At 38.9% G+C, this 127312-nt stretch overlaps 1 protein-coding gene and 1 pseudogene across 1 annotated transcript; one reads left to right on the forward strand and one right to left on the reverse strand.

Moving 5' to 3' along the window:
• The first annotated feature begins 9259 nt into the window (after positions 1-9259).
• On the forward strand, positions 9260-118439 carry LIN28B (lin-28 homolog B). The gene is made up of 4 exons (XM_040983115.1): positions 9260-9269; positions 10137-10324; positions 69936-70120; positions 118007-118439. The coding sequence occupies exons 1-4, from the start codon at positions 9260-9262 to the stop codon at positions 118374-118376; spliced, it is 753 nt and encodes a 250-aa protein (XP_040839049.1). The 3' UTR covers positions 118377-118439.
• On the reverse strand, positions 37282-37618 carry LOC121158410 (annotated as a pseudogene).
• Positions 118440-127312: the final 8873 nt, after the last annotated feature.

Below are 127312 nucleotides of genomic sequence, written 5' to 3' on the forward strand. Positions count from 1 at the left end.
CTGTTACAGCAAATTATAACATTGTACTCAATGTGAAACAGAAAGAGGACTAATGGAGACTGAAATATGAGCAATTATTCTAGCAAAGGAACAGAAATGTATTCCTGGATTCCACAGTTTTAATCAGATTTTTGTTTTCTAATAAAAATTAATGAACTATATTATGTTAAAATATTCTGCTAAAATTTTAATATTAAAAATATCCATACATAAAATATAAATATCTGTTTTTAAAGTATTGATGCCCTTAAAATTATTTTATTTCCTTTTTGATTTAAAAATAGTCACCTTGGGTAAGTTTATGAACACTTAAAATTACAAATACTTTGTAGAATATTCTTCTGCCTCACTGCTGTGATTGTTATTAATTTTAGGTGGGTAGATCATTATATTAAATTTTAAGCTTAATTCTGTTTTATTTACCAACCATTAAAAGTTTGTTTTGTTTACCAACTTATGTTTGTAAAAGTTTAAATCAGTGCAGATTTTCAATGAGTTGTCTGTGCAATAATTCCATTTTAAACAGATGCTAATATTAAAATTATTAATAACTGAGCATTACTTGTGTTTTTAGATACTGAAAAATCTGACTATCTCTTCTGTTCACACTGAATGATGAATGATCAACTAAAACCCCCAAATTTACTCTTGAATTAAAAAAGCTTAATGTAACAATTTATTGTTATTTGATTTTGACTTTTATTATAACAATACAGATTTTGAAAATTTGTTTTTATAAACTTCAGTGTTTACACACTTTAAAAATTTGTTAAATTTTTATGAGAATATAAGCAAATTGGATTAAACATAGGCTATACGGTATTAGAATAGAAAGGCATTAGCCAACATTTTACCAAAATATTTATGCATATTAATGACATAAACACTACATATAAACATGCAAAACAAAATGTGATACAAGTTCAGTGTAAAGGAAAGCTGTATTTCAATATTTTTTTAAAGAAAGATTTATGTATTTTGATTTGAAAGGCAGTTTTTACAGAGACAGAGGCCAGAGCTGACCCAAAACTAGGAACCACAGGAGCTTCACTGGGGTCTCCTACATGGGAAGCAGGATCCAAATACTTGGGCCATCTTCATCTTTTCCAGGGATGTAAACAGAGATCAGATGGCACCATAGCCTAGCAGCTAAACTGCCTGTGTTGCAGGTGCCAGTTCTAATACAGGTGGCCCTGCTTCCCATCCAGCTTCCTGCTTGTAGCCAGGGCATGCAGAGAAGGACAGCCCAAAGCCTTGGGACCCTGCACCTGTGTGGGAGAACCGGAAGAAGCTCCTGACCACTGGCTTCAGATTGGTCATTGTAGCCACTTGGGGAGTGAATCAGCGGATAGATCTTCCTCTTTATATATCTGAATTTCCAATAAAAATAAATCTTTAAAAAGAGGTGGAGCAGCTAGGACACAAATCAGCGCCTATGAATTTTGTTAATATCTGTCATTATTCTTGTGTCTTGGTTGTAAACACAGGATAACTGAAGGATTTAATGTATAGAGGGTCATATACCTTTTATTCATTTTCTTTCGATTCTTTTCAAATATTTGGAATTGTCTTGGGTCAATATTCAGTAGAACTCTGCAGTTGCAGAATCCTCCATTTCTTTTTGAGAGCAAAATCAAATTGCAATTTACAGAACTTTATTTTTATAGAAGCTGTGGATATGTGTGTTATCTATCTCTCTCTATGTATGCATGTATATTTACATGGTGTAAAAGTTAAAACCTTACTAACACTAACCCAAATCATAATTTGCTGGCTATCAAAGGATTGTTCCAGCTGTTGTTACTAAGTGGTCTCTTTATTGCAATTTTTATTGTGTCGTGCCTATCAGTGGAAGTATTAGAAGCAGCAATACTTTACCAGTTTTAAAGTGAAAATTGTTTTTACTTTAAAAAATATGGCTTCGGATCGGCATAGTCTCGGCCCGTTGCGCTCACTTGGGGAGTGAATCATCGGACGGAAGATCTTCCTCTCTGTCTCTCCTCTCTGTATATCCGCCTTTCCAATGAAAAAATAATAAAAATAAATCTTTAAAAAAATATGGACTAATGTACACTAGATATCTTAAAATATACTTACTGGTTACTATAATTGCTTCTTTAAAAATATTTAAATAAGCAGAAAGACTGTGTTGATGGCATAGTACCATAATTCACCTAAAGTGTATGTGAAGAAAGAAGAGTCAAGATGTTCATCAAGAAACAGTATGCGGCTTGGCGCAGTGGCCTAGCACCTAAAGTCCTCGCCTTGAACACACCTGGATCCCATATGGACACCGGTTCTAATCCTGGCAGCTCCACTTCCCATCCAGCTCCCTGCCTGTGGCCTGGGAAAGCAGTGGAGGACGGCCCAAAGCTTTGGGATCCTGCACCCTTGTGGGAGACCCGGAAGAAGTTCCTGGATCCTGGCTCCAGATCGGCATAGCATCACTGGCCGTTGTGGTCACTTGGGGAGTGAATCAGTGGACGGAAGATCTTCCTCTCTGTCTCTCCTTCTCTCTGTATATCTGACTTTGCAATACAAAGTAAATAAATCTTTAAAAAAAAAAAGAAACAATATGGAAGGCTGGATAGATTATTATGAGGGGAGGAAAAATACTGGAATAATTATAGCACAGTGTAAAAATAAAAAAAGCTTAAAAACTTTAGGTTGCCTCTTTCATGAAATTGGCATCTCTTGGCTGCATCTTACCAGTTTTGTTTTAAATTTTTTTTTGAAACCAAAAACTAATACGAGTCAAAAGCAACTTTATGTCAAATGGTTATCTGATTTTGCTAGGTAAGTCTTATACTGTAAACATAAGTTTACAGGTCACTTCACAGAGCAAAAAAACCTTGGAATTTTATTGCTTTCTAATGAGCCACTAAGCTGAAGGAGAGGCAGTTAAATAGGCAAGTAATGTCTTACTGACTTGAGCTTTCTGATTTTAGGTTCTTCAGAAGATGATGAGGTCATTCAACCAGGTTTCATCAGCCCCAGGTTAGTCTGTTTTTGATCAATATTTCACTTAAATCATGTTTTAATTCTTCTTTTCTGTTTTACAATTTTGCAGACACAGGGCTTACTTAAATTATATTTTCCATTCTTTTCTCTGTGGCAAGGTGGGTCCTACTGTACTTCTTGCAGATCACTGCATCTGTAAAGCAGAATTCCACCAGGATTCCGTGGATAGCATATAATAATTGATTCTTTTCCTCTCTGACTTTAACAGTATTGGACTTTGTAATTCCAGTCTCTATAACCCCAGGAAGATTGGTGTTTAAATACTTATGGAGATGAATTGAAAGTATTGATGACTTGTTCATTTTTGTAATTCCAGTCATAACATAGGTATTAATAAATGTGGGTTCAGTTAAATTAAAAATAGAATTTTGATGCTACTTTTAAATAATTCACCGTAGCATATATACCACAATATTTTGGACAGTTAGAATGAATTTCCCTAATCTAGCAAGTTCCATTTATGTTACTTTTCATGAACACGTATCAGAATTTGTTCTCCATTATCATTCTGTAAAACTGAGTGAGTCATTTGACCTTTTCCACATTTTAATCCTGGATTTTGAATATATTTTCCTGTTACTGGAATTAACTTGTTAAATGTTTTCTGAGTAGTAATGTTATCTGATAATGTTCTCTCTGCTGCTCTATTATATTTGATGTCTTGGCTTGGGTCCTGACAACCACTACTGTGGAAACACCCCTAAGAGCTGTGATATGGCAGTGTTTATGCACAAGTAAAATGATGTCATTCTGATGTTAAAATTACCAGATATAGAATTGGCTAGCAGAACAGAAATAAGGATTAAAATGATTAATAAGAGAGCCATATGAGTTTTACATATTAACATGTGACATTTGCCTTTGAGATGCATTGAGATGGATATGAAGATTCTCAAGTCACTACAGTATTCTGGTGTGTCAGCCACTTTCCCCTGATCCTAGATTCAGGTTTTTCTCTGGGGACAAACTGGGTACAGTTCAGAAACCTCTTTATTCTTTATTGAGAAATAATGTTAACACCAGTGTGTTAAGTGACTGCAATCAAGTTTCATGTCTGTGTTTCCTTGTGATTAAAAAGAAGTTGGAGGGGAAAGGTACCACTTTCAACAAGATTATTTGTGGAGATCACATTTTAAACAGAAAGTCTTAACATGAACAGATCCAGTCTCCTCACTTGATACATGTTATGAGAGTTGGTAATTGGCACCAGAAGGGTTGTTCTTCACTAGTTGGCTTCCCATGGAGGCTTCTTTGCTAGCTGAAGCTCTCATGTGTGTCATCCTTTAGTCTCCCACTCTTCTTTTCCTTCCCAGTTCTGGTATACCTATCATGTCCTCTAAACCCCAAAGTGTAAATATTGAAACAAATATCTGACAGTCCCCACTCTTATCTCAGTTGATGATTTCTTTTGAAGCTATCACACTTTAAAGAATAAGTTTTTATTTCTCACTTTGGAGGATGCAGAAAAAGTTGTATGTTTACATTACCTAGTACTTTTTCCACAAACACAATACTTACTGCAAAAAGATCTTTAAATTATGGAACATAATGTTTCTAAAAGGTCAAATAAAACAGGAGGCTTTCTTTTGTTCTATTCTGGGCAAAGTAAAGCTTATTACTAAATGATTCTTCTAAGATAATTTTCTTATTAAAACAATTTAATGAAGTATTTGTTGAACAGAGTTTGGAGAATATTTGATATAATCATAAATTTTCAGCTTTTCCTTTTCATCGGGAGAGAGGCATATCGATAGCATTCATTTTGATATTTCAGGTTTTCTTTGTTTAAGATAATTTATATAAGTGGGGTCCATATTCTGAATTACTTTTGTTGGTCTCAATATTTGCTAAAATATAACTACCTAAGACATTTTCTAATTTCACAATTTTTAAAAATATGTAGGCAGTTTTCCAGGGAAACTTAAAATTTAGCTTAAGTAATTCCTATATTTCCTCGGTCTTACTCAGAATTATCTCTAGGGAAATGTGTCAAGAAGGTGTTTTTAGGGAAAAGATTAAGAAACTTTACAGCTGCTTGTAATTTATAATTAAGTCAGAGCATTGTTGTCCCTAGATGAAATTAGGTGAGAACGGAATTTTGTGTTTTAGCAGCAAAGAACAAAGCGTCCCTATATTCTGAGGTGTCCTACCCCAAGACCTACGCTTGGTTGGGGGCTTCTTTCGTGGGGCCCCACGTAGTGAGAAGGTTGGAAGGCAGCGAGCCGGAATCGGCTGCGTGCGGTGGAGCCATTGCCCGCCGCTTTGCCCGACGTGCGCGCCGGAGACCTCTGCGCGGGAAAGATAGCGCTGCGGGGGCGGAGGGAGGTTGGTTTTCCCGAAAATCGCCCGGATCGCGCGGGCACCCCCACCCAGCCCCACGGCCCCCCGACCCTCAGGCTCTCAGTGTTTCCGTGCCCTGCCGATAGGAAGGCGCGGGGGTCCGTTTGCAGATGGCTCCATTTTGGGCAGGGCTTGCTGGGGGCAGAGGTGGTCATTTCCTTGAGTACTCCTGATTCTCCTCTTCCCGTGACCGCACTTACCTTACACTGAGGAGGTGGTTGCGAACGTATCTGGTAATAATACACACGGAATTTAGTGCCTAGTCTTTTTTTCTTTTCTTTTTTTGGCCAGGCTAGTGAAGACAGGGATCTCTTTTGTTTGTTCTTGGGGACAAGATGACAGATGTAAAAGTGCCCTTAATTAGTTTGAAATTACCGGTCTCCTTAGGAAGGGTTGGTTCGACCTCCACTGAGAAGGTGGTGATGCGAAGAATGAAGGGGAAGGTGACTGTGGAGAGGTGAGATGAAGTTGCAGGGTCGGAGTTGCGGGGAAGGCAGCCTTGCCTGTCGGGGATCCCGTCTGCCCTGGGGCGCGCACTGCGTGAGTTCGCAGGCGTTGCAGCTCCGTCGGTCCATGGCCCCTCCTCCCAGGTTTTAGAAGAACTGAAGCATTGTTTCTGCTTTAATAGAATTTACTCATAGCTTGTAGCTCAAAACAGCGGTGGTGGGCTCCCGGCATTGCAGCGTTGCGGGTGTGGGGGGAGGCTGAGAAAGTGGGTACCTGTTTTCTAAGTGGGAGAAACCCAAGATTGTGATAACCATCCGCACAGGATAGGCTGTTTCCTTGATCTCGGCGCCGTCCGCCCGCCCCCAGCGCGCTCAAGCGGCTTTGTAGCTACTTGAACTCATTTTAAAGACTTTTGAAAGAATCATGATAAATCAGCCTGTAAAACATTTGGCTTTCGCAGGTACAAAACATGCGTTTTCAGTCAAACACAGATCTTTCTGGCACTAAAAACAAGTAGGAAATGAGAAAAAAATTAAAACCAGAAGACTTCAGGAAGGTGACAAATTGGAAAGCATTGTAGGAGACTCCTAGGACCATGTTATGTGGAGGAAGCACTGTGTGAGCTTTAAGAGCTTATGGTCAGTTTATAAAAGGATCTTAGGCTCAAACGATTTGGGGACAAGGCAGACACATGAATGTGTTTAGAACAAGTGCGGCATCCATGAACTGGGAAGGGAAGTTTCCTTGTCTCCCTGCACTCCCCTTACCCCTCCACTCCTGTCTCACTCCCCCTCTCTTACCCTCCCCCCCCCAGGTATGTAAATGCATTTGCCTTAAATTCTTTGTGAATGAATTTTAGAGGATTTCTCAGGGTTCCCAGTTGGAAAAAGCCTTCTACACAACTTGAAAGGCTGATGTCCCTCTCAGGAAATGAATGACTCGATAACCTCTGACCCTAGTGACCAGTTCAGTGAACCCTACCTTAATTCCACTAATACTGGAGGCCTCCAATCAGGCAAGACTGGATCTCCACCCTGGTTCAGTTAGAATTTTTCACACTCTTCCTTTGCTTGTTGATGGGCTTAAATTTCTCAAAGTTAGTGATGATTCAGCAGCCACCCTGTTTCTGATTGTACAGTGAGTAAACTGTCTTACATTAAAGATAAAATGGTGCCTGCCCTAAGTGTTTAACAAAGCCACGCCTTTCTGGCTTAGGTTTAGAATTATGTAAATAATAGTGCTTTGCCTCAATTTACATGAATTTTTCTATTGCTTTTCTGATTGATACCAGTTATTCATTTTAAAGATAATTCTTTATGAAAACAATTTCTTTTGAATTTGATTGCCTTTTTCGTATTACATGCAATGTTTAAGCTGTAATGCTCTTTTAGAGTTACTTCCTTAGAAGTTGATGACATCAGTATATTAGTAAGAATCACTTTTTAAATAAAGTCACGCCTATGAAGCTTTTTAGCAGAATTTTTTCAGAACCTCTGTTGCATTTCCACAATCATCTGAAATTTTAATTTTTCTTTCCTCTCCACCTCTTTGGTCCCAAAGGTATTCTTCGAAAAATTAGGTGGATGAAAAAACTTACCCTTTTCCCCGGGAAACAACAAAAGAAACATGTTAAGAAAAAAACAAACCTTTCCCCATTGATCAGTTTTGATAGGTCCCTTTTTATCACAAACAGCTGAAAATAACCTCTCAATAAGCATCCGTTTCTTTCAGATCTGAGCCAATTAGTTGAAACTCCGTTTTAGTCGTTGCCTATGAGGAGGAGGTGCAAATAGGTGTGTGTGTGGGGTGGTTTCACTGCCTTTTCCGTTGGAATCGCTACTTTTGAGTTTGTGTGATGCAGGGTTGGAGGGCAAGCTGGTTCGCAGGGATGGGGAGGGGGTTGCGGCTCTGTGGGGGAGGGTCCACCCGGCAGCCTTGCCTAGGGGAAGTGGTATTTGTACAGTTAGTTTTTCCGTAAACTGCTTGTTTAAGAAAATGGGGGGTGGGGTGGGGAAAGACGACTGGTACCTTTTTTATTTGTTTGTTTCAAAACGGGGCTATTTCATACTTTAAAAAGAAATAAAGCGTTTTCAGTTGCCAGTATACCACTGGCTGTAGTATTTGATAAGGGTGGTGACATTGTCAGTATCCAGTTAGCGATCAGCACTTTGCTAAACACATTTCAAAGGGTAAACATCTGAAACCCGGGTGGGGGCCGTCGGGGAAGGGATGGTGGTCGGAGCCTAATCCGTTATTACGCTGTCGTCCATCCGATTCTCCCACCGGCGGCTGGTGGACTTTGAAGGCGTGAGGGTTCAGCGCCTGGTACCCGAACGTTCCCTTCGCCTCTGGCCCCCTGGGTGGCTCGCCGCCGGCGCCCGGGCGCACCTCCTCACCTCCCGGCCTGCCGCCCTTCCCCCCGCCCCCGACTCTTGGGGAACAATCGCCACTGATTGAGGTTCACTCTAGGGAAGGCTGGAAAACCGGGTTGTTATTTAGGAAGTCATTAATCACATCTCCTCCCCCGGAAAGAGATGGCGGGTAAACCTGTGAAGCACAATCCTCTTCCCAGCACCCCCCAAAGTCCCGAAAGGATAAACCTGAACCCAGTTTTACTATGTGAAGGTGAGAGCAGGCTTTCTCCACCATTACCCACCCCCCGCAGCATTTTTCTTTTAAATTAAAAACAAACAAACAAACAAAACCCACCCCAGTGCATTCAAGTAATCCTGTACTCTCTCCCACGGGGGTGAGGTATGTGTGTGTGCCAAGTTTCACTTGGATGGAATTAGGTTTCTTGTGATCTTTTCCAAATCCTGCGTATTCCTTCAAGAATGGAAGGAAATGGAAAATGAGAGTGCCAGGCAGGTTTACGCCAGCGGAGCCGCTGTGTTGCGGGGGCAAGAACCGCACGACGCGTGGCCGAGGGGAGCCGGCGCCCTCCCCCACGAGCCGGGGCGCGGGGCGGGGAGCGGGGCGCGCGTGCACCCCGCGCCGGCAGCGGCCCCCGAGGACCCTTTATTGTGTTTATGTAGAAGCACGAAATCGGCACTCTGATTTATTGTAAAGAAGCGTCCCAAATGGTTTCTTTTTTTTTCCCCCAGATAACACGTTAGCGTTTTTTTTTTTCGTGTTCATTCATAAATTATTTTTGATGTCAGCACAGATGAAATGGCGATTGGTTATCTCTTCCTCTTGCCAGCCCCTTAAGGATCCGAGGTGAAATTAGTAGCAAGAAAGCATGTAATTGACAAAGTCACGTGTGCTCAGGGGGCCAGAAACTGGAGAGAGAAGAGGAGGAAAAAATCAAAAGAAGGAAAGCACATTAGACCATGCGAGCTAAATTTGTGATCGCAGAAAATCAAGATGTTAGCTTGATGCAGAAGATCACTCCGTTCCAAAGGGAAAGTTTTCATCTCACGAGTTTGGAGCTGAGGGCCCGTGGGGCAACATGGCCGAAGGTTAATTTTCTTTTCTATTGTTTTACTGAGATTTTCTTTCTCCTTTCCTCTCCCCTCTGCCCCCTCTCCCACACTTTGTTGCCAGTCCCCCCCTTCTTCTATTACCCCAATACCGGGCACTACCTCCCTACCCCCCATCGCGCACTGGGGCTTTCTTGCAAACCTATTGTTACAGATCTCCAAAAATGTTTTGTACCGCCCACCCTGATTCACAACTTGAAAAGCTTTTAGGGGGCTATTGTTTGAATTGTGTGAGTGTGATTAAGCGCAGTTTCAGTTGGTGAGCCCCAGAAAACTTGTATACACCTGCCCCCTCCCCCATTCCACCCCAACTTTAATTGAAAGTTATGGGGGGGGAGGGGAATGCACATTGCAAATCACCCTGGCTTCTCGGCTGCCGCATGTGCATTAACTGGTTGTTCTAACCATCTTCAGGAGTTCTCCTTCCTCCTCGTGCCCGCCGGAGGGATAGTTTCGCTGCAAATCAGTCTTTGTAGATGGGATCAGTGTTAAATCAACAATATGCAAGTAAAGTATCCGAATGCTGTAACTGTAGTATCTGGCTGAAAAGCGGAGTTAAATGAAAAAGTACACGTATGTACAGAAACGTGGAAGTTGGTGTGATCGATAGAACGGTGTGGCTTCCCCTCCCCCGCTTCCCTTTTAACCCTTTTCATTTGAAGCATTTTCTGCAGAAGATGAGCAATCAAACCATTTCTCAGTGTGTTTTTTTCCGTCTTTTCTCCCCTTCCCTCTGACTTCCCCCTCCCCCTCCCCCTCAGCATTGATTCCCCCTTTTTTCCAGTGGTCATTGTAAGGGAATATACACTAACTTTTTTTTTTTTTTTTTGTCTTATTCCCTCTCAGGCGGGGCCAGCAGCAAAGGTGGAGGAGAGCCAGGCAAGCTGTCGGAGCCAGCAGAGGAGGAATCCCAGGTTTTGCACGGAACTGGCCACTGTAAGTGGTTCAATGTGCGCATGGGATTTGGATTCATCTCCATGATAAACCGAGAGGGAAGACCCTTGGATATTCCAGTCGATGTGTTTGTACACCAAGTAAGGCAAACTCTTTTCCTCTTTCCCCTTCATCTTTTTCCATGTTAGGTAGACCAGTAGTCATGTCAATAGATGGGAGTAATGTGTGGTTATGTATACTGAGAGATTGCTGTTCAGTTTGTAGGGTCTGTGTAAAGCCTTCGGTATCTTTACCCAAACGGAAAATGGAAGTCTTTGAAACTTCATCACTTGACTTTTTCGGGTTAAATTTCGTTAGTATTAACTGCTTCCCCCCCCCCCCCCCCCCCAATTCCTCAGAGAAATTGCTTTGCTGCAGCTTCCGGTGTTATCGGTTACAATATACTGTCGCCCATGGCGCGTGAATGGGTGGAAAAATGAATGAAGTCACTTCATAGTGATCGCTCTAGGGTTCAAAAAAAAAAAAAAGACTCAACAGAAAAGGCAAAGCAATTTCTTGCTGTACCAACTGGCGTATATCCCCTTTAGATACTAATAGTCACAGTAGCTTCTCCAGTCACCATCATTGCCAGCTCTGTGGTCATTTGTAGATTCAGATGAAAATAATTTGAATAATTTGATTCTATGAATAGAGCACTTGTTGGCCTGTGATGGATTTGAAGAAATGCCCTAGAGGATGCTTGGTAACCACACATTTTAGAAATAGGTTCCATAAGGGCATTGGTCCAGGGATACTGTCTCTTTAAGAGATTGAATTGGGGGGAAAAAAAAAAAACTTGTGGCCAAGGGCGGCCCTGGCCCTTGTGTTCAAAATTTGCTTGTCTGCTACTCTGGATAAATTTCCACCATTGCTTATATTGGGTCGTAGTTTGTTGTCGTTGTTGTTTAATTAGCAAACAGTGTCACTGCTTCCTAATTTCGAAATTCTGCACCCAACATAGTAAATTAATAACCTCTTCCCCCTTTCATTCCTTCCTATTGCTTAATCTCTTTATAGTTAAAAGATTTTTAGAGTTTGCAAGCCTAATTGTTTTTTCAGCAGCAGCTAAGGAAATGTATATTCTCTGTGGTGAATTCCAAGTTAGAAATAAAGAAGCTTAGGACTCCAGAGGTTTGTTTTCATTCGACGTCTAAGTTAAAAAGAATTGAATGAATGGCTTTAATAATAAAGGCTGACTGACAGAGATAAATGCCTGAAATACTTAGTATCTGTGCGTGAAAATTGTGTTTTATTTGATTTTGTGTTATGTATTCTTGGTAATATTTAAGCCACCCCTCCTAGTCCTGCTAAGTAATATCATCTTCAAATTAAGTATATAAACAACGGGAACATATGAAACCATTCTGTTTTCATCTGTTGTTCTGTGGTGCCTGGTAGCTTCCTGACCTTGGCTGTGCTGTGTGTTTTCCTTTTCTAAAGGCCTGGCCATCATTATTGGCTGTTTACATGTGGAAGGATCAGCATAATCTGTGAATTGATACAGGGTTTAAATACATAAATATGAGTCCACTTACAGGCTACTGGGATTGTATGCTCCCTATTTTGTATTGTAAAATGATGCTATATTTTCTGAGATTTTTTTTTTTCTCCTTAGACTGAATCAGGAAAATTATTCACAAATCCATTTTCTCTCCAGCTCTTGCTTTCCCCTTTGAACCTTTTTTAGGTTGTTAAATTGTTCTTTACGATCTCATAAATTTGTTTTATAGATGAATGAAGAAAATAGCACTTTTCTACTTTGTCTGATCACACCTTGTTATAATTTATTTTTTAATGTTTACCTTTAAAGTCTTCTAATACTTGGATATTTTATTAATCAATGTTAATATTTGGAACCATAAGGCATCTAAATGTAAGCTGTTTAACAGCTATATGTTGCTGAGTATATCCTCTGAATTTACAGGCACATTGTTCTTGACTTTTTTATGTAAAGTCAACAGTTTCTAGGTTACATTGCTGTTTAATATTTTACTTTCCTTGTTGTATTACACACCACATACATAAGAAAAGGGGTTTTTAAATGATGCCTAGTGAAAGGGGCTTTGGTTTATATTGAGATTTGTATATGTTCCTTACAAATTGTATGAATAATTTTGAAAAAGGCAGGAATCCTACTAATGCAAATGCAGATCATAGTAAGCTTGTGGTAAATAATGTGTAGAGATACCATGTGAACATACTTTGCAGAATTAGTTTGAAATTCAGGTTCCTTTTATAAATATTTGAAGACTGCTATTTCAGCTGCCATTTTTTACTGAATGTACTTTTTAAAAATATAGCAGGTTGTATGTATAAATTAGATCTTTTTATTAAGGCTTTATATTATTTTGTCATGAAAGATATGTATAACAGATAATTGGGAATTTTAAATGATCAACTGGACCAGTATAAATGTTAAATGTTTTAGATATGACATCTTTTTATTTTTGAGTGTTAAAATTAAATGTCTTTAGATTTTTTAAATATTCTGGAACACATTTTGAGTACTGTATAATTGGGAAATAGGAAATTAATTCTAAGTTCTTCAAAATAACACTGAAAATTTCATGCCAAGGCATTCAGATCTTTTTCTTAAAAATATTGACTGCTAAGAATAGACAATTTGGTTTTTATGAAATAGAGGATGTGTGTATGTGATCAAAAACTGCTGTAGTTACATAACTGTATTTGAAATTAGCGTTACTAAAATCAGACTCTCTGTGATGTTAACAAGCTCTCCATTTTAAACATGTGCCTAGGTGCTGTAGTTTCCCTGTTTTTAGAGGTGGTAAATCTCCTGTTTGAGGATGGTGTGTGGCCATTGCTGGTTTAAAATGATCCTCCTTGAGTTTTCTGAAGTTAATCTGTATTATACATGATCATATATTTTATGATTAGGAGGAAAAACATGTATTTTGATTCTAGTTAATTATGAAATATTGAATTCAATAATGGATAACTTTTACAAGTTAGCCAAAACATGAATATCACATTTGTGGATTTTGTTAAATTTCACTGTTTTTGAGGTGCTCCTTAAAATATTTGACTGTACTCTGAAAGTATTGATGGTGACTTGGTTTGTAAAATAGATTAAATTTTCAGGAATATTCTTACTTAAGAATCTAGTGCAAAACAAAGAAATGTGTCTCAGTTGAAGTAAGAGTATAAATAGTTAATACATATTTGTAAATTTAGTTTCCTATTAAGCTGATTTCACCAATTATTAATACTTCTATGTGTTTTCTAAAGTTAGTAATTATAAACAACTGTAGCCCTGATTATGTTTTTTTAAAATGTATTTAAACTGCCTAGAGAAAGTCACAGGAAGTTTTATAAATAGTGTGTGTAGGAACCACCCGACAGGACTTTATAGAAAATGCATGGTAAACTAGATACTAGATCATTTTTGGGCAAGGACAGCAACAACCTGTTGATATTTCTTGTCATGTACATTTTCCGATATGTAGTCTTCTATGCCAGAAGTCCTTAGCATGATTTCACCTAAGAGGATAGAGTAGATGATTGAATTTTACTTTGTGGCAGTACAGAATCCTTTTCCCACTACCCTCAGATTACTAGTATAATAAGTCCACATATTGAATTTTTATCTGTAGAATTCTCTGCCATCACAATGATGTGTTTCACTTATTTAATAATTCTGAAAGATTAAAAATGGCCACAGTTAAACTATTAGTCAATAGACTTAAGTACTTTAAGTATTTTCTTTTTAGACTCTTATTTGAGTTTTGGTTTTTATCATTTTATTTAGAATATGTCCCAAGGAGTAATGGAAAACAAATAAGTATTGTCATTGAGATAAATTTAAAGTGTCATTAGCATTGTGAAATGAAAACATTTGGATTAGTTAAAAATATGAAAATGTTAAGGAGCGTATCAGTTCAACTACATGTCTGAACTTTTCAGTTATGAAAACAATTACTTTCTCTATGTTCATATTTAAGGATTTACCATAATACTTCATTGCACATTAATTAGCCATATTTACTTGTATCATAGTTTAGCATGATCCCAATTTTCATATGTGGAATATGTGTGATTATTATCACCAGGGATATTTAAAATGCCAGTTGAAAATTGAAGAATAATCATGACCTGTTGGCAATTCAGCTGTACCATGAGTTACATGTTTTAATATTTTAAAAATAGTTTGTAATTTAATGTATTTTTAATATATTTTGTACAGGTGACTATTCCAAAAGAATCCCAAACCAAATGTTCTAAAGCTGTTTAATCATAAAATCACATTTATATAAGGGATTTCAGTCAAATGTTATGGCTTTACTGTAGCCCTCAAGATATAGATATTGGTTACTTCCCTTATGGAAGACATCTTCCAAACTCCATACTCTTTTTTTTTTTTAGTTATAAAGAGATGTTCTCAGTCAATTTCAACTGTAAATTAGGTACACATCTAAGACATAATTATTGCTGTATTTAAATATTTCCTCTTAGTTTTAAGACTTTAGGGTTTTTTAGAGCAGTTTTAGTTTCACAGCAAATTTAAGAATAAAAGCCCAAGTTTCCATTTAGTCCCTTCACCTGCACATCGGTAGCCCTCCCCAGCTGTCACTACCCCCTACCCGGGTGATATATTTGTTAAAATTATTGAACTTAACATCTTGCCTATAACCGCCCAAAGTCCATACATTTTTATATTAGGGTTAGCTCCTGAGGGTTTACACCTTATGTGTGTATATGTATACATGTATATCTATTTGAGAAGTACCAAGTGAGGGAGTTTGAATATGGGGTAGGCGAGAGGACACGGAGAGAGATAGCTCCCATCTGCTAGTCACCTGCCACAGTGGAACCTGGGCTGGCCAAGGCCAGAAGAGAGGAGCTCAGTGCAGTTCTCTAACGTGGGTGGGAACTGTCACTTTGGCCTCTCAGGATGGGCATCTGCAAGAAGCTGGAGACAGAACCTGAAGCTGAGACTCAAACCCAGGTAGTGTGGCTCCAGGATGCGGTAACTGGCATCTTACCTGCTAGAACATATGCCTGCACATCTTTATTTTTAATTCTTCTTTGAAACAGACATTTATATGAAGTGAAGGCAACAAATAATTATTGTAAAAATAAAATATATGTGTCAAACCACTTAGTGTTATTCAGTATAACACTTTTTATTTGTCTTCATAACTGTCCACAGAGTTCTTGGGCTTAATAAGAAGTTAAAAATATGCTACCTAAACTTAATATGATAGGTCAAAACTGAGAACTTTATTGTAATTTTTGTTGCTTTTGTGCAGCAGTGAAACTTTTTGTTAGGATTTGCTTTAATTCTTCCTGTTCAAATATTACATAAATGTTACAGATAGTTTTGAGTATCTTAGCAAATCTTTCAGTACTCTGACCTTAAAATTGTTATTTTATTTCTAAATGAAATATAACCTAAACAAAATAAAAATACTTCGAACAAACCAGAAAGTAATCCTACACATGATATTCTGCAAACCTGATTTGTGGCTAAAGAGGAAAGAAATATTTTGTCATTATCAGTTATTACTACTTCACATCTTGAGATAAATTTTCTTCAATTTTTTAAAAGATTTATTTATTTTTATTGGAAAGTCAGATATACAGAGAAGAGGAGAGACAGAGAGGAAGATCTTCCCTCCAATGGTTCACTCCCCAAGTAGTCGCAACAGCCAGAGCTGAGCCAATCTGAAGCCAGGATCCAGGAGCTTCTTCCAAAGGTCTCCCACGCAGGTGCAGGGTCCCAAGGCTTTGCGCCATCCTCTACTGCTTTCCCAGCCACAAGCAGGAAGCTGGATGGGAAGCAGGGCTACTGGGATTAGAACCGTCACCCATATGGGATGCTGGCACATGCAAGGCAAAGACTAGCCACTAAGCTACTGATCCGGGTCCAAATTCTCAGTTTTAAGTGACAGGAAATTTATTTATGGCACTATACCCTATATAATCTTTAATTTACATAAGTAAGAGAACATAGTGTGACTTAACATTCCTTTGTAAAAATAATTTGATTATAGCACCTTCCAATCTCATAAAAGTTAGTAATATGTCTGAGTTAAGTACACCGCAGATTAATGGGTGTTATTTGAAAATGATGCTGAAATGAGTAATCAGTCTATTCAGTGAGTAACAAAGGTGTTTCATTGCACTTTGATACGTCAGGGATTCATCTTACCTAACAAGTTGAAGACCATAGGATGATTGTTTACCTGTAGTGTCTTAATGTTTGACAGTTTGGCACTGCCTTCTAAAATAATATTTACTAATAATTGGTGCATGTATATAGTCAACTGTAACATTGCATAATGATAACGAAATTTTAGGTTGTTGTCAAGAATAGAGAGAATGGCATATGGACTGTCCAGCAAAGTATGTGTTGAGTAAGCTAAAACATACACTGTTTAGACTGTTGGAATGAAAGCGTTGTTATCTTCATGCTGCATACTCACGGGGAGAAGTAAATTGGTTTCTTCTTTTTTTGAAATACTGTATAATTGGACAAAATGTCTCATAAATTGCTTCTTTTGTTTTCATTGCTATTAATTCTTTAAGTTTTAATTCCAATTTGTGGTCTAAAATACTGATTAATGTTTTAAAATATCAGGGTGTAAACTGAAGCTTGGAAATGATGTTGTTACACAGATTTTTTTGTTTGTTTTAATACTTTGTTGTACCATAACATTTTTACGTATGTATTCCAGTGTAAATGTCTCATTTATATACTTTTTCATTGTAAATTGAGTGAATTTTTTTTCAAATAAAAAATGCCATTTATTTTCTTTTGTTTTTTGAAAGAAAGAATCTCTCTCTCTCTCCACACACACACACACACACACACACTCACACACACTCACACACACTCACACAGGGAAAGAGATCCTCCATCTGCTGGTTGATTCACCAAATGTCCACAATAGCTATGGCTGATCCAGGAGCCAGGAAATCAGTCTGGCTCAGCTACATGAATGCCAGGGACCACGTACTTATGCCATCACTACTTACTTGAGTGTACAGTGGCAGGAAGCTGGATCAGAAACAAAATGGGGACTACAGCCAGGCGCTCTAATATGGAGGATGTGGGCATTGCAAGCAGCAAGTTAGCTGCTGTGTGAAGTACTAGCACTTAAAAATATTTTTAATGGACATGCTGTGATAATTTATTACCTATAGTTCTGTTCATAATTATTTAACCTTTGCAGGATTAGAGTGTGTTAATATAGTACAGAATGGCCAAATAGATCAGGCATTCAAAAACCAGTTTACTTGGTGCATGTAGGGAAAGCAAATTACTTTATAAGCATCTTAAATGTCTTATAAATGAAAGGACAAAAATAGGATTTGATTGGTATAGGGTTATTAGAGGATTAAATATTACATGTATAAATCATGTAATAGTTTGCATATAGTAAGGATTTAGCTTTGGCAGGCAGTAAGAATTTAAGAGTCTGTTGTACATAGTTATTATTGCAAAAATAAAAGTAATGTGGTTAATGAAAATAATATTGGAAATAGAGATTTGGGCTTCTCCTGCCTGTTGTTGGTTTCTGAGTTTTCTGGGAACTTTCTAGGAGCTCCAGTGTTCAGTAGCTATAATGTAGTCAGTGTAACGTCTTTCTTGCTCATTTTATAGGGCTGAGGTAAGGGTTTGTTGAGCTAATACCTGTGAAAGTAATTTGAAGATTACAGCAATCTCAAGTTTTAGTTTTAATCTTCACTTTGAGCAGTTTATTTTTTATTAATACTTTTGCCAGAATTGAAAAAAAATAATTAGCTTATGTCATTTGTTTGATTATCTGTTTGGCTCATCAGCATTAGTGAAGTATATGTTATTTACCATAAAATTCAGCAAGTATTGTATAATTAGATGCATTTTGACTAAGTATATAATCACCTGTGTCATCAGGAATGGGAACAATGTCACCACATCACAAAGTCCACTTGTTGTAGTTGTTTGTGGATTAACTGAGCGGTTAATTGGGTTGTCATGCTAATTGGTTCCTTCTAGACAAGGGCTTTAGTCCAGGATTCTGTATCAAATAAGATCTACATTTACCACTAAGCTTTTTGGTTCTCAGTTTGTTTTTCTTTCATTATTTCTGCCGGAATTGCCTGTATTCAGCAGTTCTGGTCTTGGAGATTCATGTACCTGTCATCAACTTTAATCTTTTAAAAATTTTTTTCTTATGATATTTTTTTCCTAAAATGCAAACTCACTGCTGACCTAAAGGAGTTCGTTGGTATTCATAGTTTTATGTTTGTTGATATTCATATTTCTTATCAGAAATTTGTTGAATTTCTCAGAAGTGTGAGTCAAAAAGATGCCTCCTTGTAGACAAATATTAATATTTAAGAAACTGGTTACTCTAGCAGAAAAAGTTGGTTAAATCAATTTACTCTTTTCATCACATACTACGCACTGTTGATGATAGTTTGCCTCTCCAGCTCCCTAGATCCTTTTTAGTTTTTTCATTTTTAAAACACTTTCTTCATAAGATTTATTCAGTTGATTCTCATTCTTTTCAAAGCATAAAAGCTGAGGTTCATTTTCCCCAGGTATTACTAATTTCTTTTTAATGAAATTTAAATTATGTGAACTCTACTGTTTTAGATTGGGAATACCTATGACAGAATGTTTCCAAGCCAAATTTGAGCTGAATAGAGTGATTTCTCATGTCTTGTTATCTGTAGTTTTCAGGCTTCATGTCTTTACCAGTGCTCAAAATTCTGTTAACTTATTATGTCATTAATAATTGCTGAATTTTTACCAACCATTTTATATCTTTTAAGTCTACTTCTTAAAATTAAAGGTCACTTAAGTTTATTACATTTTTTAGTCCTAAAGTTAAACTCTGTTTTAAAATGTCGCATATTCAATATATTAAAATTTATTGCAGGATATGATAAAGAAAAGCCTTGTTATTTTAAAATTACTTTTATCTTGGTCCAGATTTGTGCCTGATCTTTTACTTTTTCTAGCATTGTAAGAAATAGCCCTGACCAGAATGTTCTCAGACCCTCTGATGCCTGAATTCTTTTATCTTAACCTTTTGTTTTCATTCAAATGGATCATTTTAAAGTTTTACAATATAGATTATATCTTTCACTTTATGCACGTTTCAGTTTTTTTTTGAGGTTATGTAAAATTTCGCCCTAAATTTTACCAAGGGACAGAAAGCTTTACTCTTTTATCATTGTTAAAACTGTGCAAAACAAATTTAATCACAGCATTGGCTTTATTTTTTGAGCTCTTTAATTAAAACGTTTAGTTGAGTACTAACTCTAGGGACAGTTGGATTTGCATGTTTGCCCCTTTCACTGTTTTCCTCCTCTTTGCCATTGAAGACTTTTGAATGGTGAGGAATTTGCGCCCTTTGGCTCAGGTTGCAAGCCCACTTGATCAAGCCGGAGAAGCCAGGCCTAGCTATTCATTGCTTATCTTTTCCCTGGGCTGCTTGTAAGTCCTTTCTTTACTGGGGAAGAAAAAAAGAAAACAGAAAAACCAAAATAATAATAATAATAACAGTAACAAAAGCAACACAAAAAGCCACACTTATTTATTTTGGTTTTTATCAGCCCTAGGGTATAAAATTAAATGTGATAGTTAATGTAACTCCACATGGCTTGATTTCACAATCTTTAGAAATTTTGCGTTATATTGCAAGTTATCTGATGTGCAACATTTTACTTAAATGCATATTATTTTATATGGTATTTAAAAGCATTTTATTGGCATGGTTATACGATATCCTTCCTTGGCTTGAGATTTTACACCTTTGAAATGTTGTGATTACTTTGAAGTAAATTGAATTAGTTTAGAGCTATAAAAATCCCCAAAGTGTTTTATTTTGGTGTTCTTAATTTCTAGCATTTATGCTGAAACTTAAAACTTTCCTGAATCAATAATAACAGAAGTTTATGAGCTGTACCAATAACGGTGTAAAGACTTTACATCTAGACCCAGGTTTAAACAAACACAAAACACTTTGTTCTTATCTCAGCATCCCTTAAAAGTATACAGCTCTGGTTCAGGACCTCAGGACCACCCATCACCCTGGACATTGGATACTCCTATTTATTCAAGAGGCTTGTGAAGTGTCTGTGAACCAGTGGGGGATGGTGTGTGTATCTGTGTAGGGAATCACAGTTAAGTGATTTTACTCCCCTACAAAAGCAGCAATGTTGTTCAACTGAAGTATGTCCTTGCAGAATTTCTAGTTGTAAAACCTAACGTACATTAAACACTTGTTGTTTGATCTTTGTGCTGGTTGTAGTCTTCACATTTGTGATGCTTTCAGAAAGGTAAAGTGGGCCCCTACTACTAGTAACTTCAATCTATTACAGCTTTTTGGCATGGGGGCCCCACCCATTGGCTTTGGATAGCTAATACCAAGCTTTTGTTTCTGTAGAAAGGAAAGGAAAGAAAACTTTTCCCTTTCATTGCTCGTCATGTGACTTCCCTTTAACCTAGTCACAAATAGGGCTGAAGTTAAATCTCAGAATGACTAAAATGTCACAATTTTAGATGTCCAAGAAATATTTATTGAAGTTTGCCTCTTAACTCATGTGTTTCATCAGTTAATAATTTGTTTTGGATTATCTGTACCCGATTTTAACTTCTATAGCGTTATGTTTAGATAGTAAAAGAAGTTTATTACTAAACAGAGTTTGAAGTAATCCTTATCTTTATACATTTATACTCTGATAATTTCTTGACATGTATTTTTCATCATTTACCTTTTAGCATTATTTTAAGTGTCTAAACTGTAGCTTATTTCTCAGAACTGATATTGTGAAGAAAGTATGATGGTTGAAATGAGTTTAGCAAAAGAAAATTGCTGAAAAAGAGAAACTTGTTATAGGACTGCATGTAAATATAATAAGGAATTAATTAGATATATTTCTCCTAGTTCTTCTCACCTCTTAATGATAACAAGCATAATATAGCTAACTGTTTGGGATGAGACCACTCTCTAACTTCCAAAATAATTCTATCAGCAGACTTAATACTTACAAACTTAAATGAGTATAAATGTTCAGTCTTTTCTTCTAAATGATATAATTCACTATTGAATATTTAGTGAGAGTTACTTGGATTTGTCTTTAAGCTACTTTTCAAACATTTAACCTCCATTGAGTAACATGACTGGTGTCTCCAAATAAATATTTAAAACAGCAATACTTGCAAAGCAAGTATTCTGTTACTGATTATTTTAGAACACGTATTAATTTTTGGCTTTTGATGTTTCTATGCAATTAAGTTTTTTTAAGGGCAGCTAAAATGCTATTTTTAAAAAACAAGTATGAATTTTTATTTAACACATACTATTTTATTAAAATATTCGACAGTTGTTACATTTAAAAATTTGTTGCTTGCATTTTCAGCCCTAAAGATATTAAAAGGCAGTGTTACTTGATCATATGATTTTGCTGTTTATCTAATATAAAATAGTTAACTAGATTTGTAAAAACCTTTTAGTCCCTTGAGGTGAATATGAGAGAAAACACTTAACTTCTAACTATACGTTTCAATAAAGTTTTTTAACCTGTAACTGTTGAATAAAAGATCTGTTGAAGATGCATAGAAAAGCTCTTTAAGTTTCTGTTCATGCAGTGGGAAATTCTCAAAAACAAGGATCAGATATGTACTGGTCCATGTCTTCACAAACAATGAACATTTATTTTAGGTGAATAATAGTTCCTGTCCTTTACATTTGAGTGTTTCATCTTCTGTTTACTTAATATAATTCTGGTTTTGAGGTATTTTAGTGTTGATAATTAACATTTTGCTTTTTGTGAAAAGTTTAGCAAGCTAAATCTTTCAATCCATCACTCCCATTCTTTTACCATGTGTGTAATAAGATATAGAAGTACCAGTATTTATTGTGAAGTAATCCATTTGGTATCCTAGTGTCAGTGTTGAGTTAAAGAAAAGATTAATAAACAAACAAAAGCCTACTTTAAAAAAGTTGATACCACGGTTTCTTTGGTACGATATTAACAACAAAATGTCATGTTAAAAAGAAAAATGTTTACTGTTTTCTCCCTTTAAAACTGTGTTTTCTTCCTGCAGAATTTTTCTTAACTCTCTGTGGGTCAAAGTAGTTTTGGAAATGAATGTATTTGGCTTAAATACCTGTCTTCAGGTTATGTCACAACTGTAAGGGCTCATTTTGGGGTTGCGGTAGGGAAGGCACTGTGATGAATTGCTCCTTGTTTTCCTGTGGGTTATAATATAAAAAATGCAAAGTTGGTGAATGGCTTGGATTTTTGGATTCCCCTTCTGTGATAAAATAAGTTTAGTAGGATATAGGAAATAATTTTTAAAATACTTGGAATGTATGAAATGCCAGGTAAAGAAGGACATGTACCTCAGTTATTTATTCATCCGTATTTGGTATAAGCTATTCTGATGTTCAAAAAATCTTAACATGCTCTTTGGGAAATTATTTTGTTGATGACTGTTATTTGTTAGGTGGTCACTATTAAAAAATTGATAGTCTTAAAAGGTATTTCAGATTTCAGTGTTAGTATTTGTTCAGAAATCTCATAGGAAATGGGATAATATTTTCAGAGTAAGATTTTAATCGAGTTCATTGTTTCAATTTATATACTTAAATTTCCAGGTATGGATTTTAAAAAAGAAATTACCCAAATTACCACTGCCTTATGGTGTTCCCAAGTTATTCCCTGCCTTATCATTATCAGTTGATGCAGTACCAGAAGTGTTCACTTCCCCAGGGGGACTTTTCTTCAGTCTTCTTTCTTTCCTCCTCTCCCACGCTCCTCCCCCCCACTTGGGGAAGGAAGCTGAAGCTGTAGCTCCAGAGATACCAGGAAAAAGCACTCACTCAGCAGTAGTGCAAGTGTCCTTCCTTAGAGAAGAGGAGAGTTCAAAACAGATAAGGGCTTCATAATGTATTTAAATTAAAACTTATGTTTGATGCAGCTGGGTATTTTCATCATGATGAAAAAGGAAATCTACTCCCTGCAGGCATTAGCAAAGTGAAATCTTGTCATTTTTCCACTTTTCTCTATTTATTTGGGTTAAATCTGTTACATGTTTTCCCAAACTAGTGCCATCAGTTTTCCTATTATTGATGAGTTTATGTTCTTATCAAGCGCACTGGTTAGTTAGATAACGTTTAAGTTTCTACACATTTACTATCTCAGTTTCCAAAGAAAGTTTATAGGAATGTAGATCTAACATATTTTTACCTAAAAATGGTTAAAACCATAAACTGAATCATAAAGTATGCCAAAAAAGGAAGAAGTTGATAATGATAGACTTAGAAATGATTTTTAAGATTTATTTTCATTGGAAAGTGGAATTTGCAGAGAGAAGAGACAAAGATCCTTCATCCACTGATTCACTGCCCAAGTGGCCTTAACAGCTGCGGTTGAGCTGATGCGAAGCCAGGAGCTGGGATCCTCCTCCAGGTTTTCATTGTGAACATAGGGTTCCAAGCACGGGGCCATCCTCTGCTGCTTTCCCAGGCCACAAGCAGGGAGCTGCATCGGAAGTGGAGCAGGAATACAAACTGGTGTCCATATGGGATCCTGGCCTGTGCAAAGCAAGAATTTTAGCTACTAAGCCATTGCTCTGGTCTGTAGGAATGCTTTTTGAAAAAATGCTTAATGGAGCCAGAGCTGTGGTGTAATGGATAAAGCTGCCACCTGTGATGTTGTCATTCATGTGGGATCCGTATTTCATCCTGGATCCACATTTGCAATGTTACTGGGAGGACAGTTGAGAATGATGTAGGTACTTCGAAACCTGTCCACTGTGGGAGTCATGAGGGAAACTGCTGGGTCCTGGCTTCAGTCCAGCCTAACCAGCCTTTTGCAAAGTGAACCAGCAGATGGAAGATCTGTCTTTCCCTCCAACTCTCTGTAGTTCTGCCTTTCAGATACATAAATACAACTTTGAAAAGAATATTTGTTTATGTACTTGAAAGAGCTAGAGGGAGAGAGAGAAACTGATATGGGATATGGATATTTCAACAGGAAACTTAACCTACTTCATCACAATGTCCGCCCTGGAAATGTTTTTAAGACATACTTCTTAGGATTTTTATTTTTGAAAATGTTTGTTTATTTGGAAGACAAAGCAACAAAGAGGTAGAGACAGATATTTTTTTCAATCTATAGGTTCACCCAAGTTTTAAAAATTTAAGCATTTGGGCCTGGTGCAGTGGCACAGTGGTTAAGGTCCTCGCCTTGTATGCCCGGGATCCTATATGGGCGCCGGTTCTAATCTTGGCGGCCCCACTTCCCATCCAGCTCCCTGCCTATGGCCCAGGAAAGCAGTCAAGGACGGTCCCAAGCTTTGGGACCCTGCACCCGCGTGGGAGACCCAGAAGAGGCTCCTGGCTTTGGATCGGCATAGCATCGGCCGTTGCACTCACTTGGGGAGTGAATCAATGGACGGAAGATCTTCCTCTCTGTCTCTTCTCCTCTCTGTATATCCGCCTTTCCAATAAAAATAAATAAAATCTTAAAAAAAAATTTAAGCATTTATGATTATTAAACTTTTACAAGCAAGGCTTCAGAAGTCACAATTTTCATCAGAAAAAATGAATTATATTGCATAACATTTGTTTTTTATTGAGCGAATTTAAAATATTTTGATATCTTGAAAAGACAAGTAAAAATTAGATTTCAGGTAATATAAAAATTGAAAGTATATAAGAAATGTTTAAAATACATCTAAGGTTGTAATTCTGATTTCCTCCCTGTTAGTCCCAAACTCTCTCTGGATTAACATCTATGTTTGCTTTATTTTAGCTGCTTCACAATTTTTCCAGTGCTGCCAGCCCATTTGCATGGATCATGTGTACTAGTATTTCTTTATAACTGATCATCCAGGCCACCCACTACCATGTATTATTCCCATCTACCATGGCCTCTGTTCTGCTAACACAGGAGAACCGCTATGCTAGAGCCAGTCAGAATAATGTCAATAAACAATTATCAACAGTAACAATTATGAGTGGTACTTCAACAATTCATGGAGAAAGTTCATGGAAAATGAGATCAAAAGATAAGTTTATTTTGGTGCCAAAATTTTTTTTTGCAATCTGTACTTACAAGTAGGATCACCTAACTTACATATATTACATAGAGATACATCAATACTTTCAATATTGTGCATTTTATATCCATTTAATTACCATGACTCTAATATGACTGTTGTCCAACTTTCACTGTTGAAGAAAAGGATCCTAGAGCAATTGCCAGTTTTAGGCAACTGAGCCGTCAAAGTGACTCCAGACCAGTGTTGTTAAATCTGGATTCAAGCAACACTTAGATGGTTGATTTTATGTGAACGTGCTTTATGTTCAGTGCTGCAGATCAAATTGTTAGCAAAAAGCAGGGAGGGATTCTGACCTCATAAGTTTAAAGAACCATAGGGCAACAGAAAGTCACACAAATGAAAGTAGATTTAAGACTGTGAGTGCAATGAAGAAAAGATCTATGGGACTGTAATGAAGAAGGATCTGGCCTCATCTTGAGAGGGCAGTGGATCTGTGAATGAGGGGTGTGAATGACTAGGCAGAGAACAGTTAGAAATCAGGAAAAGAGCATTCTAACGAGGAAGGGCTCAGAGGGTTTATGGCAGGAGAGAAAATGCAGCTTTACAAATATTAGTAAAATCCAGTGCCAGTCATTGAAAGTTTGTAACACCTGCACCTGTACACGGGCACACATAACTAATGGTTTCCACAGAATGGGTGCTATAATAACAGCTACTAATGCTTTTGGTAGCGGAGATGGCATTACAGAGAACAAGACCGTTTGAGATAGACTTTGGAAATATGTAGGAATTTGTCATCCAGAAAAGGCTTCCTCGCTGTAAATGTGAAGGAATGTGTAGGGAGTTGGAAAACCTCTTGTAAACGCCAGCATGTAGGAGCTTCATGGTGTCGGGAACAGAGCAGAAAATGATAGAAGAGTGGTAGAAGCTGAAACTCAAGTCAAGATGGGCCAGTGTGTGAATAGGCAGCTTTAACCTTCATATTGGTCCACAGCCTAAACATTGATGAATTCTTAACTAAAAGTTGCATTGGTCGTTAGATTTTTAACCAGACAGCTGTGTGCTTCATGATATTATTGAATCAACTTTCCCAACCTAACTGCCTAGGATTCTTGAACCAGTTTGCCTTGTGAAAAGTAACTGCTGTTTTGTGAACATTCCCTGTATTTTTTTTTTTCTCTTCCTTTTGCAGAGACAATACTGCCTTCCCCTTAGAGTCCTTCCTCTGTTCACTTTGTGAAGTTAGAGCTGTCGTTCACAGCCCAGGCCCATAGTCAGGTCCTTCTTTATCCCAGGCCTTTCCTCATCTTGTAGCTAGAATTGCTCTTTCTGTCTTGTGTAGATTCCAAATCGTGAGAAATAATGGGTCACTATCTGATCTTTTGATTTTTTTTATCTATGCTGCTAAATTATAAATTCTTAAGTGAAAATAGTTTTGCCACATTTTTTTATTCCTGTAAAATGTGTTTTTTTATTGTTCCTACTTAAATGTGTTTGTTGACTAATGGAAGAAATAGAGTAAGTGCTATTTTTTCCTGTCTTCTATTGAATCAGATGGTAAAGCTTGTATAAAACTAGTTTGATTCGTATTCTCCAAGAAAACATATGTGACCTCTCACTTGAGGAGAAAAATCCAGTATTTAACTGATGTTATTCAATCTCTTTTAATATAACTCTTGCATATTCACTGTGCATTGATTGATGTCTGGACAACTCAGTATCTGAAGGTCCCAGATGCTTTAGATCTGTTCTTAATAAAAAAGATAGTGCTGTCTGTGTTACATTTGTTACTGTTTTACTGGTAAGTTTAAAGTATCTACAGTTCATTGGTGGGGAATTATGTAATTCTTTTTAAGTGCAGAGAACATTGTACTGATAGATGGTTATACTTCCTTTTTAAGACTTAAGCTGTGTAACAGTAAGTTAACTACACTGGATGTAACTGAATGGAGAAAATATAAAAATATGCATCATAGTTTATAATGAAAGTTAAGAGTACAATGAGTGCAAAATTAGGTTGTACAAATATAAAATGGAAGTAGTTTTATCCAGATACCTGCTTATGTGAAAAATCTGAGATTCTTGTAGTGGCAACTTTGAATGAACTCAGCTCTTTCTTTCTTTTTTTTTTGTTGTTGTTAAGATATATTTATTTTTATCTGGAAGGCAGATTTACAGGGAGAAAGAAATACAGAGAGAAACATCTTCCATCTACTCGTTCACTACCCCAGTGGCCACAATGGCTGCAGCTGAGTCAATCCAAAGCCAGGAGCCAGGGCTTCTTCCAGATTTCCTGCGTGAGTGCAGGATCCCAAGGATATGGGACATCCTCTACTGTTTTTTCAAGCCATAAACAGGGAACTGGATGGGAAGTGGAGTAGCCAGAATAAAAGCTGGTACCCATATGGGTTATTCTTACCTGTATGCAGAGAATTAGCCAGTTGGGCCATCATGTTGATCCCAGCTCTTCTTTTCTAAGTATTAAAATCCCAGTTGTTTTGATTATGTAACCACATCCATTCCCTGATGCTCCTGGGAAAGGCACCTAACTCCATCTGTAAGAAAGGGTGACTTTTCATCAGTCTCTGACAACTGTTGTGAATCTAGGAGTGGGAATGAGATTTTCCAAGCGTCCGTAAGACCTGGGTCTTGGGCCAGAACAAAGACAACAACTGGTAATTCTCCCAGATCTTGCCTTTAGGTGGTAGGGACCCAAATAATTAGACCATGATTTACTACCTTCTCCAGAATATTAGTATGAAGGTGATTGGAAGTGGAGCAGCTGAGAACTTGAATCAACACTATGGTTAGTATGAGATATTACACTGCAAGTAGCAGTTTAACAAACTCTGCCACAAGGATGGCCCCCATTTCTGGATTTTGATTAAAAAAAAAAAAGATTTATGTATTCTTATCTGAAAGGCAGAGAAAAAAGGAAATATATATAGAGAAATCTTCATCTGCTAGTTTACTCTCCCAGTGGCCACAATAGCTGGAGCTGAGCCAATCTGAAGCCAGGAGCCAGAAACTTCTTCCGGGTCTCCAACATGGGTACTGCATTCCAAGAATTTGGACTATCCTCCACTGCTTTCCCAGGCCATAAACAGGGAGCTGATCAGAAGTGTAGCAGCCTGGAAACAAGCTAGTGCCCATATGAGATGCTTGGATTTAGAGGATTAACCAGTTGCGCCCCTATACCAACCCCAAAGCAGTTTCTTATCAGCTGTACTTGAGTCCTTAATGATCCAAACAGAATCTTGCCTGTCTGCTCCAGGCTCTATAGCTAGACAAATGAGAACTTGAAAATTAGACAAATTAGGTATAGGAGTATTGTATTAAAGGCATGCAAGTGGTATGATTGGATACCAGTGTCTTCCTGTACTGAACAGAGGAATCACTTCCCAAAGTGAAGGGCAGAAAGGACTCGGCTCCATCAGTCACACAAATGAGAGTGATGCGCAAAGAAGAATTACTAGAAATATCCTCTGGTACTGTTCTACCCTTCATCTTTTTTGTTTATTTAGTTTTTAAAAATTTTATTTATTTCTCTTCTCTCTTTCTCTCTTTTCAAGTGGAGAGAGAGACACCTTTTGTCTGTTAATTCGCTCCAAATGCCCACAGTTTTTAGGGCTGGGCTAGGTCTGCCACATAGGTGGTAAAAACCCAAGACTTGTGGTCTCCTGTGGTGTTCATCAGCAGGGAGCTTTATCAGACAGTGAGGAGCCAAGCACTCAGCTAGGTGGTGCAGGTATTCCAAGCAATAATTTATCTATTATGTCAAATACTCACTTTTTTGTTTTCTATCTTTCATATGAAAAAAAACAGGAAGACAAAATGTAGCATCTTTTAAAAAAATTCTCATTAATATTTGAAGTCTGGAAGCCAGTATCAGAAGAATTAGAATATGAGGAGCATATAATAGAAATATGTTACATATTTGGGGGAAAATAAAATAGAAATAATATACATGAGATCACAAAGAGATATCTTGTATCGATGAATTTACCCTCCGATTCCTTCAGTAGCCAGGACTCTGTGGGCTGAAGCAAGGAGGATTCTGTCATGTCTTTTGTGTAAGTGATAGGGACCCAATAGTTTTAACCATCTCCTAGTGCACATTTGCAGGAAGCTGGAATCAGAAGTGGAGCAGGGTCTGAAACCCAAGCACTCCAGTTTGGGATGAGGGTGTCCTATTGAACAGTTTAAACTCTATGTCATGACACCTGCCCAACATTTTTATTTTGAAGATCCTACATATTATGTAGTACATATTGATTATAGGAAAGTTGGAGGCAAAGAAAGAAAATTTTCATTTAGTAACAGAAGAAACACTCTTTATACATTCTTTAACCATGTCTTCATTCTGTGCTCATCCACATACCTTTTAGTTCTGTACACCTAGATTCTTGCTTGCACACAAACTGAATTAATTTTTACAAATCGTGCACACTTAACTGTTAACAACTTTATTCATCATCTCGAAACAGCTTCTTGGAAAATGCCGTATCTGTTGTTAATAATATTTTGAAGTATGTGTTGAAAACTGTCATTTATGCTAATTAACTTCTTGATTATTTGTCCCATTGATTTTTTTTATTATTATTAATTACATTGCATTATATGACACAGTTTCATATTCTCTGGGATTTCTCCAAGCCCTCTCTGTGCCCTCCCCCCATGGTGGATTCCTCCACTTTGTTGCAATATTACAGTTCAAATTCAGTCAAGATTCTTTCTTTGCAAACATATACCAAGCATAGAGTCCAGCATCTTATTGTCCACATAAATTCAACAGCTTCTTGGGGAGATCATCTCTGGTCTGAAGGTGGAGCTGACAGAATATCATCCCAATCAATTGCCAGCCCCAGCACAACATCAACAACAATTTACAACATTATGGAATTAATTGACATTGTACTGAGTATTTGTCCCATTGATTTTTTTTTAAAGATTTATTTATTTATTGGAAAGTCAGAGATACAGAGAGGAGGAGAGAGAGAGAGGAAGATCTTCCGTCCGATGGTTCACTCCCCAAGTGAGCACAACGGCCGATGCTATGCCGGTCTGGAGCCAGGATCCAGGAACTTCTTCCGGGTCTCCCACTAAGGCGCAGGGTCCCAAAGCTTTGGGCCATCCTCGACTGCTTTCCCAGGCCACAAGCAGGGAGCTGGATGGGAAGTGGGGCCGCCGGGATTAGAACTGGCGCCCATATGGGATCCTGGACGTGCAAGGCGAGGACTTTAGCCGCTAGGCCATGCCGCCGGGCCCATCCATGTCCCATTGATTTTTAAAAATGTTTGTTTCTCATCTGCTTGAAAGGGAAGGAGGGAAAGTAAAGATTAATTAATATCTTGTGTCTGTGAGTATACTCCCAAGCAGAAGCCAAAAGCTCAGAATTGTATCAGAATTCTACAGTCTCATGTGTGTAATAGAGATTCAACCATCACCTATGTATTGTCTCCTAGGAAGCTGTATTGGAAGTCAAGTAGGTTTGGACTAGAAACAGGAACCCAATATATGATTTCAATAGGCGGCTTTATCTCCTTGTCAGCAGTGACTGGCCATTTTTTAAATGGTACCATGCAGAATTAGAGTTGGATACCACACCAGTTCTGTGATATTTTAATTTAACTAGCAAGAATGTAGTAACACAAAAATGCAGGATGTAGTCCTCCATGTTGTAAATTCACCTTAGCTTTTATTTCCTTTGTGTTATTTCCTGCCTTTACTAGATACTGTCCTTTAAAAAGTCTTTCCAGTCAGTTTTGTTCCTCTCACCACTTTGTCTCAACTCCCACCCGAACTCCCTCTTCCTGGTATAAAAAGCTGTAGGAAATTGATAATCCTCGTCTTTGTGCTTCAAAGTCTTCAGCACATGGAGCTAGCTGTTAAGAGAAATTGACCAGGTTCCTGTGATCCTTGTCAGTTCCTCTAATCAATTTTTCTTTACTGGGGAAGCTGTGCTTAACAAAAGAAAACTAACATAAAATTGCAATCATTTGTCCCTTGCTGCTTAGCTTGTATCTGTTCTTCATCTTCTTCAGGTTTCCCTTGTATGATGCTAACTGTTAATTCTTTATTTTTAGATACCACATTTGTTGTGGAAATTGAAAAGCAAATTTCATGTAATCATATATCGTCAGAGTCCATTGAATTCAGTTAGTTGCTCAATTCAATTTATAAGGCTGTTGCCTATTCAAAAGACAATGATTATAAATTATAATGAGTACATTTCTTTCTTTTCCAGCTCGTGTTGACTTTCCCATAAAAACCAAGGAAAAGCAATTCCAACCTGATTTAAAAATGGAATTATGCTGTCATAGAAACTAAAGCGAAGAGATTTAGGGAAACAAAGGAGAGTTATTTATTGTTCTTTTTATAGGCATATTTCTTTAAACATGTCAAGCACTGGTATACTTAGATATAGAGTTAAAAGGAATTTGTTTTTACATCATTGCCAAGTTTAAGCAGCCAAGTAAGCTGAAAATAAGACAATATTTACCAGGATGTGTTTGGAATATCATTTAGGCATTCCATGTAGGTATTGGTATATAGTTCTAATTTACATAGATAGGATTATCATTAAAGGAATTAATATGAAAAACATATTGGTGAGATTAAATGTTGACTGATGCTCCAAAGTTTGTTTTGCAGACAAGTTTAAGTAGTTCTGTGATATGTATTTCTGCTTCCTGAAGATAATCCAACTTTTCGGAAATTCTTCCAAAGAAAATTGGTCTGTTTTTCTTTACAATAAGATGTGATTTTTCCATGTACTATCATATTATAGTGCACCACTGATTTCCAAGGAAATATTTTCAACACTTGTTAAATACCGATGCTCTCCCACTACTTCCGTCCTTCTACCCGCTGCTTTGCTTTTTTTTTTTTTTTAAAAAAGGTGCATTTATTTATATGAAAGAATTAGAGAGTGAAAAAGACGGAGAGGTCTTCCACCTGCTGTTTCACTTCCCAGATGGCTGCAATGCCTGGGGCTGGACTAGTCTAAAAGCAGGAGCCAGGACCTTCACCCTGTCTCTCACATGGGTGTCAAGCGCCCGAGTGCTGCTGCCTTTCCAGCAGGATGGATCTGAACCAGAAGTGGAACCACTGGGGCTCGAATCAGTGCCCATTTGGCTTGCTGGAGCAGCAGGGACTGCACCTACTACGCCACAATGCCATTCCTGCCTCTCCACCCGTTTATGGGATGTAGTTCCATGGGATAAGTGCTGGAAAATTCTTGGCTGATAGTCAGTAATCTGTTAACCAGTATTTACATCACTGTTATTTAACACATGATACAATTAAAGATTTTAAAGATCTAAGAAGCATGTTCATAGCATTTTCAGCAAGATTTTTGTTTTACAAAACCAGAAGCATTAACAAAATTCAGAGCAACTAGAAACGATAGCAAGGAGTGGTTCATCATGCACAAATAGTATAATAGGTGAGCTAACGTCAGATGAGTATTTAGAGAACATCAACCTAGGCACCTTTAAAAAAAAGATGTATTAATTTCAAAGACAGAGGGCTCACTCTTCCAAATTCCTACAACAGTAGTTCTGGGTCATGCTGAAGCCGGGAGCTGGAAATGCCATCTGGGTCTTCCATGTAGATAACAGAGGCCACATACTTAGAGCATCTGCTGCTTTCCCAGAAGGAAGCTGGATTGGATTTGGCGTACCTGGGATATGAACCACTACCTGAATGGGATGCCAGTGTCACAGACCGTGACTTAACCTACTGTGCTACAATGCTGGTCCCATGAAATATATTTTTCCCAATATTTGACTTGTCTTTTTTTACTTTCCTTATGGTGTTTTTTGGTCAAACTCAAGTTTTAATTTTTGATAAAATCCAGGTTGTTACATTTTTGCTTTGTTCTTCTTGTCCTGTATCATTATGTGCCAGGGGTTGTGAAGACATCCTCCTATGTTTTCTTCCAGACATCTTGCAGGTTTAGTGTTTGTGATCCATATCAACTTAGTTTTCAAATAGCCAGTCGAGTAAATGTCAGGATTATTTTTAGGGGACATTGTGACCCAGCAAGTTAAGAGACCTCTCGCATTCCATATGAGGATGATGGCTTAGGTTCTAGCTGCTCAGCTTGATGAATCAGGGAAGCGAGCAGAAGATGGTTCAAGTGCTTCTGCCACCCATACAGACTGATGACATAGATATGTAGATACATGTTTTTACTTGTGTTTGGTTCCACAAGATTATCTGTTTTAAAAAGCAGAAAGGGGAGCAAATAAGTGTTTTTTTTTTTTTTTTTTAAAGATTTATTTTTTATTATTTTTTATTGGAAAGGCGGATATACAGAGAGGAGATACAGAGAGGAAGATCTTCCATCCGATGATTCACTCCCCAAGTGAGCCGCAACGGGCCGATACTATGCCGATCCGAAGCCAGGAGCCTCCTCAGGGTCTCCCACGCGGGTGCAGGGTCCCAAAGCCCCGGGCCGTCCTCAGCTGCTTTCCCGGGCCACAGGCAGGGAGCTGGAAGGGAAGTGGGGCTGCCGGGATCAGAACCGGCGCCCATATGGGATCCCGGGCGTGCAAGGCGAGGACCTAACCACTTGCGCCACCGCGCCGGGCCCCAAATAAGTGTTTTTAAAATGGAAAAAATTTTACTTCGTAACATGTGTGAATATATTGAAAAGTTCTTGGAAAATGGAATTAAAAATTATTTAGGTGAAGAAATGTTTTGAGATTCACGGATATAAGATGTCTTCAAAAAGATTGTGGGAAAGGTATATGGCAGAAAAACTGGGTTTCAAATATTTTTCCACAAAAATGAATTTATATTTTAATATCCATGTTTTAAAGATTTATTTTCATTTGAAAGGGAGATTTATAAAGAAAAGGACAGAGAGAGAGAACGATCATATTACCAGCTGCTTCATTCCCCAAATAACTGCAGTAGCTGGAGTTGAGCTGTCTGAAGCCAGGAATCAGGAGCCAGGAGTTTCTTCCAGACCTGGGCCCTCGTTTGTTACTTTCCCAGACATAGGCAGGGCGCTGGATGGAAGTGGAGCATCCAAGACATGAACTGGTGCCCTTGTGGGATGCTGAAGCTTGAAGGTAGAGGATTAGCCTGTTGAGCCTGGCACTAGCCCCTTAGGCTAGGCATTTGTGCATAGGTTGCTTGGTACATGGCTTGGAATGGCCACATCCCAAATTGGAGCTTGAGTCCTGGCTCTACTTTGGGTTTCAGTTTCCTGATAACGCACACATTGGGAGACAGCAGATTCTGGCTCAAATGCTTATCCTGGCCACCCATGTAAGAATTCGATGGAACTTCTAACTCCTGGCTTTGACCTGACCCAGTCAAGGCTGTGACAGATATTTGGAGAGTGAACCAGCTCTGTTTTTCCATCTCTCAAATTTTTAAAAAAAATTTTTAGTTTTTCATGAGCTTTCTCTTATTTAAGGAAAGGTGAACTATAATAAGTATTGTAAAAGTATATGATGAATTAAATATAAATTAAAATTAAAAGTTAAAAATAGGGACTAGTGTTGTGGCACCGCAAGTTGAGTTCCTTGCCGACACATCTGAGGAGGGAGTGGAGGACAGCCAAGTGTTTAGGCCCCGGTACCTACCTAGGAGACCTGGATGGAGTGCCAGGCTCCTGGCCCTGGCCTGGCCTAACCCTCATCCCTCACCCTGTAACTCTGCCTTTCAAATAAATACATCTTCAAAAAAAATTAGCAGGAATTAAAAATAGCTAAAAACGAAACCAAAAATAAATTCATCTTAGATTTTAAAATGTTTCTTTGATAATTATATTTTGATTTAAGTTAAAAAGTAAATTTAAAGTAAGATTTATTTTTTCTAAAGATTTATTTATTTTTATTGGAAAGGCAGATATACAGAAAGGGGGAGAGACAGAGAGGAAGATCTTCCTTCCGATGGTTCATTTCCCAAGTAGTCTCAACGGCTGGAGCTGAGCCATTCTGAATACAGGAGCCAGGAGCTCTTCCGGGTCTCCCACGCGGGTGCAGAGTCCCAAAGCTTTGGGCCGACTTGCTTTCCCAGGCCTCAGGCAGGGAGCTGGATGGGAAGCGGGACTGCATGGATTAAAACCAGCGCCTATATGGGATCCTGGCACATGCACGGTGAGGACCTTAGTCATTACGCCACCATGCTGGGCCCTAAGGTAAAATGTAAAAAGTGAAAAAAAAAGATAAATTAAAAGTAAATTTGCACATACCAGAAAGATAGATGAATCAAATAAGATTAAATTTTGTTGTTTTTAATCTGCTGTGATGAGGGACACAGCACATGTGGAATATTGGAGTATTTTACAAGAGAGTATTAAAAAGGGCTTAACTTTCTGTAAAGTGATCTGGGAGAATGGTTTTGTGCTTGATCGCGCTGTCAGAAAGCAGAAGCACGTGTTGGTGACTGGGATAGTGGTTAAGATGCCCCCATCCCCAAACTGGGTACTGAGCTCTGCGTCTGCATCTGCTCTTCTATGATCTTCTGTCTACCTGGGAGGTAGCAGCTAATGGTTCCTGTCACCCTTGTGGGAGACTTGGACTGAATTCCTGGTTATGTGACTTAGGCCTGGTTTAATTTTGTCTGTTGCATGTGTTTGGCAAGTGAACCAATAAATGAGAATTTTCTCTCTTTGGCTCTCACTGCCCCGCAAATAAAGATTAAAAAAGGGGGGGTGGGGGGTCCGGCACAGTGGCCTAGCCACTAAAGTCCTCACCTTGCTTGACCAGGATGCCATGTTGGCGCCGGTTCATATCCCAGTGGCCCTGCTTTCCATACAGCTCCCTGCTTGTGGCCTGGGAAAGTAGTCGAGAATGGCCCAAAGCCTTGGAACCCTGCACCTGTGCGGGAGACATGGAAGAGGATCCTGGCTGCTAGCCTCTGATTGGCTCAGCTCCGGCTGTGGTGGCCACTTGGTGAATGAATCATCGGACGGAAGATCTTCCTCTCTGTCTCTCCTCTTCTCTGTATATCTGATTTTCCAATCAAAATAATCAATTTTTTTAATGAAAAATAAAAACAAAAACAAGATTAGGTCTGCATTTAGATAGTCTAGTAATTCTTCCTTGGAAGGCAAGAGAATTACATCAGAACTGAAGCTGGAATTGGTTAAAGAAGCAGGCGTATTAGTCCGAAAAGAGGAGTGTTTGATCATTTTTTCATGTAGACAGTATTGTTTTTATCTCTTCAGATTAGTTCACAATGTAGCCTTTTTTAATGTTGGTATTGTCTGAAATTGTTTATGTTCATCAGAACTCCCCGAGCTCGCTGTTAGTGTGGGCCAGCTCCTTGCTATCGGGCTGCTTTTGTTCTTTCACATTATGTAAGGATGGTAAGGGTAAAGGAAGACTTAGCAAAGGCTTGGTAGCAGAGACAAGTGTTAGAAAGTGTTCCGGTAGTTCCAGTAGAGATACAATGGGGAGGGTCTTTAAGGGAAGTTTGTGGGAGTGGTAAGATAAGAACAAATAGTTGGAGCCAGCTGGGAACCTGGAATTACACCTTGATCTCTCACCGGGCTGGCAAGGCCTCAAGAACTTGGATCACCTTCCAAGTGAAGTCCCACCTTGTTTTCTGGCACGTTAGCAGGGAGCTGATTAGACAGTGGATCAGCTGAGGCTGGAACCAGTGCCTAAGTGTAATGTCAGCATCATGCTTGACCAAACTCCTGCTGAGTGCTGGCCCTCAGGTCGTGATATGGTGAAGCTGTGTTACCAGACAAAGATAAAAAAATCTAAAAAAATTTCAAGCGTCTAAAAATGATATTACGATCCTTTTGTTTTGTCTATAATTCCACTCGAAACTACCGTTTTTTCTAAAAGTATACAATTTTTACATGGTTAACGTAATTTTATGCTCTGAGATATATGTACATGAGAGTACTCTAAGTATATTAAGAAGATGAAATAAAACAGAGTAAAAACTTCTGAGCCCTTAATTGTAACAAAATTGAACTTTGTGTCTATTCAGTTTCTTCTTCTTTTTAAAAACAAGCTCTGGAAGGCTTAACTAAAGGTAAAATTTCAGGATTTACTTTTTACCAGTCTGTTCTGGCATGCTTCTGACAATATCAGAGTCACCTAGGTCAGTGATAGAGTGCACACGGCAGTATTTTCCACACGCTGTGCCCAATTCTGCATCATTGCCACTGTAGTGATGGACACCTGTTTGGGCCAACATGCAGAATGCTCTAGTTCAGATTTCCTCAAGGCTGGGCAGTTGGCGAGGACGACCAGCCTCACCTTGCTCTGTCGGGTCATCTTCAGAGAGTGCTTGTAGCCCAGCACTATTTTCTGCTCTTCATCACCAGCTGGAGCCATGAGTTGACAGACTCCAGCAACTTTTTGATCTTCTTGGTGGCTACCATCTTCCTGCCTGAGGTATGGGACGAACCTCCAACCTAATGCGCTCATCTGGATGTCAAGGAGGAGCAAGAAATCTATTCAGTTTCTAATGATGAATTCGAATACAGTATCAACAAAAGTGTAAAATATCCGCCAGTGTAATCTCATGAGATATCCTGAAAGTTATAATAATGACCTGACTGCTAAAATGAGAAAGTATTTGACATTTGGTAGAGAATGATGAGAAGGCTAGAATTTCTGTTGATAGGTTTGTGCTCATCCTGAAGTGTAGCATCATAATCTGCACGTGGTTGGGTAGGTAGCTCTTCAGAAGGAGCCTGAGCGCATCGATGGGAGGCTGGCACTTCCTCATTGGCATTGTTGGTACTGATTGGCAGGGGTGGCCTTTCCTCCGGGATTTGTTCCCTTGTGCCTTTTTGATGAGGTTGGCTTCTTTCACATGCTTTTACAAAAACCAAAAGACAAAAAACTTATCATAATTTATACATGGTGATGGACTAAGGAGAGGATTGTTCCATTATTGGAGAAGTGTGACCGTTAAAGAGTGCTTTGAACCTTTTTTATGTTGTAAGGTTTAAATACTTTTGTTACCAGTCTAATTTATTTTAATCATAAATACAGTAGTTTTAGAATATGTGATTCTGATCAAGTCATCCTATTATAGAATATTAAAATATGTGCACTTAATTGATTACCTATATTTTTAGGAAGCACTCATCATGTTTCCATATGGAAAAATTTTAGAAATATTTGAAGTTAGTTGCAGTAGAATTAGCTTACCATGGAATTGAAGTTCTGAGACTGCATTTCACTCATAAAGCATAAAGCTCAACTAATAGAATGATATAAATTTTATTCACATTTTCTTATTATTTCATTCAGGTTTTTAATATAAAACTCAGTATAGCAATTTAGCTGTTAGACTGATATAGACAATAATATAGTATTGGTGGTTTTAAAATTTTCACCATTTATATTTAATTCTTCTACACTATTGTGTCATGTTATAATTGCTTATATGAAATTGGTTTCTTATTTTTCATACATTTCCTCTTAGAGTTCAGTAATATTGGCAAAGAGTTAATAGTCGTACAATATACAGAACTCTTGAATTAGTAAAGCAGACAAACTTCCAGACTGTGAGCAAATAACAGGAACATGAAAATGCATGAAAGCGTAAATGTAGAAGTTAAGTGTAATGAGAGACACCATGTATTAGGTAAAAGTCTGGCGGTTATTTTGTTACTGAAGATGTGTGATGTTGGCAGTGTTGTGGAGAGATAGACAGTCACACATACCTCTGGCAAAATTGTTTAAGGATAAAAATTCCTGGATTCAATTTGGCTGTGTCAAAAACATTAAATAAGGATGACTGTACAAAGGTGTTTATTAGAGCCATTTTATTAGAAGCTAAATGTTTTTCATCACAGATGATTAGTTAATTTATAAACGTCAGTGTGGCTGTATACTGTATAGCCAGTTGAAACAAATGTAGTTCTACTCTTAGATTGTTGAACTATGTTCAGAAATTTCCTCAGTTTCTCTCATGGTCCTTTAAAACCTACTGTGGGGCCTGGCACGGTGGCACAAGTGGTTAAGGTCCTCGCCTTGCACGCACAGGATCCCAGATGGGCGCCAGTTCTAATCCCCGCAGCCCCGCTTCCCTTCCAGCTCCCTGCCTGTGGCCTGGGAAAGCAGTCGAGGATGGCCCAAAGCTTTGGGAACCTGCACCCGCGTGGGAGACCCGGAAGAGGCTCCTGGCTTTGGATCGGCATAGCATCGGCCGTGTGCTCACTTGGGGAGTGAATCATCGGATGGAAGATCTTCCTCTGTGTCTCTCCTCTCTGTATATCCGCCTTTCCAATGAAAAAATAGTAAAAATAAATCTTTAAAACCTACTGTGACAGGAAAAGACTGGACACATTTCCACTCTACTTCAGTCATAACAGCTTTGTCTCAGTTTGCCTTTTATACAAGTGTATCACATGCGAGTTTACCTGGAAATAAGGCAGGGATGGGGAAATGGCTTTAACTAAAACCATGACCTTAGAATGTCCGTTGTGATGACAAGTATGTTTATGTGCATTATCTGCAGTCTGTGCTTGTTGAACATACACAGATCACTTGTCGTTGGAATGTAATAGATCATACCTTTTTTGTTTTAATATTTGAGGGTGGCATTTCTTTTGGCATGTATACATCCTAATCCAGACGCTTCGTGGTCAGCAGTGGCTATACCTGACTTACTTATGGTACTGAACCAGCCATTTATTCTCTTACCCTGACTCTGTGGCTTCCACAGAGCTGGGAGAGAATGCTGGGAGAAGGGTCAGTGCATTTAGAGAATAAAAATCTCTGTGTATTTATGTATGCTTTTTCTTCCACCACCAGATAGTACATTTCTAAAATACTGCTCCGATTGGATGAGTGCTGGAAAAAAAATCAGAATTCTAAGGTAAAAGAGACATGAAAAAACAGAAAATTATGAACAACAATAAAATATGATGAATGGGTAGAAAGAGAACACATGGAACATATCATAGAATTGAAAAGAGTAGTACTAAAGGATTATTAGCTGGTTGAGGAACGAATAAGCCTGTTTCTAGATTGTTCTTCATATTAGAATAAAGATCTTTGTCCCTAGTTCAAATATTACAGGAGGAGGAGAGAAAGTGCAACACAATCATAAATTAGGGAAAGTCTTATTTAAAATTACAGTCTTATTTAAAATTGGAACTGTTTGTTGTAACATGATAAACCTAGTCCATTGCCTTCCATGCATCCAGTAACTTTGTGAAAGAATTAGAGCAGAGTTGTGGAACTTGTTTCATGCCTGGAAAGATTCCCTGGGGCTTTGTGACCCCTCTGTGATCATTGGAGCACTCTGGGCACTTGAGAGACATCTGATTTTTTTTTTTTTTTTAAGAAAAAGATGGTTCCTTCATTTCTTACCCAACCTTGCATCAGGCATAAAGATTTTCTCTCATGGCATATAAATATCTGCTGTCTAATACTTATTTCGGATTAAAAAGGTGTTCATGTGCATAAAAACAATTCAAAACAATATGACGCATCATCACCTATGTTATTTTTTAAATTCTTATTGGAAAGTCAGATAGATATAAGAGGAGGAGAAACAGAGAGGAAGATCTTCCATCCTCTTGTTCACTCCCAAGTGGCCACAATGGCCAGAGCTGAGCTTGTCCGAAGCCAGGATCCAGGAACTTTATCCAGGTCTCCCATGCAGGTGTAGGGACCCAAGACTTTGGGTCGTCCTTGACTGCTTTCCCAGGCTATAGAGAGCTGGATACCCATATGGGATGCCAATGCATGCAAGGTAAGGACTTTAACTGCTAGGCTACTGCACTGGGCCCATCACCACCTGTGTTCAACCTTGTACGTTACTAGGATTTTACAGTGGAGAGATAAAATTTATTTTCGAATTTTCTTTGCCGAGTGCCGAGTTAATGACATAACTCTAGAATTGTACTGTGCCAGATAGTAGTCACTCATACCATGTGGCTATTTAAATTGAAATTAATGAACAAATGAGTACTTAATTTCTCAGTTGCATTAATAGTATTTCTAGTTTGTGGTAGTCACATGGCTGGTTATTAGATAGAGCAAGTATAGGACATTTCTGCCTATCATTGAATGAAATTCTATTGATCATTCCCCCAAAGCGTATTTTCTGATAGGTCATCAATATTGCCTCATTTATGGCTTTTTAAAGTACAAGTTTATTGAAGGGACGTTATTGCATTTTTTTCACATTGAACAGATGTCATTCTTGTAACTTTGACAGTATGTTACAATGACAAAATTGTCAGCTATTGCTATAAAGGAAAGTTTCATTCAAGTTAATCAGTAATAAGTTTTACTCAGCCCATGAATTGGGCTTATATGTAATGGCATGGGGTGGTGACAAAAGACTCTAACCTTGGAAACAGGAAACATGTTCTTGTCCCAGCTTGCCACTAACTAGGACTTAGGTTGTGTTAATCTGTGATTTAGTTTTCTTTAAATTGTAGATTTAAATGAAAAATTTTTTAAAACGTTGCTTTTGTACAGGTAGGCATTTAGCACAGGCATTTAGCACCTCAAACTGCTTGAGACACACATATCACATATTCCATACCAGAGTGCCTGATTTCAGTCCAGGTTCCTGGTATTACATACACTGGTAGGCGTCAAATAGTGCCTCAAATCTTAGGGACCTTGCAGCTCAAATGAGAGACCCAGTAGAGTCCTGAGCTGCTGACATTGGCCTAGTCCTGTCTGAGTGATGGTGGGAATTGGGGGAACAAGTCTGCAGTTGCAAGGTACATCTGTGTCTTATAAATCAAATAATAGGAAAACAAATGGAAGTTCAAAACCAAATTACCTCTTGTTTTGGTTCATTTGGGGAATTTTTTTTGCATCAGATACAACATTTATAAAAGCCATATGGTTTTAAATGACAAAGGTAATACAAAGAGTAGGAGAAAATACTGAAATTGCTGAGACGACCCTACTGCTGTTCAAATTGGTTTAAGGTAGAGCATTTAACTATGAAACCATGAACCACTACCCAGAAACACTCTGAATCGTAAATTATAGCATCTTAAATGATAGCAGCTTTTCATAAATGTTGTTTTTGTTGTATTCACTTCCATATAAAAACATGTATTCTCTTTAGAGTTTTAGTATATCTTTGATCCTTAACTATGTAATCTTGAGCAAGTTACATAGTCCATTGCTTCAGTTTTTCTGTTAGATGGATGATGAAATGATATAGTGTGCAGGTATGTCAGAAAAAGACAAGATTATCATACTGGAGAGGAAATTTGGTCTCATGTCGGTACCAGGTATTATGCAAATACAAAGGAAGCACCTCAAACTGAGGCTTAGCAAAGGTAGAGAAGAGAACAGCTGGAGGATAGTTCAGGCACAGTAATGGCATGTGGAAAGACATGGTATGTGTGGTCTAAATAGCCAAAGCATAGAGAAGGTATAAAATCATATAAGAATTTAGGGAATGTTTACAGAATATAGAAAATAAGGACCGGCCAGTTTAAACTTCACCTTGGACGCTGAATGTGTAAGTGAGGGTTAGCTGGAGATACGGGAAGCAAATAAGCACATGGCACTGACAAGCGTCCACTATAGCAGCAATGAGACAAATGCATTAAAAGCCAAAAGACAAGTAGGAAGCTATTCATATGCTTTGAGAAATGATGAAGAATTGTATTAAGGAAGTACATTCAGAATTAATTGAATTTTGTGACTACTTGATATGGAATAAGGGAGATGGAGTTCTGTTTCAAGCATTGAAATCATGGCTTTTCATTTGGAAAGGAAAGCATTAAGAAAAATTCACTGGGGCCCAGCATGGGGTGATTGCTCAGAGGCTAGACCCTCATCTTGCATGCCAGGATCCCATATGGGCGCCAGTTTGTATCTTGACTGCTCCACTTCCCATCCAGCTCCTTGCTTGTGGCCTGGGAAAAGTAGAGGATGGTCCAAGGCCTTGGGACCCCCGTAGCCACAAGGGGGACCCAGAAGCTTCTGTCTTCTGGCTTCAGATCAGCTCAGCTCCAGCTGTTGCAGCCACTTGGGAAGTGAACTAGCAGATAGAGGATCTTTCTATAAGACTTCTCTATAAGTCTGCCTTTCCAATACCCTAATTAACTGTGTAAAGAATGTCAAAATAAATTTTATTTTAAAAAAAATTAAAAAAATAAAATAATAGTAATAATAATAAATAGAGAAACTGGAGAGGTTAACAAGTATGTTTTTAAGAGACTAAGTTGGAGCCGGGCTACTTATTAATTTGTTTACTTTTGTTATTTTTAAATTTTGAACTTTTGCATTTTGTGGTACAATGTCATATAGACTGGGATTCCGCCCTAAACTCCCACCCCCCCATCAGATTTTCCCCATGTTGCTACAATAGTAATAGTATAGTCCTTCATAAGGAGTCGTAATTCCATCAGTCTCTTATTTAAGTGTGCTCTGACATTGCTAGTACACATAATGTCAGACAGTTCAACATCCCATTGTCTGTACATTTCCAACAGTTTCATTGGGAGTCCATCTTTTGTTTGGAAGCAGGGATGCATGTTGCATTGTACTCCCACATCTGGATATGGTAGACCTCTGTACTTCATCACTATACATTTCCATAAATAAGAAGCCATGAAACAAGATCAACAACTGATACAAATTAGAACAACAGTCACAACAACAACAAATTGCAGCACCATGAAAGAAATGTGCCACTGAGTAACCAACACATGAGTGACAAAAAGGAAACACAGAAGTCTCTTGGGAGAAATGATGCCACTGTGTAATCCATGAGCCAGTGATGAATTCGACAAGAGAAAAGAAATTATTTGGAATAAATGAAACTGAAATAAAAAACATCAAAACATGTGGGACACAGCCCAAAAAACCCAATATGGATTGGGTTATTGATATTACACTTTCCATGATGTTTTCCTTATATTAAAGAACATATTGTGTTTATTCTATTGTGATTGATTCATTTCACTGAGCATAATGGTCTCTAGTTGGGAACATTTAGTTGCAAATGATATAATTTCATTTTTCTTAATAGCTGAATAATATTCCATGGAGTAGATGTACCACAGTTTCCTTAACCACTCTTCTTTGGATGCACATCTGTATTGTTTCCATGTCTTTGATCTGTAGATTGTGCTACTGCAGCTATAGGATTACAGATCCCCTTCTCATGTGGATTTCATTTCTATTGGATATATTCCTAGGAGCAGGATAGCTGGATCATATGGCAGATTTATTTGCAATTCTCCAAGCACTTTCCAAACTGATTTCCACAGTGGTTGTACTCAGGCTGCCTACTTAAAATCCTGATTTTACCATGGGTTAGCTCTGTGGCTCTATGCATGTTACTTCCTTATACTTCAGAATCTTACATTAATTTCATTCATGATTAGGTTAATATGCTGAAAATGCATAAAACAGTTACTGGCATACAGGTCATTAGATGTATTTACTTTTTAATTTCAAGTTCAGAATTAGTGTGTGGAAGAAAGGGAGAGACCTTCAAAGAAAGAAAGAATGAAAAGGAGAGAATGAGAGATTACTCCATCTGCTGATTCACTCCCTAAATGGCTACAATCGCCAGGGCTAGGATAATCTGAACCCAGGAGCCAAGAGTTTCTTGTGGTCTCCCCTATGGGTGCAGGGGCCAAGCGCTTGGGCTATCTTTTGCTGTTTTCCAAGGTCATTTAACAGGGAGCTGGGTCAGAATTGGAGCCACTAGAACTGAAAGAATTGCCCATATGGGATGCTGTTGCCTCAGAAGGTGACCTTACCCATTATACCACTTTACTGGCCTCTACTGTTACTCTTAGTGGAGGACATGAGTAAGCTAAATATCAGACATAATGAGTGAGTCCTAGGTAAATACATGTAAGCAATGAGTCTAGAAGGCCTTAGGACTCAGTAGAGAAGTCTGGGCTGGAGGTAAAATAATGGGTGTTGTAGTGGTTGAAACAAGGAAATATTGACAATACCCTAGAGGAAGTGGGTACAGTGGGAAGAGAGTTGAGAGAATACTGGTGAGCAGCTGTAGTTTAGAAGTTCAGGAAGACACTCTTGTGATTCACTGAGCAGGAGTGACCAGAGACATGAGAAAGGAAGTTAGGTCTTTAGATCCTAGATAGCAGAGGGAGTGAAGGAATCATTGATAATGTGAAATGTTGTGAGGCTGATAAGTATGATACCGAGTGAAGAGCTCACCGAATGTGCAACAAAGGATTCACAGGAGGACCTTAGAACATTCTAGTTTGGTAGATATTTAAGAACAGGTTACATTTCCACAAACTGAAGGACAAGTCGATGAAGTGGGTCTCTTCCACTGAGGTTTTGTATTTTTGTTTACTATGATAAAGTGTAATTGAAAGATGAGCAAAGAACTTGAGGCCCTGTCACCCTGCAGGAGAACCCGAAGAGGCTCCCAGCTTCAGCTTGCTCAGCCTGGCCTGTCCCTGGCTATGGAAGCTATCCCAGGAGAGCACCAGCAGATAGAAGATTGGTCTTCTCTCTCTCTCTGACTCTGACTTTCAACTAACTATCTAACTATATAAAATAATAATTGCTTGATTATTACTTTACTTTAAATGTAAAAAGTGGGAGGGGCACAAAGAGAGAAGGATAGCTTCACTGGTCCATTCACATGCTTGCTGTAGCCCATGTTAGACTAGGCTGAAACCAAGGGTCAGTGTCTCAGTCCATTTCTCATGCTTGTGTGACAGGGCCTGAATCGCGTTCCAGAGTGCACATTAGCAGGAAGTTGGAATTGTAAGGAAAGCCAGGACTATTAACATAGATTCACTCCCCAAATGCTCCTATGAGTCTCCCATCTAGGTACAGGGCCCAGCTTGAGCTGTCTTTCACTGCCTTCCCAGGCACATTTAGCAGGAAGCTGTATTTAAAGTGGAGCAGCCAGGACTCACACTGGCTGCCAAGTGGGATGTCAGCGCTGCAGTGGCAGCTTAACTTGCTGTGTGTATCACAGTGTGGGCAGGGCCTCCCCTGACTGCACCAAATGCCCACTCTTGTTTTACGTAGGATAAAGCCGAAAAGATGAGTTTGGTTGCATTTGCCGAATCCTCTTTTCCATCTACTACCTATAAGCATCAAGCATCACTGTAATAAAGAGTAAGTAGTTTTTCATTCTCAAAGCCAAATCAACATCATGTAGCAACGGCCTTGAAATATATGATCAAACATTTGTTTCTATCATAAAATATGCTAAGAAGAACAGTTCTTTGTATCAGTTGTTCCCTTTGGTTTCATAATTTATGCTCTCTGAACTACTTTCCTGATGCTTTTCAAATTCAGATATCAGCCTAATGGCTAAACTGGTAGGGTTTTAGATAATTCTGCACATTCATTTTTTATTTCCATTTCATGTACATATTCATCTCCACTTACTCACCACTCTGGCTCCATCTGCCTTTTCCATTTATTTGAGAAACTTAAAATGTTAGATTTAAGTCATTAGAATGTTTGTCTAAAATTTATTGATAAATTTCAGTGTAGTGTCATATGCATACTTACATATACTTTGTATATACTTTGTAAAGTACATACATACTTTAAAGTATATGCATACTTATATATACTTTGTAAAGATAGGAATGATGGCAACTAATTTTGAATTTAAAGGTAAATATACCAAGACATCTCAGACTCATAAATTACTTCGTATCAAAGATGTATTTTAAAAAGTTGTAAATGAAAAATTTGAACATTACAAAAAAAAAGAATTTTCACTTACCAGCATTTTAAACAGTATCTAAGTTATGTAATTAATGTTTTCCTAAACTTTTTATGATTACATTTATTATGCTTTTGTGGATTTATCTGTTTTATGCATCTTAAAAGAATTTACAGACATCAATACACTCTCCCCTCAATCTTCAAGCAGTCATATCATTATCTAGAATTCAGTACCTTTGTTGAGGTAAAATTGATGAACGATGGCATGTGCTTATTGTAAGTGCATCATTCAATAACTTTGGCAATTGCCGACCCTTTTGTAATCTTAACAGCTCTTAAGACATTGAACGTTACTATCCCTCCAGAAAGATCCCTGGTCCCTCTGCAGTCAGTACATCCACTGACAGGAAACAGCTATTCTAATATTTTTTCCCTATCATAGCTCAGTTTTGTTTTCTTTAGAATTTCAAATAAATAGAATTGTAATTGTAATGATTTTTTTGGAACTTCTTTCACTTTGCATTGTGAGTAGATAATCCTTTTTGGTCTGTCACTCAGATTGCTGCATGTCTTGTGAATGAGGCTCACATTCCTCTTCGTTTCCTTTTCAAAGATGTTTATGTATTCATGGATTAGGAACATAGAGATTGCATTTCCGTCCAGAGTAAAGGGCAAGAATGCTTACTGCCAGTTATAAAAAATTCAGGTTTCCTAAGGTCAAGGTTCTCCTGTCTTGTAATGCAACCCATCAAATGTATAGATTTCATCAGACCTTCTTCATGTCATCATGTGGCAATTGGAGCCTTTAGAACCAGCACAAAATGCTTATGCTTAGTTCTTTTTCTTCTGTTACTCTGAATACTAAACTGTATTTTGTTCCCTGATGCTGCAGTATCATGCCTTCACAGTATTAACATCCATGATATTTTCGTAGACTGGTTAGTGAGCTTGCACTTGATGTAAAGTTAAAGACTCATTACCTTGATGAGCATTTGTTGTATAATCCAGTAACACATCTTTGTTTATTGGTCAGTAATGGTCTATTGTATGTACATTATCAAAATTTGTTTATCTATACTTTTATTTGATAGTTGTACTGTTTAGTGTTTGGTTAATAAGGATAACTATTCATACATAAATGATTGTGTGGACATGTGTTTTCATTTCTCTTGTATAAATATGTAGAAGTGGAACCCAGGGTCATAGGTCAAGTACATGTTAAATTCTGTAAGAGACTGAATTTTTTCCAAAGTAGATTAGTTATTTCATACCCCTGCCAATGGAATACAGGGATTTAGTTATTCCATAGTCTCAGAAATTTTTAAACCGTTTTAGTGTATTAATGTGTCTTGCATTGTGGTTTTCATTTATGTTTTTGGAAAATGACCATTGCTGAACAATTTATTTTTATATACATGTATCTGTTTCTCATAGACATATATACTCAAAGCTTTTACCTGTCTTTAAAAACTAATATTCACTGGGTCTCAGGACAGGGCCTCTCATGCCTGGATCCCAGACGACAGCCACCATGTGCACGTGGTGAACTGTCCCCAGGCCTGCCTGGGCTCCGGGGGCTGCTCCCTTCCGTGTGAGTACACCAAGAGGGGAGGTCTCCGTGACTGGGCAGGTCCTGGACTCACCCACCACCTTCATTGGGTGGTGAATGGGATTGGGGAGGGGTGCGACCTTGGGCCTGGGAGTTTAAACTTCCAGCAGCCTCCTGGCTGCTGGTGGGTTTCAGGATGGGGCGTCTCATGTGCACGTGGTGAGCTGGCCCCAGGCAGCCAGTGCGCCATTTGGTGCCAGGCTCTGCCTGCTGGCCGCCTGGCCGGGGAGCTCTGGGGTTTTGTTTCTTTGAGTCACTGCTTAGTTAGCTCCAGGCTGAACCCATTGTGCTTCTAAGACGTGAAGCATTCGTAAAGATTCCCGTTGGCAATAACTCTTCCTTTGTAAAACTTGTAATCACTGAACAATGCTGACTACCAAATACCAGTCCATGCAAAAGCTATGGCTTGGGGCTTGTCTTGCAGAATTATATCATGTTACCTAACATGATGATGGATCAGCAAAGGGTCACATTAAGCAAGCCATTACATTAACCAGCACTCAAGAACCATAACCAGGGGTAAATTCTGTGAGGGATGTGTGGGACACATCCTGTGGAAATTTTAGCCCCACTGGTTATCTCAAGAGTTGGGGTGGTGATGGACTAAGCTAGGTGTGACCAAAGAGCCTGCCATCAATCACAGGTAAAGGAACCCCCAACAGTCTGGACTGGTTAGGGCAGCAGCACCCGAATGTGCATCCTGATTAGGGTGTGGGGTGGTCCAGGCTGCAACGTTCACCAGCTCATACAAGGCCAAATGGAAGGCCAGACTGCGCTGCTCACTGGCCTAAACCCAATGGCATGTATGAGAACTGGGTCTGGGAGGGGATTAAGTGGAGGAACTTGGGAAACTCCCCTGGCAAGTCATAGCTCCCGCTGGTGAACATGTGGTCCAGACCTGGGGGTCAGACAAGCTGGGAAAAGTAGCTCCAACAGCTGACTAATGTGTCAATTGGTAATGGAACAGGGTAGATCAGGCAGGACTGAGCAAACCTTAGCCCACAAGCAAAACTAGAGACCAGGAGAGAGCAGAGGTCATGCCGAGCTAGGCTCTTGCACCTACTGGTCTGCGTGAGTCTGGAACGCTAAGCCACAGTGTCTAGGGCAGAGGTCGGGACAGGTGAGGGGCTGTGCCAAGCTGAGTCAGAGCAACCACTGGCATGCTTGTGATCTATGGCTGGGAACAGGCCCGGCTGGGGAGCTAAGGGGACAACTCTAGCTGGGTTAAGGTTCCCACCAAGGGGCGTGTGACCTGGAATGGGGGCTGCATTCTTATCTGGAAACGGTTGTAGTCTCCCTTGGCACAAGTGTGGACTGGGATTGGATGCACCGAACCGGGCCAGACCCAACACCCTCTGGTGTCCTGGAGGACTGGGATAGATGTGCGATGGACTAGGCAAGGTCTCAAACCCCTACTGAGCCATGTGTGAGCCATATGTGAGTAAGGACAAACCATGGCTGGGCTGAAACATCCAACAGCAAGGACCAGTTTGGGTTGAAGGCCAGTCAGGAAAAGCCACTGTTCCTGCTATGACAGGAGGTGAACTGAGTAGGGCTGGCTCATGGAACCACTGGTAAGCGTGAAACCTGGCATTGGGAGAGGTTCTGATGGAGAAGCCTGGGTAACTCCTCTGGCAGGACACAGACCCGGCAGGTAAGCGCAAGAAACATGATAGGAAACAGCCCAGACCAGGCCATGGAAAGTTACCCACTGGCATACATTTGGCAGGGGTTGGGGGAAGACAGGCTGAATCTGTCCGCATCATCCACTGGCAAATCCAAACACCAGAACAGTGTGGGTCGAGCCAGGTTCGGTTGCAACAAAGACTAGTGCACAATACGGAATGCCAAGGTGAGGTTGCCTGTACCGGAAGGGACCACATCGCCCAACCAGCAAGCGTGAAAACAAGGAAGGGAGTGGGCAGAGCCAGCAGGGGAATAAGGGAGGGTTCCTTTGCTGGACAGGTTCTCCCGCTGGAGAGTGTGGGCTGGGATGGGGGCAGACCAGACTAGGCAGGGCTATAACACCTGTGTGCCTCATGTGGACTAGATTAGGGAAAAGCCAGGCTGATCTGATTATTCCTACTGGTGCAAACAAAATTAGAGTGGGTGGGGGTTGTTTGGGCTTAGCCACTGCATCAGCTGGCAGAAGCTGGCACTGCGGGCTAGTTCTGTCAAGTCAAACCACAGAACTATCTGGAGAGTACATAATCTGGGAGTGGGAGACGCCTCGGGGGGAAATAGTGGGCTCCTCCCTCTTGGGTTACCACTTCCAAGGGAGGGCATAAAACTAGGACAGGGTCTGGGGTGGAAGGGGGTGTGGGACAGACTGGACTACTGCTACACATACTGGCAAACCAGGTTAGGGGGCGGGCCTGGTGGGGGTTATTGCGGGTTGCTCCAACTAGGCTGCAGCTCCCACTGGTTTGTGCGAGGGCCGAGTATGTGCTGGGCAGAACCAGGCTGGACTGCATCACCCATTGGTTCCAGTGGAAGTTGGGGTTGAAAACAGAACCCATCCAGCAACTGCAACCACCAGCTGATCAGGGCGCTGGACTGTGCCGGGCCCTGTGCTTGCTAGCACATACAAGAATCTAGTTTGAGAACACCACAGACAAAGTTTCTTTGGAGATCTTCCTAATCTAAACGCTGGACTCAGAACCCTAACCAAGAAAAGAGAGAAGACAGAACAGGTCAACCAACCATCTCAGCTATAACTTGGCAGCGAAATACGGGGCAAACGGAGACTCTATGATGGACTATGTCAATCAGTGGATTCTTCAAGGACCTCATCGTGCTTGGAGTGGCGAGATTGGCAGCGATTCATAACTGCACTTCAGCAAAAACCTCAGAGCATACCCTACATGTGGGACCTGGGGAGGGTGGGAAATTGGGTGGGCCTTCTCCCTTAATACCCCCCCCCCCCTTAAACATGAAGGAAACAATATGGAAAAAATAATAGTCTTACCGACCTTCCTGTAAAAAATAAATAAATAGATAGATTTAAAAAAAGTAAAATTCATTTTGTTAGCTTTCTTAAGAAAGAGTTTACACAGCTAGAGTTAACATAGATTTGGGGAGATCTTTGAGTTCTAGAGGTATCCGGAAAGCTTTGGATTAAATAGTGTCACATCCTAGAAGTGACTATGCTAATTCTGAGAGTACACTGAGCCACCAGCATTGGGAAGAGGGTGCTGGGATCCAGAAAGTTGGGGGCCACAGGTCATCTTTGGGAGACAAATAGAAGTTAATGTAGAGAAAAATATGGCAGGAAATTGATATTTTCGGTATTTGTGAAAAGAAGGAGGAATTCTGATATCAAATTAAGTTGGTTCCGAAATGTGCAGTTGGGACTGTGAAGCGTTTTTTCCCCATATGAATTTCCATGAATTTCCTCCCTAATAAGGTCATGTCAAAGAGGAAGGGATGGTTAAATTCAATGTGACTTTCATTGAATAGTTTTGTTAAAGATATTCCTTTTCTTGTTTAAGACTGTCTTCCTCTTGACAGCTGATAAGAAATTCCTCAGAGCTTTGTTTATTACATGCTATTCTCTAGAGTGAAGTAGAAATACCGTGGCCAAATTCAGCCCATTGTCTGCCTTCTATTTAAAAATATTTTTAAATTTGAGGCCAGTGTCCTAGCTCAATTAGCTAACTCTCAGCCTGCAAATGCTTGAATCTCACATTGAATGCCCATTTTGTGTCCCAGCTGCTACACTTATGGACAGAGAAAGCAGCAGAGAATGGCCCAAAGTCTCAGGACCCTGTACCCACATTGGAGGCCCTAAAAGAAACTTCTGTCTCCTGGCTTCAAATCAACTCAGCTCAGCTTAGGCCATTATGGTCACTCGGGGAGTGAACTAGCAGTTGGAAGATCTTTCTGTAGATTCCTCTCCCTTTAATTCTACCTTCCCAATAAAAATAAATAAATTTATTAAAAAAAGTTTTTGTAACGAGCTTTGTCACCCTGTCTTTTTATTAAATTCAAATCTATTTGCAGATTAAGAAGTTGTAATCTTATATAATGTGTATGTGTGTGTGTCTGTGTCTATGTAATTTTTACTCTTCCTCCCCCAGTGTTAAAACCATGAAGTTGGCATTAGTAAAATTGTTAGTCATTTGCATTCCTGTGTGTAACAAATACCATAGCCTAAGGGGTTTCAACAACACACATTCCTCCAGCCCGTTACTCCCCTTACCCAGTGCGGTTCTGAAGGCTGGAAGTACTAGATGAAGGAGCCAAGGAATTCAGTGTTTGACTGGACCTGTCTTCCTGGTTTGCGCACAGCTGCTCTCTTTCTGTATCCTTATATTACTGGCAAAGAAAAAGGGATTGAAAACATAGCTCAGGTATTTTTTCATAGAGGCTTGTAATCCCACTCATGAGTGCTCCGTCCTTATGACTTAATTACTGTGTGGCTCCAAATACTAGCACATCGGGAATTAGGACTTTACAGTTGAATTTTGGAAAGGGACACTAAATTTATTGAGATGTTGCCAGTTACTGCTTTGAATGTATTCATTTGAGAGAAAGTTGCCCATTGTTATTGGACTCAGTCTTTCTATTATTGAATTGAAAAAATTATGCATCCAGAATAGCAGTCCTTTATCAGATGTATTTTGTGAATATTTTCTACTAATTCTGTTTCTCATATATTTTAACAGTGTCTTGACATATATAAGTTTTAATTTTTCATGATGTCTCATTATATAATTGTTTTATAAAGCCTAAAAGATGACTACCTATTCCAATCCTTAGAACTGTTTTCTTCCAAAAGCTTCAGAGTTTTGGCTTTTTGACTAGGTGTGTGATTAGGACCATTTATAGAAAAGACCTTTTCCCCTTAATGGAGTGCTTTGGCATCTTTGCCAAAGTGAGATTGTCTAGGGACCCTGTGTGGTGGCCTAGCAGCTAAAGTCCTCGCCTTGCACGCCAGGTTCCCATATGGGTGCCAGTTCTAATCCCAGCGGCCCTGCTTCCCATCCAGCTCCCTGCCTGTGGCCTGGGAAAGCAGTCGAGGACAGTCCAAAGCTTTGGGACCCTGTACCCGTGTGGGAGACTTGGAGTAGCCTCTACGTTCCTGGCTTCGGATTGGCACAGTTCCAGCCATTATAGCCACTTGCAGAGTGAATTATCAAATGGAAGATCTTCTCTTCCCTGTCTCTCCTCCTCTCTGTGTTTCTGACTGTCCAATAAAAAATTTAGAAAAGGAAAAAAGATTATCCAGGCTCAGTGTGTGTGTGTAGTAAGTGGAGGGTGTTTGATGCAGTGGTTAAGAAAATGCTTACTTTTCTCACTGTAGTGCCTGGATTTAGGTAACAACTCCACTCCTACTCAGTTTCCTATTAATGTGCAACTTAGACGACAGCAAGTGATGTCCCAAGTGAAAGGGTCTCCACACCACCCCCCTGGGGGGGGCCAGTCGCTTCACTTTAACCTGCCCCAGTCATGACTGGTGTGGGTATTTGAGGACTTAAACAAATAAAAGGAAGAGATAAGTCTAAATGCCTCTCTCTGCCTTTCACATATATTTTTGTAAAATTTAAAATGTCAGATTGCTTTTTAGAAGTGGGTTGTCTTGGTTGGGTTCTATTACTTGGGTGCATTGGTCATATACCAAAGCTGCCTTGTTTACTGAAGACTTATCCTAAGTCTTCTAATCAGTAACTTGGATCTTACAGTCCAGTCCTGAATACTTTGTCCTGTGTATTTCTAAATGCATTCTAGAGAATCTGCTATATCATTTTTCATGAAAAGACTTGATGAAATTGGATTGGATTACTTTTAAAGATTTATTTATTTTTTTAATTGGGAAGTCAAATATACAGAGAGGAGGAGAGACAGAGAGGAAGATCTCTGTCCACTGATTCACTCCCCAAGTGGCTGCAATGGCCAAATCTGAGCCAATCTGAAGCCAGGAGCCAGGAGCTTCTGGGTCTTCCATGCAGATGCAGAGTCCCAAGGCTTTGGATTGTCCTCGACTCGACTGCTTTCCCAGGCCACAAACAGGAAGCTGGATGAGACGTGGAGCCACTGGGATTAGAATCGGTGCTCATATATGGGATCCCAGTGTGTTCAAAGAGAAAACTTTAGCCGCTATGCTACTGTGCTGAGCCCTGGATATTTTTTTAAGACTTGTAACTCAAATTGGTCGAAGTTCACCACTTCTTATTTTCCAATCCATGATACACTGTATCTCCCCATTTAGCTCTTCTTTATTTTCTGTCAGCACTGTTTTTGTAATTTTTGATGTGAAGCTATTATCCATATTTTATTTAATTGCTTGTTGATTGTTTTATGCTATTTGATGCAACAAGTATGTTTTAAAATGTTAGTAAATAAAAATGAAACAGGGGGCCTGATGCAGTAGCGTAACAGCTAAAGTTTTCTCTTTGAACACACTGTGATCCCATATATGAGCACCGGTTCTAATCCCCAAGGCTCCGCTTCCCATCCAGCTCTCTGCTTGTGGCCTGGAAAAGCAGTCAAAAATGGTCCAAAGCGTTGGGATCCTGCACCCACATGGGAGACCCAAAGAAGTTCCTGGATCCTGGGTTTGGATCAGCACGACTTCCTCTGGCTGTTGTGGTCACTTGGGGAATGAATCATAGGACAGAAGATCTTCCTCTCTGTCTTTCTTCCTCTCTGTATATCTGACTTTCCAATGAAAACAAATAAATCTTTAAAAAATGAAATAGGTTTTTGATTATTATTTCTTATATTGTAACACTTTGCTAGGTCAGTTTATTGGTTTTTAGTATAGATTGAGTACAGTTTGGCACCTAAACTCAGACAGATGTTTACATGTTAAATATGTGGATGAATCACATGTCAGTGTTTCTGAGAGAGTGGAGATGCATGTGTTTATATAATTTAGAATGTGTGCATTGCGAAAAGTCTGTAGGTCACGGGGATGTGTCCTGGGAAGGTGGTTTTGGTGAGAGGTCGGTTATAAAGCCCAGTTGGGTCCAGGTACTCTTACTTTCTGGATCGCCGTGCTAGCTAAATTTCAGTTTGGGTCTACTATGCATCTGGTAAAATCGTGGGACTCTCAGTACATAGTTATAAAAGAACAAAAGCCTTAGTTGCTTCTCTCTCTCCCTGTTTCACTCTCTCCCTCCCTCCCTGTATTTTTTGATCTTGTTCCTCTCTACCCGATTCTCCCAATCTATATCCAATATGTTTTGAATACTTGCTATGTCTCTAGGATGGTTTTTTAGGTAGGTATGTGAGAAATTATGTTTTAGAATGATTTTTTTTAAAAAAAATTATTTCTTTTTATTGGAAAGTCAGATATACAGAAAGGAGGAAAGACAGAGAGGAAGATCTTCAGTCCTGTCATTCACTCCCCAAGTGAGCACAACGGCCAGAGCTGAGCTGATCTGAAGCCAGGAGCCTGAAGTCTCTTCCAGGTCTCTCACACAGGTGCAGGGTCCCAAGGCTTTGGGCCGTCCTCGACTGCTTTCCCAGGCCACAAGCAGGGAGCTGGCTGGGAAGCAGGGACTCGAGGATTAGAACTGGTGCCCATATGGGATCCTAGGGCGTTCAGGCGAGGACTTTAGTGGCTAGGCTACCATGACAGACCCTAGAATGATTTTTAACATAATAAAACAATACTTTGTTATAGTATATTATAAAAAATTTTATAACAGTGGTATACACTGTGTGTAATAGAATTGGAGAAAATACCTGTATTTGCCTACAAATGTCATGAGAAAATTTAGAGAAATACATGTTTACACTGAAATTCAGGAATCATCATTGTGTTGCAGCAGTTTTATCCACTGCTATTCCACTGGCTGTTCCTCCTGGCTGTCTTACTTGCAGTGTGCATCCTGTTAGTGAGTCTGGGAAGGTTGCAGAGGATGGTCCACGTACTTGTGTCCCTGACAACCTTGATGGAGACAAGGATGGAGTTTCTGGCTCCCGATTTGGGCCTGGTGCAGATCTAGCTGTTGGAGTCATTTTGGAAATGAAACAGTGGATGGACTATCTCCCCCCTCCTATTACTCTGTTACTTAAATAAAGACATAATTAAATCTTTTGGGAAAATTAAGGAATTCCATGATATATAGATAACTTGTCAAGTGGAGATGATGTTGAACCAGTGAGATAACAGGTGAAAGCATTCAACATGATGCCTGCTTTTGACTAGATTCTCATCACATCTCTGCTTTCTTCCTCATCTTCTCTCACATGTACTAATAGGTAATGGAGTATGCTGTATACTTCTAAAAGTAGTGCAGTGGCTGATTTTGTGGCATAGTGGGTAAAGTTGCCACCTGTGATGTCAGCCAGTATGGGATGTCAGCCCTATAGGTGGAGGATTAGCCTAATATACCACTGTGCCATCCCCAGTCTATGCTTTCTTAATGTATTTGGTACTGTACTTAATCTTAGCCAAAAGGCCAAGAAGCGATCTTATTGTATTTGAATGAACAAAAAACCTAAAATTTTCTTTTTCTTGAGTGAATTGAATAATACAAAGAATGCATACAGGGAAACTTCAGTAGTAACTGGAAAATACCTATTCATTCTGTCTTCATGGTGAAAATGAAGTCATACAATTAACAAAATTCATAGCACATTCATAATAGTAATCATGTAATTTTTAACAGAAGTGGGGGAGTCCTGCACATCTCGAGCAGCTTGTCCCAGTTTTAGGATACACAGGTGGTGTGATGCTGGGGCTGTGCCTCAGCGGTGCTGATGCTTAGTGCTGGCCTCTTCTCTCCTTCCTCAACTCCCCCGTTTATTATTTTCCACAATCCAGTTTTATAGGTATAGGGATGAATCCCTGATTTCTCGCCCTGCCCTTCTTCCTTCTCCAGGTTCTATCTCCACCATTTTCCCCCATATTATCAAAACAGTGTAGTCCATTCGTATAAATTACAAGTTAACTTTATGTTATTGAAATGTACCATGACATAAGAACAAGCAAAGCTGGAAAACCTAGTGTTATAATGTAGAGATGTATTTCTAAGTTTCTTTGGGAATCCTGCTTTTATTCAGAAATAGAGGTGCATACTGCCAAAACCTTTACTTCCTGGTATGCTGGTCTGCCTTGTATAGTTGATGTACACACACACACACACACACACACACACACACACACGTGATGTGTGTATTTGCATGCATGTTTGTTTACATGTATATATGTATATAGTCCTTTGCATTTAGCTATTTTATATAACAGTGAGAGCATATGATATTTGTCCTTTTGGGACTGGCTTACTCCACTAATCATAATGGTTCCTAATTGGACCATTTTGTTGCAAATACCAAGATTCATTCCTTTTTATGGCTGAGTAGTATTCCATCAAGTAGCTGTGCCAGTTTTTTTTAATTCATTGCTCTGTAGCCAGGTATCTGAGTTGATTACATGTCTTTACTATTGTGAATTGTGCAGCTATAAATATGGGGTTGGAGGTCACCCTCTGTAGTGTGAATTTGTAATGGCTGTGGCATTCTCGGATTTCCAAGTACTCTTTTATGATTTCCAAAGCAGTTGTACTAGTTTGCCTTACCACCAATAGTCTACAGGGAACATTTCTCCCTAGATTCTTCTCTGTATCTTTGTTGGCTGAATTTGTATGTAGGCCAGTCTCACTGGAGTTAGGTAGAACCTCATTGTAGTTTTATTTGAATTTCTCTAAAGCTAGGGAGCCTGAACATTTTTTAATGTGTCTGTTGATGTCTTTTGAATTTCATCTTCTAAGAAATATCTGTTCATGTCCTTTGACCATCAACAACTAACAGGGTTTGTTTTATTTTGCTATTGTTGACTTTCTGGAGCTCTTTGCAGATCTTGGGTAGTGGTCCCCTATCTTATACAGTATGTGAAGACTTTCCTCCTTTCTGCTGTTGCCTCCTCACTTTATTGTTTCCTTTTCCCTGCGGAAGTTTCTTTGTTTGATGGGACTTTAACTGCCTATATATATATTTTTTACTTAATTGGTTCTGGTGGGTATCATTCTCTTTTCTTGTCTGTAGTGTACTTAAAGTAACATTTGTTGGGCTGGTCAAGTAGAGATGGAATCTTTCAGTACTGGTTTGCCTTGGAATTTTAAAAATTTCATTTCCATATACAATTGAAAGCTTCACTGCATATGTTAATCTGGGTTTACAGTTTTTTCTTTTAGGATCTGGATTATGTCTCTTCACTCTTTGCTAGCATGTCGGTTTCTATTAAGAAGTCAGCTGTGAGTCTGCTATCTTTCCCCTATAGGTTATGTGATACATCTTTTGTGCACATTTAAGTCTCTTTTCTTTGTATTCAGCTGAAGAGAGCTTGATTATGATGTGCCATGGAGAGGTTGTTCCTGGTTGTATCTACTTAAGGTTCTCTGAACTTTCTGTATTTGGAGATCCTTTTTTTTTTACTCTAGATGAGGGAGGTTTCTGTTTGTTATTTCATTGAATATACCTTTCAACTCCATGTCTGTCCATGCCTTCTGGAATTCCTGTGACCCATATGTTTGATGGTATCACTTAATTCTTGGTCAGTTTTCTTGCTTTTACTCAAATCCTCTTCTTGATTTTTGACAGTCTGGGTATTTATTGTATGAATTGCCTTCTAGTTCTGCGATGCTCCTGCCTTGTTCATTTTGTTGTTGAGATTTTTCACTGTATTTGTCATTTGTGTTGTTGAATTCTTCATTTCGGTTGATTCAGTTTCATGTTGCTTCTTTGCTTCCATCTCCTGTGCAATGTATTCCTTAAATTCTTTGAACTCTGATATCTGCTTCTCATTGTTTTTGAAAAGCTATCTTATAAATTTTTGAAATCCTTTTTTTCTGGCAGTTCCTCAATGGCTTCATCTTCTAGTTCTAATATTGGAACATTCTTATGATCCTTTGGGTGGAGGAAGTATTTATGTTGCTTATGAATCTTTTATTCTTGGCTGTCACAGTTCAGATCAGTGAGTTTTCTCCTCCTGCAGGTTAGACCTTTACTTTGCGTTGTCCACAGGTCTGTGGATAGTAGTTTTATATTCTCATTCGGTGCCCAGTCGCTTTTTCATTCTCAATCAGGATGATGACCGGCTGCTCATGCCGCTCCCTCCAGTGCACCTCAGCCTTGGGCTCCCCGTGCTGTGTCCTCGGCCATGGCCTCCAGAGCCAATGCTGCCCTGGCCGCCTCTCTCCACCTCCTGTGCTCCTGGTTCTTGGGCTGCACTGCAGGCTGCTCAATCTCTCTCCTGCTCATGATTCTGGTTGTGCCAGGTGCCAGGGAGATGACAGTTGTGTCTTTAAGCTGGGTTGTTCCTGTTCAGTGACTGGTTTCCTGTTCACTCTCTGATCTAAATTAGGCCTGTGTGGAACATGGCTTATTTTCTTGCTGGAAACTGCTAGGAGCTAGGTCAGGGGCAATCCAGACCTATTTCTGGATAGAACCTACAAGGTGCTCAGACAATGGTATGATTTTTGCTGGGACCGGTGAAATGCATTCATGGTATCAGAATACATGAGAGTCCCTTGCAGAGCTAGATATGAGTTTTCTCCAAACTTTGCAACTGCCCCAATCACTGTTTCTCCTGGCATTTTGCAAGCTCCTTGTGGAATCAATCCCAAATGGTGACCAAAATGGCACCTGTAGGGATGTGGAGGATTGGGATGTGCACTCCACCCTACTCCTACACCTGTTTGCAAGGGTTTGCTGCTCAGTTTCAGCTGGCAGTGCCGTGGCTGGAATCGCCTCCTGCTTCTCTGGTTTTGTCTCCTGTCCCACCTGAGGGGATCTGGTTGCCCATGGGGAGTCTGGCTGCTGCTGCACGGCTCAGCTGTCTCTGCTGCTTCCCATTTTTCATGGATCCCTGGCGATTTCTCTGCCACAAGCATGTCTACACTTGCCACCCATGATCACGTTTTGTTCGCTTCTCCCGACCAGTCCGTCTGTTTCCATTTTAACAATCCTCACCCTATTCTGCCATCTTGTTCTCAGTCTGTGATCTGAAATTGTTACGTTCATCAGGAGAACCCCCCCGAGCCAAAGTAGGGCCAGACCAGTCCTTCTCCGAGGGACTGCTTTCCCCTCACTAAGCCGTTTCTGTCTGATCTGATGTCTTTATCCTAGTCCTCCATCTCAGATCTTCCCACCGAACTTTCTGTTGTGCTGCTTCACATGCCTCTGGCTTCATGATTCCTGGAGTGCGAAGATATTAATTGACTTGTTCAAGGATTGGTGATCAGGAGGGCCAGAATTTGATTTTACAGCTACCTGCCAGCCAATGGCATTGGAGAATCATTTATTACTTGGAGTTTTCTTCCAAAGATTTTATGTGTTGCTAAGTACATAATTATGGCTCTCCATGTTTACTGTACATTGTTATATGAGACAATAATTTCTAATAAAAAATTGTTTGACTTTATTATGGTAAGAAATATGTATGACTCCTGAAGCGTTTTGTAAAATCAGTTCCTCCGATGCTTTTTAATCTATTGGTGATAACTTCTTCTCAAGATTATCATAATTATGGTTACTTTTTGACAGGCATTGTCACATATGTTTTCCTGTCTCCAATTACCTACATTATTGCAAAAGCAGTTATGTGTGTTAAAACACTGATTTGATCCTAAAGCCACCAAAAGGGAAAAAAAATGTTCATAGATACATGTGAGACCTCATAAAGTGCTAAGGATGTCAAAAGTTTTCATTATCTGACTCTAGCTTACTGTTTTCCAACCTCATTTTTGGTCACATCCTTAAACCTTTAAAGCATTCTACTTGTCATCTTCAGACTAGCATTAACTATACTGAGCAAGCATAGGTTCAACTTCTAGTTCAATTTGCACTACTACCTTTGTCTCCATTAAGATTTCACTCTATGCACACAGAAGTGTATCTCATTTCTACTGATTCCCATTGCGTCTCCCTGTGTGCTTTAGGGAAACTTTCTCACTCATTTCAAAATTTTTTATCCCTTATTTTTTATGTTCTGTCTTCCCAGAACTCAAAGTTAGATCTTTATCTTTTTTATTCATCATCTGCATCTCTTTTCTATCATGTTTCCCCTCTATCTGCCCATGTGTACTTCATCAATATCCTGAGAGATTTTCTAGGCTCCTACTTCAAACCCACTTAATCACAGCAGTCATTTTAAGTTTTCTATAAATGGTTTTTCAGTTTCTTGATTTTTTTCTTTAAATCCTGTTCTGTTAGTGTTATTTTTTCTCAATTATCTTTGGAGATAGTAACTAGACAATCTTTGACATTTCTTTTGTTTGCTTATTCTTTTTTGAGACTTATTTATTTTTATTTGAAAGGCAAATTTACAAAGACAAGGAGAGGGCTTGGCACGGTGGCCTAGTGGCTAATGTCCTCACCTTGCACGTGCCAGGATCCTATATGGGTGCCAGTTCTAATCCTGGTAGTCGTGTGTGCCATTCAGCTCCATGCTTGTAGTCTGGGAAAGCTGTCCCAAAGCCTTGGGACCCTGCGCCTGTGTGGGAGACCCAGAAGAAGCTCTTGGCTCCTGGCTTTGGCTCCGGCCATTGTAGCCACTTGGGGAGTGAATCAGAGGATAGAAGATCTTCCTCTTTGTCTCTCCTCATTATGTATATCTGACTTTCCAATAAAAATAAATAAATCTTAAAAAAAAAGAAGGAGAGACAGAGAAGCAAAGATCTTCTATTCTCTGGTTTATTCCCTGAAATGACTACAATGTTTGCAGTTTAGCTAACCTGAAGCCAGAAGCTTCTTTTGGGTCTCGCATGTGGGTGCAGGGATCCAAGGGCTTGAGTCGTCATCTGCTGCTTTCTCAACCATTACCAGGGAGCTGGATCAAAAGTGGAGCATCTGGGACATGAACCAATCTCATCTGGGATGCCAGCAATAGAGGTGGAAGATTAGTGCCTGTCGAGTCACTGCGTGTACCCTTGATCATATTTTTTTGTCTTTGTAACACTGCAGGTAAAATAAGGTTTATTTATTTGAGAAACAGAGTAATAGAGAGGGAAAAGGCAAAGAATAGGGGAAGCAAAAATGAGAAATCTGTCTGTTGGCTCATTCTGCAAATACCAGCAATGGCTGGGGCTTGGCCAGGTCAAAGGCAGGAATCAGGAACTCCATTCAGATCTCCTAGTGAATGGCAGGGACTCAAGTACTTGGACCACCATCCACTTCTTTCCCAGGCACATCAACAGAAAGCTGAATTTGCAGTGGAGCAGTCAGGACTTGGTCTTGTGTTCTGATGTGGATGCATATTTCTAAAAGCAGCAACTTAACACACTATATTGTAACACCGTTACCAGTCCTGGTGCACATTTTGTGGTCTTGGTGGACACTACAGGCACAGCAGGAAGCATGAGAATGAGAGGTAGTATATGGACTGAGTTGGTAAAGATCTACCAGCATCTTAGTTAACAGAGTAAATTCCGGCCTAGCTGTAGTATCTAACATGTATTATTTCCCTGGCTATTTCTTCTCCATTTCTTTAGAGAATGGTATCATATTACCTTCACTGAGACATAGTTTGGCCATTTTCTTGTGTTGGAAGTAGGTATAAGGGTGGTAGGATGAAAGGGACATCTAGTTCTTTTAAAAACTTTGCATGAAGCTCCCACCAACCCCCAGCTTGTTCTTGCTCTTCCTTGTCCATGTTCAATCTGAATAGTCTCAGAACTCTGTTAGCAATGTCATTTCCTACTTTTGCTGTGGCGTTCAGTTGGCACTCCAACTTCTAGAAGTTTATTGTATTATGTTTTCTATTGATGGAACTGTTATTGTTTTTTCTAGTATGAATCCATTATTTTTGTTGTTGTTGTTACTATTGTTGTGCTGGCGTTTAAAGTAACATGGGACACCTGTCATCTTGAAATGGAAGTTGGTTTATGTTTTCTGGAGAAGAAAATTTCTTGTCTTTACAGCGAACTAGGGATAACAGAGCAGAAACAATCTAATTGGAAAGAAGTAACATATGCCAAGAACGATCCTTACTATCTAGATATTTGGTAGAAATACTTGGCCAACAAATTTGGGCTGCTTTCTCTTGACTCCATGTATGTGTTATGATGTTTTTACAGTTCATTTTTAAACAAATGGAAGTGGGAAAAGGAATATAACAAGGAAGTTAAAAGCAAATATTTTTGTAATTGTGAACTGGAATGAGTATAATGGTATTATAGGCAAGACAGCAGTTTTTTCTAAATGTTTCTTTATTCATTTGACTTTCTTTTGTTCACGGAATTATTCAGTGAGTATTCAGAAATTGCAATTCTCCTTTGGAAAAGAATAAACATCTGACTTGTTTCAAAAACCAAAAAAAAAAAAAAAAAGAGACACAGATAAAAATGTAGGTCCAAACACCGAATGTTTCGCCTTATTTAGATCTTGTGAGCAGATTAAACAAAAATATACATAAAGTTGTTGAGGTAAGTGGTGGTTCATATTAGGCCGCTCCTCTTAGATAATATCAGATGTGGGTGATATTTCCTCAGAAAATGTGAGTAGAGAAGACAATTGGCTCGATAGTTAAGGCACTGCTTGGGATGCCTTCATGCCATAGTTGAATGCTCGAATTCTGGCTGCTGTACTAACACACCCTGGGAATGCATTAGTGATGGTTCAGGTAATAGCCACATGGGAGACCCAGGCTGTTCTCAGGGCTCCCAGCTCAACCTTAGCTTTTCTTGTTGTTTAGGGAGTGAATCAATAAATGGAAGTTTTCTTTGTTTCTCTAACTCTTAAGGAAAGTGAAAATGAATTAATTTAAAAATATTTGGTCTAGTATCAACTTCTAAGTAGAGTCAGATGGTAGTGTTGCTGTCTTCAACCATTATAATCCTGTGAGGACCTAATTTCAAAAATGTTCTAACCTATATCACCTCGACATTAAGAACAATAAGAAAGCTTATGTAGTAATAGTATGAGCAAGAAAACTTGACTTTTCATGAAAACTCATGTAAAGGAATTCAGGCAATGCCCCTCTCCCCCAGGTGGGAGTTTAACTAATAATCCTTAAGGATTATACTTATGTTAAATCTAGAATTCTTTTAAGTGCTAATTGAGTGATAGCTATTTGGAGGCATTATATGCTAAGCCTTTGGGGAAGTACTAAGTTATACATTGCAATCCCTGGCCTTCAGTAAAAGATAAATCTAAAAGAGCAAAGAAAATAGAAGTTTAATGTACAAATGCTTGCACTGTAAGGTAGAGTGCTGTAAAAACCAGTTAAGTGAATGAAAAATTCCCAGCTTAGCACAATTGAGGATGATTATATAAAGCAACATTTGAGCTGTTTCTTGAAACTTGACCAAGACTGTGGTAGACTGCTATGAGTAGGAAAATGTACCCTGAACCAGAATAAACTGTAAAGCAGGGTCAACAAAAATCTATAAAGAAATTAATGTCAGTGAGTTTTACTAATGGAAAACTATTTTAATGGGAGCAGAAATGGAATGTAAGAAGAAAGCTTAAAAGGAGCTCATCTACAAGCTAAGAGCACTATTGTAGACTTTTCAGACAGGCTGATTGATGCACAGAGAATACGTAGGTTTAGGGGACACGATGCTTAAATATCAGTGATGAATCTATTGGACTGGTAAGAGATAGCATCTATATTAGGATTGTGCAATCCAACAAAATGGATGAAGAGAGACTTTTAAGAATGTGCAAGATCCAATACAAGGTTGAGCAGGATTAAGCATTGTATCTTATGTAACTGGGAAAATAGAGGAAGCTTTAATAAAAATTGACCAATTTAGGGGAGAAATTGATTTTTGTGAACAAATATGAACTAAGTACCTGTTTTTGCTATCTTTATTGCAGCTTTTTTGGGGAACAATAACAGAGTAAACATTTTTTGTGAAACCTTGTCTTTTTCTTGCAGAGCCATTCTTTCAAAAGTTAATTTTTTCCAGGTATCATGGCTCTAAATTATCTTATGTATTAATTTGAGAAGGGAGGAATATATAATAGAATCTTTAAAATATTCTTTGAGAATATTTGTTGTTCATAAAATGGAATATTTCTTAATATATGACAAAGCAGTTTATTTATAAATTATACCTACAAGGAATTAAAATAATGGAAGATGAAATCAAGTTGATGGAATGAACCCATGTGCTAGGAACTATTAAAATTTAACAAATGACAGAATTTTTGTTAGTAGAAAACACAGTAACTTCAATTAAAACTGGTTATTTGTTCTTGTAATCCAGATAGCTGACTATGCTTTACTTAATTTACTTTTTAAAAGATTTCTTTCTTTATTTTGGAAGTCAGAGTCACAGGGGCTGACGCCATGGCTCAGCAAGCTAATTCTTTCATGTTTGTGTGTTGGTATCTCAAATGGGTTTCAGTTTGTTTGCTGCTCCTCTTCCCATTCAGTTCTCTACTTATGACCTGGGAAGGCAACAGAGGATGACCCAAGTCCTTAAAACCCTGCACCTACATGTGAGAACTGCAAAAAGCTCCAGGCTCCTACTTTGGACTGGCTCAGCACTGGCCACTACAATCATTTGGGGAGCGAACCAATGGATGAAATATCTTTCTTTTTACTTTTCTCTGTAGATCTGCCTTTCAAAAAAAGTCAATCTTTAAAAGAGAAGGAGAGAGTTTCAGAGAGAGAGAGGGTGGGGGAAGACAGTTGAGATTGCAATCTTCCATCCACTGGCTCACTCCCCAAATGGCCACAAAGGCAAGAGCTGAACCAATCTTAGACCTGGAGCCAGGAGCTTCTCCTCAGTCTTCCATGTGGGTGCAGGGTTCAAGGCCTTGAGCAGTCCTTTACTGGTTTCTTAGGCAATAATCTGGGAGCTAGATAGGAGCAGCCAGGGCTTGAACCATTGCCCTTATGGGATGCTGGCACTGCAGTTGAGGATTAGCTCACTATGTCGCCTTGTGGGCCCCTTCATTCAGTTTAAAATAAATCATCTGTACTTTCTTAGTGGAAAGGGCAAAGAAATAGAATTGAAAGCAAAAGAGCTATCTATGGTTGGAGAGGAGAAAGCTTGAGAAGAAGAAAATGAGAAGATGCTTTAGAAATATCAAAATAGCTTTTAAAATACTGATTTGTTATTTTAGAGTATGTATACAGGATTTTTTTCTGTGTGCTATCAGACAGTAGCAAAGTCTTTGCCACATTGCAAACTTCAGCACGAAGGGTTTCTTTTCGTCAGGTAACCTGCACTAGAACAAGTTAATAAATCTGTTTTCATGTGTCATCTTATTTTCACAATAAGTACATTCCTTTTGCTTGAATTTCAGGAGTGTTTTTATTTGTTCCATGTAATGCCTTGATTATATGTAATCATAGTATTTTCTTTTATCTGCAGAGTTTATGCTCTAAGACCCCCAAGTGGAGTCTACAATTGAGAATAGTGTTCACCCTCCTTGTTTATATACCTGCATTTTCTCCCTTACGTTTTCAGATTTAATGTCCTTTCTGTCTTACCTAAATGGCCTCTGTGGTGCAGCAGCAAGCCTGGCATCATTTTCTTTTCATCTATAGTTTCATAGACAGAAGCTTCATTGATTCTATGAATATTGATTTTCTTAACTTCAAATTCTTTTCATCCACAGGAAGCATTTTTATAGCTTTGCTGTTATATCTGAATTACTAGCATCGCTACTCTTGTGCTTTGGGGTCATTAATATAAGAATTACTTGAACACAAGTTCTGTGATAGCACAGCATTTGATCTGATAACTGAGATGGCTCCTAAGTGACTAATGGATAGGTAAAATATGTAGTGCAGATAGAGCAGACAAAAGGCTGATTCTGTTTCCATGCCAAATAGAGTAAAATAGTCAAAGATTTTATCACACTACTCAGAACTGTGTGAAATTCAAAACGTATAAATTACTTATTTCCATTTAATATTTTTAGATTTGGATTGATTTCAGATAATTAAGCTTTGGAAAGTACAACTATGGATAAAACGAGATTATAGTATTTACTGTTTTTGAGGTTAAATGAAGTCATAGTTAAACAGTTCCCTCTAACTGATTCATTCCCCATATAATTACAGTGGCTGAAGCCAGGATCCAGGAATTCAGACTAGATCTTTGACATGAATTGGCAGGGTCTAAGTATTTTGGTTATCACCTGCTACCTCTGTGAGTGTGCATTAATGGGAAGCTGGACTTGAAAGCAGAGCTCAGATGTGAACCATGGCATTTTTATAAGGGGATGTTGGTATTCCAAATGGTGTCTTACCTACTGTGCCAAATGCCCACCCCAGGACTCCTGTTTTTCTCCACCAGTAGAATCAGGGACTTGAATGTGGTGAAATCTGGAGTTGTGGGCTTGAGTTACAGATAGTTGAGTAAGATTTTTTATTTTGATCAGAATATTTCCGAGACTTCTAATGTGCTTTGTGAGCATTAGAATTTCATACACTTAATATTTCATACACTTATTTGTCCAGGAATCTTTTTTCCCCACTATGAAGTGTTTTTTTTAAAAACCATTGTCATTCAGCATTCAAATCACTTCACTTTACACATAAATGGAAAAGAAATTAAATGGTTGATTCTAACCCTGTAACTATTTGTATAAGGAACTAGACTTGAACTAAGATTCTCTACTTCGCTGTGTTAATTTTCCCCTACAACTTTGGTGTTGCAGATGTGATAGCGATCACTCCAGACAATTCTAGGTTGTATTAAAAAGTCTTTATTAACCAAGAAATTAGCAAATGAAAAGTCTGTATGGTAGTCCAGTCTGAATTGGGACTCTGAGAGGAAAAATGGTCATTACCGTGAAGCCCATCCATTAAACTGAAGAACTATGTCCCAGCTTCCCCAGCAATGAAAATTATCCCAAGATACATGCAGCGAACAGTCTGGATATACTTATAAAGCTGCAAACATTCACATTTTGCTGGCTTTTCCTTCCACATTTTGTTGCTGCTAGGCCTCACCTCTCCTGGAACTCTTTACACAAATTAAAAATGCAAAGCATCTTAGCATTAACAGCTTTACTGTCCTGCATAAGGAATACAGACATAAAGGGGCCATGCTCAGAGGCTACCTGTCCTTGGAGTTTGTCGAAAGCCAGAGAGCAAGCAGGTACTGGGGAGGCCAAGACTCAGGGTGCTAGAGCAATTGGACGGGAGTGATAAACACACAACAGTTCAGTGCTGTCCCCTCTCAACTTCCAAGGTGATGGTAGGTGAGAGTCACAGGTGGGCAGAAAGGATTTTATGTCTGGGAAAGATGTGACTTCCAAGCTAGTGACCCTGAACTACCTACCTACTCCACAGCATTCAGAAAAAAAATTTTAAAAGCAATATGGTATTTTAAATTAGATCTGTAAAATGTTCACAAGAAATTTTGAAGAAACAAATAAAGCTGATTATTTTTAGCATCTTTTGAATTGACTTTAACTGGTGAAAGCAGTTACAAGAGAAAAAAGCTGATGGACAATTGAAGCCAAAGTTACAATTCTGTAATTAGAAAACTATTTTGGAGGGAGGGCAGAACAGAAACTCAACTGTCTTTTAAATTATAAAAATCAATTTCCTGTTAAGTTATAAAAAACTCAGTGCATAAAGTGTATGCCAGAAAGCCTCCCTAGCTCCCCAGAACAGGATTGGAGAAAATGACTCTATGATTCTTGTCTGCCATTACAGACTAACTCTACATAAAGAAACAGGTATCTTTGAAAAATCATACCTTGGTGGCAATAAAATAGATGCACTGTTCTTTGCAATTCCTTTTTTTGCTTAAATGCAACTCGATCTAAAGTAAATATTCTCATAAGAATGTAGCACTACTTGGCTGTATTATAATTTTTAAATTATTTTTAAGATTTATTTATTTTTATTGGAAAGGCGGATGGATATACAGAGAGGAGGAGAAACAGAGAGTAAGATCTTCTTTCCAATGATTCACTCCCCAAGCGGCCACAACAGCTGGAGCTGAGCCAATCCCAAGCCAGGAGCCTCTTCGGGGTCTCCCACGTGGGTGCAGGGTCCCAAGGCTTTGGGCCATCCTGCTTTCCCAGGCGACAAGCAGGGAGCTGGATGGGAAACGGGACCACCCGAATTAGAACCAGTGACAATCTGGGATCCCAGTGCGTTCAAGGCGAGGACTTTAAGTGCTACGCTCTTGTGCTGGGCCCCAGTTGTATTATAACTTAAACAGTTCCAATTGATGACCATTAGATAATTCTAAGATTTATTTCTTTCTGGACAGCACCATGGTGTCTTTTGTATTGAAGCAGTACATGAGTTTATCAATAGTAGTCTTTGAAATAAATGGCTTGCTCAAGAATTTACACATTGAAATTTGTATATTTTGAACTTGCCTTAAGAAGGATATTTATTCTCATTGCTAACAGACACGAAGGCTTAAGTAGTATAAAGTTCACTATATACTTTGAAGGAAAAAAATGACTTTATGCTTTTGTGATAGGTAACAAAATCTTGGCTTGTTAATCTTAAAATTATAGAGATGCTTTAAAAAGCAGTGGCGATAATTATAATCTCACTTTCTCTCCTCCTCCCTTTATAGAGCAAACTATTCATGGAAGGATTTAGAAGTCTAAAAGAAGGAGAACCAGTGGAATTCACATTTAAAAAATCCTCCAAAGGCCTTGAATCAATACGGGTAACAGGACCTGGTGGGAGCCCCTGTATAGGAAGTGAAAGAAGACCCAAAGGGAAGACACTACAAAAAAGAAAACCAAAGGGAGATAGGTAAGCATTTTCCTTTGCCAAATGTATGAGTTTATGCTAATTCAGGAAGCTTTTTGAAATTTTTCTTAGTATTTTGTTATGTTTATTGGACGTTATGGAGCCTTCCCCAAAGAGTATGTCGCCGCTCTGTAGTTGAACAGGCTGTGGCAGGGAGAGAAAGGAGCTGTCTTGCCTGGGAAGGGAGCATTGAACAGGAAGTGCCGGAGTCCCTTGACTGCCGTTTCTACCGTATGTTCTGAGGATGAGCAGCCGACATTCCCAACAAGGTGCCTCTGTATATCCAGAATTTGCAACTTACACCTCTTTCAAGTTAAACTGTACGTTCTGTTTTGACTGTATTTTTTAAAATAAAATACAAAAAAACAAAAAGGGAAAAAAAATCACTTGAAATCCTAACCTAAGGTAGAAATCAAATATGTATGCTATTTTGTTCCATGTATTTAAAAAAAAAAGTTAACATTGTAGCTCTGCAGTGTTTATACACATTTTTAATGGAGTCAGTAAAAAGGTTGAAGAATAAGAAAACAAGATATTCCTTCATGTAGGACCTTGTTGACTGTTGTAAATACTTTGTTTCGGGGGGGCGGGAAGGTAAATTATTGACAAATTTGAAAATGAAAAATAACATGCAATTTAACTCCTTAAAGTGTCTTCATGACAACTTTGTTGACCTCAGGATGTAGAAAGACAAGAATGGGAGGTCAAAGACCAGGAAGAAGATGGTGATAAATCCTGAGTAGTAGTGGAGTGCTTAGCAAAAATCCCAACATATTTTGAAAGCAGAGGTAGCAGGTCTTACAGGTGGTTTAGATATGAACGGACAGAGAAATCCAAGAAGACTCTTTTTCAGTCTGAGCTACAGCAAAGAAGAGCATGACAAGGGAGGAGCAGAAAAACCAGAAATTTTCTTTCAGACATGCTTAGTGCAATATGTGATGGATATTGAAGTGGAGATGTAGATTAAACAGATGGCTACATGTATCAGATTCTATGGCTGGAGATTAAAATTGGGCAGTAGGACCTGGCGCAGTGGCCTAGCCGCTAAAGTCCTCACCTTGAAAGCGCTGGGATCCCATATGGGAGCTGGTTCTAACCCCAGCAGCTCCACTTCCCATCCAGCTCCCTGCTTGTGACCTGGGAAATCACTCAAGGACAGCCCAAAGCCTTGGGACCCTGCACCCGTGCTGGAGACCTGGAGGAGGCTCCTGGCTCCTGGCTTCAGATTGGTACAGCACCGCCCATTGCGGTCTCTTGGAGAGTGAATCAGTGAATGGAAGATCTTCCTCTCTGTCTCTCCTCCTCTCTGTATATCTGACTTTACGATAAAAATAAATAAGTCTTTTTTTTAAAAAAAATTGGGCAATAGCCCCATACAGCAAAAAGATAGTATGTATAGTGATAAGACAGAAAAAAATAAGAATGCATAGAAACAGCAAAAGAACTGAGCCTTAGCATTTAGTCAGAAAGTGTGTGAGGAACAGGGCACTAAGTTAGATGGAGGATAGAGAGGAATTTTAGAAGTCAAGGAAAGAATTTCAGTTTGTTAGTGATGCTACTAGTGAAATAACCAGGTAAGATAACTGCATATCAGTCCCACCACTGAATGACATGGAAGTCCATAGTGAAGTTGGTAAGAATTAATTTTGGTAGACTGGTGGGTTGTGTCATCAGAGAATGAAGGGAGTCCGAGACACCAAGTATAGACAGTGGTTTAAGGCATTTTGTATAAATGGGAAAGTTAAGCAGTTTTTAAGGGGAAAGAAATAATAGTTTGTTAATGCATTGAAAGGAACAGCCTAGTAGAGACAGAAGGTTGAGTCTGCAGGGGAGAGCTAGTCATGTGGGAAGGAAGTGAACTAAAGTGAGATTTGTCACTGTTTTGTTTTTGCTACTTTCTTAGTGAAATTTGAAGCAAGCTCAGGGTAATGGTGGAAAAGGAGGCACAGCAAGAAAGGAGAAAATGTGAAACAGGAAGGTGGAATAGTAAATTCATTGTGGGAGATACCTAAAATTTCAAATTATACCAAAAATATATCAAAGTCAGTGGGCATGGGTTTAGAGCTTAGTCAAACTGAATTTTCCCTTGCTATTGTTGACTTGTCACTATACACATAAAAGTGAGCATTAATCTTAAGTTAAAGTTGGCAGTGAGTTGAGAATGACACAGAGAGAGAAGCAAGGAAACTGAAGATGTATGCAGTTGTAATGATAGATGATATAATTAAGTAAGGAATGAAAATAAAAAGTAGTAGGCTTGTGATATTAGATTTCTGCCAGGGACACCAAATTGTTGCTGTAGGAGTGCTAGAAGGAATGATCTGGCAAGATAGAGGGCAGTGGTGGGCAGGGGTGAACAACTGCTCCACCTGCTTATGTTTGTTGCTTATCTTCCTATGATTAGATCTCTAATACATGTCTACAGATCTCCAACTTCCTTTTCTGTTTAGGTACCTGCTCTTTTTGTCTGTAGGATTAGTCATTTGTTTCACACGTGCCACTTGCTTTTATCAAATAATAAAGTATTCAAATATGAAGACTACTGTGTTGAAACAAAATGGGGAAAGCAAGACTTGGCAGTATGATAACAAGAAATCGATGTTTCTCAGCTAATGTGAGGCACTTTTACTCGGTGACTTACTCCCTGAATCACAAAGGTTTTATAGAATTTTATGTAATTTTCTTGAGTTCTTCCTTACTTATTAAACAGGACTGATTTTGAAGACATTTTAATAACAAAATAAAATTGTTCTTTGATCTAATTTCATGTTTTATTAACGTAGTTGTGGAAAGTAGCCATCAAAGTAGAAACATTCTAGAGTCTGTATTTCAAAGTGCCTTCCTCTGCCTCCCACATACCACCCGGTTTAGGTATTTAGGATTGCTAGGATGATTATTTTTCTTTTTATTTTACTTTTCTTTTAACTTCACTTTGTACTATGAAAATTTTTAAATATAAAAAAACAGAAGAAATATATGCAGCCAACCTTGTATTGTCACCTCTAATATTTCAGTTATTATAAATATTTTGTGGAAATGTTTTAAAATATGTTGTAAAGGTCATAGCACGTTATCCTTTCTCGTTCTGTCACATCACATAGGATTTTTGGTTCCTCGCTCTTGGCTTTGGCCTGACCGAGGCATGGCTGGTGCAAGAATTTAGGGAGTAAACCAGTAGATGGAAAATTCTCCATTGTGTCTCTGTCTCTCCCTCCCTCTCCCCACCACCAATATGTATGACTTTGAAGTAAATGAAAACAGATTTTTTTAAATAAATATTGTTTTATTTGTGTATTTTTATTTGGTGCATTGTTTAAAATTCATTATTTAAAAAAATTGTGACAAAATGGACTTCGTTTTGGTTTTGTTATACAGTCCTATGAATTATCATTATTATTACTATTATTATTATTATTATCTTTACATAGTTGATTAGGGTGCAAAGGGTCAAGGGCTACAGGAAATTGGGTAAGATTGTTGCCTCCACATTCTCTCTCTCTCTCTCTGTCGTTTTTTTTCTGTATCTGAGGGAAGGGGATAAACAAAGGGAGAAGCACCACTCAGCCGCCCAGCCATCCCAGGTCCCTGATGTGGGCATGCTCCTACGGCACTGCTCAAGTGGCTTTGATAGTTCAGTAGTTTTGAATTGTTACCAATCTTGCCACTCCAAGCACAACAGTACTGTGAATTTTAACAGCTGCATTTTTCTATGGTCATCACCATAATCTGAATTAAACATGTGTCTCTTAGTATCTTTTACTATTTCCCTCACATATGACCTCTGGTAGCTAATGGCCGCTTTTCTATCTTTGTAATCTTTTAGTGACCAGCATGTAAATGGTATTAAACATGATATAATTCACAATCCTTTGAAATTGGATTTTTTTTTTCCACTTAGCATAATGCCTGTGAAATTTATCCACGCTGTTCAGTGTTCCAGTGGTTGATTCTTCTTTACTGCTGAGTACTAGTCCATTATATGGACATGAAGTTTTTCATCCATTTATCTGCAGAAAGCTGCTTGTATAGTTTCCAGTTGTGGCAGTTAGAGACAGAGCAACTATAAATGTGTGTGTACAGATGTTTGTGTGAGCTTTAGTTTTGGTTTTTGGAGTGAGATTGCCAGATGGTACGGTTGTTGTTAGTGTGGATGTAGTTCGACCCGCCCACGGTGGGTGCAGTGTCTTAAGAGAAACTATCACATTGCTCTAGAGTGTTTATACTGCTTTGTCATCCCACCAGCACTACGTGCGCATATCATCTGCTACAGATCTTTGGCAGCATTTAATTATGTCAGATTTTTAAAATGTTTCTAATGGATGTGTAATGCTAACTCACCATTGTTTTAACTTTTATTTTTGTTGTGGCTACTGAGCGTGACATCATTATGTTTCTTTGTGTCATCCTCGTATCCCACTTGGTGAAGTGTCTATCTCCTTTTGCCCATTTTTTACTGAATCATTTGTTTTCCTGTTTTAGCACTTGGAAAGCTCTTTATTGTGGATATGAGTCCGTGGCTGAATGTATGATTTCCGACTGTTTCTGTCAGTGTTTGGCTTGCCTTTCCAGTCTCTCAGTATCTCCTACAGAGCAAAAGTTTCTAATTCGATTTAAGGAAATGTATTGATTATTTTATACTGTGTTTAAAAATTCTGTGTTCCACTGTGGTCACAAAGATTTCGTCTTATGTTTCTTCTATTGGTGGTAAAATTCCAAATTTTACCCCTTTCATCAGTTCATTAATTAGAGTCAGTTTTGTGTAACCGTGACCTGCATCAAGGCTAATGTTTGCTGTGAGTGTTCATACTGTTCAAACACTGTTGAAGCAGTGTTCTTTCTCTTAAAGTGCTTTTAGATGAGAAAATTTAACCAACTTACCTAATCTCTGTTATTCACATTGCGTGTGAATTAATGTGTGTATACTTATATATCATATAAGTATATATAATTGTATATATGTATATAATTAGTAAATACATATACACACACACTAATTTTGAACTTCCACCTTAATTTACAGTGAGCATAGCATTTACAAAAAGAAAATGAGATTTTTTTTTTCATTCTTTCTTAAAATTGTGGTGAATTTAATGGTCAGCTACTTGTGTCCAGGCACTGAATAGTAGTAAATAATTTGAAATTTTAAAAATTACAATTAGATATGAAATACTTTCAGATTTATTTCTTTAATTTAGTTTTTCTTATGTTCATGTTGAAAATATTGAAGAGATTTAAATGATGATCTAGGATTCTGTTTATCACAAAACGACAAGTATGTTAGTAAAAGGTTAAAAATTTTTGTTTAATAAACTAACCTGTGTTTGATACTTTTTTATTTTCTTACAAAACACAGTTTTCTAGGGAAAAAGGAAGTAAGTTTTGTTACTGTAAAGTTCTGAGAGAAGGTGATCAAATGATGATTTTGTTTGCCATTATTGATTTTGATATTTGTGTAAAGTATACAATATGGTAACATGGAACTGAATATTTTATATAATAACATTTTAGCTTGTATTACTTTAGTTGCTTTTATTCACAACAAAGTGAATAAAAAGGCTTTGGACTGAAGCTACTAGCCTGGACATTCTTTTATATGGGTTAAATGATTTGAATGCTTGTTAGTGACTACAATATATATCATTTTTAAGAACATTAAAAGTGTATGCGTATTTGGTAGATAGGTAAAACTGAATAAATATATATAGCATTGCACTTTTATTATTGTTTAAGCTTTCTCTTTATTTTGTTAATTCTAATTTTTTTCTCAGGAAAGTGACTATTGTCTTTGTTCTCCTTAACCTTCCACATCTTTGGACTCAACCGCACAACTTCAAGTTCTATTTATAGCAATGCAAGCTCTCTTTTCAACAGTCTTTAAAATAACATAGAAAATTGTACTGATGTTCTTCTGTGTTTTTCTCATTTCGTTCAGTATTTAATTTACATAACTGTATTAGTGCATGAGAAAGGTTTTAGATTTTTCAACTTTTTTTGAAAGATGGCTAATTTTCTAAATGTTTAGTAATACTAATTATTAGAGACATGTTACTTATTTTAAAACATTGTTTGTTAGAATTAAGAATTAACTATGATACTTGAGATTCCTTGTGTCTAGTATTAAAATGGTGGATTATTATTCATGATAAAAAGGCCACGGTGAGCAAATACAAAGTGATCAGGGTCTGATTTGTTCTCAGAAAAGCTAGCTTGCCTTCTTTTTTGATTTTAAAAAGTAAAAATGTGTGCTATTAAAGTTTTTAGGACCATGATTTTTACCATTTATTACTATTTTGAAATTTTTGAGCTTTATTTTGGGTTTTTGAAAAGAATCTTAGGCTTTCCTCATGAAAGTGATGTTTACATTTATTTGTTGCCTACATTCATCTTTAGAACAAGTAAGCACAGAACTAACTAGTGTCAGCCTGACCTCAAGCCAACTACCTCAGCAATGTTATATATAGCCTCTCCCACTCATGATCACTGATCTAATCTGAAGGTTTTCAGATGTTTTTTCCTTGGATACAGTAGCAGTAATAATAGTAGTACTAGTAGTGATGATAGTGGAAGTACTCGTAGTAATAGTAGTAATAGCAGCAGTAGTGTGAGTTTTAAATCTGCATACTATTTGTGAAAATAAGAAGCCGATATGTCTGTTTAGAATGCTATTTTATTAAGGATTATCTGTTTTACTTTGAAAGTTCCTCCATGGATGTGATTTTCTTGTTTATCCCAGAGCATGTTACCCAAAGAAAAGCAAGAATTTTCTTTAGATCTTGGAGATATTTGAAAAATGTAAATCAACAAATTCCAATAAACAACTGTTTCACCCTGATACTTGCGTGGTTAGATTTAGGAATTTGCTGTTTAGTGGATTCCTATTGTGGCAGAGAAATCTTTCAGGCATGAATTGATAGTTCAGATCCTTTGAGGTCTGTCTATTCTGACCTATGACCCCTATTCTTGCAAGGTCAACATCTGAGGGCGGGAGATTAAGGCAGTTTAAAGACCAGAATGGTAAATGAAATGGAAAAATTAGCCAGCACATTTTGGGTGCAAAACATCAAAGTCATCAAATATTTTGCTTATTTTAAACCTGGCTTAGTGGATCTAACAAACTAATTTTAATGTGTTTACAGTTATAAAAATTTAATAATCATAATTTATTTATAACTAGTGTTTAAACTGTATCATACTTTTTAAGCTGATGCAAGTTAAACTCAGAATACCCTGAAATGCAAAAACATTTTGCCAGTAGTATCAGTACATTGTGTCCAGTTTTGGAAAACATTTATCTTTTCTTTTACTACCAACTATTTTAATTTACCAAGAGTATCCAATAGAAGGAAAAAGATACATCTATACTGGCTGAGAATTTGAAGTGACTGGGGATTAAATTTAAATTGTATGCTTTTAACATTTAAACATATTTTTAAAAGATTGAAGTAGCAAATTGAAAGCGATGAGGGACAATTTTTGTCCTTTTTTCCTTTCTTGCCTTTTTGTGGCTTTGCTCTTTTACATCTTTCCCTCTTAAAAATGCTCCTTATACCTTTTATTTGTATGCTTTTGACTGCAATTCTAAAATGTAGATCATAGGCCCTAGATTTCCCACCTTAGTTCCTATATTTTGTTTCCTTGTAAGAAATTATCCACAACCATTGATTTTACATTTGTTTGTATCCTGGACAGCTGTGAACTTGCATCTTCTGCTTCCTACTTATGACTAACAAGGGCTGGAGTTGAATAACTGAGCTCTGGCATCCCAGTTTTCATCTATCTACTGAGTAAGGGCATTTAGAAAACCAGCAGAATACTGATGTCTTTTTAAATCTTCTGCAGTTTTTTAAATTGTATCCTAAAATTTCCTTCTGATAGGCTTAATTTTAGGGTGATTTTTCACATCCTTTCTTGTGATTATTTGACCAGAGATCTCTTAATGAGGCAATTATGGTTGTTTCCTTCATTCACATTATCTTAGCAGATGCTCTCCCTGCTGTGACCTCTGTTCAGGCGGGCAGACAATGTGCCATTCTCAGCACCCTCTGCCAGACATTGTGTAGGGCCAGTCTTCATTGGGCGCTGCATAGGTCCCCCAAGATGCCTGATGGAATGGTCAGAAGCCAAGTAGCAAATCATTGGAATTTTAGGTTGATTTTCAGATTGTTATTTACTCTCATCATAATTGATAGTATAATAATGCATACAGGAAAAAAAACAAATTCCAGAAATAGCTTTATTCTTTATTCTTTGAGTCTGTGGCCTTGGTAAAATGAGATCAAATATGTATTATATAGTTTCACTGTATGAGTATTATGAGACGTGAGTAAGTAACATTACAACACTTTAAGATCTTTTTCAAGAGGAGACATTAATTTATTCTCTAATATAAAATATATATATATATTTTAAATGAACACTGTGACACTGTTCAGAGTATTACTTACATTTTACTGTGCTTTTTAAATCTTAAAGTTAGTGTTTAAATTGCTTAAACATAAATCCACACATTTTCTATCTAGCTATACTGTCCAATCTGTTCCCATCTGAACAGAATAAGGGCTGATTATGATGAAAACTAATTCATTCCACAGAAGAGTTAGATCCATCTACCAACACCAAGTAGCAATCTAAGTGATTCACAAACTTGTCAGTAACCTTTATTCTTTAATACTAAGGGGTTACAAGTCAACTTCTGTTGCGATACATTTGAAGAGTCTGTGCAAACTGTCTCATATTTCTACTGGAATTTTTTTAATTGTTGAGAGTTGATTGAGACCTTCACCAACAGTCACAAGTCCAGTATTCTGCTGTTTAAAAGTAGATCGTGGCATTGCAGATACAGGTAATGGTAGAAAAACCTAATGTCAAGGTCTATTTAACAGTTTCATTGTGAGTCTTCCTTTTATTCAGGAGTAGAGATGCATGCTGTAACATATCTTCATTTCCCAATATGCTAGTCTCCATTATACAATTTATCTCTGAGAATATACGTATATACATGTTTACCTATATATCTATTTGTTTCATATTTTATATGAAGGTTGCCTTATATCAGAAAGCACATACGATGTTTGTCCTTTTGGTGTTGGCCTGTTTCACTGAACACAATTGGGGCCATTTTGTTGCTAATGGTAGAATTTTTTTTTTTTTAAGAATTAATTTCTTTTTAATGGCTGAGTAGTATTTCACAGAATAGATATTTCACAGTTTCTTTATGTGTTCCTCTTTTGACAGGTATCTGGGTTGTTTTCATGTCTTCACTATTATGGATTGTGCTGCTATAAATATAGGGTTGCAGGTTACTGTCGCATATGCAGATTTTACTTCCTTTGGATAGATTCCCATGAGTGAAACAGCTGGGTCATGCAGCAGGTTTATTTTCAGTTTTCTTAGCACTCTCCATACTGACTTCCATAGTGGTTATATATTAGCCTACACTCCCAGCAGTGAAGGAGGGTACCTTTCTTTCCACATCCACACCAGCAGGTGTTGTTAGTAGAGTTCTGATTATAGGCCAATCTCATTGGATTTAGGTGAAACCTCAGCATGGTTTTCATTTGTATTTTCTAATAGCTAGGGAGTCTGAATCATCTTTTCATATGTTTATTAGCCTTTCAAATTTGTTCTTTTGAAAAATGCCTGCTCATTTCCGAGAACTATATTAATGTAATAATATGAGGGAAAATAGTAGAGGCAGAGTGGATAGGGTGGAAATGCAGGAAGAGGGGAAGATCTGTGATCCCTGTACCTACAAAACCATATCATGGGGCCCAGCGGCGTGGCCCAGCGGCTAAAGTCCTCGCCTTGAACATGCCAGGATCCCCTATGGGCGCTGGTTCTAATCCCGGCAGGTCCACTTCCCATCCAGCTCCCTGCTTGGATTTTGAAACATTTCAGCTTTCTGATTTTGAATTAGAAAAGCTGAATATGTAGATACATGCACATACATAAGGTATCTGCATATATATATATAATTAAATAATAAATGGGGTGTTGGTCTGTTGAAAGGAAAATAGGTAATTGGGAAAGACAAATCATTTATTTATACAAGGATTTTTATCCTGATTAAACAATATTTTGAAATTCATGCATAGCCTTTTAAAGATTTATTTATTTGTATTGGAAAGGCAGATTTTACAGAGAGAATGAGAGATGGAAAGAAAGATCTTCCATCTGCTGATTTACTCTCCAAGGGGCTACAATGGCTATAGCTGAGCTGACCAGGAGCCAGGAGCTTCTTCTAGATCTCCCACATGGGTGCAGGGTCCCAAGGCTTTGGCCCATCCCCTGGTGATTTCGCAGGCCACAAGCCGGGAGTTGGATGAGAAATGGAGCAGTTGGGACACAAATTAGCACCCATGTGGGATCCTGGTGTTTGCAACGGGAGAATTAGCCAATTGAGCCATTGTGCCAGGCCCTGTACCATAACCGTCTAATAATGCCTATATTTTATGAATTCTTTGAAGAACTCCTTTATGTATGAATTTCAGATTTTTTTCCATGAAATGAAACATTTTAAATTTCATTTTCTTTGACCATTTTGAAATACTTTCATATTTATATGTGTGTCCTGATAAATGACAATGTGGAAAATGGGCCTAAGAAAGTTACCTATTTGTAGAAGAAAAAGTAAATTTAAGCTCATACCATATGTAATGATCTAAAAGAATAAAGCGAAGCTTTACAACTATATTAGAAAAAACATATAGCCGAGCATCCTTGTGACCTTAGGTTTGCGTCAAACTTAAAGGGAGACAAAGAAACATGAATCTTAAGGAATAGGATTTTAAAAGTTAAGTACTTTAGAACTTAAATGTCTACCTGCCAAAAGTTTCATTCAGGAAGATAGTGCCCCTGAAAGTATTACAGGATTTAGGAATTTAATATCATACAAAGTTGTGGGATTTGAGTGAGTGGAAGAGGCAGTGGATTAGAAAAATAGTCACTCATCAGTCTCAGAAGCACTGGGTAGGGTAAAGAAAAAGAAATTTAAGGGAGCTGTGGAAACCCACACCTAAACTACTGAAGGGGAACTGGAAGAAGGAATTCCTGGGGAGGTGTTCACACAGGACTGCAGCTGTATGGCTCAAGCTTCTGGATTTGCAGACCAGGACTGGCAGCAGGGCCAGGAGTTGGAAAGACAGCCTGGGTGCAGAACTCCAGGGAAAACAGCTGGGACCCATTAGGCAGGCCTACCATATCTGACCAGGGTAACTTTGCAAAAATAATGGCTTGTGCTTCACCTTTGTGTTCTAAATCTTGTGAAAGTCTCTGTTGCTTCTTACCTGAAACCACCCAGAGAAGGCAACACTTGGAAATCCAGGTACCAGCTATAACCAGATTGACATAAAGCAGTGTAGCACCAATCACATAAACAGAGAAGGAAAATGAGTGTGAAAAGAACACTTGACATGCGTGTAATTGATAAAGTGTTATCACAGGACTGGCATTAGTTTCACAGGCTCTTGTTAGAAACGCACATTGTCAGATCTCACTCCAGACTTACTCTGGGGTATGGCTCTCAGGCATCTTTATTTTCCCCAACAAATCCTTCAGGTAATATTGATATTCTCTGAAGTTTGAGAACAACCACAAAAGTGGGAGGAAGAAATTTGTTGGCTTGCACAATCTATAACTCCTAGGTTTAAGGTAGCATCAAGTATGTAAGGATTTGAATGCTTAGTTCCTATGCTATAAGAGGTATAATTCATACTACTTCCAACAAAAGCCCAGGATTGATTCTGTTGATGTAGCCTAAAATGTAGCACTCTCATTTGTTGAACATGGGTCAGTCATTTGTCCATCCTTTATGCTAAGGAATTGGGTAAGCCCAATCCTAGTCACAGGATTAAAAGTACAGAAAGAAGTGTTCTCCGAAAGGATATTAAAATCATGTTTGCTTTGAGAAAATAAATTGAATGAAAAGAGGCAAAAGCAACTGGTACTTGTAAGACAGCACTACTCAGAATTGTGCTTCTGCAAAGTATTATTTATTTTCAGGCTTGTATCTTCAAGTCATTAACGCGCCTCTTCATCTTCTGTTATTTGTTAATATGTCCTGTTTTCAATTGTTTCTTTCTGTTTAGAAATCCCATTACTCAATGTTAGCTTTGTGAGTTGGTCCTCCAGGATTCGCATCTGTTCTTAGCATTTAGATTACCTGTCCTATTTTGGTTATCAGATCATTCTTTTTGAACATTACGTTTTTCAGGATCATTGATTGGGGTATCAAATGTGATCACCTTCTTTCATGATATTTTTCTATGTTTTTTTAAAATTTAAAATCAGGGTTTTAGTCATAGGAAGTCTTCTTTTCTGTTTCTGAACTAATTGATTTGCATAACAATTCTCATCAGGTGTTATCAGGAGCCATATTTTAAAAAGTGTAGTTCTGTCCCTCAAGTTGCTCTGTCTCAGTGAGTGTCTGTAATTTTCCACTTATTGTTTCTTCTTTCCTTAAAACAAATGCAGAGTTAGCCTTTTGTGGCTCTTCAGTAGAGGCTAAACAATGCTGTGTAAAGTGTAGTTTAAGCGCCTGTGAGTGGCATTAGGCTATCATTCATAAACCTGTTCTCAAGCAGATGAGGAATAGAAGGGTGGCTAAGGAAAGAGCCTTTCTCTGTATTTGCTGTGATAACTGGAAGAATATGTTTTATTTAGCAAAAGGGAAAGAAGAACTGAAATACTAGGGATGAAGTTTAAAAAGAGGTATCAAGGGCCTAAGGAAGGAAACTAAAAACTGACAACACTTCAAAAGGCTCATTTAAAAATAGAATTACAAGGTGAGAATTTTTTCATCCATTGAGTCATTCTTCAATTGTCCTACAACAGCTAAGACTGGGCCCACAGAAAGCATGGAGCCCAGAACTCACGTTGGTTGTTCCGTCTGAGTGGCAGAAACCCAGTCAACTGAGCCATCACATGTTGCCATCCAGATGTGTGTTAGCAAGAAGTTAGAACTGGAAGAGAAGCCAGGACTAGAACGAGGGACTTTGAAATGGAATAGTTGTTCCAAGTAGCATCCTAGCCACCGTGCTAAATTACTTCCCCTCCCATGGGTAATTTTGATAGGAATTCAAGTATTTTATTTACTTAATACCCTGGGTCATAGGAGTGTTAGCTTTACAGGTTGTAATTCTGAGGTATGAGACTATGTTGAAATTTAAATTTGTATATTGAAGTCATAAATATAATCATAACTGATGTGCTAGAATTACCTGTACTATGGACGAATTTTTTTTCATTTTCTTAAAGATCGAATTAATATGGTCATTGGAAATCATTTTAGTGACAACATGTTAATGTCTAATTTATATTTATTACAAATTTTGTCTTGAACATTTAGTCGCTACTACTGCCAAGGAAGCAACATTTGGATCTGTAATAAATTAGGTTGTCAAAGAAGGAAAAAGCTGTGTTATACATGTACATATTATAACGATTTTAACAGTTAAACTATTAGAAGCAGTAGTAGAAAAAGCAAATAAATCATCCTACAACCAACTGAGAAACATTCTAATAATGCCTGAAAGTGCTTTCATTAATGAATCTTACAGAGATAGATCAGGTGAACTAAATTCTGAATGTCACTTCTACATTCATTCATTCACTTTAAGTTTCAAACATATTCTTTGTAAGTTTTATTTATTTATTTTATTGGAAAGTCAGATATAAGGAGGAGGAAAGACAGAGACGAAAATCTTCCGTCCAATGATTCACTCCCAAGTGGCCACAATGGCCGGAGCTGAACCAATCCAAAACCAGGAGCCAGAAGCCTCTTTCCTGGTCTCCCACACGGGTGCAGGGTCCCAAGGCTTTGGGCTGTCCTCTACTGCTTTCTCAGGCCACAAACAGGGAGCTGGATGGGAAGTGGAGCTGCTGGAATACAAACCAGCAGCCATCTGGAATCCCAGTGTGTGCAAGGCAAGGATTTTAGCCACTAAGCTACCAAACTGGGCACATTTTAAAAGCATATTAAAATAAAAGCCAACAAGTCAGCATACACGTGGGTAACAGATAGATAGATAGATAGATAGATAGATAGATAGATAGATAGATATGCATTTTTTTCCATAGGAAGGAAGTTTTATAATGTATGTTCTGCTTTCACTTCCAGGTCTGTCAGGCAAACAATTGAGAATTTTTCTGGTATTCAAAACTGTAAGCTTGACCATATCTCTCCAAATGATCAATACAGTTTTCTTCCTAGGAACACTTTTTTTCCCCCCCCACATTTTATTATTATTGCTATCATTTTACGATACAGTTCCATATTCCCCTATTCCCTCCCCAATTCCCTCCCCCCACAGTTCCTTTATATCATTATTAACATATAGTTCTTCATATTCAGTCATATGTTCATCATTGCGGGCATGGACAATGGCAGAGAGTCCAGAATCCTATTGTCAAAATATAATATAAACAGTTTCACTGTAAGTCCATCTTTGTCTGGAAACAGAGATGCCGACCACACTGCATCCTCACATCTGGTTGTTAGTCTCCATTACATAACCACTGTACATTTCCTTAAATGAAAATCATGACACAAAATCAACAATAGAAAGAAAAATAGGAATTTACAATGCCATGAAGTTAAATGACATGTTACTAGATATGACAGTGTCCATTACACAGCTACTTTACCTTCCCTTAAATGAAGAGCCACAAAACAAAATCAACTTCCGGAAGAAAAAAGAAATTAACAACACCAAGAAGTTAAACAACATGCTATTAAATGTCCAACGTGTAGCTGAAGAAGTGAAAATCAAGAACCTTCTTGAAGAAAATGATGCCACTGCATGATCTACGAGACATTGAATGATTTAATCAGAAGAAAGTGTTTTGAAGAGATGAAACCAACAGAAAACAACAAAACCCATGTGATATAGTTTCCGCTGATCTTTGTTGGAGTGTGTCTCCTCCTGACAATAAACAGATGGGTTTTGTTTTTTAATCCAGTCTACTAATCTATGATGTTTGATTGAGCTTAAGCAATTTACATTCAGAGTTAAATATACATAGGTGGTACTTTGGTCCTGTCATTTTAGGAATGGGTTGTTCATTGATTTAGGCTTCTGTTGTCATTTTACTGGGATGTTCTTCCCGTTTGCCTTTGGTTTTGGTGGGTGCTATTCCTCTTCTCTGTCAAGAGAACATCTTGAAGTATAATTTGTAGAGCAGGTTTGGAAGAGCCAAATTCTTTTAGTTTTTCTTTACTATGGAAGAATTTTATTTCATTTTCAAAGATGAAAGAAAGCTTTGCAGGGTATGTTATCCTAGGCTGACAATTTTTTTCTTTTAAAATCTGGAATATGTCACTCCATTCTCTTCTTGCCTGTAGAGTTTCCTGTGAGAGATCTCCTGTGAGCTTAATTGGCCTTCCTTTATATGTCAATTGATGTTTTTCACGTGCACATTTAAGGATCTTTTCCTTATGTTCAATTGAAGAGAGCTTGATAATCATATGTCTTGGTGAAGATCGCTTTTGATCAAGCCTGTTGGGAGTTCTGTGTCCCTCCTGGATCTTGTTTCCCAATTCTTTCTCCAGATTAGGGAAATCTTCCTTGATTATTTCCTTAAATACATTTGCAAACTCAACTTCTCTTTCTGCACCTTCCGGGACTCCCATAACTCTTATATTTGGCCTCTTAATAGTGTCTTTCAATTCTTGAATACTTTTTTTGGCCTGATCCAGCTCTGCTTCCAGCTTTTTGTTTGCTTCCCCCTGGTGACAGGAGATATCTGCCAATTCTGAGATTTTTTCTTCTGCTTGCTTCATTCTATTTTGGAGACTCTCCACTGTACTTGTAATTTGCTCTACTGTGTTCTTAATTTCTGATATACCAGCCTTGATTTCCTTTACTGCTTCCTTAAATTCTTTGAACTCTTGCATTAACTTCTCATTTTTGACCAGAATCTTTAAAATGAGTCTTATGGATTCTGTGTGCCCCATTTTCTCAATGTCTTCCTCAGTTAACTCTGAGGTTGGCATAGGGTTTTGCTCCTTTGCAGGGGAGTTTTCAGTAATATTCATTGTGACTTTGTCTCTTCTTTTGCTCTTGATCATTGTACTTCTGGTTAGCAGAGTCTTCTTCTTGGGGCAGGTTTCTAAGCTGTGTCACCCACAGGTCTACAATGCGATGTTACTTATTGCAGTTGGTACACAACTTGTTGCTTGCAGCCACTTGTGCCACCACCTCCAGTGAATTCCAGGTCTGGGTCCTTATGTCAGATATCCACCGTGGTCTCCACAGCCCAGCTCTTGGCTCACCACTCTCCACCTCCTGTGATACCGTGCTGAGGCTGCACTGTTGTCTCTGCAACCTTTCTCCCTCTTCTGTTTGGAGTGGTTTCCAGGATTAAAGAGACACCAGGTGTACTATCTAGATAGGTTGTTGGTGACGCTGATCTTGTTGGAACTTGTTGGACGCTAGGTCTGGGTGCCACACGGACCTGTTTTGACCAGTAAGATGCCACAGTCGGTATTATGTTCCTGCGGGACCTCAGCGAGTTCTCGCGAGCTCAGCACATGCGCAGTTCACTGTTGCCCCCTGCAGTCCCAAAGCTTTTGCCACAGTGCGCAAAATGGCACCTGACGTACCACCATTACAGTTATTGATCTGCTGGCTGTCAGATCCGAGGGTTACCCAGACCTGCCCTGGATGGAACCCGTAGAATGCCAAGTCGTTGCAGTTCACCGAGTCAGAAATGAGCTCACTCCCTGCTCAGAGCATGCTCAGTCCTTTCCCTTGCCCTTTCCTCCTTAGGCAAAATGGCACCCAATTCAGCTCTAGGGGGCTGACTGGGCTATGAAATCCTCGCTGTTCTCGCACTGCCCGCTTGGGACCTGCTGCTCTGTCTCTGCTCCTGGTCAAAACAAACGGACCAGCAGGACAGACAGTTCCCCGTCTGGGTTCACCTCCCAAGCTCCCAGTGAAAGTCCCTTCCCACCTGGTTGGTGGTGGAGTTCTGACTGCTGGTGGAGTTTAGATCATTCACTACAACACCACACTGCTGTGCCCGCTGCTTTCCTGTGTCTGTCAGTCTCCAAGTACCCCTCTGCTGTTGTTCTGTCCTTTCGTATTTCCTGAAATATGTCCTCTCTGCTTCATTCTGGTTAAATGCTTCTCCGTCCGTTTAAACGTGTCCTTACCCTATTCTGCCATCTTGATTCTCTAGGAACACTTTTTTTTAAAAATCTAAACATAGATATTCTTTTATCTGCATACTATATTTTAATTTTCTGGATGGCAGTTGTATACTTACAGTAATTATAATTAGCAATCAGTCATTCCAAAATGTTTTAAAATTACCATGAATTTTGAAAATTTTATTTTTGATGATGTTTATGTTGTTGATTAAGGTGGTAAAGGTTGAAGAGTAGGGGAACATGGGTAAAGCCACCATCCCCAAATCCTCCTTTTTCTCTTCCTGTATCAGGGAGAAAAGGGGAGAAGCTGCACCCAGCCTCCTATCTGCCTCAGTACCTGGGGATGGGGAATGGCTACCCAGTGTCACCCCAGGGTTCCCAATATGGAGCATGCTCTGAGGATTCTGCTTGAATGGTTTCAGTAGTTCTGAAATGCTATCAATTTCAGCACTCCAGGGATGAGGAAATCCTTCCAAGGTCCATTGGCTGATGCAGTCCACCTTAAAGTTTCCATTCAACCAGATATTTGCTGTCAGTGCGTGGCTGGGGAGGTTGACCGATTTGTTCTGCTCTCCTTCCTCTGCTGTGGTATCACATGTCCTCTGCCAGCCCCAATGAACTGCCATATCCTCCATGGGCATCTGGGCAGGCCATCAACTGTTCCGTCTAAACCACTGAGGAGGCCCAGTTCTGAAACATGCACTCCATAGTCAGCCTCCAGTTCCAGCTTATGCTGGTGAGTGCTGCAGCCTAGCCCAGCCCAGCCACCCCCAAGTCCTGGCCCTAGCGTGAACCAGCTGATGTGGCGGCTTGACTTGGCCTGTCCTGCACTCTGATCTGGTTCTCAGATCTGCCAGTGGGTTTTATGAGTTGGCCTAGCCTGGTTCTCCCCTAGACCTGACTTACATGTATGCCAGTGGGTACCGTAACCTGGCCTGGTCTGGGCTGCTCCCAACCTTGGTTCTTGCCCTAACCTGCTGGGACTGTGTCATGGACAGAGGAGTTCCCCGCTCCTCTATCAGGTCTGCTCTCATTGGCAGATCTCATGCACACTGGTGGGCCCTTGGTCCAAACGGACTTTGTCCACCTCCTGTCCTGATAGGAACAGTAGCCTTGTCCAATCAGCCTACACCCATTCCAATTCTTTCTTTTGGGTGCTACAGCCCCGCCACACCTGGTCCTCACCCAGAGCCATCTCTTGCATGGTTCAGTGGGTGCAAAGACCTAGTCTAGCCCATCCTGCACTTTCCCTGGCTCTAACAAGTACCAGCAGGTGCTGGGGTTGAGCCCAGTCTGCCGCACCGCAGACCCAATACACACCCATGCCAAGGGACTCTGCAGTCATATCCAACCCTTATTTCTGCTGAGGTGGAATGAAGCCATCAGTAGCTCTGGCTCTGCAAAGGTTAGAAGTCACCATAAGTGTTCATGTTATCAGAGCAATAAGTAACCCCATAAATATTCTCAAGTCACAGATCACCAAAATGTCTGAGAGCTGTTCATTTTGCTACTTTGTACTATTAGGAAATTTCAGACATGGAATAGGTATGACTGTATTTTACAAGTATTCTAAAAGAGATGTAAGGTTCATTAGACTTGGTAAATAGATTTAAAAGAAAAATTGTTGTTTTTAATGAATGAGGGAGGTAGACACCTAGAGAGAAGTTGTAATTGTCGAACAATGTTGTATACAAGCTTTGTTCAGTTCTCTCAAGAGATTTTTAGACATTTTGGAAGTATGTGTAGTATAAAGATCTGCAATCTGAGATACTTTTGCAGTGTGATTTCCATAGGAACGAGGACCTGTTCTGCCTTATATGTCATTGATGTAAGGCAGGGCTGAGGAATGTATGGCACATGGGCCACGTGAGTCCCGTGAAATCATTTGGTCTAGCCCTGCCAAGGTAACTCCAAATGGGACTCCAAATTCAGTCCATGTGCAGCAGGCTAATAAGCTGATTATTTTGTTAATGATGTTTTAAATATCCATATGGCTCTGGGCAGAAAAGATTCTTCACCCCTGCTAAGGGGGACATAAGTTCTGAATAAGCAGTTATTAAGTAAAATAGCTGTGACTTTGGCAGTTTTCCCTGCACCTCAGATTTCTTATTTGTGAACTCTTCAGTTCCATTTCAGGACCTTTTGTTAAATATATGCCATGTGCCAGGAACTGTGTACAGAGCAAATGAAATATATTTGGGTCCTTCTGTTGTCTAGCAAACATTTTGGAATGTGAGGCAAATAAAAACATTGCCTTACCAGTATGTGTATAGTATAATACCCAGTGGCAGTAACGCTAATGAAGAATAATACAGCAGGCAGGGAACTGAGAGGACGTGTTTGAGATCAGACAATGAGGAAATGGCTGAGGAGAGTCTAACCTGTGAGCAGAGACTTGCCTGTAGTGAACTACAGATCTGCGGGAAGTGATTTCCACTCAAAAATTCATATCCATGCAAATATGCTAATACAGTCAAGGATTGGGCACATATGAGAATCTGTAAACCAACAGGCATGACCATGTGAATTAGCTGCTGAGAGAGGGTCAGAAGGTAAAGCCAAGGACCGTGTAGACCACAGTTGTTATAGTTGTTATTGAAGGTTTTGGTTTTGTTTTTGTTTTTTTAAGATTCATTTATCCTTATTGAAAAGACAGATTTACAGAGAGGAGAGAGAGAGAGAAAGATCCTCCATCTGCTGCTTCACTCCCCAAGTGGCCACAGTGGCCAGAGCTGAAATGACTGAAACCAGAAGCCAGGAACCTAGGTCTCGCACGTAGGTGCAGGGTCCCAAGGCCTTGGGCCAGCGTTTACTGCTTTCCCAGGCTACAAGAAGAGAACTGGATTAGGAAACAGAGCAGCCAGGACATGAAGCAGTGCCCAAATGGATCCTGGATGTGCCCAATGAAAATTTTATTCTTAGTGATGTCAATAGCTAAAAAGAGTTTTGGGGAGATGAATGACGTGACCTACAATTTTTTTTTTTTTTTGCAAGGATCACTGTGGCTGCTAGTAAAACATAGACCATGGTGAGGTAGGAATGAGAGCAGAGACAAGAATGGGGGCTGCTGCAGTTGCATAGCAAGAGGTGATGGCGTGAAACATGGATTTGGCTGTGGAAGCAGAGATGTGGTTGTCAGATTCTGGATACATGTTTGAGTGAGCCACAAAAATTGCTGATGGATTGTGATTGGTCATGTGAAGGAAAGAAAAGTATTACTTCTGAGTAGGAGCTGGATCCAAAGCAGAGGAGCCAGCAGTCAGAGCAGCGCTCTCATAGGGGTTGCTGGCATTTCAGGCAGTGGCTTAACCAGCTGTACCACAAGTGCCAGCCTGTGGATAGCTCTTTCACTAGGGCTGATATTTTGCGTCTGCACACTGGGGTGGCCATGCTGGTTGTCTTATTGACCATTTTCATAGGTCGAAGCCCAAGCATAACAATTGTTAAATATTTTTATTTCTCTTTGCTTGATTGCTCCCCATCAAACAGTAATATTTGGGGCACTCTCCAGGCTGGGACTTTTTGCGAAGTGTAGCCTCTGTTTTAGTTTCTAGCCTTACAGATGATCATTATTGTCATCATCAGTCGTTACTATTTCTATGCTTCAAGAATGGTATCCTCAGAATCCCTCTGTCTCTAATGTCTCTTCTGGAATCCTTTTTCTTTCTCCTATGTGAAATCTTTTAAATATTTCTTGATAAGAATACTTTATATTTATATTATAATATATTTATATTATGTTTTATATTTTTCTATTGCTACATTTGTTTGTGTAATATTTTAAAATATGAATGTATGGTTCTTAAGCTCTTCTTAAAAACCAGTTTCGTGAAGCTTGCCTTCAGTTAATATTTGTTTTCCCTCAGCATTTTAAAAACATCTTGCTTACTCTTGATTGTTACAGTTAAGATTCTAAATGTCAGTGTAATAGCTGTTTCTTTGTACGTGATCTTTCTTCATTTTGCAGCAACTTGTAAGATCTTTTTTTTCCCAGGTTTCTGCTATTTTACCGCATTGTGCATAGTTATAGATTTATTGTTTTGTTTTAGCTTACTGTGTGTAATGCTCTAACTGTAATGAAATCTTATCATCCATTCTGGAAAATTCTCTAGTAGTATTTAAACATTGCCCTTCTCATTCTGTCTAGTCTAATACTAACACACATTCAGACCTCCACCCAACAAGCCATCTTTAAAAACCATGAGGAAAGGCAGATTATGAAAAAATTATGCATGAGTTTTGAAACGTCTTGTACAAAAGTAAACTTATCTTTTAGTTCGATTTTCCTGAACTTTTTGAAATACACTTGTGTTTTTGTGCTGTACTTTCAATATTGTCACTGTAGTCTCAGTAATTTTGCTGCCATTTTATATTTTTAAACTTCTCAGCTATGCTGTATTCCATGTAATTTCTTCAGATTTATTTTCATCTTTTTATTTGTCTAAGGTGTTTAATAATTCCACTGAGCTTTAAATGTCAATACTCTCATACATGTATATTTGCTATCATATATATTTGTCAATGTTATCATATATATTTGAAGATCAGAGCGACAGAGAGAGATCTTTAATTTGCTAGTTCACTCTCCAAATGATTGCAAGTGCCTAGACTGGACCAGATGGAGATCAGAAACCATGAACTCCATCCTGGTCTCCGTTGACACACTCCCGAGTACGGGCTGTCAGCCACAGTCATCCCAGGTACATTGCCACGAAGCTGCAACTTAGGTGGAGCAGCTGTGATGCTGGCCTTCCAAACAGCAGCTTAACTCAACTCAGTCCCAGCCTCAACACTATCCTTTCTGTATCTGATGATTCTCTTGAATTTTATACCTTCAGATTTGCCTGTTTATTTTTGTTATTCTCTTGTTATTTTTATCTTATCTCTTGCTATTGTCTACTGTTGACTGTTTCATTAATATGCTTGAAAGTGTAAATCAATACTTGTTGTATATGCTGACTCTTGCTCCTGGTGAATTAATTCTTAGTATTTTGTGATCTTTGACCACTCATAATTTTATTAAAATTGGTGCAAATCGTGCAGATTTAAATCCAGAAAGCTTTTATGTAGAAAAAGTAGTGTATTGCTTTTGTCTGACTAGTTTGACTGCCCCTGCCTTGAACATATAACACATTTCAAGAATTCCCATGTTGTTGTGGAAGCAAGTTTAGGTTGTCCTAGTCCTTCACGTCACCTAGCCACACACTGTGAATCTGAAATCAGTGTTTGGCTTCAGGGTAGCAGCTCTGTCTTTCCAGTTTGGTGATATCCAGTTGCTCTTTGTCCTGCCTTCATTTCTGTCTTAGTGTGGTGATATATTTCCTTAATTTTCTGCAAGGTAGCAATGCATGCAACAACATGTTTTATCCAGGTGTTTTTGAGAGAACCAGAGTGGCCACACTGCTGGAAGATTAAATGATTGGCATGCTCTTCAGCTGTGTCTGATTTGCTTTTAAGTCATCTATTGAGGTTTTACTTTCAATTTTTAAAAATTCCTAGAAATTCTATTGTTGTTTTTTTTCAAATCTCCTAAGCAATGTTCTAAAGTCTTTTGCTTCTAATAAAAAAAATTTTAGTTCATTGTTATTTCTTTAAATCAGTTGTTCTCCACCAGATTGGCACCATCCCAAAAGAAGGAATTTGAAAGTTTGTGTGAGGTTTTTAGTTGTCACACTGTATAGGGAGTAGTAGTTATTGTCATTTAGAATTGTTAGATAGTTACAGTATGTGAAACAGTTTTAAACAAAATTTGTCCCACTGATATTATTGTTTTTGATTTTTATGCCAGCACTCACATCACTGAAAAATCTGGTTAAAAGTATATATCAAGTTTAATTCTATTTTACATGTAGGTAGAAGTAATTTTCATCAGTGTAGTCTAAATGTGAAATGGCCTTGTTAATGGAGGGAAAATATGCTTTATTTTGTTCTGGATATTTCCAAGAATTACCTCCCAGAAACTGATATCATTGACGGCTACTGTCAGTGCTTGAGTTGACAGTACAGCACATGTGTCAGGGGGATACCTGGATGGAATTGTAGGCTCTTGGCTTCTGCTAGCTCAACCCTGGTTATTATGCCCAGAAGTGAACCGATGGGTGGAAGATTTTTTTTCTTTAGGTCTCCCCACTCTGTACTCTGCCTTTCAAATACATAAAATAAAATAATTTTTTTTAATGGATCTGGTATATCATAGGGTCCTTTTACAAACAATATACAAAAATTCACAGTTTTCTAAACCATAGATATTGAGTCTTTTTGTTTTGAAGCTATCAGCTAATTTAGAAGAGACCAATCCACATTATGTGGGGTAGTCTGCTATTGATTTAGTTAGAATTTATATTCACTGAAACATCTAGACTTCCTTTTGACTAGAAGGGGGTTCAGATTTTCTGTGTATTTGCTGTACTCTGGCATCATGCCTTGTATTCTCACATTATTCCGTGCTTTCAAGGAATAAACCTTACATGAAATGTTTTGGAATGGATTTGTTCATAATGCTCATTTTCTGGGTTAATGCCTAGAATATGTGTTTTCTTCATGACAGTAATATTTCGTTTCTTTTTGATGATTCTCATGTTAATTTTACTAATCTTTTCAGGCTGGTTCTTTGTTAGTTTTCTATTTCATTAGTTTCTACTTTTTATTATTAAATTCACTTTCTTATTTTAGCTTTATTTTTTTTCTAGCTTCTTTCATCAACTTTAACCACTGAGTTTTAAGTCTTTCTTATCCTCTAATATAAACATTTAAAACTTTAAATTTCTGTCTGAACACTGTCTTTGCTGAATTCTACAAAACTTTATATATTTAGTTTTCACTTTTGTTTCTCTGTGATTTCTTTCTACATCTAAGTGTTACTATTGCATATATTGTGTATGTGTGTGTGTGTGTGTGTGTGTATGCACGTGATATAAAAAAATTGGGGAAGGCACCGCTGTCCTGTTGATTTCTAATTTCAACTTTGTAGAATCTAGTGAGGATCTTTTCTCATTCCAAAAGAACTTTTGTGCTGGACATTAGTCCATGTATATTTGGAACATTTTTCATTGTCTCGTTAGTCCGACTTTAACCTTAGCATCTCTTCAAGTTTCAGACTAGGAGTGTTTCCAAACACACACATCAACATGTGGTTAGCATTTTCATTTTTCCATAACTGCTTACCTGAAAAATCCTTACTGTGATAAAAGAAGCTTAGTAAGACTTTACAAACGACAACTAGATAAAGGAAAGTTTAATTGTGTTGTAATTTTTGCTCAGGAGATGAAGTTCTGTCATAGAAATAGGACGACTTGTTAGGTACCTGTGACTCTGAAATATTGTATGGCAGTAATACTGTGACAGTAATATTGATCCAAAAAGTGTGATAGAGAAGCAGAGATTAGCCTAGCTGTTAGGAGGCCCTCTTGGGTTTGCCTCCTGCCTTTAGCTTCTGACCCAGCGTTATCAGTATTTGGGAATGAACCCAGAAGAAGGGAGTACTCTGTACACCCCAGCCCTACCACCTGCCAAAGAATTACTTGGAAGTATAGGAAATCATGCTTTTCTATTTTAATAATAGTCCCCCTACATCTTTCTGACTTTAGTTATGCTTTACTTTTTGTAGTAAATACTGTCTTTGTTCATCCTCATATTTCAGCATTATTTAATAGTTTTCTTTTTCACATTCCTTATTCATTTATCGATTTTTTATGACATAAGGTTAAAGTGACCGATTTAGTAATTTATATTTACTTATTTGTTTCAATTATATTATCCAAAGAAATGCTAAGATGATCATTGCTGGACTGACCTCTGACATGGCATAAAGGCAGAAGGCCAGATTCTATCCATGAATGGATAAGAAGCTGGTAAGATTAATTAATTTAGGAGAATTGACCCCAAAATAAGCATGGCTATTTGCACTATAACTTTAAAAACCAAAGTATAGGAAATGTTTTAGAAATACCTTTCCTTTTCTCTGAGCCAACTATACTACAGCAGTAAGCATTATGAATGCGATGACAATGACGGAACTTAAAGGAATATCAGTCAATGAAGGGAAGATATTTGGAATCAAGGAGTAATTATGAACATGGAGTTGTTTGAGATTAAGACATCAAAGTGAGAATAGTCTGAGTGATTAATGTAAAAAATAGTTTATGTTAAGGCAACATGAAATTTTTTCAGTGGGGATAAACCAAATTCCAGGTCCTAGTGAGTCCAAGAAGGTTCTGAGAGTAAGGTGCAATATCAGTGAGGTAGAAGCAAAACCAGATAGCAGAGTATCCTACAAACCAGATGAAAGAATAATTTCTACAATATAGAAATAGTGAGCAAATTCCCCACACCTAAAATTTTATTTGTATATGTATTGGCTTCTATCCAATTTCTTCATCTGTAACATTTTCTGATAGACTTTGTGTAAACCTGAGATTTTGTGTGTGTTGCTCTGAGATTTTATTTGTAGGAGTTCCAAGGTAAAAATCCATTAAGAACCTGCTATAGTTAGTGAACTATATCTAGGAAGAAATGCATAGCTTCTGCAGCACGGAAAATTTGGTATTGCATGAGATGATGAATAAAATCCCAATGGCTAGGCTCCAGCACCCACAGGCGCATGTGAGAGCCAGAATAGGTATGGAACAAGCTGAGCTAGGCAGCAGCACCCACTGGGTCACATGAGCTGGGTCTGGGTTGGAGTGGGCCTGGCTGGGCTAGGCTGTAGCAACCACAGAAGAGAGCCAGAATGGCTGTGAACCAGTCAGGCTTGGCTGCAGCACCCACTAGCACCAGCAAGGTACGTTTTTGGGAGCTAGGTGGTAGGGGAATTTGGGAATGGGATGCCGTGGAGGATGGGCCAGACTGTAGCAAAACAACCAGGGCTGGGGGTAGGCCTGCTGAAATTATTGCAAAGTTTCTTGGGGGCCTCCACAGCTCGATTACTGGACTCAAACCCTGGCCACAGAGAAAATCACAGCATGTATGATCTGACTTTGGAGTGTATGTATTGGATTGGGTCTCCATACTTGCTGATGCCTGAGTGGTGGGCAGCATGCCCAGATGCACACGGGGAGCATGACAGCAACTCATCTGGGCCACCAGAGGATGTCGACTACCTTGTCAGAGGATGGGAAGTAGAAAATTTGGTCTGTTCTGCCCAAGCTTGGCAGCAAGTATGTGGGTCTGGATGTACTGAGTTGGACTTGGTCAACTGATAAATGTTGGAAAGATTTTCTTGGAACCTTCTTTCTCACATTGAGGTCTCTAAGGCATCATTGAATGACTCTGTCCCACCGTGGATGCTAATGTAGTGTGACAGCAAGGAGGAACCCCTCCCCCTCTTTCCTCTTCTGCTAACACTGGAGAAAAAAAGAAGAAATAAAAAAAATAACTGAAACATTAATCCCGCCCACCTTCCTCCATGCCTTGACCCTCCCCACTCTAATTGGAGGCTCACATACGAGTGCATTCCTCTCAAATATGTAGGCAATATTAAAAATAAAATGATTTTTTAAGTAAAAATAAAATGAGTAAAAAATTAAAAGAAAATTAAAATCCCTGTGAATATGTCATAGAAATTAATCATAGAATACCTATAAGATATACATAGTCACTATGGAGCTGTTTTGTTTATTCTCTGCTGTTCTTCTAAAGGAAAAAAAATTTAGGCTTTTCTTGTTATTTATTTTGGTTCTGCTTCCATGAATAACCTTACCACTCGTGTGAAAAACTAGCTTCAGGAATATTCAAGATTGGAAAATGAAATATCATCCTCATTTGAGACTAATAGCAACCAGGTGAAATAGGTGAGGATTAAATTTATCTTTACAAACAGGTTCTGGAGGATTAAGTTTATTTATGGATGAGGAAAGTCTGAGAGATTGGGTGATTTGATAGCAGATTACCTGAGGTACAACAGAAATCCTGAACCTCCCTTTAGTAGACTTGTAGTCATGAATAATGTACACATACACTGTGATACCAGTTGTTTTCTACTATCAGATAAAATTTAAATATTAGGCTGACAGTGTGTGTAGCATTTTCCTCAGTCATACTGGATGCCATTTTTTTTTTCAAGGCCAATTTGCTATCTCTAACATGTCCTCTGGTTTTCCTCTCATCTTCTTTTACATGAAATTTGCTTACCTACTGTGTTTTGAAACCTATTGATGTATCTGTATGTACCTTTGGTATTTTCTTCTTTCATTTAAAAAGATAATTTGAGTGGCTGAGAGAGACAGAGACACAGAGCATTGTCCACCGGTTCATTTCTGAGATGCTGCCACGGCCAGGGATGATCCAGGTAGAAGAAAGGAGCCAGGAACTCAATCCAAGTTTCCCACTTGGGTGGCAGGGACCCAGTCACCTGAGCTATCATCTGTGGCCTCCAGGGGTGTGACTTAAAAGGAAAAGCATCTGGAGTAGAGGTGGAACCCTCCCCCGCTGGCAGCCTAACTGTCAAGACAAACAGCCACACCCTTTAATCACTTTTTAAAAAATGTGTTTATTTGTTTAAAAGGCAGAGTTACAATGAGAAAAGGAGCGAATAAGAGAGAGAATCAAGTACCTGCTACTTTACTTCCTAAGTGTCTGCAGGGGCTGGAACTGGGCTGGAACTCCATCTGGGTCTCCTATGTGGGTGGCAAGGGTCCAAATCCTTGGGCCACTTTTGGCTGCTCTCGATGCCCCTTACAAGGAGCTGGATAGGAAGTGTAACCGCCTGGACTCTAAGCAATGTTCACAAGGGATTCTGGCTGCTGCAGTTTAACCCTCAAGGCCACAAGCTAGCCACTAATAGCTTTTTAAATAATTTTTAACAATCTTTTCTTACAATAAGGTTAATTCCTTTACAAAGCTATGTCTTCTTCTTCCATTATTTGATATTATCTTTTTGGTTTTTCCAATTTTGTTTATTGGCCTGGCTTTGTGGCATAGCAGGTAAACCACTGGTGCTTGCAATGTGCACATCATCTTGACAGCATCCTGTATGGACACCCCTTCAAGTCCTGGCTGTTCCATTCATGATCCAGTTCCTTGACAATACCCTGGGAAAACAAGGCGAGATGGCCCAACTACTTGGCCATGTCCGTTTGGGAGACCCTAATGAAGCCCTGGGCTTGTACCTGGCTTAGCCCAGACCATTGAGACCAGTTGCAGGGTTAACCACCTAATGGAAAACTCTGTATCCATCCCTTTCTCTAAGTAGCTCTTTCAAATCAGTAAATCAATCTTTAATAAATAAATCAATCTAATTTCTTTTATTTGGGAGGTAGAGAGACAAAGAGCTCTCCCATTTGCAGTTCATCCCACAAATCCCCTTAATAGCTAGGATTAAGCCAGACTGGGATTTAAGTTAGTCACTTGAAACTCAGTCTGGTCTCCTATTTGAGTGGCAGGAAGCCCAGTACCTGATCTATCAGCTGCTGCCTCCTTAGATGTGCTCCAGCTGGAAGCCAGAACTGAGAGTGGAGCAGAGACACGGGCTGCAGACATCCCAAGCAGCATCTGAACCTCTAGGCCAAAAATCCATCCCCCAGTTTCTTTTGACTAGCCATAATTGCCAGGAGGAATAGTCTACCATTTGCTGTTGGAATCCAAAGGGGCCTTGGAAAATGTGTTAAAACGTCATAAATAGTTCACAGATGTAAGAATAAAGGAATGGTAAAAAGAATAACACTAATAAGTAAGGATTCATATGCGTTTTTATGTACTTCACATTTTTACTCGTTTTGTTGTTGCTTGTGAAGATAACATGTAGATATCTCAAAAGGTTTGTAAAAACAGAATTGGAAGGTATTTATTTTATTGTAGATTTTTCATTATCATTATGAAATTTTTTTGAAGATCCTTAATGGGCAGAGAATGGATGATCCTACAACATACGTCTCTTAATAATACTCCTCTGAGTTCAGATACGTTTTTTACAGATTCCAACTCATTATCACTTTCAGGTTTCTCTTACATTCATAATATGTAAAATATTAAAAATTTTTTATAGCTCATAATGTTGTCAAAGAAAGGGTGATTATTTTCTTTAGCCTATAATTACAAGACATTTTCTCTTTCAGACATTGATTAGAATAATCAATTATATATATATTTTTTTCATTTCTTTGCTATTTCATTTTGGCTGCTGCCTTTAGGCTTCTCCATTACAAGCCATATTAGGTATATTTTTTACTGTAGATTTCATAAAAGGCCAAAGAATAGGTGCTGGAGCTGTACTGTAGGGGTAAAGCTGCTGCCTGTGCTGTTAGCAAAACGTATCAGCACTGGTTCAAGTCCTGGCTATTGCACTTCTGATGCAACTATATGTTAATGTGCCTGGGAAAGCAGTGGAAGACGGCCAAAGCGCTTGGGCCCCTGCACTCAAGTGAGAGACCTGACAGAATCTCCACACACTGACTGTATCCTGGCCCAGCTGCAGCTTTTGCAGCCATTTGCAAAGTGAACCGGTGGATGAAAGACCTCTCTGTCTCTGTCTCTCCTCCTGTCTGTGTAACTCTGCTTTTCAAATAAATTAAAAAAAAAAAAAACAAATAAATCCTTTAAAAAAGGGGGGGGGATGTTATAAGAATATTATCACATATCCTTTCAGCAAATATTTTTATCTAAAATATTATATGATGACATCATCTGTATAGCGTGGTTCACTAGGATAAGAAATTTCCTGAGGTCACTGTTCTGTTATAGCAGATTAAGACATTCTCTGGAAAATCTGAATCCCAGAGCCTAGCTCAGTGGCCTAGCAGGCTGAAGTCCTCGTCTATGGACCTGTTGGTGACAGAGCTTAGAAACCTGCCCCAAGAAAAAGAATCTGATAACCAGAAGTACAAAAACCAAGAGCAAAAGAGGAGACAAAGGCATAATGAATATTACTGAAGACTCCCCTGCAGACGAGCAAACACCTTTGCCAACCTCAGAGTTCACTGAGGAAGACATCGAGAAAATGGGGGATACAGAATTCAAAGCACTTGTTATAAAACTTCTTATCAGGCATTCAAGAAATTTAAGGAATGTGTGACACAGGAAATTAGTCAAATGAAGGTTGTATATTAGAAATGAAGAATACACTGGAGCAAATTAAAAATACAGTGAAGAGTCTGCAAAATAGAATGAAAGAAGAAAGAATCTCAGAATTGGAAGATATTTTCTGTCACCAGTGGGAAACAAGCAAAAAGCTGGACGCAGAGTTGGGTCAAGCAACAAAAAGTATTCAAGAATTGAAAGACACTATTAAAAGGGTAAATATAAGAGTTATAGGAGTCTCAGAAGGTGCAGAAAGAGAAGCTGAGTTTAAAATGTATTTAAGGGCCATGCACGGTAGCATAGTGATTGGGGTCCTTGCCTTGAACGCACCGGGATCCCATTTGGGCACCAGTTCTGGTCCCAGTGGCCCTGCTTTCCATCCAGCTCCTTTCCTGAGGCCTGGGAATGCAGTCAAGGACAGCCCAGAGCCTTGGGACCCTGCACTTGCGTGTGGGAGACCCAGAGAAGGCTCCTGGCTTCGGATTGGCTCAGCTCCGAACATTGTGGCTGCTTCGGGAGTGAACCATCAGACGGAAGATCTTCCTCTCTGTCTCTCTGTATATCTGCCTTTCCAATGAAAACGGTCGATGCTATGCCGGTCCGAAGCCAGGAGCCTCTTCTGGGTCTCCCACAAGGGTGCAGGGTCCCAAAGCTTTGGGCTGTCCTCGACTGCTTTCCCGGGCCACAGGCAGGGAGCTGGAAGGGAAGCAGGGCTGCCGGGACTAGAACTGGCGCCCATATGGGATCCCAGTCATGCAAGGCGAGGACCTTAACCACTTGCGCCACCGCGCCGGGCCCGAAAATAAATATATTTTTTAAAAAAATAAAATTAAATGTATTTAACAAAATAATAAGGGAAAATTTCCCTAATCCAGAGAAAGAATTGGGAAACAACATCCAGGAGGGCACAGAACTCTCGACAGGGTTGACCAAAAGTGATCTTCACCAAGACACATGATAATCAAACTCTCTTCAGTCAAACATAAGGAAAAGATCCTTAAATGTGCACATGAAAAAAAAAATCAGTTGACATATAAAGGAATGCCAATTGAATTCACAGGAGATCTCTCACATGAAACTACAGGCAAGAAGAGAATGGAGCAACATATTCCAGATTCTTAAAAAAAAAAAAAAGTTGTCAGCCCAGGATAACCTACCACAAAGCTTTCCTCGTCTTTGAAAATGAAATAAAATTCTTCCACAGTAAAGAAAAAAGAATATGCCTCTTGCAAACCTGCCCTTCAAAGGATACTTAGAGATGTTCTCTTGACAGAGAAAAGGAATAACACCCACCAAAACCAAAGGTAGATGTGAAGAACATCCCAGCAAAATAACAACAAGAAGACTAAATCAAGTAACAATCCATTGCTAAATTGACAGGACTGAATTACCACCCATTCTTATTAACCCTGAATGTAAATGGCTTGAACTCATCAATCAGACTTCATAGATTAGTAAACTTGATTTTTAAAAAACAAAAAACAAAACCCATCTATTTGTTGCCTACAGGAGACATATCTCAGAAATAAAGATAAGCAAAAACTGTATCATGGATTTTCATCTTTTTAAAATTTAATTTCATCTCTTCAAAACACTTTCTCATTAAATTATTCACTGATCACTGACTCATAGATCATTCGGTAGCATCATTTTCTGCAAGAAGGTTCTTTATTTTTCATTTCTTCAGCAACATATTAGTTATTCAGTAGCATGTTATTTAACTTCATGACATTTTTTATTTCTTCCTGTTGTTGATTTAATTTTATGACTTTCATTTAATTGGATGTACAGTAACTATAATGGAGACTGTCATATCTAGTTACATGTTATTTAACGTCATGGTGTTACAAATTTCTGTTTTTCTTCTTGTTGTTGATTTTGTGTTGTGCCTTTTCATTTAAGGGGATGTATAGCAACTGTGTAATGGAGACTGTCATATCCAGATGTGAGGATATAATGCTGTATGCATCTCTAACTCCAAACAAAGATGGACTTACAACGAAACTGTTTACAATATCTTGACAATGGAATACTGGACTCTTTGCCATTGTCCATGGCCTAAATGATGGACATATGATTGTTTTTGAAGAATTATATTATAGTAATGAAATAGGCAACTCAGTGGTGTGAGGGAGGTGGCTTGGGAAGGTTGTAAGGGAAATCCCAGGGCCTATGGAGCTGTATCATAAAATTATAATAATTTTTTTAAAAAAAGGAAAAAAGTCAACATACCGTGTTTAATAATGTCTTTTGTATGTTCTTGGACATCTGACAAATATTTCAGAAATGCAATGAGTAAACAATCATGATGAGACAGTGATGAACTATTTGATTCATTTATCATTTTTTTTAGGTAATTGCATCAATCTTTTAAAATCTCTTTTCTTGCCATTTTATTAACTTAGTCCTTACATAATAATTTTAATGTCTTAAACATAATAATTTTATAGAAGTAATAATTCTTACTCCTTTGATCTCGTTTTTATATAAAGGGAAGTTATTCCCAGAGTTATGAAAAGAGAAAGCAATTTCAAGATATAGAAAATTAAGATCACTGAGAAGAAGCATGAAAACTAAATTTGGGTGCAATAATCATGATCAGTTTTTTATGCATTTATCTCATCTTCTTTTAGAGTCTTTAAAAGAGCAGGACTTGTGTTCATTATGATTTCACATCTTGTAAATTGGCTCTATGGTACATATTTACTGTATGTTGAAGGATAATCTTTGAAAAAGCTAACATCATGACTGTTAGATGTAAAGTGAACCAGGTGTTAAATATTTTATATGTGATTCAAATGAAAATCCCAAAACAGACATTTACACTCAGAAATATTTTTTAAAGATTTACTTATTCATTTACTTGAACAGTTCATATAGACTGAGAGAGAGTGAGATATATCTTCCATCTGTTGGTTCACTTTCCAGATGACAGCAGCAGTTGAGGCTGTACCAGTCCACAGCAAGCTAGAAGCCAGGAGCTTCTTTTGGGCGTTTATGCCCTGTTTCTTTCCTAGACCTCCAGCATATGTTGCACTCATTCAAACCACAGACATCAAATATGTGAAGAAAACTTCACATTCAACATGACCAATAATTACTATTTTGCCATTTGTAGCTGTCAGATTTTTAAATGTTGAAGAATTTGAAATGCATTTTTAGCATAAAACAATAAAGGATTGGCCAGACACGTTTACCTCCTTTTCCACACCCATTGAAGTGTTTTACATGATTTTGGTTTTAGATGGGGAAAAAGTTAGTGTCTTGCTTTCTTTCATTCCACTTGGACTTCCAACAATCAAAAATCCAGGGTGATTTGATCAGGGAGATGAAAACTCATAGATACTTAAGTACCTGTCACTGTAAGAAAGGCATTGCAGGGAGAGACTTATAGAATAAAGAAACAAATCTCTTAACACACAGAGTCTAGCCCTAACAGTGAGAGGTTATCAAGAGTGCATATAAGTGTCTGCAGTCACCACCACGCCTACATCGCTCTCAATGCCGGCGCCGCCTCTTGCTCGCTGAGCTCCAGCCGAAGGAGAAGGGGGTAGGTGAGTAAGGCTCCTACAAAGCAGACTGCCCGCAAATCGACTGGTGGCAAAGTACCCAGAACACAACTGGCTACAAAAGCCGCTCGCAAGAGTGCGCCCTCTACTGGAGGGGTGAAGAAACCTCACTTTACAGGCCTGGTACTGTGGCGCTTGATGAAGTTAGACATTCTCGGAAGTCCACTGAGCTTCTGATTCACATACCCCCCTTCCAACGTCTGGTGCAAGAAATTGCTCAGGATTTCAAAACAGATCTGCGCTTCCAGAGAGTGCAGCTGTTGGTGCTTTGCAGGAAGCAAGTGAGGCCTATCTGGTTGGCCTTTTTGAAGACACCAACCTGTGTGCTATCCATGCCAAATGTGTAACAATTATGCCAAAGCACATCCAGCTAGTACACCGCATATGTGGAGAACGTGCTTAAGAATCCAGTATGACGAGAAACATTTCATTCTCACAACAAATTTTTTTTCTCTTCTTACCTGTCCTATTGGTTATATTAGATTTTTGTCCACCTAGGGGTCAAAAGGTACCTAAGTATATGATTGCAAATGGAAAACTAGGGGACAGAAATCAGATATTGGCAGTTTTTCCATTTTCATTTGTGTGTGGATTTTTAATGTAAATATGGGTTTGTAAAGCATTAATGCAAATCAAAATGTTTCAGTGAACAAGTTTCAGCAGTTCAACTTTATAACAATTATAAATAAGCCTGTTAAAATTTTCGGGACAATGCCAGCATTTGGATTTCTTTTAAGCAAATAGATTATTTATTGACGGCAGCTAAATGGTGTTTGTAGCATTTTTATCATACAGTAGTAGATTCCATCCATTCACTATACTTTTCTGAGTTGTCTTTGTCCTACAGAGAAGTACATGTTTTTAATGTTGTCTGTCTTCTGTGCTGTTCTGGTAAGTTTGCTATTAAAATACATCAAAATATTTTTAAAAAGGAGTGCATATAAAGAAATTGGCTCCGTGCAGGATTCAACTGTTCTCCATGTGCCTAAGGTTCAGTTTTTATCTTTATCCCTGACTTGACGACATCTGTCTCTGTTCTTGACCATGTGTTTACAGGATCAGTCTTGAAGTGTTGGAATGTGGAGACAAGATTCCCTAAGGGATCAGGTCAGAGAGATCTGTAGGGATAGCCTAGTCAGATCATCAGGCTTTTGTTGCACAAAAAAAGCTTTCACCAGTGAGGCGGAGTAAAGAAGTAGCCACGAAGCCCAGAATGCCTTACATAACTTTTTAAATTCAGTTCTCATTTTCAAGATTAGACCCACACAAGAGGAAATAATACTTCTACAGTTTACAGAGGTTATCTGAACATTGTAGCAATTTTCCCTCTCAATTTTCACCCACCTATCTACCTGGTGAACAATTTAAAAACTGCTGATTCTTGGCAAAGGGCAATATAGAGTTAGTCACAAGAAGACCAATTGCCTAAAGGGAGAAATGGATGAAGATTATTTACTTCTCATCCGAACCACATCATTTTCCTCAGTAGTAGCTGGTGCCAGAAAGGAAGATCAAACTTATTGATCATTATGAACCTCTCTTTGGCAATTTCAGCAAAAATAGTTTTAACTCTTTCTGATTCCTTTGTAACTGTTCAGATAGAAGATGGTTTGGCACAATCTCCATTGGCCTCTTACACACATGAATTAGTCCTGCAGGCACATTTTAAGTAAATAACACTAGGCAATGCGCCCTGAAACAGTTGGTTCACTAAGTATGTTTGAATGCTGTCCTGCACACATTGTCTAACTGCAAGTTTATTTCTCACAAATTCAGCAATATAATAATAACTCAGTGGCAGTATTTTAGTATTCAGTTAACAAGGCAGTAGGAAGGCATTTTAATCCTCTGTCTTCATTAAAACTCAAATACCACCTCTAACATTATTGCTTGCATCAAAGGTAACTTGGTCGTTAAGTATAAACATTCACTCTGCTAAAACTAGGATAACATCTTTTAATCTCTTTCACCCCCTCTGGCTTATAAGGAACCATTATAAATCTGGAGCTGTTATCTAGCCTACCTCTGGCCTGTTCATCAGTCATGCCACCACAATGGTTCCTGACCTCTCTATATCTTCCTTGCCTTTGTCGTTGGAATTCCTCATGCCATGCCTTCCTTCTGTATTTTAATAGAGAAGTATGTGGTAAAATATGAGCTAATCACTTTGTTTATTTTGTAGTCCTTGTTTTGTATAGCTATGGGTTTCTTTTTAAAGGCTTTTACCTTCATATATTATTTTGTTGTTTGCATTCACTTCTCTAGATAAGAAATTACTGTTTTACTTACAAGGAATCATATTGAAATTTGTCTTTTAAAATCATTTTTGTTTAGTCGAATATTGAATAGTAAAATAGTTTTTAATGTATGGAAGAAATTTTTCAGCATATGCATTTGATTTTAGAGTAACTTGTGAAATAATGTTTTAGGCTAAAAGAAGAATGCTGGGTTACAGAACTATAACCTAAAAGAAATCCGATGATGCGCAAGGCGAAAAAACGCATTATAAAAGTTGACGCAGAGCAGCAGTGGAATTGTATTTCCTCAGACAGAGCCGATGTGTATTTATGGCAGGTGTGCGCCTTTGGGAGTGGTGAATTGGAAATGTTGTGGTGCAAAGCAGACAGTCCTTGGGGACTGCAAGGCTGTTGTACTCCAAAATTTACAAACATTTTCAGACCTCATATTATAATCTAATTCTCTTATAAGCAAACACCTCATTTTTACCATCACAAGATGTTAAATATTAAATGTCATTTTTTAATATTTGGTAATAGCACTAGCCATCTAAAATATTCTGTACCTTAGGGTCAGTGTGACCAAATAAGGTAAATAAACTGTAGACTTGCAACAAGGATGAAAGTTAGAGTTTGGATGGTTGCAGAGCTGCTACCTGAGCTTGCTTTTGATTTTTATTAATTGTGTGTGTGTGTGTGTGTGTGTGTGTGTGTGTGTGTGTGTGTGTGTACAAAAGTGTGTTGCTCCTGCCTCGATACGCCTCCCTCATTGTCTTGGGTTGTGAAAGCAGTGCTGGCAGAGTGCCCACTGCCTGTGGGATTGGGTCCTATTTCATAACAAACTGCTTTTACTCCCAAGAAATTGGAAAGCATTAAGCTATCAGTGTTTGAGTACATATTTCTCCTTGTTTTTTCAGCCTTTCCATTAGCCAGAACAGATTACCTGTCTGGGATGTTGTCTGTCACCTAAAGAGAGATAACATTTCTGTTTCAAATAAAGATTTAACTTATGACCTAGAATTCATTATTATGTTCCTTCTCAAATTGTGGTACAAAGCAGGCAACTTAATAGATGACTGCTGTGCCAATGGATTGCTTCAGATTCTACCAAATATTTTAAAACCCAGTGGAATGAAATAGAAAAATGTCTGGTTTATAACTGCCTGCTTGAAGTGTGCTTACATAAGAAGCCTCCTCTCGTCCCGCCTCTGATGATCTCACTCCTCTTCTGTGGTCTCTTGTCTTTTAAAACTGTCCCACGTTCCATCCCTGCTTAATGATCTACGTTCTCATTTATTACGTACCTGTTCCCCTCCTACATTTTCCATCTTTCTGTTTTTGTAAGACGATGGAAGCTGGTGGATAGAGTCATTCCTTTATTTTAGCTGTTTCTTGAGATACTTGCATGTGTTTTTATCTGGTGTTACAAGGTAGACCATGGCATTCAACTCAGAGAGCATTCAGACACTGAAAAACATTAGTCCAAAAACCCATCAGGAGTAGACATCAAAGATAAAAATAATATGAGTCAAAGTTTTCTTACCCAAGCAACTGTTTGCGTACCTTTCATTGGTGTCTGTTTGAAAGTTATACACAAAGTAGTTGTTCTTGATTTTATGAAAATTAGATGTTACAGGTAGTTGAATTCAGTCATGTGCAAAGTATCCAATTTCCCACCACATACCCAAGTGATAAAAAAAGGTTACAAGAGTAGAAAGAAAAGTTCTTTTTCAAATCATTACAAACTCCAGCTCAGTTGGTGTAAATATTGGGCAGGGTTTAGGGAAATGTAGTATTTATTTCTGTTTCCAGCAGTTTGAGGGTTATAAAATTCACTTTGGTCTCATCTCACAACAGACACATTCTTACTTATTACTTTTCCTAGACCTGCACAATACCAAGCCATCCAAACACCTGCCACTTATGACCACTGGAACTGAATGACAACGATGCCAACTGAATCTCCCCTTTTATTCAATAGCATTGAGAGCTATTCTTAGGGTGGTGTCACTAAATAGTTTTTTTTTTTTTTGAACTAGCACTAACTTTTTTCTCTTAAATATATGGAAGACAGAAAGACAGAAAGCATTAATTACCTTAGACTAACTTAGAGGAGAGGTGTTTGCAAGAGCGTTTTCACACTAAGCAAATTTTGTATACTTGTCAAAACTAATTTAGATGTAAGCACCAGAAGATGGAACATTAAAGCTATTATGGAAAGTCAGCAAATTTTAATTGGTAATGGCAGTGAAATTTAAGGAGAGTAACAACAGATTAAAGAGCTGTGAATTATCCATTTTGATAACATAGATATCTACATATTGCACCTGTCCTTGATTAATCAATTAAAATAATAGCCTCAGAGCAAAGAAACCACTTCTGGGGTGAAGCTCAGTAGGTTTTTACAGTGTTTTCCTTCCAAAGTAAGCAGGGATCAGATGGTAGAAAGTTGGGGGCTTTTCTGCCATCACCACCAGAAATTTCAAAGAATGATTTCTCGTTGCCAGTGTGGAAGTAAGATAAACCCACATACTTAGGCTCTCTTTCCCTTGACCCCTTTCTTCTCCACCCTTTCTTTCCTCCCCCTCTTTTTCCTTCTGAGGCCTCAGTGACATGTTGAAAACAGTGTTTTGAGAGATTTATTCTGTTTTGACGCATGGTTCTCAAGTAGCTGCACACTGATATCTCCTGGGAAGCTTTTAAAAAATGTTGGGGCTTTGCCCTCAATGACTTTGATTTAATTGGTATGGAGTAGGACTGAGGCCCTGCTATTTAAATAAATAAATAAATAAATAACTTTCATTAAGATTCTAGCACTGGTATACAAGTTTGCTGTCAGATGACTTATAATAGTAATGGAAGTTGAAACAGAAAACGAGTTTCATAAATATAATCATTTTAATTATGTGAATATATTCTTTTATTTGAAAAGTATCAAAAATTTGTAGAGTAAAAATGAAATTTATTCTTTCTGTTTTTTCTGTGTATTTAATAACTACTTACAATCATATATTATAGTACTTCTGAAACATGCATGTGGTTATACCATATGAATGAGGTTACTGTAAAAAGTTCATGGAAATACGAATTTGAAAAAACTTAATGGATTTCTCCACCTTGTTGCATTACCACAGTTCAAATTCAGTTGAGGTTCTTTCATTGGAAGTATTTACTGAGCATAAAGTCCAACATCTAATTATCCTAGTGAGTTCAGCGATTTCTTGGTGCGACCATCTCTGGTCTGAAGGTAGAGCTGGCAGAGTATCATCCCAATCAATTAAAAGCCCCAACATAACTTCAACAACAATTTACAACATGATGGCATTAATTGACATGGTATTGATTAACCAATACGTTAATAGGAAAATGCAGGTTCTCAACTGCATCCTGTGCCTTCTTCGTAGACATTTCAGTTTTGGTTCGGGAGCGGGTTCGGGGAGGGCTGGGGGGAATCCCAGTGCCTATAACACTGTGTCACATAATGCAGTACAATTAATAAAAAATATATATATTAATGTGAAGAAAAAACTCTAAGCTTTATTACCTAATATTAGTTAACAAGAGTTTCATTTGATATTGTTAAAAGTATGTTGTGTTTAAAAATATATTGCATGAGAATAAAAAAAAAGAAACTTCATGGATTTTTTAAAAATGTTTGCACCAAAAGGTATATATGTTTTAATTCTATTTCCCATAAACTTTTTGAAGTACTCATATTATTCCATGATTTGCTTATTTTTAACTTAAGAAATTATTTTGAGTATTTTTCTATGTTAATAATATAGGTCATTTTATTTGTCTGTTTGTTTGAAAGGCAGAATTAGAGAGGAGAGACAGAAAGAGAGATCTTGCATCCACTGGTTCACAGCATGAGTGACCTCGATAACCAGGGTGAGGCCAGGCCGAAGCCAAGTCTGGAATTCCACTCAGGTTTCCCACATGGGTGCAGGGCCCCTACACTTGGACTATTTGCACTGCCTTCTCAGGAATGTTAGCATGGAGCTGGATTGGAAGTGGGTGTAGCTGGTACTCAGATGGTACCCATACGGGGTGCTGGCATTATAAGTAGTGGCTTAACCCTTTATGCCACAGAGCTGGTCCCTTCTTCAAATTTTTAAAAATCTATCTACTTTATTTATTCCTTTTAATACCTGCAAAATGTTTCTTGGTGTACGTGGGATTTGATTTTTTTCCCTCATTTTAACACTTATAGTTGGTAGTGAAGAGTGTGGATTCTAAAACTAGACTATTAGATTTGATTATATTTATTGCTATTAGCATTTAATTTTTCTAACTTTTCATAGATATGAACAACACTTCAGTTGTTATCTTAGCACCCAAATCATTAGAAATATTCCCATTGGGCAAAATCCTAGAGTTAGAATTACTAGGTCAAAGGGATATGTGTGTTAATATTTGAAAGATGCTCTCGGGTTGTCTCCTAAGGGAGAGGCAGCTTATTGGTTCTGTTCACTCTCACCAGTGGGTTTTGGTTGCAGTGATCAAGATCTGACTCTCACATCACGGTCTGATTTCTCGAACCAACTAGAAGGCAGGCTTTTCTCTTTGGACCACAGTTTTATTGAGCCAGTTTGATAGCCCTGATTGTAGCATGTCAGCCCGAAACTCTGACTTGCAGTGTTCAACACGGGATTGAAAAGAAGGGGAAAATTATTTCTTTGGATTTTTTTGGACAAAATTATCAACATATAAAGCACAAAAAAGAACAGAGTACAGCCTTAGTAGTGAAATAAACATGGACTGGAGAAGCCCCAACTATTTTGTTTCTTAGTTGGGATGGCTCTGACGAGAAGCTGACCTCCTCTCCACCAATGCTTAGTACACGGACCCAGATTTTCAAGAAAAATCTGCTTTTAATCTCATATCTGTGTGGATATGTTCATGTGTCTTGGTGTTTAAAATTCAAAATTATATGTATAATTATGGTTACAGATAATGAAATTACATCAGTATAATTGTTTACACTTTTATATGATAAAATAGTTTATGAAACTTATTTTCATTAGAATTTTTCTTTAGGTAAACTCTCTGAATCTTAATTTTATGATCAGTACATGGTAAATGTTGAACTACCCACTTCCTAGGGTTTGGGAAAGATTACCTTAAATAGCACATAAAAACAGCTGATCTGTAGGCTAAGCAGGTAAGACCCAAGGAAAGACATCTGCATCGCACATTCCGTATCAGAGTATCTAGGTTCAGTGCCCAGCTTTGCTCTTGATCTCAGCTTCTTGCTAAAACAGGACTCCAATAGGGTGATGGGTGGACCAATGTCGCTCCATCTATTGATGTGAAAGATCTCAGTTGAGTCTGATTCCTGTGTTCAAGGACTTAATTTCAACTTTAAAGCCTTGGTCTGTGCCAGACTCTTGACATTGTAGCCGTTTGGGAATGCAGCATTGGCACTCACGGGTTCTCTTTCATGTGCTCTCTGCGCTTCTTAAATGAATAATAATAAAGTGGATTTAGCATAATGTATAGAGCATAGTGAGAGTGCAACAAATTGAATGTATTTTATTTCTGTTATTTTAATTCTGCTCACCGTATCTTTAGCCCTTTTTATAGCACGAATTGAGAAATTCAAGGGGATGGATGGTAGGATGATATTGGCTTGTGTTTTAAAAGGTACAAATGAAAGCTTTGCTGCTGCTAAGCATGAAAGTGTTCTCTAGGAAGATTTTTTTTTTAAGGATCTACCTTATTTATGTGAAAGTCAAGATTACACAGAGGGAGAAGAGAGAGGAGAAGAGATTACACAGAGAGAGAGAAAAGAGAGAGATGAAGGGAGAAGAGAGGCCTTCCAGGCACTGGCTCACTCCCCAGATGTCGACAATGGCCAGGGATGGGCCAGGTAGAATCTAGGTGCCAAGTGTTTCATCCGGGTGCAGTGGTCCAAAAACTTGGACCACCTTCACTACTTTCCCAGGCTACTAGCACGAATTGGATCAGAGGTAGAGCAGCTGGACCATGAACCAGTGCTGACACAGGATGCCAGCTTTACCCATTGCCCCCGCAACACCAGCCCCTCTAGGAAACTTTAAAAGAATGAAATCACTGTTAACCAATGTTTTTGAAAAACTAAATATTTTGTTAATTACAGACTTTTAAAAATATTTTAAATTCTTAAAATCTATTTATTTGAAATGTGAATTTACATAGGAACAGAGACAGAAAGATCTTCCATCCACTACTTCACTCCCCAAAAGGTCACAATGGCCTAGTCTGAGCCAGGCCAAAGCTGGGAGCCTGAAGCTCCGTCCAGTATCGCCTGCTCATGCAGGGACCCAAGCACTTGAGCTGTCTTCCTCTGCTTCCCCAAGCACATTAGCATGGATCAGAAATGGAGTAGCCAGCACTCAAATCAGTGCCTACGTGGGATACTGCCATCATAGGCGGAGGCTCAGCGTGCTGTGCCACGTCAACCCCCAAGTTTGGTATTTTTACAGCTGCACTTAGGAAAAATATGCAAAAATGAGCTTTCCAGAAATGTTTTGTTTGATTGACATTACAGTGTTAGGGATTTGGACAAAAGGAAAAGTAAACGGAATAAATTCTTTAAATCATAGATTGCTTGGATAAGAGATTGAAAAACACCATTAAGGGGCCTTTTTAGTTCTGTGACATCAAAGTTTCTAAAATTCTAAGATATTAATAGTATTTTCAGGGAGATGTACACCCACATGTCTGTTTAGGAGGTGTCAGCAGAGTAGGTCTTCCTTCTGGCATGTTGGTCTGAGGGTCTCCATGGGTGAGAGCAGGCTGCAGCCTTGCCCTTCCCGCTCTCCTGGGATTGAGATCATCTTCGTTTTTCCCCAGTGAAGAAGAGAGGGAGAGAGAGTATTGATACATTTCTGGCATTTATTTGGACTGCACCAAACTTAAGTCAGCCCTAGGAATCAGTTAGCTCTTCTTCCGTTTAGTTCCTGGAGTTCTTTCCCATCTGTGGTTTCCTTTACCCCTCATGTTGGAAGCTTCGTTGGCACTTCTCATCTGTTATGCTCCTCAGGGATTTTGATGTACTCCTTCCTTATATTCTTACTCTTCTTCCTGCCAGAAACCGGCAAGCTTTTTTTCCCCATTATATTCATTGTCTCCCTCTTGTTCTGTCTATGATATTGCTAAATTTACTGGTCTTTCAGCATTTCTTTCCCTATGAAAAGCTTGTGAATTACGCCGTCATTATTCTCAGTGCCCCGTTCAGGCACTTGGCATCTGGATTAGAGGTTTCATATAAATTCTCATTAATCGGCATTCTATGCTGAGAAGCAACCCCAGTTACATTTTTGTCAGGGCATTTTTAGATAGGTCAGTCCAGCTCACTGTTGTGGTAACGTGCCTCTCCCAATTTTTATTTTTTAATTTTAATTTTGAATTTTATGGTGCAATTCTGTAGAGTATCTCCCAGGGTTTTTTTTTTTTTAATCATTTGGGATGAAGGGGGAATACACAGTGAATAAATTAATCCTTTCACTTTAGCCGTTACAGTGTTATTTGAAATTCGACATCTCTGCATATTTTCCTCAATGTTTCATAGCTACTCTCAGTTCTACCCATTATTTGTGCTTCCACTTAAAAATATAATTTACTAAACCACTTGTTTGGATCAAAAAATGAAAACTTTTCTAAGGATCATGACAGATCTAAATTCCTATTTGTAAATCAGAGAATTCTTTTCCAGTGTGATCCTCAGAAATTTGGATGTTGTGATGAATTTATTGGCTAATATAGGTGATTGGACTTTATTTGTAACAACTCATTTAATTAACATCAAGATTTAATTAAACAATTCTAAGGATCTGAAAGAATATTTACTTAGTTATTCATTTATATTTATTTGGCATTTCCATTATGTTATTAGCATCCTCTTTTCATTTAAAACTTTGAATCCTATTCTGAGTCTTTTAAGAAATTGACAACCATTTAATTGTTATTTAGCTTTATCTTTAAATAAGCATTATAGAATGTGCTGATTAAATTATAAAGTAATTTTATAAAGCAACATTATAGACATCTGTTTTTGCCTTTGTGCTTAGTATGGGAAATGTACTTTGTGCATTGGATTAGCATTTTACAAAACATTCCACATGAATCATTTTCTTCTTTATCTCGAGTGATGGGCATGTGGAACACAGCTCCACAGTCTCTTTGTGTAGTTCTTCTGAAGCATGTAGCTGTACATGTAAACACATGCTCCCATCCCAATGTAAAATTCTCTCCAACTAACAAAACAAGCTGACTTGGAGGGATGTGGGGAATGAACAAAGGGAGTGAGGTAAGACGTGTATGGCTGCCGTGGAGGAGGTGGCCCTGGTATCCTTTATGAGTGGGAAGGTAGCTCAACATTTTCATTTTGGTGTCAGTCCCTCGGGAGGAAGGGGTTTTCATAAAAGGAATAAGACGTGCACTCTTACTAAGAATGATTGACACTGAATGATTCAATAGGAGAATAAATAGCATGCCTGCCCCTCTTAAGGCTAAGCACATATACACTGAATGTAGATCTCCTCAGTGGGGCAGGCACTCTGGCCTAATGACAGCATGTATCTGAAAATCCTGAGATAGCACAGATTAACTATACAGATAAAAATGCAAGGCAGTATCCTTAAAAATAAGTTTTATAACCCGAATAAATGAAGGTCAGCGCATATACAGAAGATGATGGAACACCCTGTTTGTGAAAGTCGATTCCTGACTTCAGACCTTTGGTCAATGAGTAGGCAGAACAGCTCCCTGAATTGGATAACGCACCACACACCGCAGTGACTGATGAAATTGATGTGTCCGCAGGAGAGCAGCTCTATTACTGAAGCCTTTAACCTATTTTCTCTCTCTGTGAAAATGAGCTCCTGAGTGGATGTGATCTTCAAGGAAGTGAATTTAATTCAGGGAAGATTTTTTTTATAGATGAACAAATTGAATTTAAGAATTTCACCTACCCATTATTGAAGAGAATGATGTGGGAAAACATTATTATAAATAATGCAGTTACATTTTTAAAAGATGCTCCTTTTTTTTTTTTTTTTTTTTAGTTTATTGCTTTGGATACCTACTAATGATTTTAAAAAGCGTTAGTAAATTTGATTCTTTGATTTTTGCCCTGCCTCTTTGAACACACATGTGAATCTATTGTGTCTGTGTTGCAATGTTTCATTAATTTATTATATGAAAGAATGTAATTGTGCATTTCTTTTGAAAACATGATTTCTTGGCTTGTCCCTTTAATTTTTTAAAAATAGCTTGAGTCTGCCATAAAGTAAATACTTGGTGATTAATACAAAGAATAAAGGCCTATCTCACAATCTGGTATTCTAAACTCTGTAAGCTAATATTGACAGCTGCCAGGGGAGGCAATAGGTAGGCTTGAGTTTGGCAACCAAGAAAATTCACTCTATGAAATCTCACAAGATGAATTACAAAGTATGCTGCAAATACAGCTTAGAGGGTTAATAGTGCATTGGTTTTTTCTCTTTGAAATATAAGGCAGTCTTAAGTTTGCTAAGCTTGCTCTGTCATACAAATCTAAGTGTATTTAGTTGATTTTTGTTGCTATTTTAGTCTTAGCTAATTCCCATAAGTAACACATACTTTACTATTTTTTTTAGCATTGTAGCTTATTATTATTTTTACTTGTAATTAGAGTTATAGGGTCATGTAGGTATATGGATAATAGAAGAAAATTTTAAAGATTTAGTAATTAGGGGCCTGGCGCAGTGGCGCAAGTGGTTAAAGTCCTCGCCTTGCATGCCTGGATCCCATATGGGCGCCGGTTCTAATCCCGGCGGCCCCACTTCCCATCCAGCTCCCTGCTTGTGGCCTGGGAAAGCAGTCGAGGATGGCCCAAAGCTTTGGGACCCTGCGCCTTAGTGGGAGACCCGGAAGAAGTTCCTGGATCCTGGCTCCAGACCGGCATAGCATCGGCCGTTGTGCTCACTTGGGGAGTGAACCATCGAACGGAAGATCTTCCTCTCTGCCTCTCCTTTCTGTATATCCACCTTTCCAATAAAAAATAATAAAAATAAATCTTTAAAAAAAAAGATTTAGTAATTAGAATTATGAGGTGATAAATAAATATTTGGAAAATAGAAAACTTTTAAAAAAATATTTATTTATCTTTTTATTTTTGGAAGGGCAGATTTACGGCCCAAGTGGCCACAGCGGCCAGAGCTGAGCCAGTCCGAAGCCAGGAGCTTCTTCCAGGTCTCCCAAGTGGGTGCAGGGTTCCAATGCTTTGGGCCATTCTTCACTGCTTTCTCAGGCCATTAACAGGGAGCTGGATGGGGAAGTGGAGCAGCAAGGATACAAAACAGCACCCATATGGGATCCCTGTGTGTGCAAAGGCGAGGATTTAGACACTGAGCCATGGCGCCAGGCCCAGAAAATAGGAAACTCTTAAAACATTTAATCTTACACATTTAATATGTGTATACGTGTGTGTATATAGATGAATATTAGTTTCTTTGATACTTGCTATATGTATTGCTATATGTATATATTTTTTCAATTGAACGACTGGTAGACATAGTGAGCTCCCATCCACTGATTTGCTCCCCAGATGGTGTTTTATGGCTTTGTCCAGGTTTCCCATGTGCGTGGCAGGGACCTAACTACTTGAGCCAACACCTGCTGCTTCTCAAAGTATGTGTCAGCAGGAAGTTGGCATGAGGAACAGTCAGAATGCAGAGCCAGGTGCTCTGAAAATGGATATGGCATTACAGCAGCCAAATACCCACTCCTGATAGAAGATGCTGTAAGATGCTAAATTTCAGGTCATTTGCTTGTTTGGCTGAAGCAGTCAGATTTTCACACATTGCATACAAAGCCATGTCTCCCAGGGTATAGATATTAATTAGCAATGAGTATAAATTTGGAAAATTCTCACAGTAAAGGAAAATTGATTTCTTACAGAAAAGAAAATTTTCTATCCCTGAGCTCACACCGCCTTTGTTAATTGAAGTAGTTAGAGATCTTCCATAGTAGTATTCTGATTCACTTAATATACTGCCTTGAAAATAATTTGGTAATTTACCAGATATCATTTTGATATTCTGACTAGATGCATATTGAATTACACTGTAGTACTCTAATTTTGTAAAGGGGAAAAAATCCTTTCCAGTTCGGCTGGTTCCCATGACCATAATTAACATTCAAGGAAGTGTTAAGCTCATAAAATTTAATTTGGTCTATAATTGTCCCAAATGCTAAATGAATTGCCATTTCCTATCATGTCACAGCTGTGTTTTTACAGCTAGCTGGTTGGTTTTTGTTAAATTTTGTCTGCCCTCTAGTGGACTAAAGTGTTCTTTTTTAGTAACCTATCGAATTTAAATGCGGAGTTGTGTCTGTGTGGAAATGATTGAATAGTCCTTCATGGCTCTGTGCCCTTGTTTTCCAATCACTGCTGCGTTTCAGACAACTAATTTTATTACTTAGCTATCCTATTGCTGATGAAACAACCTGCATACAACTAGCATACCATCTGAACCAACTAGTATAACCAGAATGAATGCATGGCCGTTATACTTGAGGCAGCAGCCTTGGCATCCAATAGCAAAGCACTGGTTTAAGTCCCAGATGTTGTGCTTGCCGTACAGCGTTCTGATGATGCACCTGGAAAAGCAGCAGAGGACGGGTCCCCACCAGCCATGTGGGAGACCAGGATGGAGTTTCTGACTTCTAGTTCAGGCTGAGATCTGGTTGTTGGGGCTGATGAGTCAACCAATGGATGGAAGATCTGTCTCTGTTTCTGCCTCTGTGACTTTCAGATCTATTTTTTTAATGTCACATGCAAGTGCCCCGAACTCGTTGATAGTTTTATATATTTTAGGGATTTTTTTTCTTACTTACTACATGTCTTCTGGTGCATGCCACCTACCTTTAAGATGTTTCTGATTCTTACCTACAGATGCTACAACTGTGGTGGCCTTGATCATCATGCTAAGGAATGCAGCCTACCTCCTCAGCCAAAGAAGTGCCATTACTGTCAGAGCATCCTGCACATGGTGGCCAACTGCCCACACAAGACTGCTGCACAGCTGCCTGCCAGTTCTCAGGGAAGACAGGAAGTGGAGTCCCAGCCATGCCCCCCCACAGCCCCTGCAGAAGTGGGAGGAGGGCACGGCTGCACGTCACCACCGTTTCCTCAGGAGGCGAGGCCAGATGCTGCAGAGCGGCCGGGCAAGTCACTTCCAGAAGCTTCCTCCACGAAGTTGTCGGCAGCACCAGAAGAACCAAACAAAAAGGGGCCTTCAGTTCAGAAAAGGAAAAAGACATAACCCTTGCTAGTGTCTTGCATTGCATACCTGATTGGGAAGTCTACCTCATGCACACAGGGAACAGTATTTCACCAATAGCAGCTGGCCTGGGATTTTTAACTACTGTTGAGGAACTGTGAATTTTTAAAACAGACAAATCACTCTAAGCAAATTGTATTTGAGCAGGGTGTCTTGTTTTATGTTACTCAGAATATGAGATGCTATGTGTATCAGTATGTGCCGGTGTGAGAGGGGAGAGCTTGTGTGTGTGTGTGTGTGTGTGCAAATATGTGTTTCATAGAGGAATGTGAACATCTTTACATATGTGTGTATATAGATGCAAGCACACAACCGCCCTCCCGTAATTGGACACGTCCAAGAATTGAAAAGCCATGCGATGCATTTGCAGTGGTTTTGAAAATAACCCCCAGGGTTTTTCTTGAACCACTGCCTTTTTTATATAACATAAAAGCAAAAGCATGACTGTTAACCATTTGTGTGAACCAAAGGATACTTTAGATCTCAGAGCTGCCAATCATATGGTACTAAAGGTTTTTTAAGACACCCAGTTCTCCTAGAGTTTGGGATTGCCTCTCTTTCTTGCTCTCTGTGGAGTGTCTGAAGGCATCACCCTCACTCCATATGCCTCTGACTACCATAGATTTGTGATTCTGGGATATGTTACTCCAGAAATGACAATGAATGTGTGGTTTTTGTGCCGATATTTCAATGTCTTGAAATCTGTGTTTTGAGTGTAAATGAGATGCCTATTAACAGAAGTGAAGGGGAGCGTAGTGTATCACCATAGTGACTTGATTATTTTCAATGGTATTTTGCTATCAGCTCGTTGTGATCTTCCCCGTATGATGAGGTGTTAAAGGGCTTGTAGCAACAGCAGCCTCCCTTTGACCAAGGCCATCTTCTAACCGCTCCTGGAGCAGGGAGCCCTCCTTTTACTACTGAAGACCTTAGAGGAAAACTCCAATCATTTATGCATATGTTTTGGTGGCTGTTTTTGTTCCCCTGGGAGAATTACCTAGCTTGTTTTTAAAACAAACAAACGAATAACAGAGTTGAATAAAATATGGGGTTGAGAAAAGAAATTAAGTAGATGCTCACAGTTGCCCAATGGTCGTGGCCTGTCAGTGATATATTTACAAGGACACTGTTCAGTGGCAGGACATAAGAGTGACAAGCCCGGGGCAGGGGCACCGACACCTCTCCTCCAGATAGCTTCAAGTATAATATACATAAACATTGATTTTATGAAGGTTACCTTCAGTGCTTACCCTGAAGTAACCCATAGAGTAGATTTAGGATGAATGAACATTTGTACTGGGAATCAAGAGTTGCTAAGTGGGTGCTTGGCTGTGGGAATAAACTGACGGGACCAATTATACAATTGGTCCCTCTAAGTTACAGTCATGGGGGGTGGGGGCGGGGAAGTGTATTTGGGTTCTAGATGTTATGGGCCAATTTGTGAAACATCTCCAAGAGAATACCAATTAATGATGCTTGATATTGGCTATAAATATAGTTTTGTATGGGCCTGTGGGTATAAGCTCAGATAATCAAAAAGAGAGAGTTGACTCAAATGAGACATACTCTGCGCAACAATATCGGCTCCCCTCTCCCCTTGTCCTGACGTGGGAGACTGGTACAGCCAATGCTGTCCCAGCAAGCTGCCAGAAGAAGAAAATGCCTAGGGCTGGGCTGCCAGCCCTCCAGAGCTCAGCTTGAATTTTCAAACAGTGTTTGTGAGAATTTCCATGGCAAGTACTGGAGTATCCGTGTGCTGTGATGCAAAGCTTTCCTTTGACGATATTGAATGTGATGTAGCTGTAGGAGTACTTCCTTGCCTTACGTGAGGATGTCAAGCTTATTTAAATTATGTAGACAAATCAAAGTGGCATTACTGAATTTTTTAGCAGGTATCATAAACAGGTTTTTTTAAACAGTCAAAGAATGCAAAAACATAAGTCACTTTGAAAATTCAAACCAAAGTTCGTTGACCTTCCAGAAATAGGAAATTATAGACTTGAAAATCAGACATTCCTTGTTTACATTTACAAGTTCAGAGCTGAGATCATGATGAGAAACAAAAACACAGAAACACTGAGAAAGGAGGACCCTTTGGGTACAATTTAACATCTTCTCCAGCGTCTCACCAGACTGAACTACGCACATACCAAACATCCCTTGTGGTTAGAAGTTGGGGTTTATTTTTTATATGAAAAGATGATCACTATTGCATTACATACTCAGGACAAAGACCTTTGCTCAGGGAACATACCCTCTGATATTGTTGTGTTTCTTTACAGATTTGTCGACAGTCCTACTTACTCAAAACAAACCAAATAGCTTTGACCTTTATGTAAGTACACATACTGATGTTAGGAACTACCTCTGAGTTTGACACACATCGACATCTGAGTATCAAACAGCAGTTCTCCTGTTTTGAGTTCACGTGAAAAGTTCTCTAAAGCAGACGTCCTCGGCTCCTTGCATATGTAAATGTCACTGATGTGAACACATTGTTCATTTACATAGGTGAAGTATTCTGTTTACAGCAAAAGGCTACCTCATAGTTGATGCATAGCACAGCTCTGTGCTGCTCCAGCCTTACAGGTTCCTGATGCGTTTCTGGTACAGAACCTTTTTTATCCGTATTATAGATAGCAATTCACAACTGCATGTTTCTTATAAATACCTGTGAGTAATGAAGCATCTTTTTTTAGTTAGCAGTCTCCAAGCATTTCCTTAGAAGGCACCACGCGTTTAGCTTAAAAGACTTATGGGCACTCTTCAGCTTACGTAAAGCAGAACATGGAGAAGCCACGTTGGAAAGAACTGTTTTTGCCCAAGAGTGAAGGGCTAGTGAGAGGGAGGAGGGACAGTGTGAGTGCGTTCCTGCTAGCCAAACACTATAAAAGATGCCAAGCTCCTTCATTTACATGACTTTGCTACCCTGAAATCAAGTGTTTTACAGCATTATACTGCCGGGCACTGAGCTAAATAGCACCGGCTTGCCAAGAGTAAACTTGAAGTGCAATGCCATTTCCAGCTAGCGGACAGGAAAGGGTTTGTGTAAGGCACCATTGTTCAGGGATCACTTGTTGTAGGGCAGCAGGGCCGTGAATTAAGTTGTTCCTTGATCCCACCATTATGTTGACACAAATGTAATTCCTATTAAGGATGCACTACCAGGCTCTAGCCCTACGAGCTGTTCGTTCGCTGTGTGGCAGATTATAATGGAAACCTTTTTATACTTGCATTTTTAGTCTTTATTAGAAGACTTTGGATGTATTTTTTACAATTGAAAGGTTTTTTTTTTAACCTGCGTATAACTGGGATGTTTAGTGTGCAATGGAAGGAAGATCAAGGAATACCATGCTGTTAACATCAGTCCAACTCCAAATAGAGGATGTCTTCATTGCCAATTTTTTTATGTGTATGTTCTGGCTCAATTTTGTTTTGCACCAGTGTGGCCCCAAGTTACTGCTGGTTGTATTTAGTTTGTGAATAGAAGCCCGAAAGTGTTAATAGACTGTAACATTCACTGTAAGATGAATTATACAGGACATGGGAAATCTCATTAAGTCTTAAAGTTAATTTAAATTAATTTATCTGTTTTCTCTAAGAAATGTTTATCATAAAATATATATGTGTATTTTCCCCTTGATTGTAAAACTTGGGAAAGTATGTACAAGCCCAGCTGCACTGATGTGGATTTTCTAGATGTCTTAATGAGATTTGTTTGTTTTAGAGAACAACTTGTCAAAAGCACCAAATTCTGTCTTACGAAACGGTCAGCAGCCTCTTACAGATGTGGTTGTTGTGTGATCTGTGGTCTGTTGTTCAGTTAGAGTGAGAGGTTGACCTAAGTACTCATTGTTTAAAACGTCTGTATTTGGAACAAAGCTGCAAAGTTATGGCAAAATACTGTAGTGTGAGAAAATAAGATATTGTGTGTGAGGCTTAACACTTATGAAGGTTGCCAGCTTGCAAACTGTAGAGTTGACTACCTCTGAACCACATCTGTCAGCCAGCGGCACCACCGTCAAGCTGGCGTTCATCAGTCTGCAATGTTTTTTGGTATTAACAGCTCTAACCATACTAGAGACCAAAGTGAACCCTGATTTCTATGTCTTTAATACGATGTTTTATCTAGTGTTTTTAAATTATCCTGTGTAGTATTTAGATTACCTCATTGTCCATTTTTGACTTGTGCTGTTTACAAGTGAAAAGTTTTTTTTAAAAAAATTTTTTGAACTGTGTGCTTTTCAAGAACAAGGAAGGGGAGCAGCTGTGTGAAGTGGCATCTCACTGGTGCGCAGTCATCCCGACGGACTACAGCACAGTTGCCTGTCTGCGGACCATGGAGTTTATCGTCTCGTTTCATGCTTACTGTCTTATTCTGTCAATTATGGATATTTTGAGGCTTATAAAAAGTTACTTGATTAAAAATAAAACATATAACGTTGGCATTAATGATGTGTTTAGGAGGTATTTCTGTGGAGGTGGTTGAGTGAAATGAATGGGGAACAGGCCATTAAAGCAATATTTACAGAAACTTCAGTGACTTGAAGACAATGGTAGTTATTAACAGAATTTGTGACAGTGCAGATGTTGAATGATGCTGTCAAAGCAGATAAAGCGTGGACATGGTCCTATTGTTATTGGGGAATAACCTGTGCTGTGGAGTGAATCAAGGCTCACACGTTTTGGATGGTCTGAAAGAGTGACCGGAAACAGAAGTCTGCTAAGTCTTTTGAAGAAGTCATTTACAATTTTTCCTGTGAGTTTTCCCTCAATAATTATGAAGAATTTCCAAAGAACAAATCAAGGTTATACCACACTGGCACCAAATATTTCAAGTGAGAATGTAGATTTATCGGACTACCAACGTGATGGCAATATATCATAAAATTAATCTTATAAAACTACATGCTTCTCTAAATTGATCAACCTTATAGTTAAAATCAATTTCTACTCTATACTTGGATGATTTATATGTTCTAACATGACCTGTCTTTTTTTCTTTCTTCATTTTCTGTTAGGAAAATAACATATAGTTTCTTGACCATTTTTACATATGCAATTCATTAATGGCCATTATATTTACATTCTTGTGTTATGGCGAATATATCACTTTTCTTACCATATGGAGAATTTCAAAATCATTTATTTACCTGAGAGACAGGGCGGACACAGAGTGAGAGCTCCCATGCATAGTTCACTCCCTACAAGCCTGTAATGACTGGGTCTGGGGGCCACAGCCAGGCGCTAACAGGCAGCTCAGTCTAGTTTTCCCACATGGATGGCAAGAACTCCATTACTGGAGTCATCTCTGCCTCCCAGATCCATACTTTTTCTGTGTAGACTTATGCACATATACTCACAAGTATACCTTAAATGACTTGTGGAAATGGGGTTAAAAGGTGTTTATTTTGGTACAAACACTTTTAAATCCATGCATACAAGTTTTCTGAAACATCTTTACATGCATGAATTTCAAAACCTTTTACATCACAATAAAATGATCATTTAAGCCCCTTTTTTTCCACAGACTTTGAAGTGCCCTCACATATTAGAAATGGTTTTTAAAATAAAATCAGGTTACATTCTCTGTGGTTTGGGGTTTTAGATTTTTCTCTCACCATTGTACAATGTGTTAGCCTAGCAAAGCTATTCAGAAGCAATGCTTTTGGTAAGTGCACATTTGGCCTGAGGAAGGGAGATTCCAGCTGAGCACAGGAAGGGAATCAGATGAAACAGCACAAACACAAGATGGGAGTCCAGAGGGAGCAGCTCGTGCTCACGCAATGAGTGAAGAGGCGGATTTCGAACAGTAGTGTTGGAAGGTAGTGGAGAGTAATCGGCACAGCCAGGAGCGTAGGGGGCTGCAAGCTCCGAGAGAAGGCATGCACCTGCCGAGTGCACAGGTCCCCAGAGCTTTCCCTTGGAAGCACTTGTACCCTCCTGAGGTGCCACAGGGTGACCTCAGCCAGGGACAATCTTGCTGAGCTGAGGATCAGGAATTCAGGGATGCCATGATAGAAAGCCGAAGGTTGAATCCCAGAGCCAAAGGACACTCCCCCCACCGCCCCAAATCCTCATAAATTTTTTCAACATCCATTGAGTCCTGAGATTCCACAGTAAGCAACAGCTAAGAAGGTTCGGGATCCTAGTGGAGCAAGAGCTGTCTCGGCAGAAGATTTAGGGAAGATGCTAATTTGGAGGGCAGTACCTTGCCCCAGGCACCTTCCAATCCTAGTCTGGCCTTGTAGTCAACAGAATCTGCAGTTTCCTTGGCCATCTAGTGCAGGGAGGTGAAAATTGAATATCAAGAGTCAGTGAGTTAGATGGACCTTGTGTTACGTCACACGCCGGGGGGCCTGTGTCCTAGAAACAAGGAATGCGCCCTAGTAAGAAGGGCCGTTGCTAGGCAAAAGGGTAACATTGACACCAACTAACCCTGACAAAGCCTAAGAGCTCATCAGGCTTCCAGAGGGTCCCATGGGTGTTTCCTGTCTGCCAGAAGAAAGGTTGACCTTCCGTGGAAGCAGAAAACATCATTTCCATTTACATCCGATGAAGAAGTATGCAGATACATAAAACCCATTGGAGGGAAACAAACAATAGCCAACACAAGCAGACCTGCACCAGCAATTCAGAGACACATTTACTATAAAAGGACATTAGAAATAAGTGACAAATAAGCACAGGAGAAGGTGGCACAAAGTTCTGGACCTAAAAATGCAATGCTTGGAGAAAGCTCAACAGACGGGGTCCACAGCAGGTTAGAAACAACAGAATAGGGGCCGGCGTGATGGCTCAACAGGCTAATCCTCCACCTTCCACTGCCCCACTGTCCCAAAGGAGCACTGGTTTGTGTTCCAGCTGCCCCACTTTCCATCTAGCTCCCTGCTTGTGGCCTGGGAAAGCAGTGGAGGGTGGCTAAAGTCCTTGGGATCGCACCCAAGTGGAAAATGTAGAAGCTCCTGGCTTCCAATTGGCTCAGTTCTAGCCATTGCAGCCATTTGGGAAGTGAACTAGCGGGTGGAGGATCTTTGTCTCTCTGTTTTCCCCTGTGTGAATCTGACTTTCAAATAAAAGTAAAATAGTAAATTACAAAAAAGAAGAGGCAGCAGAATAAAAGATTCAGGACTGGATCAGATCAATGGAAGGTAAGGGGAGAAACATTTTAGTAGGGTAGTATGTGGGAAGCCAAACTGCAAAATTTTTTAGGATCAACAGTCTACTGCTTGTTCTTGAGGTGGGAGTCAGAAGACATGCAAGGCAGCAAGTAAAGAGGTGAGAATTTTTCAAATTAAAATTTGCTTTTTGTTTAGTGTTGTTTTATTTCGTTGTTTTGAAAATATAATAGAAATAATGAATGTGAGAAGCCATAAGTGCTAACAAAGATACTGTTTTTCTCTTCACGCACTTGCCACAGTCTTGCTTGGTGATGTTCTCGCTCCAGCAGCAGCTAGGAGCCCCGGTGGGCTCCTCTTTGCCTGTACTCTGGATTGTAAGTGTATTTCCCCGAACCTCACTGTGGCTTGTGAATGTGACAGCAAGACGGGGGAAGACAGCTCCTAATGCCGAGGGAAGGCCAGCCTGGGTCTGCTTAGGGCCTTGTCCTTGAATCCTTGGCTCGTGTTTAAAGGAGGAAGGAGATGGAACAAATCGTCCAAGTCTGAAATTAGCAGAGCGGTGGCTAAGCCTGGGACACGTTTCCTTGAAGAGCAAAGGTTTGGGGACATGGTGCTTCTTTTGGTTGCTTTCCAAGGGGCTATTTGCAGAGGACACAAGATAGCTGTCAGACTGTGCGAATGAATTGTGAGAAAGCCGGAAGGTCAGTGTTTTGATGAAACAATCTAGACAGCCGTTGGGTCCCTGGGTGGTCAGGGTTTTTATAGTTACACCGTTGCATCCGCATGCTGCCTTGGAAAGGCACTGTCCACCCTGTTTGACCTTGCTATGGAACTGCACTTGAGAAACGATGAAGTTATAGGATATAAATGATAGGAGTAACTCACATGTAAAGTATAGGTAGTCCAATCAGTGTTTCTTTTCTCTCTCTTTTAAAATTATTTTTATTTGAAAGGCATATTTATAAGAGAGAAGGAGAAACAGAGAGAAAGATCTTCCATCCATTAATCCCTTTACTTCCAATCCAGCTCCCTGCTTATAGACTGGAAAAGCAGGCAGAGGGTGGCTCAAGTCCTTGGGTCCATGTACTCACAGAAGCTCCTGGTTCCTGGCTTCGGATTGACTCAGCTCTGGCCATTTGAATATTTGGGGAGTGAACCAGAGGACGGAAGATCTTTCTCTCTGTCTCTCTGTAAATCTGCCTTTCCAAGAAAAATAAAAAATTTAAAAAGCAATAGATGTAAGAGCCCCTGGAGGGAAGCGGGAGACGCAGAGCCCTGGGTTTTCCTCTTGCGGAGCCCTGCTTCCCTCCCATGACGTGGTGCTCACGGGCTTCTCTGTGCAACTCCTGCTGTTCGGCTGCTTAGTCCAAACTGAGCTGTGATGAGACAGCCACCATTTGGTGGTGGGTTTTGCCTGTTTCCTTACTCTTCACGACATAGTCTCAATCATTCTTTCTATATGTTCTCTTGTTTACTTTCTAGAAGCAATTGAAATTTAAGAGAAGCTGTTACTATTTCTGAAATGCAGTTTCTGTCTTCCTCTGTTTAAAGATCAGCATGTACTCTTCCTAAGCTCTCTGCTTGTCTCTCTCTCTCTCTCTCTCTCTCTCTCTCTCTGTCTCTCTCTCTCTCTCTCTCTCTCTCTCTCTCTCACACACACACACACACACACACGCGCACTTGGTTTTGGATACTTAGAAAATGGTACCTGTGTCTTAGGCTACATGACCTGGATGGATTCTCAATGCAATATTCCCACTTTTAGAATGTTCTCATCTCTCTCGTGTGTGTGTGTGT

This window comes from Ochotona curzoniae, unplaced genomic scaffold (genome assembly GCF_017591425.1).
Source record: "Ochotona curzoniae isolate NIBS_2020 unplaced genomic scaffold, NIBS_Ocur_1.0 contig_3819, whole genome shotgun sequence".
Taxonomy (NCBI): Eukaryota; Metazoa; Chordata; class Mammalia; order Lagomorpha; family Ochotonidae; genus Ochotona; species Ochotona curzoniae.

What these genes read in the sequence shown, in the direction of transcription:
- LIN28B (XM_040983115.1), top strand. An exon ending in TCGATGTGTTTGTACACCAA is followed by an intron (nt 10,325 to 69,935) that starts GTAAGGCAAACT and finishes CTCCCTTTATAG; the next exon opens with AGCAAACTATTCATGGAAGG. An exon ending in AGAAAACCAAAGGGAGATAG is followed by an intron (nt 70,121 to 118,006) that starts GTAAGCATTTTC and finishes TCTTACCTACAG; the next exon opens with ATGCTACAACTGTGGTGGCC.